Raw genomic sequence first — 142242 nt, forward strand, 5'->3', positions numbered from 1 at the left:
AGTTCCTCTAAGCAACAACGATACCGAAACATTTTCAATGCCCAAATAATTGACATCTTGTCAATGCTTGCTTATGTTATACTTTAACCTGTGGAAAGAATAGATAGCCCTTGGTCAAAACTTTAACCTGCAGTTTAGAAAAATGCAAGACGCGTCTGTACTTAAAATGTAAAAAACATATATATATTTCACCTTTATTTAACCAGGTAGGCAAGTTGAGAACAAGTTCTCATTTACAATTGTGACCTGGCCAAGATAAAGCAAAGCAGTTCGACACATACAACAACAACAACAACAACACAGTTACACATGGAGTAAAAAAAACATACAGTCAATAATACAATAGAAAAATAAGTATATATACAATGTGAGCAAATGAGGTGAGATAAGGGAGGTAAAGGCAAAAAAAGGCCATGGTGGAGAAGTAAAAACAATATAGCAAGTAAAACACTGGAATGGTAGATTTGCAGTGGAAGAATGTGCAAAGAAGAAATAATGGAAAAAAATAAATACAGTAGGGGAAGAGGTAGTTGTTTGGGCTAAATTATAGATGGGCTATGTACAGGTGCAGTAATCTGGGAGCTGCTCTGACAGCTGGTGCTTAAAGCTAGTGAGGGAGATAAGTGTTTCCAGTTTCAGAGATTTTTGTAGTTTGTTCCAGTCATTGGCAGCAGAGAACTGGAAGGAGAGGCGGCCAAAGGAAGAATTGGTTTTGGGGGTGACCAGAGAGATATACCTGCTGGAGCGCGTGCTACAGGTGGGTGCTGCTATGGTGACCAGCGAGCTGAGATAAGGGGGGACTTTACCTAGCAGGGTCTTGTAGATGACCTGGAGCCAATGGGTTTGGCGACGAGTATGAAGCGAGGGCCAGCCAACGAGAGTGTACAGGTCGCAGTGGTGGGTAGTATATGGGGCTTTGGCGACAAAACAGATGGCACTGTGATAGACTGCATCCAATTTATTGAGTAGGGTATTGGAGGCTATTTTGTAAATGACATCGCCGAAGTCGAGGATCGGTAGGATGGTCAGTTTTACGAGGGTATGTTTGGTAGCATTAGTGAAGGATGCTTTGTTGCGAAATAGGAAGCCCATTGTAGATTTACCTTTGGATTTGGAGATGTTTGATATGAGTCTGTAAGGAGAGTTTACAGTCTAATCAGACATCTAGGTATTTGTAGTTGTCCGCATATTCTAAGTCAGAACCGCCTAGAGTAGTGATGCTGGATGGGCGGGCAGGTGCAGGCAGCAATCGATTGATAAGCATGCATTTTGTTTTACTTGTATTTAAGAGCAGTTGGAAGCCACAGAAGGAGAGTTGTATGGCATTGAAGCTCGTCTGGAGGGTTGATAACACAGTGTCCAAGAAGTATACAGAATTGTGTCGTCTGCGTAGAGGTGGATCAGAGACTCACCAGCAGCAAGAGCGACATCATTGATGTATACAGAGAAGAGAGTCGGCCCAAGAATTTAACTGCCAGAGGTCCGGACAACAGGCCCTCCGATTTGACACACTGAACTCTATCAGAGAAGTAGTTGGTAAACCAGGCGAGGCAATCATTTGAGAAACCAAGGCTATCGAGTCTGCCTATGACGATGTGGTGATTGACAGAGTCGAAAGCCTTGGCCAGGTCAATGAATACGGCTGCACAGTATTGTTTCTTATCGATGGCGGTTAAGATATCGTGTAGGATCTTGAGCGTGGCTGAGGTGCACCCAAGACCAGCTCTGAAACCAGATTCCATAGCAGAGAATGTGTGGTGGGATTCGAAATATTCGGTGATCTGTTTGTTGACTTGGCTTTCGAAGACCTTAGAAAGGCAGGGTAGGATAGATATAGGTCTGTAGCAGTTTGGGTCTAGAGTGTCCCCCCCTTTGAAGAGGGGGATGACCGCAGCTGCTTTCCAATCTTTGGGAATCTCAGACGACACAAAAGAGAGGTTGAACAAGCTAGTATTAGGGGTTGCAACAATTTAGGCAGATAGTTTTAGAAAGAAAGGGTCCAGATTGTCTAGCCCGGCTGATTTTTAGGGGTCCAGATTTTGCAGTTCTTTCAGAACATCAGCTGACTGGATTTGGGAGAAAGAGAAATGGGGAAGGCTTGGGCGAGTTGCTGTGGGGGGTGCTGTTGACCGGGGTAGGGGTAGCCAGGTGGAAAGCATGGCCAGCTGTAGAAAAATGCTTATTGAAATTTTCAAATATAGTGGATTTATCGGTGGTGACAGAGTTTCCTGTCCTCAGTGCAGTGGGCAGCTGGGAGGAGGTGTTCTTATTCTCCATGGATTTTACAGTGCCCCAGAACATTTTTGAGTTTGTGTTGCAGGAAGCAAATTTCTGCTTGAAAAAGCTAGCCTTGGCTTTTCTAACTGCATGTGTGTATTGGTTTCTAACTTCCTTGAAAAGTTGCATATCACTGGGGCTGTTCGATGCTAATGCAGAACGCCATAGGATGTTTTTGTGTTGGTTAAGGGCAGTCTGGTCTGGAGAGAACCAAGGGCTAAATCTGTTCCTGGTTCTAAATTTCTTGAATGGGGCATGCTTATTTAAGATGGTGAGGAAGGCATTTTAAAAAAACTAAAAAAGAACAGGCATCCTCTACTGACGGGATACCCAGGCCAGGTCGATTAGAAAGGCCTGCTCGCTGAAGTGTTTCAGGGAGCGATTGACAGTGATGAGTGGAGGTCGTTTGACCGCTGACCCATTACGGATGCAGGCAATGAGGCAGTGATCGTTGAGATCTTGGTTGAAAACAGCAGAGGTGTATTTAGTGGGCAAGTTGGTTAGGATGATATCTATGAGGGTGCCCATGTTTACAGCTTTGGGGGGGGGGGGGGGGGTACCTGGTAGATTCATTGATAATTTGTGTGAGATTGAGGGCATCAAGCTTAGATTGTAGGATGACTGGGGTGTTAAGCATGTCCCTGTTTAGGTCACCTAGCAGCACGAGCTCTGAAGATATATGGGGGGCAATCAGTTCACATATGGTTTCCAGAGCATAGCTGGGGGCAGAGGGTGGTCTTATAGCAGGCGGCAACGATGAGATACTTGTTTTTAAAGGGGTGGATTTTTAAGAGTAGAAGTTCAAATTGTTTGGGTACAGACCTGGATAGTAGGACAGAACTCTGCAGGCTATCTCTGCAGTAGATTGCAACACCGCCCCCTTTGATAATTCTATCTTGTCTGAAAATGTTGTAGTTAGGGATGGAGATTTCAGAATTTTTGGTAGTCTTCCTAAGCCAGGATTCAGACACGGCTAGGACATCCGGGTTGGCAGAGTGTGCTAAAGCAGTGAATAAAACAAACTTAGGGAGGAGGCTTCTAAATGTTAACAAGCATGAAACCAAGGCTATTACGGTTACAGAAGTCATCAAAAGAGAGCGCCTGGGGAATAGGAGTGGCGCTAGGCACTGCAGGGCCTGGATTCACCTCTACATCACCAGAGGAACAGAGGAGGAGTAGGATAAGGGTAGGGCTAAAAGCTATGAAAATTGGTCGTCTAGGACGTCTGGAACAGAGAGTGAAAGGAGCAGGTTTCTGGGGGCGATAAAATAGCTTCAAGGTATAATGTACAGTCAAAGGTATGGTAGGATGGGAATACAGTGGAGGTAAACCTAGGCATTGAGTGATGATGAGAGAGATATTGTCTCTAGAAACATCATTGAAACCAGGTGATGTCATCACATGTGTGGGTGGTGGAACTGAAAGGTTGGATAAGGTATAATGAGCTTAAAGCCAAGAAAGAAGAAAAATGCAAGTCAGTTGATAAATTATAAGGATAGGGCTTTTGTCTTTCATAGAAAAGCATCCATTTCCTAGGTCAAGGTCTTGTCATGGTCTCACAATAAATAATAATATGAACACTAATTTTCCTGCTTTTGTTTATTATTGTCCTCAGTCCTTGTTGACTGAGGACACAATCTCTGTTTTGTAAAGGTTACATAGCTGACATCAGGCAGACCTTTGTGAAACAAGAACCAAATCAAATTTTATTTGTCACATACACATGGTTAGCAGATGTTAATATGAGTGTAGCGAAATGCTTGTGCTTCTAGTTCCGACAATGCAGTAATAACCAACGAGTAATCTAACCTAACAATTTCACAACAGCTACCTTATACACACAAGTGTAAAGGGATGAAGAATATGTACATAAAGATATATGAATGAATGATGGTACAGAATGGCATAGGCAAGATGCAGTAGATGGTATCGAGTACAGTATATACATATGAGATGAGTAATGTAGGGTATGTAAACATATTAAGTGGCATAGTTTAAAGTGGCTAGTGATATATGTATTACATAAAGATGGCAAGATGCAGTAGGTGGTATAGAGTACAGTATATACATTTGAGATGAGTAATGTAGGGTATGTAAACATTATATTAAGTGGCATTGCTTAAAGTGGGTAGTGATACATTTTTTACATGTATGGCAGCAGCCACTCAATGTTAGTGGTGGCTGTTTAACAGTCTGATGGCCTTGAGATAGAAGCTGTTTTTCAGTCGCTCGGTCCCTGCTTTGATGCACCTGTACTGACCTCGCCTTCTGGATGGTAGCGGGGGAACAGGCAGTGGCTTGGGTGATTGTTGTCCTTTATGATCTTTATGGTCTACCTTTGACATCGGGTGGTGTAGGTGTCCTGGAGGGCAGGTAGTTTGCCCCCGGTGATGCGTTGTGCAGACCTCACTACCCTCTGAAGAACCTTACGGTTTTGGGCGGAGCAGTTGCCGTACCAGGCGGTGAAGCCGAATTTCTTCAGCCTTCTGAGGTTGAAGAGGCGCTGCTGCGCCTTCTTCACCACGCTGTCTGTGTGGGTGGACCAATTCAGTCTGTCCGTGATGTGTACGCCGAGGAACTTAAAACTTTCTACCCTCTCCACTACTGTCCCGTCAATGTGGATAGGGGGGTGCTCCCTCTGCTGTTTCCTGAAGTCCACGATCATCTCTTTTGTTTTGTTGACGTTGAGTGTGAGGTTATTTTCCTGACCTTGTATCAGTGTGGGTATCAGCCGAGCGTCACACTAGCGTGTCGTCGTCATCCAACCTGGGCTCCAGGCGTTCCTTGTCCACTTCCACATCTGATTTACCATCCTCATCCTCCCTCTCTTTCTTCTGCTCCTCTGCTCCCCCATTCTCAGTCAAGGGTTCTAAGAGGGAGAAAAGAAAGCAGGGAAGCAAGAGAATTGATTCACTGTCCTAACCTTTCATGGCTCATATAGTTGAAGGTCTTTCATATGTAATAAAGACTGCACAGAATGATGTCTTTGTGAATCTGTCCCTGTAGTGGGGTAGAGAATCCAGGGTGGTAGTTAGTGCAGCCTGGCAGAGGGCATGGAGCAGGCTGTCTCCTCACCCCTATAGCCTCCCCTTCTCCCTCTGCAGTGCCTAGGTGTAAGAGGAGAGTACTGCACTGACCGTTTAGAACACTTACACTAAATTACAGCCAAAACTGGAACTGCAACAATGTGTGTGCAGGTGTACCCTCACTCACAGCCATGGTGGTACACACTGATGACAATGGCTGAGATGAAGTCCATCTCAGCCAGGGCATCCAGTAGGGTCTGTGGTGCTGCCTGGCCCCACCTCTTCCTCACTTCTGACCTGGACGTGCCTTCAACCTGTGCCAAACATGCCCGGACCAATCCCTGTGCCTCAGCTTCTCCCCTGCCTGGAAGCTCATAGTCATGTTCAGTGGGTCAAGCTCCTAGAGACCCATGCATGCACACGGTCAAATGCTTGAGAGCCCTATCATTATTCAATGTAAGGCACAATGGGGCGGCAGGATAGCCTAGTGGTTAGAGCGTTGGACTAGTAACCGGAAGGTTGCAAGTTCAAACCCCCGAGCTGACAAGGTACAAATCTGTTGTTCTGCCCCTGAACAGGCAGTTAACCTACTGTTCCTAGGCCGTCATTGAAAATAAGAATTTGTTATTAACTGACTTGCCTAGTTAAATAAAAAATGGAATCTTTTACCTCTTAATCAGCTTTTTTTTAATCACAAACTATTATTTTACTGTCCATTTTCTCGTATTTCTCTTCATCCTCTTGAATCCCTTCATTATTTAACTTGACCTGTCGTTCTGCCCCTGAGTAAGGCTGTTCCCCACTGTTCCCTGGGCGCCGATGACGTGGATGTAGGCAGCCCCCCCAACCTCTCTGATTCAGAGGGGTTGGGTTAAATGCGGAAGACACATTTCAGTTGAATGCATTCAACAGACGTATCTTCCCTTTCCTTTCTTGTCTTTGTGCTCTGTAGTTCTTTCCTCTCCCGACTGTTCATCTGAATGATCTGTTTCAAGGTTCCTTCAATATCCTAAATGTTGCAGATAGAAATCTAATATATAGAGCTGAAATGGTCATTTATTGTGCATGACGTCTTTTCTACACAATACATTTCTATGTGAAAGTAAGGCATTAAGCCCCTGGTCTTACCTGGGCAGGTTGGGGTGTCTCTGTCTGGTGGCTCTATGTGTCTGTTCTGTTAATATCAATAACCACGTTTCCGTGCGTGCAAAGTCATACTGTATAAAACAAATCACTACAGCTGTAATGGAAACAGTTTCGGGTAGAATTGTATAAATAATGACAGATAATTTGTTCGTTTGGCATGGTGGGATCTTTTTATCTCTTCAAATTAATTATGCGAGAAATGGTGGTGGAAAAGCATGTATGCGCAAATATTGATATAAATACCATATCGAAGTAAACTTGGAATCACAATGATATGATGTATGTTGTCCTCCCACTACGACTCGGAAAACCATGCAATTGAGGACAGGTGCCAAGATGGCGGCTTGAACTGATGCTTTTTTACTATTTTTATTTGTTCAAAATATAAGACCTTTCCTGTGACTGGAATAATAATTGGATAATTTATTTCGGCATGTCCAGGCAAAGTCGTGACAAAAAAAGAAAGGAAGAAGTTAGCTGTTCTATTGCCAATCAACAAGAGAGAAACGTGCTTATAGACAACTGTCATAACTACGCTTGCCCTATGGATAATATCATGCTTTCGAATGCTGTTGAAGATGACGAGTTCCCCGGTTACTCCGTGCAATTTACCGGTTACTCAGAGAAAACCTCCACCCTCCAAAAAACCCAACATGAACTCCGACATCGTGGCTACCCTCTCCTTACTCATCAACTCCGGGTGTGACGCCATTGAGAAAATGGTAGGCGCGAACACCATGGTTATCGAAGGCTTGAAAAAGACGAGTTTGCTTGTGGTGAAATCAAGGATGTGAAAACGAGTGTCAAAAGTTGAAAAAAGTGTGGAAAAGAATAACAATGTCTACCATAGACGTCTCACTGATCTGTAACAATACACAAGAAGATGGAACCTGAGACTATGGTGGAGAATGAAGATGTGCAAGGAGAGGCTATCCGCATCTGCCAAGAAGTTATGCCTGCAGAGAAGAACAAAGTTGGTGATACCATCGACGTTATGCATCGCCTCGGCAAGAAGCAACAGCAAAACAATTCAAGATCTAGGGGTATCATCATCCTCTTCACTGCCAGATTCTACAGGGATGCTGTCTGGAAAGCTGCTAGGAAGAACGCCTTCCTTCAGAGCCATGGTATGCGTTTCGCCGAGCATCTCAGCACCGGAGGACATAGTTGTGGCCAACGATCAAGATAGCACGAAATGAGGCTTACTTCGTCGGAGGACGAGGCTTCATCAACGGTTCAGAAATCCATATTCCTCCCTAAAAGGAACAGGTTGATGGTTTCAGCCATGGTATTCTCATTTTCCTTATGTTGTTTACCTAACAAGCATCAGGTGACTATTTTTCAGGAATACTCAGGTACTTCAATTTATTAGTTTGTTCTTGTATGACCAGAATACCTATTTTGTTTACAAACTTACGAAGACGATTGAAAGCTGTATTTATTTTGTATGTATACAGTAACTAAGATACTGTTTTAAAGGGCATACAGGTCTGCTCTGACTTTACACGGTTATTGTTCTATTTAGTTATTAATACTTATTTCCAAAAAAGGTCTTAGAAACGTTTATATGTAAAACATGTTTTATTCAATTATTTTATGATCTGTTTTCATATGCACTTAAAATAGTAGGTACCCGTTTATTTATTTAAATTGTTATTTTGTATTTTATTTCTCAGAATAGTTCCTGATTACACTAAAGAGGGTTTTTAGTCTCTCTTACTACAAGAACCCTTGGTTTGGTCTTGAACATAATTTTCAGTTGAGTTGAATTTCAAAGCCGGATAACGTCTAGCTCAAAGGTTATGGAATAAGCTATTTTCACTTTAAATTGACTTAAATGGTGCAGATATCAGTTCCTTATCGTTTACGTTCACTGCTCCTACGTCTTTGACTCATCTTACTACATTTTATACTTTTATATAATATTTGTTGTTTTGTCTTTGTCTATAGTTTCTCTTAATGCTAGGGGGTTACGAAACATGTGAAGCACAAGGCCTTATTTTTATTAGCTAAACAATTTCGAACAGATTTTTGCTTTTTTCAAGTCTCACTCAATTTCAGCTGATGCCAACTTCTGGAGGTCACAGTGGGGCAACGATATTTGGCACTCCCATGGATCTGAATGCTCCGCTGGTGTCACTACAATGAAAAATACCTTTGGTGGTAATATTTTACACTCAGAATGTGACCCTTTGGTCACTTGATCAGTTACAATGACATTACGCTCATTACTGTAAACGTCTATGGGTACAACACCAAACATGAGAATGATGAGTTGCTTGAATCTATAGAGAAACATATACTTCATTGGTTATCTAAATTTAGTGAGTGTGTTACTACAAATATTTGTACTACTCCCCTTACAGACCATAGGGCCATTTACATTGATATCAAAATATTTACCCCTGATACTAACCTGGGTAGCGCATCCTACTGAAACTAAAATAGCTCATTATTAAATAATGATATAGTTACATTTGAGGTTAAAGATCTGCTCTCACACTTTGGGAAAGGGCTTGTGAAGAAAAATCTTATTGCAAGAACTGGGAGCTCTTTAAATTTGAGGTGTCCAAATACCTTAGAAAATATGGTAGCAATCTTGCTAAGACCAGAAGAGCTGAGGAGGAAAAGGTGATCATTAAGATAACTTCCCTTTCTCAGAGGTCCCCAGCCGGCCTCTCAGGGGAGGAGAGGATGGAACTAATTGAGTTACAAAATAAACTCGATAATATATATAGATTAAAAGCAGAAGGAGCCTTTATTAGATCTAGGAAAAATTGATTGAGGAGGGAGAACAGAATTCATCCTATTTCTTTAGACTTGAGAAATTTCACTCTAAAAACTACACTATCCATAAGTTAAACATTGATGGTGTTATTATAGATTACCAAAAATGAATCGCTAAATACTGTACCAATTTTTACAGAAAATTGTATAGCTCTACGTACTGTCAGGAATCCACAGATAAATAATGTTCACTCTATTAGTGATATAGAATCTAAACAGTGTGATGAACCCATCAAAATTGAAGAGATTATAGAGTCTGTCAAACATCTAAAGAACAATAAATCACCAGGTGTTGATGGAATTACATCAGAATTTTACAAATTATTTTCTGAACAAGTAGCTCCCTTCCTATTTGAAGTATTTTTAGAGAGTATTAAAAACAATGTTCTCCCTCCTACAATGAGTCAGGGGTTAATAACACTGATAACTAAGCCTAAAAAATAAGTGCTGCTCATCGATAACTGGCGTCCAATTTGTCTTCTTAATAATGACTATAAGATATTAGCCTTACTACTTGCAAAAACAATTAAAGAAGTCCTGGATGCAATCATTGATGAAACAGTCTGGCTTCATGAGGAACAGACATATTTCTAACAATGTCAGACTAGTATTAGACATACTTGACTACTCAGACCTAATAACTGCCCCCTCTTCCTACTTATCCTCATCCTCTTTCTTCCCATCATCCTCCAGTGGTTCAGGAGAGACCTGTGGAGCACTCTGATGACAGAGAGAACCGCAAAGAACCTTTCTCACTCAATTGTGAGTGTTCAGTCAAGCATAACCATAGAACAATGAAGTGTTCTTCAAGTCTAGTCCCTACGAGATACAGGGTTTGCAGGCATTTGTTAGTGTGTGTATGTTTGGCCTTCAGGGTGGCTGCTGCTCGTAATGAATCCCTCCAGAGGTGACAGGAGGCCAACCAGTACAAGCTAATGGCAGAGAAACAGCTGGAGAGTCTCAGGCTGTATTACACTGAAACAGTGGTTTGCTGGCTTCTGTTAAATACTAGAAAAACTGGATATGCTGTAGATGTATGGTAAATAAAAATCTGTGAATCTGACCCCTGCACCTTTCTCTTTTGACCCACAGGGCCTGCGGCCCTCAACAGCAGACGCTGAGTGGTACCGACAGCCTGAGCAGGACCAAGGGGCAAGGCGTTCTACACACCCCACGTTAGGAGGCAGGATGGGCAGCAGGTAAAACTGAACGGAAGGAGAAGGTGTAGAAAAGTGACTGATTTATTGTTTATTTGTGAAGCATTCAGGTTCATATATGTGTAGTATCTGCGGCAGTTGCAGCACATCAGACAGCAATATTAAAATTAGATGACAGAGAGCTGACGCTGAGGTAAAGACGACAACATATTGACATGAATGTTTCTCTCCCATTCCCTATGCCCTACCATTCTTTATCACATCTACGTGATGTCTGCATCAGTGGTGTAAAGTATTTAAGTAAAAATACTTTAAAGTACTACTTTAGTTTTTTGGGGGGGTATCTGTACTTTACTATTTATATTTTTGACAACATTTACTTCACTAGATTCCTAAAGAAAATGATGTGCTTTTTACTCCATACATTTAAAATGCTTAGCAGGACAGAAAATGGACAAATTCATACACTTATCAAGAGAACATCCGGTCATCCTGACCGCCTCTGGCCTGGCGGACTCACTAAAACACAAATGCTTTATTTGTAAACGATGTTTGAATATTGTAGTGTGACCCTGGCTATCTGTAAAAAAAAAAAAAAAAATGTAAAAAGTGTGCTGTCTGGTTGGCTTCATAGAATGAATTTATTAATTATTCATACTTTTACTTTTGATACTTAAGTATATATTAGTAACTACATTTACTTTTAATACTTAAGTAACTCATTTAATACTTAATAGTAAATCATTTGCATAACACCACTACACATTTCTAATACCATTCTCACTGTTGTTAACATAACACAGTCTATACAGTGAGTATACCAAACTAGGAACACCTTCCTAATATTGAGTTGCATATCTGGTCCCACTCCCCCTCTTGGGCATGAACACTACAAGGTGTCAAAAGTGTTCCACAGGGAGACTGGCCCATGTTGACTCCAATGCTTCCCACAGTTGTGTCAAGTTGGCTGGATGTTTTTTGGGTGGTGGACCATTCTTGATCCACACAGGAAACTGTTAAGTGTGAAAAAAACAGCAGTTTAGCAGTTCTTGACACAAACTGGTGCGCCATACATACCCCATTGAAAGGTAATCAAATATTTTGTCTTACCCATTCACCCTCTGAATGACAAACATGCACAATCCATGTCTCAATTGTCTCAAAGCTTATCCTCCCCTTCATCTACACTAATTAAAAAGTGGATTTAACAAGTGACATCAATAAGGGATCATAGCTTTCACCTGGTCAAGTCTGTCATGGAAAGAGCAGGTTTCCTCAATGCTTTGTACACTCAGTGTATATTGACTATAGCTAGGTTTCCATCCAATATTCTAAAATCTGCATAATGACCATAATGAAAATCCACCAGTGATGTTTCCACCAAACTGACTTCTTTCAGATACAAATCAGTGCGTGATGGCATAGTGCACAAAAACGGTACCTTTTTTGCTTCAGTTTTCATGTATCGAATAAAAATCTAAATTTCAATGTGGTTCCACCGCATGTTTTACTCTACGGATAGTTTTGTCACAGAAACTGCTGCGTTAAATAGCAAATGTGTCGACTCTGGTTTTAGCACTTGCGCTCTAGCCAACAGCTCACAGATACAGTGCGTGTAGGCTAGTCTACATAACATTATGGATAAGAGCGAGAATATTTGTATTTGTCATGCCACTAGAATCAGACCCTCAATATTTATTTAAAATAAGTGGTGTTTTCTACTTGTTTATTACATTTATTTTGCGATGTACACCGTATATTATTTTGTAATACAATAGTTTTATACTAGTGCATAGTACTTGGAGCAACCTCGGTACATATACAAATAATGACCTAATAATAATAATAATAATCACAGCATATTAAAATAAGACAGTAACTTTAGACCAGTTGCTAACAACATAAAACTCACCTTCAGGTGCACTTCAATCTCGATGGGCAAAAAAGCCTATATTTGATGTTACCATTTATACCACGGCGGGCAGTAGTACTATAAAAAGGTACCTTACCTTTAGTAGACGTATCATAAGGCGTGACCTACATGACAAGGCGCAGACGGCGAGGCTTTGAGTTGAATATGGTGATGATTTCATCATAATCCAATGTTTCTGTCAGTTCACACTCAAAAGAGAGCAAACTGAAGTGGTTCAGCCGGGCGCTTGTCATTGATGTGCGAAGATGATTTTTAAATCCTAGTTGTTGTTGAGAAAAGTCTCTCCACACTGCATGATGTCATTGGAAGTGTGACAATGATCATTAACAGAGAGTTTATATTAGGGAAAATATCATCAGGGCAGCTGTCAAGTACACTCATTATGGAGGAAAAATCACTCTTTCCCATGTTCATTTTGCAACTTAACTGCTGAATAAAAACAGTGAATTCAGCATACCTCAATTGATATTGCATAATGATCGCATGTGGTCTTTGGCTGCTCTTTAAGGCTGCAGGTTTGGGATTCTTTGGAAAGGGAGGCTGCCGCTTGCATGATCCCATGTGTGTCTTTTTGAAATCTTGAGTTTAACGCAGTAATCTGTCTGTCTTGAATATTGTTCCAAAATTGCCGCAGGTCACTGTCACTCTTGATGCTGGATGTTTTCCCTAATGAAGTTGTGACTACACTGTCTGCCAATTTTACAGGTAGTTTTCGCTGCCGTGATGTGCTCACATCCCATTTACTAATATCATGCTTAATCATCATCTCTTCAGTTAGCTTGAGATCTTTATCAATGTCTCCCGCTGAGTTATCTCAATGTAAAAAGCAGCTTTTGAGGATTTCAATTAAACCAATACAGTTCCTCACAGATAATGTAGAGCTTTGTAATCCCTTTGTAGCAAAATCACTAGTGTCAAACAATTTACTAAACGTGACTAACAGGAATAAAAACGTATTGTTCTGGATTTGTTGTAAGAGGGCGTCGGCTTCTAATTTGGTTTGTTCACAAGCCTCTGAAAAATCTGCAAGAACTTCTAAAATGACATCTAGCAGTAACAGCACTTTATTCACTGACCCTGATTTTGAACTCCAACGTACATCTGTGGATCTTTCTAGCTCGATACATGGTCTATTAGGATGCAACTCTTTCTGTACTTCTATGAATCAAGCATGTCTGTGGGACCAACTCATAAGTGTGTAGCTGGTTTACTGTGTCAAAAAAAGTACTGACATCTCCCAACACTTTTGCCGTGGCACACAGAACCAAATTCAAACAGTGGGAGTTGCAATGCACATATACCGCTTGCTTAAATGTTTGCTTTAGTAGGACATGTACCCCTCTGTTCCCTGACATGACTGAAGCGCCATCGAAACAAAAACCCACACACAGAGTGGGATCCAACTCCAGCGGTTGCAACACTTCAAGTATTTTCCGAGAAATTCCCTATGCAGACAAATCAGCGGTTTCCATAAATCCAACAGCTCTTTCTTTAATCAGTCCAGCATGAATGTATCGGATGCACACAGTAATAAGTTCTCGTTTAGATTGTTCTTTATATTCATCTGCTAGTATGGCAAAATAGGTGGAAGGCGTATAATGAACTTAATCTTTTATCCTGCACAGTAACAATGATGCAGCACACTCCAGCAACTCGTTCTGAACTTCGGGGCTCATAAGAGTGGCATTGTGAGGTAGCTCATTAAGCCTGTTTTGTATTTCTGAGTCATACTTTGAGGTGAAATTAGAGATTTCTAAAAAGTGACCTTTGTATTTTACCTCTTCAGTTGCTCTATGCCCTCTGAGTGGAATATCCTGCTTTGCACCCATTAGAAATATATCTATGACCACTTTAACATGTACACGGTTTCTTTCTATAAAATCCATGTTTGCATCATCATGTATTTGGTTTAACTCAGTCCCACGACTTCTAGGCCCATGGGTCGCCTTGTATGATTCACATTTTGTAAGGGCACTAGCATGTAATTTGCTATTCTCGTGTTTGCAGCAAGCATTTCTTGTGAGTATCCAGTTTTTAAATCCATCTCGTACAAATCTGAAATCGACATTTTCCCAAGGAAAGTGCCCACAAAATGTACAATAAATTGCATATTTTGCTTTACTATACTCAATCCACACGTACTGGTCATACCACCTTGAAGAGAAGCAACGTGATTAACCATTTATCATACTTGAAGGGAACTTTACTAGCTTTGGTTGACAGGCTGGTTCATCCACGGCAGACAAATCTGTCGGTGGACCTACTGCAGGTTCACCCCCGCCCGCAGCATCAAGAACGAGAGGAGACGGTGGGGTAGGCAAGCATGCCTGGCTCAATGTGGCATTAGCGGTTGTTTCTATCCTGGCACCACCTGTTAATGTCTCATTCTGGAAGCTATCGGTAGATTGATCCAAATTATTTTCTGGCACACACTATTATTCCTCCATATGTCTTTATTTGAAAAACCTAGCGATCGACATTTGGTTTGCCATTGCTAGCACGACTAAATTGCCTTAGCTGGTGAGTCAATTCCAGTAAACTAGCGCGGTAGAGCTTTCTAGCTTATGCGCTACAAACGTTGTTCAGGTAAACCACCTTTATGATTTTTCTTTTTAATGTAACCAAAAGTCGGAAGACAACTTAATTGTCGCGGACTTTCTTTGTTACATTATATTAAAATTGCCCATAGAAAATGAATATCACATGCATTTCGTTTAAAAATGTAATAAAATAAATACAAATAAAACTGTATATTGAAAAATAATAACTTTTTTGGGGTAGGCTTGAGATCAAACTGGGTAGACCACGACTCAGGCTCCCCGTAGCTACGCCGCTGATTTGTAGCCGAATAAACTGCACGGTTTTCTTTTTTTCTTCTTTTTTTTATAACAACAAATCAATACATAAAGCGCGTGAGGGAACAATGCCAAAAAAGATGCAACACTGTTTCTGGGTGGTCATTACAAAAGGAGCAATTTGAGTTGATGTTTTCCTTAAACTTCTTCATATAGTGGTTGGCAGGATAATATTTATGAATAATTTTAAAATAAACTTCCTTAATTTTTGTTAACAAGTAGGTAGGTATGTGTGGCAATATCCAAACTTTTTTCCAACAGATATTATCAATAAATACATTCCAATAAGGCATGACATAAGGTATATAGATACAACATCCTGCTGAAACAAGGTTCGTATCGCTCTGTTGTTGAATGGACCAAAAGATAAACAAATCTTTCCTACTGATGAGTCAACAGGGTCAATAGAAGGTAGGCTTTGAGGGTCAGGTCTTGACACGTTCCTAAATAACATAGCAACACCTGAGGGAATGGCATCTAAAACAATTGCAAAATCTTTAGGTGTTACAGGGACCTTGTAAAGCGATAGGAATTCCTTATAACTGAGTAAAAGACCCTCTGCATTTACCAGTTGGCTCACCGACAGGATATTATTTCGGAACCAATATTCTAAAAACAAAGAAGTATTTTTATACAATATATCCCATTTATTCCATATATAATATTTGTGTGGAGAAAAATTGTGTTTATAAATGAAGGACTATGATAAGAAAACCTGCTGATGAAAAGCAGAAAGTTTCACTGGAACTTTGTCAATATTATAATTGCAAAACAACATGAAGTTAAGGCCACCAAAAGTAGAGAAGACTTAGTAGAGATGTCAGCACTGGCATGCTTCCATAGAGAATGACAACAGTCTAATGATATTCACCTGATGATTGTACTCTGAGATTGAGAGATATGGCTGACGTAATTTACATTTCATGCCCAGGAATCTTTGAAATGGGCTCACATTTCAGTTCGGTGTAACTGGTTTTGATGCCAAAAAGCTAGAGTGAATGGAATCTGATGAGGATCTTCAGATAATGGAGAGCAAGCTATGATACTGACCACCAGGTGGTGCTACTGTCAACATTTCCCCACAGCTACTGTGAAGCCAAGCCTACTGAATGCAAGAAGGAAACTAGATGTTGGGTAATGTGTGGCTGAAACTAAGCAGATAAAAGCTAATGGTTCTGATAAGGGGAGGTTTGAACACAGATCTTTTGGCGTTATGTCCCTAATGTGTGTGTATCTGGGGTCTGTGCTGGAGTGGCCCCCACTCTAGCCTGTGGGCCTACAGCAGCTCTCTCTGTGCAACATCATGTGGCTGAACTCCTCCTCAATCACCTAGAAACATCCAGAACAGAGTGAGGAAACAGCACAATACCCTGAAGTGAACACATACCCATACCCACACGCAAGCTAATTATATCTGTTCTTAACAAGAAGTCACAAGACTTCTGCAAAGTGTGAGGAGTTAGCACATTTGGCTTGTGCAAGTTTTGTTGAACTCTTTCAACCAGAAAATATTTTAATGTTAATTTCTGTAAGAAGAAAGTCACCTCACTGTTTATGATGAGCTCATATCACTGAGTCTACCTATCAGAGGAGGAAACAGAGAGAAATACCAGAGATACAGTGCATTCAGAAAGTATGGACCTTTTCCACATTTTGTTGTTACAGCCTGAATTAAAGATAGATTCAATTGAGATTGTGTCGCTTGCAATACCCCGTAATGTCAGTGAAAATATGTTTTTCTAAATGCCTTGCAAAGGCAACTATTGGTGGATGGGTAAAACATTTGAAAAGTAGACATTGAATATCCATTTGAGCATGGTAAAGTTAATAATTACTCTTTAGATGGTGTGTCAATACACCCAGTCGCCACAAAGATACAGGAAGGAAGGAAGGAAATCGCTCAGGGATTTCACTGAGGCCAATGGTCACTTTAAAACAATTTAAAACAAACAAGAGTTTAATGGCTTTGATAGGAGAAAACTGAGGACGGATCAACAACATTGTAGTTACTCCACAATGATAACCTACTGTAAATTACAGCGTGAAAAGGAAACCTGTACAGAATAAAAATATTCCAAAACATGCATGGTGTTTGCTATAAGGCACTAAAGTAAAACTGCAAAACATGTGGCAAAGAAATTAACTTATTGTCCTGAATACAAAGCGTTATGTTGGGGGCAAACACAACATCACTGAGTACCACTTTTCGTATACTTGTCATCAGCAAGGAATACAGAGTTTTTTTTAAAGATAAAAATAAATGGAATAGAGCTGAGCACAGTCAAAACCTTGTTCAGTCTGTTTTCCAACAGATACTGGGATATAAATTCACCTTTCAGCAGGACAATAACCTAAAACACAAGGCCAAATATACACTGGAGATGCTTTTGTTCCTGATTGGACTGGTTACAGTTTTGACTTAAACCACCGTAAAGATCTATGGCAAGACTTGAAAATGGCTGTCAAGAAATAAGCAACAACCAATTTGACAGAGATTTAATCATTTAAAAAAGAATAATGTGCAAATATTGTACAATCCAGGTGTGCAAATCTCTTAGACTTACCGCGAAAGACTCACAATATACTAACGTGTATTGACTTACAGTATGTAGATTAGACATCTCTGTATTTCATTTTCATTTAAATTTGCTACAATTGAAAAAAAAAAAATGTTTTAACTTTGTCAATATGTGGTAGTTGTGTGAATTTTTTATTTATTTAATACATTTTGAATTCAGGCTGTAAAAACAAAATGTGGAATAAGGCAAGGGGTATGACTTACTTACTTACTTACAAACAAACAAACAAACAAACAAACAATTGTCTACCTGGAGCCAAATACCATTAGTGTCGTATTTCAACGGCCCGCAATTAAAAAATAATACTTAAATCCATGTTACTTTGTCATCTAAACATTTATTGGAAATACTGTAGAATTCCATTCATTCCTAAGGAGGACTGCTCCTACTGGGGAGTGCCAGTATGGCTTGAAAGCCTCAACTGCCAATACATTGTAAATAGCAATCCAGGTTTCATATACATCATTGTCCAAAACGCCAGGCCCACACAATCCTGTTACCATGGCAACAAATACACAGAGACTAGATGTACTAGACAGCTAGCTAGCTAGCTTGCAACTTTTTTTTGTGTAATATTGGGTTTTTCTAAACATTTAAAACAAACAAAAAAATGCTCTAAAAAAGCCTTCCAAACACATATTGGAGGGAACACTGTGGCGATGTGTCAAGAACTGCAACACTGCTGGGTTTTTCCATGCTCAGTTTCCCCATTTGTATCAAGAATGATCCACCGCCCACAGGACATCCAGTCAACTTGGCACAACTGTGGGCCAGCATCCCTGTCGAACGCTTTCGACACCTTGTAGAGTCCATGTGAATTGATGCTGTTCTGAGGGCCAAAGGGCACTCTGAGGGCCTTCCTAAAATATTAGGAATGTGTTTCTAATGTTTAGTACACTCAGTGTATATTAATAATGCAATTATTTTTCTATCTCTAATTTATATTTGACTGGTAATCTGGTATGAGCATGGTGGGAAATACATTTTTGGGTCCACCAGCCACTGTGGCAAGTATATACCAGTCAAAATATATACATTTTTGCCCTAATTACACACACAAAAAGTTGGATAAGCATGCTTTTAAAATGTCTCTAAAACAAGGTATTGCTAGTAAGAGGTCTGGGGCATATTTCTCAATTCCAGCGTCTTTTAACCAATTTATGTTAAAATAAATAATTTAGATAAAAACACAAGTTCTACAACTGAACATCAAGAATCAACAAAGTGCCTGCCCTGCCACAAAATGCTGAGTGATATGGCTTATTTATTATTATAGTTCAGGACTCTACACTGACATTTTTTAACAAGGAGTAGATGTGTTGCTAATTAGAAATGTAGAATTACACAAATAAATCTGGGAGAATAATTAAAATATTTTAGTGTTAAATGATACAAAATGACAAAGTTCATTAATATAGGTGGTCTTTGCTCAATCAAGTACAATCATTAAGTGAGACGAATGTTCAGCTGCGACTTTAACTTCTTATGGCTGGGGGGCAGTATTGAGTAGCTTGGATGAATAAGGTGCCCAGAGTAAACTGCCTGCTACTCAGTCCCAGAAGCTAAGATATGCAAATTATTATTTGGATAGAAAACACTGAAGTTTCTAAAACTGTTTGAATGATGTCTGTGGGTATAACAGAAATCATATGGCAGGCAAAAACCTGAGAAAAAATCCAACCAGGAAGTGGGAAATCTGAGGTTTGTAGGTTTAAGTCTTTGCCTATCCAAGATAGTGTAAATTTGGTCCGATTGCACTTCCTACGGCTTCCACTAGATGTCAACAGTCTTTAGAACCTTGTTTCAGGCTTCTACTGTGAAGGGGGAGCGAATAAGAGCTGTTTGACTAAGGGGTCTGGCAGAATGCCATGAGCTAAATCACGTGCGCGGCCGTGAGAGCAAGCTGCGTTCCCGTTAATTTCTAAAGACAACGGAATTGGAATATTATTGAAGATTTATGATAAAAACATCCTAAAGATTGATTCTATACATTGTTTGACATGTTTCTACGAACTGTAATGGAACTGTCTTGACTTTTTATCTGGACCTAGTGCTCGCGCCTTGTGAATTTGGATTTGTGAACTAACCACGCGAACAAAAAGGAGGTATTTGGACATAAATGATGGACTTTATTGAACAAAACAAACATTTATTGCGGAACTGGGATTCCTGGGAGTGCATTCCGATGAAGATCAAAGGTAAGTGAATATTTATAATGCTATTTCTGACTTCTGTTGACTCCTCAACATGGCGGGTATCAATAATGGCTTGTTTTGATCTCTGAGTGCTGTACCCAGATTATTCCATGGTGTGCTTTCGCTGTAAAGCTTTTTTGAAATCTGACACAGCAGTCGCATTAATAAGGAGAAGTATATCTTTAATTCCATGCATAACACTTGTATTGTCATCAACAGTTATTGTGATGAGTATTTCTGTAAATTGATGTGGCTCTCTGCAAAATCACCGGATGTTTTGGAAGCAAAACATTACTGAACATAACGCGCCAATGTAAACTAAGATTGTTGGATATAAATATGAACTTTACCGAACAAATGGCTATTAAGTCTGGCAGCCCAACTGATTGGCAAATGTGCTGCAAATTAAGAAATCATGTGACTGAACTAAATGAAAAGAAAAACCTACACTATGAAACAAAGGAAGAATGATAGTAAAAAAGAATGATAGTATATATATAAAGAATGATAGTAAAAAGCCAACTCGGCTCCTTCATTCATTGAATCAGATGGCTCATTCATTCCAAAGCCCAATGATAAACTACTTTAATGACTTTTTCATTGGCAAGATAAGCAAACTTAGGGATGACATGCCAGCAACAAACGCTGACACTACACATCCAAGTATATCGGAGCAAATTATCAAAGACAAGAATTGTACTTTTGAATTCCATAAAGTCAGTGTGGAAGAGGTGAAAAAATTATTGTTGGCTATCAACAATGACAAGCCACTGGGGTCTGACAATCTGGATGGAAAATTACTGAGGCTAATAGCAGACGATATTGCCACTCCTATTTGCCACATCTTCAATTGAAGCCTACTAGAGAGTGTGTGCCCTCAGGCCTGGAGGGAAGCTAAAGTCATTCCGCTACACAAGAATAGTAAAGCCCCCTTTACTGGCTCAAATAGCCGACCAATCAGCCTGTTACCAACCCTTAGTAAACTTTTGGAAAAAATTGTGTTTGACCAGATACAATGCTATTTTACAGTAAACAAGTTGACAACAGAATTTCAGCATGCTTATAGGGAACTGCAACTGTAAACCAATAACATAGATGTCTAAATGTATTTTGCTATGCGAGCGTTGTGGTCAGCCTGTTAGATGAGAAGTCTGTCTTTAATAAAGCGATGCTCTGCCTTCTTAACAACACTATTTATTTATTTTATTTATTTATTTCACCTTTATTTAACCAGGTAGGCAAGTTGAGAACAAGTTCTCATTTACAATTGCGACCTGGCCAAGATAAAGCAAAGCAGTTCGACACATACAACGACACAGAGTTACACATGGAGTAAAACAAACATACAGTCAATAATACAGTATAAACAAGTCTATATACGATGTGAGCAAATGAGGTGAGATAAGGGAGGTAAAGGCAAAAAAAAGGCCATGGTGGCAAAGTAAATACAATATAGCAAGTAAAACACTGGAATGGTAGATTTGCAGTGGAAGAATGTGCAAAGTAGAAATAAAAATAATGGGGTGCAAAGGAGCAAAATAAATAAATAAAATAAATACAGTAGGGAAAGAGGTAGTTGTTTGGGCTAAATTATAGGTGGGCTATGTACAGGTGCAGTAATCTGTGAGCTGCTCTGACAGTTGGTGCTTAAAGCTAGTGAGGGAGATAAGTGTTTCCAGTTTCAGAGATTTTTGTAGTTCTTTCCAGTCATTGGCAGCAGAGAACTGGAAGGAGAGGCGGCCAAAGAAAGAATTGGTTTTGGGGGTGACCAGAGAGATACACCTGCTGGAGCGAGTGCTACAGGTGGGTGATGCTATGGTGACCAGCGAGCTGAGATAAGGGGGGACTTTACCTAGCAGGCTATCAACAAGGCAGGTCCCACAGGCCCTAGATTTGTCGCACCTTGACTACTGTTTAGTCTTGTGGTTAGGTGCCACAAAAAAGGACTTAAGAAAATTGCAATTGGCTCAGGACAGGACAGCACGGCTGGCCCTTGGCTGTACACAGAGAGCTAATATTAATAATATGCATTTCAATCTCTCCTGGCTGAAAGTGGAGGAGAGATTGACTTCTTCACTACTTTTATTTATGAGAGGTATTGACATGTTGAATGCCCCGAGCTGTCTGTCTGAACTACTGGCACACAGCTCAGACACCCATGCATACCCCACAAGACATGCCACAACAGGTCTATTCACAGAGATGGGAGGCACACAGTACTACATAGAGCCATGACTACATTGAACTCTATTCCACTTCAAGTAACTGACGCAAGCAGTAAAATTTGATTTATAAAACAGAAAAATACACCTTATGGAACAGAGGAGACTGTTAACAACATGTAATCTCTTGCATTACCAGCATCTCTGTGTGGTGCCAAGAGCTCTCCCACAGGGTCAGTGGATGGCTAGCCATCTGTGTATATGCGCTTCATAGATTCCTCTTCTAACTGGGAGCAATGTTCCCACAATGCAAACACACGTCATATTCTAACCTGTACTGTGCCTTTCATAACAAAAATGAGTCATACTGATGTGGTCTTTTAGATATTCTGAACTTCAATCTATTTTGATGTGATCCATATGAATAAATAAACAGGGATGTTCGAGATGAGTCCCAGAATTTCAGTCAGAAAAATTAAAGTAAGGATTGGTTATTCACCAAACATACTAAAAGCATGTACATTATGTACTCTGTAGAAAAACACATTGGGCCCTCATCATTGACTGTGGAGGTGAACCAGCAAAAAACACCTGGCGTCTCTCCCATGACACACTTCTACAAGCTCCAACTCATCAGGATCTTAATCAGACAGATTTCCAGAGGCGTGGACTCGAGTCACATGACTTGGAATCGAGTCACAAATATGATGACTTGCAACTCGACTTTGACTTTAACACCGTGACTTGACTTGGACTTGAGCCTTATGACTCGACCTGACTTGATACCCTCCCCAAGCCCAAATATATAAAATTATGCTATTAAAAAAAGTGTACAGCGCATCAACTCTTCATTTAACGGATTAAAGTTTGAATCGGACAGCAGCCAATTAAATTGTACCAGCTGAGAAAAAGTTGCGTGTGGCTATGCAGAGGAATGTCGGCGGGTGAATTCAGATTGAGCCCTTGGAAAGATGATACCCCAAATGATTATTTTTGTATATACAGACTACGCTGTAGTCAACAAAAGGCAGATTGCAACTTGCAGAACATGCGAGAAGAAAATTACACATGGAGGCCCAACAACTTCCAACTTTGTTCGACATTTGAAGCTGCACAAAGAATGGTAAGTTGTGGCTAATATAGCCAACAGTTATATATAACTTTGCTACTATAGCATGTAGGCTAACATAACATTAAATCAATGAGCCTTCACGCAGTCAGCCAGTGCGGGAACGTGATCGTTGCACCCAAGATTGAGACCAGGCAAGATTGTGCTACTGCCCCACTTAATATTTATTTTATATGCTTACAGATTTGAACAATACCAGATGAACAACAGTGGCACAAGTGAACCACAACAGTCTCCAATCTCACAGTTCATGGAGAACCGTGTAGGGCAGTACAGCATGAATCATCCACAGCAGAAAGCTATCAACAATGCAATACTGTCCGACCTGGTTATCGATTGCAACTTGCCTCTGTCAATTGTGGAAAACAAGAGTTTTCGTCACTTTCTGTCAGTGGTTGACAGTGAGTACAGCCCAGTGTGCCGTAGAACGCTCTCGTTGTACGCTCTCGTTGGCTGGCCCTCGCTTCATACTCGTCGCCAAACCCACTGGCTCCAGGTCATCTACAAGTCTCTGCTAGGTAAAGCCCCCCTTATCAGCTCACTGGTCACCATAGCAGCACCCACCCGTAGCACGCATTCCAGCAGGTATATCTCACTGGTCACCCCCAAAGCCAATTCTTCCTTTGGCCGCCTCTCCTTCCAGTTCTCTGCTGCCAATGACTGGAACGAACTGCAAAAATCACTAAAGCTGGAGACTCTTACCTCCCTCACTAGCTTTAAGCACCAGCTATCAGAGCAGCTCAGAGATCACTGCACCTGTAAATAGCCCATCCAATCTACCTCACCCCCATACTGTATTTATTTATTTATCTTGCTCCTTTGCACCGCAGTATCTCTACTTGCACATTAATCTTCTGCACATTCTACCATTCCAGTGTTTAATCGCTCTATTGTAATTACTTCACCACCATGGCCTATTTATTGCCTTACCTCTCTTATCCTGCCTCATTTGCACATACTGTATATAGATTTTTCTACTGTATTATTGATTGTATGTTTGTTTATTCCATGTGTAACCCTGTGTTGTTGTATGTGTCGAACTGCTTTGCTTTATATTGGCCAGGTCGCAGTTGCAAATGAGAACTTGTTCTTAACTAGCCTACCTGGTTAAATAAAGGTGAAATAAATAAAAAAGAACATTGACATCAAAAGTAGAGAACCTCGCTACAGAGAGATGTTCAAAACTGAAAACTCAGTTGAGCAACACAGACCATGTTTCAGTCACAGTGGACATTTGGTCCGACCGGAAGATGAGGGGGTTCCTTGGTGTCACTGTGCACTGTATGGAGAAAGATGGAGAGAGGATACAGCTCAAGTCCAATCTCTTGGCCTGTGACCGCTTCAAAGGCCCACACACGGCCGAAAGAATCTGTGAGCAATTTGAGCCCATATGTGGTGAGTACAGCATTGAAGATAAATTTCACAATATCATTAGTGACAATGCTGCCAACATGAGAAAAGCATTCATGGTGTGTTTCCCCATTGAACAAGAAGATGAAGTACATGACGAAGGTCACCTTGATGACCCAGAGCTCTGGAATGACCTAACCCTGGAAGACCAGCAAACAGTGGATGCTGCTATTGCAAAAAAAACAGTGCTTGCAGTGTTTTGCCCACACTCTCCAGCTGATGGTGGGAGATGGCTTGAAAGAAACAAAAGTGATGATTCCTCTTTCAAAGTTATCAAAAATCAGCTCACTGCTACATACAAGCACAACATTCATGTGTTTGATGCTGAATTTGGGGAAAGAGGCATCCCTGCTGCTGTTAACACAAGGTGGAACTCAACACTGAGACAAGTGAAGACAGTTATCCAATATGACCATCTAAAGATCAGTCATGTTTTAGAAAAGGCTGGGCATAAGGAGTTGTTGGGCACAATAAGTTGTTGTTCACAGTATGGGAGTGGAATAAGTTGAAGGAGTTGTTGTTCACAGTATGGGAGTGGAATAAGTTGAAGGAGTTGTTGTTCACAGTACGGGAGTGGAATAAGTTGAAGGAGTTGTTGTTCACAGTACGGGAGTGGAATAAGTTGAAGGAGTTGGTGGACATCCTGAAGCCATTTGGAGAAGCAACAGATATGACACGGGGAGAAGATAGTCACAATCAGTTCTGTTGTTCCCTCGGTCCTGTCCATGATTTCACCACCTGGAGCAGCGGAAACCTCAAGTCCATTTCCTGAGCGGCCTGGTCAGAAATCTCCAGGCATCCCTGAACAAAATATTTATTGGAATCTTCCATGTGAAAATGGCCAGAACTCAAGATGGAATCACTGCCCCCTTTTCAGATCCAGTCTACCTCAAAGCAGCTGCCTTGGATCTGGCTTTTTCTCTGATGTGGGTGGAGCACCATGTGCTGGTCAAGGAGGAGGTGGCACAAAGAGTGAAAGGTAAATATTGAGTTTAAAGTAACTTTTTCTCATCATTTAAACCAATTGACTGCAACAATAATACTTTTTCAGTGTAACCACCTGCATCACTAATACTCTAATACTGGCCTTTTTGTTTCTGCTATGCTTTTACCTGTTTTGCCAGAACTGATTCTGCAAGATGCTACAGGGACTGAGCAAGCTGTGCCTCTTGTTGATGAGGAAGAGCGAGAGGACCATAGTTTTGGACAAGAAGAAGGGCTGTTTGCAGCATACTGTAAGAGGCAGAAGAAAGCTGTTGGGACCACTCCAGCACTACTTTGACATATGCAAAGGACAGAATGCCCTCTTGTAGAGGTCGACCGATTATGATTTTTCAACGCCGATACCGATTATTGGAGGACCAAAAAAACCAATACCGATTAATCGGATGATTCATTTTTTTATTTATTTGTAATAATGACAATTACAACAATACTGAACTTATTTTAACTTAATATAATACATCAATAAAATCAATTTAGCCTCAAATAAAATGAAACATGTTCAATTTGGTTTAAATAATGCAAAAAGTGTTGGAGAAGAAAGTAAAAGTGCAATATGTAAAAAAGCTAACATTTAAGTTCCTTGCTCAGAACATGAGAACATATGAATAGGCTGGTGGTTCCTTTTAACAAGAATCTTCAATATTCCCAGGTAAGAAGTTTTAGGTTGTAGTTATTATAGAAATTATAGGACAATTTCTCTCTATACGATTTGTATTTCATATACCTTTGACTATTGGATGTTTTTAAAGGCACTTTAGTATTGCCAGTGTAACAGTATAGCTTCCGTCCCTCTCCTCGCCCCTACCTGGACTCGAACCAGGAACACATCGACAACAGCCACCCTCAAAGCAGCGTTACCCATCGCTCCACAGAAGCCGCTGCCCTTGCAGAGTAAAGGGAACAACCACTCCAAGTCTCAGAGAGAGTGACGTTTGAAACGCTATTAGCGCGCACCCCGCTAACTAGCTAGCCATTTCACATCGGTTACACCAGTCTAATCTCAGGAGTTGATAGGCTTGAAGTCATAAACAGCTCAATGCTGGAAGCACAGCGACGAGCTGCTGGCAAAACGCACTAAAGTGCTGTTTGAATGAATGCTTACGAGCCTGGACACACTAGATAAACTAGTAATATCATCAACCATGTGTAGTTAACTAGTGAAAATGATTGACATTGTTTTCTATAAGATAAGTTTAATGCTAGCTAGCAACTTAACTTGGCTTCTTACTGCATTTGTGTAACAGGCTGTCTCCTCGTGGAGGGCAATGTAATCAGGTGGTTAGAGCGTTGGACTAGTTAACTGTAAGGTTGCAAGATTGAATCCCCGAGCTGACAAGGTAAACATCGTCATTCTGCCCCTGAACAAGGCAGTTAACCCACCATTCCTAGGCTGTCATTGAAAATAAGAATGTGTTCTTAACTGACTTGCCTAGTTAAATAAAAGGTGTAAAAAAAAAACGGCCAAATCGGTGTCCAAAAATACCAATTTCCGATTGTTATGAAAACGGCCCTAATTAATCAGTCGACCTCTACCCTCTTGTTCTGGGCAATGAACAGAAAGGCTCTTCCTTCACTGTCCCGAGTAGACATCAGGGTCTTTGCAGTGCCTGCCTCCAGTGCTCCGGTGGAGCGTGTCTTCAGCCATGGTGGCATCATACTGCGTCCTCATATGACTTAAGACTTTTATCAAATTTGGTATTTTGCAAATGCAATGTGTAGAGTATATCTGGAGAGAGCACTACAATATTTTGTTGTCTCTCATGGCTACCCATGTATTTCCATGGAAATAAAGTTTATTTGGAAAGTAATAAATATATATTTTTAAAAGCATTCATGATTTGCATAAATGTAATATACTATTACATTTGGTGAAGAGCACATTATGACTTGTTTAGGACTCGAAACTTGACTCGGACTTGCCTGTCTTGGCTTGAGTGCTAAGACTTACTTGTGATTTGGTCCCACCTCTGCAGAGTTCCACTACGATCATTTAACAGGGCTTATAGTCATACTTTGTCAACTGATCCGTCACCACATTTAGCTATCAGAGGAGAGACATACTGCTATGGGAGCAAACATAAGCAAATGAGACAGCGCATACAGTCAACATGTACCAATGACTCCATTCAAAAGAGTGGCAAATGTGCTCACAGGAAAAGGGTTGCAGGTAGCCTCGTGGTTAGAGCGTTGGGCCAGTAACTGAAAGGTTGCTAGATTGAATCCCTGAGCTGACGAGGTAAAAATCTGTCGTTCTGCCCCTGAACAAGGCAGTTAACCAACTGTTTCTAGGCCGTCATTGTAAATAACAATTTGTTCTTAAAATGACTTGCCGAGTTAAATAAAACGTTACATAAAAAAAAATATGCCAGAAATGGATGGCGCCAAGTTAGCAGACAAATGTGTATTTAAGAAAAGCACTCAGACTTATTTGATATGTTCTTGTCACAAACACGCTGGCTATGCCATGGAGGTCCGTAGTACTGGTTTAAGATTTATTGTGGTGTTGGTCATATCTTTACAGAGGTTATATACAAATTAGTAATATAGATGGAGTTCGGAAAAAAAAAAAAAAGAACTAAATACTTTTATCCCAATATAAAAAAAGTGTGTTTTCCTTTGTTGTATAAGAAAAAAATAACTGATTTAAATTATATAGACAACTATCTTGATTTTGATTTATTCTATTTATTCTTAAAGCTAGATGAAAGAAACATGTATCCACACTTATTTTAAGATGTTTTCCAGTTAAGACATCTTAACAGTTTCAACAGAAAATGTAACATCTATAAAACACCCTGGACTAGTCCTTTGCACATTTGTTTCTGTATTCAAAAATACAAATTAGACTCAGTTTCAGAAAATCTGACTATACCATACATTATCTGCTTCAAGCCCCTTAATCCCAGTTTGATTACTAAAGTCATCTTAACCTCACTGATGATTTTGAGATCTATGTTTACATTTTTCACAAGCTAGCAGTCCCGCCGTTGAATATATCCTCCAAAAAATAGAAACCCTCTATCGAATAATTGCATCCCTGTATAATGAAAAAAAAACACAGAACTGATTGACAGATTTTAAGCAGACAAAATTGCCCCATTTCACATAAAAATTATCACACAACTACCTGATGTAGAATAACAAAATGGGAAAATTTAAAACAGAAAATGAGGATTACAAATCTCCAACTGCGCTCCCAGTGAAATGAAGAGGTTGTACAGAGAAGATGTCACACTTTGCCCATGGCGACGTCACTAGGGCTCACAGATCAAGGTCTCCACCACAAATTTGCTCTCAAAGTGACGGATCTTGTGGCAGTTGAGAGCTTCACGCTTCTGCATACCTGTAATGTGGGAGATGGGAAGGTTAAATTGCTGATCTACGCCTAACAAAAACCTGTATAAGATGCCACAATATGGTGGTTGGTTGTTCATACAGGCTCAGACTCATTGGGAGTAAAGAGATGAGCCAGAAACACTACATGACAAAGTATGTGGACACCTGCTCATTGAACATCTCATTCCAAAATCATGGAGTTGGTCCACTCTTTGCTGCTATAACAGCCTCCACTCTTCAGGGAAGGCTTTCCACTAGATGTTGGAACATTGCTGCGGCGGCTTGCTTCCATTCATCTACAAGAGCATTAGTGAAGTCGGGCACTGATGTTGGGGGTGATTAGGCCTGGCTTGCAGTCAGCGTTCCAATCTAGCCCAAAGGTGTTCAATGGGGTTGAGGTCAGGGCTCTGTGCAAGCCAGTCAAGTTCTTCCATACCAATCTCAATTGGACATTGCCTTTTGCACGGGGGCATTGTCATGCTGAAACAGGAAAGGGCCTTTCCCAAACTGTTGCCACAAAGTTGGAAGCACAGAATTGTCTAGAACATAATTGTTTGCTGTAGCGTTAAGATTTTCCTTCACTGGAACTAAGAGGCCTGAACCATGAAAAACAGCCCCACACCATTATTCCTCCTCTTCCACCAAACTTGACATTTGGCACTATGCATCCGGGCAGGTAGCGTTCTCCTGGCATCTGCCAAACCCAGATTCATCCATCGGACTGCCAGATGGTGATGCATGAGTCATCACTCCAGAGTACGCATTTCCACTGCTCTAGAGTCCAATGGCGGTGAACTTTACACCACTTTAGCCAATACTTGGCATTCTTAGGCTTGTGTGCAGCTGCTTGGTCATAGAAACCCATTTCATGAAGCTCCCGACGAACAGTTCTTGTTCCAATGTTGCTTCCAGAGGCCGTTTGGAACTTGGTAGTGAGTGTTGCAACCGAGGATAGATGATTTTTACATGCTCCAGCACTCGGCGGTCCCGTTCTGTGAGCTTGTGTGGCCTAAACGTTTCCACTTCACAATAGACCAGGGCAGCTCTAACAGGGCAGAAATTTGACTAACTGACTTGTTGGAAAGGTGGCATCCTATGACGGTGCCACATTGAAAGTCACTGAGCTCTTCAGTAAGGCTATTCTACTGCCAATGTTTGTCAATGGAGATTGCATGGCTGTGTGCTTGATTTTATACACCTGTCAGCAACGGGTGTGGCTGAAATAGCAGAATCCAGGGTGTCCACATACTTTTGTATATATAGTGTATGTCGCAATGCCCATTTGGTAGTTTTGTTAGACGTGTGTGTGAATACTTGCACGTGTGTGTGAGTAGTGTGTTAGGTATGGGAGGTCTAACTGCGTACTTAGAGACCAGTCAGTCATGAGCTCAAGCTAAAAAACGGCTGAATGTAAGAGAAGCCCATTTCCTTTGGGCATGTCAGCATAATTCTTCACTTTTCCAAAGAACTATGAAGCGTGCGCAAGGTGTGATGTATGGTATGTGTGTGTATTTATGCAGGTGTGTACTGACCCAGGATCCTGTCTCTGCGCTGAAGCTTATAGGTGTCCTTGCCCTGGCAGAGGTTGTTGATGAAGAATCCCAGTTGTTCCACGTTGTCCAGGCGCTCTGTCACCACCATCTCCTCATGGACCAGGTAGGACTGGGGCATGTAGGCACCAGCCTCGGGAAGAAAGAGGAATACAACATTGAATTAACACATCCTATCATTAACATCATGAGATACTAAGTGGTTCATTTCAAAAACATTTAAATGTCAGTCTCTCTTACAACATTGTAAAAACAGTATAAGGTTACATTGGGTACCCAGACGAGTGCGTAAGAAATCGAATGTATTACTATCATTATTGTAACATGGTTCATAAAGCAGTTCCTGTTACCTTGATGTTGACCAAAAGCTCCAGGAAGTCATTGGGAGGCATGACGATGGAAGTGTTGAGGGGGATGACATAGCACTTGTTCAGGAACAGGTCCAGGTAGGCAGTCAGTTTCTGTGGAGAAGCACCAATAGAACAGACTAAGATAACGACCTTAAGAAATGCCACTGAACACAAACAATCCATGGTCTGTGGATTGTTATCCCCACAGAAACAAACAGGGGTTAGCAAAAAACAGCCTGGTTGAAGTTTTCAATTCAGTCAAGTCTTACCCTGTGGAAGTCGTGGACGATGTCGGCGGGGTCACCGTCTTCGAACTCGGGCACGGGTACGTTGATGAGAGCCACATCCTGGTCCACCAGTATGCGGATGTTCTCCTGGATCATCTTAAAGCTGGAGGGCAGGTCCAGCTCCACATCCTCCTCCTCCTGGGTCATCATTGTCTCCTCATGGTAGTTCACAATGTCCTCCTCTCGGTACTTTGCCCCACACACAAACACCCTGCCCTCCTGGTGGACACAGAATACATTTATATTCCCACTTTTCACTGCATGGAGCTCTGCCCTTCGAGCAGAATGTATCTTTTGCCATGTCAAATAAAAACTCTAAACATATCATGTATTCAAATACAATAAATACAACATTCCAATCCTGCCAGTTACAGTATTCAATAACCCCTAGATAAACACAGGGGTCAGAGTGGTCCAGTCTCACCTCCAGGATGTAGTACCTGTAAAGGTAGGCCCCTCCCACAACCACGCCAGACAGCATCAGGGCCAAGCCCAGGCACACGCACCAGCACCAGGCCTTGGACTGCTGACGCACTGGCAGAGCCACCTCCGGATCCTAAAGAAACAGAGGGAAGAGGCCGAATGTGAGGCAAACAGACATACACACACTGTATTTTCAGGTTTTTAAGTCACTCAATCCCTCATCTTTCTCTCTTGAAAAACTTCTGCCCATCTCTAACCTCTCCTTTCTCTGCCCTCTCTCTCCATTCATTTCTCTCTCTTTCCTTTTCCACCTCACCCCTGTGTTCAAGGCAGTGTAGGAGGGATGGGCACAGCCACACTAGATATGAGAGTTTTGGCAACACTCCTGGTTCAAAACAACAAAAAGAGGTAAGGTTTGTTCAGAGGGGGTGCAGCACATTGGCATGGCGAGCGGAGACGAAACAAAGGCAGTGTTTAAGGAACGGATGAAGGGGGCTTCATTCTCCCCAAAGAGGCACAGAGCAGGGCGAGTGATGATGCAAATCAACAAAAGCACAGCAAGAGAGGGAGACGAAGAGATAGAAAGCAGAAAAAAAAGGTAGGAAGAGTAGGAGAACAGAGAAAACAGAGGGTGGGGAGAGTAGACCATCTACAGTGTATATTCCTAATGCCTTGACATTATTGCAGTCAATTTGTGATATAGAAAAGGCTAGGAGATGGGTTTGATCCTTGGATCTTGGTGTAATACAGCTGGTCTTAGCTCTATTTAAAAAAAAAAAGCTTGTGAACTAAAACACTAGCACTTGACTCACCCCAGACACTCCCAAACGTCCTGGGAATTTCAGATGGGTCAAAGATCTAAGGAGGACTGCAAACCACCCAAAGGCCCTGCTTGCTATAATGAACAGCTAAGTGCTCTGATCAACAGCCATGGATTGAGCTGATTGAGGTTGACTGAGGGAGTGAGTCATGTGGACAAACGACACAGTATTTATCAGCAAACATGGGATTTCACGATAAGGTCTCTTCTTTAAAAACTGTCCACCATCTTCGTATCCCCTTGTGAAGGGACTTTCTAGACATGGGTCGACCCCTGGTCTAGCTGACCAAGGTAATGAGTATGGGCATTGGAGGAAAATCATTAAGTCTCAACATTTTTCAGTAATGCCCTGATGGCATATTTCTCTACATTTCAACAATAGGAAGTTCTAGAGCTGGCTTCCGAAGAAACAAGTTTGCTGACTGAGAACATTTTTATTGTTGAGCCCATCTGTACAGTTGAGGAGTATGACTGCATGAGTAAGCGTTTCTGGGTCCAAACAATAGTTTGACAGGAAGAGCCCACATTCTCAACCAAACTTCAGCAGAAAAGCTATTGCACAATGAGAAGCAAGCACTTCGCCCTTCCCAAGTAGTAAGAGCTAGCCTGACCTCAATCAAGTTAATGTCAACACAAATCTCGGAGCAGCAGGGTGGCGTTTCCAGGGAGACGCAAAGCAATAAAGAGAGAGACTAGGAGGGAGAAACACAGGGGAGTAGGCTAATAGCAAAAACCAAGAGGGAGCAAGGGGGAGAGGAACACTAACGTATATCCCATTATATCCACTCTGTTCGGAAGCCTTGGCTGCAAGTCATTTCCTAGAGAGGGCAAAAAGGGAATATTTGAGGCTTTCTGGCTGGTTTAACTTCTAATCTCTTCCCCATGAGATCAAAATGCCAGGGTGGTTTTGCCTTTGCTGACCGAAGGGGAGTTTCCAGGGACAGGCTTCGACTTACTGTAAGAGTAAATAGGGTAATATAATGCACTAAAACAGGAACTTCTGCTTCATTAGCAACAAGAATCTCTGCCAATGACAAAGTCTGATTCAAATGCTGTGGTGGGCCTACCTCACACCATTACGCCCAGTGAGAAAACAAAATCCCCATCATGGATGGTTTTGTAACTGAGTCTGTATGTGCCCAAAGCCATGAACGGTTTGGTTACAATCGTCAGAGTCAGAGGCTTTATTAAAGTTGACATTCATCCCACAACCGCACATTAACCTCAGGTTTTTTTCTCATGTTGAACTTTGATAGTATAAAGCTGCTGCGCTAAAATTAAACTTGGTCTCAGTTTTGTTCCTCCAGTCTGTTCCAATTCACTTCCTCTTCCTTTTGTGTTCTTCTGCTCTGACTATGTTGGTTTCCCCATTTCTGCAGGATGAAAGGGAAGAACATACACGCATCCAGAAGCTGTATGCAGATACTGGACATCAGCGTAAATGTTATCAAGAAACATACTTTTGACCCTGAAATAGACAATATGGGAGCATAGCTTAGTGTACACTGCAGAAAACCTAGTCAAGTGTCTTAAAGGCCCAGTGCAGTCAAACGTTTTAAATACACTGAACAAAAATATGAACGCAACTGTTGGTATCATGTTTCATGAGCTGAAATAAAAGATCCCAGAAATGCTCCTCATGCACAAAAAACATCTCAGATTTTGTGCAGAAATTCTTTTACATCTCTATTAGTGAACATTTCTCCTTTGCCAAGATAATCCATGCACCTGACAGGTGTGGCATATCAAGAAGCTGATTAAACAGCACGATCATTACACAGGTGCACCTTGTGCTGGGGACAAAAGGCCACTAAAATGTGCAGTTGTCACACAACATAATGCCACAGATGTCTCAAGTTGAGGGAGCATGCAATTGGCATGTTGACTGCAGGAATGTCCACCAGAGCTGGTGCCAGAGGACTGAATGTTCATTTCTCTACCACAAGCCGCCTCCAACATCATTTTAGAGAATTGCCAATATGTACAACCGGCCTCACAGCGTCTAACCAAGCCAGCCCAATAACAGCGAGTTTTCAGTTACCCCTCCCCACTCCCAGACAGTCCTATCAAAATTGATGCTTGAGAAATTGTTCATAGCTAGGAAGCTACTATTTTTATTTCATTTATTCAATTTTAAAAACAAATCACAGTAAGGTTCTTAATTGTAACCCAGACATGATTTGATATTGAGATAAAAAAAAAATGGCTGCATTGGACTTTTAAAAATACTGGATGTGCTGTACTTTATGTAGCCTAATATTGTCCTATACTTTAAGCATGTTTACTCTCCCCTCAGACAGCTAAGCCCCCTCAGACCACTGGCTCTAGGCCTACATCTGGGGCTGCAATCACATCACACAGTCACGCTAGGGTGATGATCAATGCTTTGTCTGTGTGTCCAAACCAGTCACACCAAGGAAACCACTACACACGAACACTTGTGCTCCCTCTCAGATAAATGCTATTTCTGCCTATGGTACAATGAGACGCCACATTAACTGTGTGTTTCTGAGGCTTGTTGTGTCTTTATGAGCTTCAAATTGTTGTTGTGCGTGTCCTCGTCTTTCTCTCTTTGGAAAAGCCACTACAGACAAACACGTATGCATCGCCTTTGACTATGTTATCATTGTGGTTTCACATGGTATAGAGGGCGTCATATGCTATGCTACATAAGTTGGGGGCTATGTGTTTAAAAAGTGTTGTTTTGGCCTTATTTCTCCCTAGGGCCTTGAGGGTGAACTCAGCTGCTTATGCTTCTTCTTGTAAGAAAACGAAATAGGTTGCGTCAGAGCCTGCTCTCCCTTGGCTCAGCATCTTCTTCCAGCCTCTACATCTGTTCCGAGGAAAGGATGTCCCTCAGCTATGGGTTCCTGCAAGTTTCCACATGCTCCCCAACCTGCTGATGCCACAGATAACAAGGATACAGCAGGTGTGGCCAAGTTTCCAGTATGCAAACTACCTGGCCTAGACTAATTCAGTGGTACTGACCGTCTTCATAAATCAAGCCATGCTGTATTACCACTGCATTTACAACATCAAAAATAACAATTGCAAACGGGAGAGGAGTACAATTTGTTTTCTATAGTATGCCTCTTTTTAAATTCCCTAACAAGGAGAGAAAATACTTCCCCTTCTACTTTCGAACTGACACAGCATCTTAATTCTAAAGTTCAGGAATGTAACACCCTGAAAAGAGGTAGAATTTCAGTAGCTCGGAGACAGGTAGTGTTTTACTGTGACCGAGGAAGAGCTCACATTGCACAGGCAACTAAATCCTAATCTTCTTCCTTCTCCACCCCAACATGCCCAGAATATATCCTCAGTAATGCTCAGTGAATTTATGGCCAGCACGTCTTATTTACGAACCTTTCTAACCACGTTAGGGCTAGCAAATTTGACCAATCACACACTATTTCTGCATAAAACGGTCAAATCATTGCAATATTATAGCATAAAACTGACCCATCAAAAGGTGGGCTTGTAATTTCAACCAATCACTGCACATGTACCGCATAATATGGTTCAATCAAGCTCCGAAGGTTTTCCCTCAGCGCATTTTCGCGACCAATCGCCATGCAAAATGTCAGAATCCCTGAAAAATCATGGGGGGACTGACTAGGCCAAGTCTATGCACTGCTGAATATTCGTCGCTCCTACTTTGCATTCACTTCCATACAACAAGGCATTTCCCTCCCATCTATAGAGACTGCTAATGACACATTCAAAACAGTCAGTTTGAACTTTCATTCTATTGTACATTTGCATGCTCCATCCATGATTTACATGCAACAGTTTATGCATTTATGTACCAACGTGTTGCCAAGGTTGTCTAATAACAACTAGCTCAGTAAGTAGCTGATGCGTTCAGCTGACAGGAAAAGACTGAGGTGCTAACTCGATATCAGATCTGCTTCCGTATTCAAACATGCCGACCACAGACATACCCTTGAAAGTTGCCTAGTCGAGGCCATGCAAACTACATAGGGGGGGGGGGGATCTGCTGACAACCACATCACTTGACTTCCTAATGTCAACTCTCTGTGGGGAGCCATCTTGTTTATAAAGTGGCTAGTAGGCAACTTGGAAAAACAACATGCGTTTAGCTAGATCTACTGTTTCTATAACTAGCCGTCTTTTGGTCATATCTTAGCCACACAGGCACACTAGTAGGTTTAACTTGACAAAGGTAAGGCAAATAACAATACCACATTCTAGGGGTGCCTCTGTGTTGTTAAGGGGTGTATGTCATTATGAAGTTGGCCTATATTTACATAATATTACTGAACTGTCAAGTGGTTGCAGAGCAGACTCAGGCGTGCTATTGGTCGAACCCTTGACAGCACATAGGACACACCCTCGCCCTGTGCCTGCTGCCAATCACTCTGCCCCTGTAAATGAGAACATGTTCTCAACTGGCCTACCTGGTTAACTTCTTGGTGACAGGGGGGCAGTATTGAGTAGCTTGAATGAATAAGGTGCCCAGAGTAAACTGCCTACTACTCTGTCCCAGGTGCTAATATATGCATATTATTAGTAGTGTTGGATAAAAAACACTGAATTTTCTAAAACTGTTTGAATGATGTCTGTGAGTATAACAGAACTCATATGGCAGCCGAAGACAAATCCAACCAGGAAGTGGGAAATCTGAGGTTTGTAGTTTCATTTAAGTGATTTCCTATCCAATATGCTGTGTCTATGGGGCCAGATTGCACTTCCCACAGCTTCCGGCAGATGTCAACAGTCTTTAGAAAATTGTTTGAGGCTTCTATTGTGGAAGGGGGTTGAATAAGAGCTGTTTCAACAAGTGGACTAGGCTGTGGCCAATCAGTTGTTTACTGCGTGGTCACACGGGTGCGCCGTTCCTTCTTTTTCCTCTGTAATGAATACACTATTGTCCGGTTGCAATATTATTGAAGATTTATTATAAAATGACCCTAAGGATTGATTGTAAACATCATTTGACATGTTTCTACAAACTGTAATGGAACTCTTTTGACTTTTTTTCTGGATTTTGCGCTCATGCATTGTGCCTTTGGAATAGTGAACTAAATGCGCGAACAAAACGGAGGTATTTGGACATACATATGAACGTAATCAAACAAAACAAACATTTATTGTGGAAGTGGGAGTCCTGGGAGTGCATTCCGACGATGATCAGCAAAAGTAAGTGAAGATTTATAATGCTATTTATGACTTTAGTTGACTCCACAATTTGGCGGGTAACTGTATGGCTTGCATTTGTGGCTGAACGCCATTCTCAGATTATTGATTATTGTGCTTTTGCCGTAAAGCTTTTTTGAAATCTGAAACAGCGGTTGCATTAAGAACAAGTTTATCTTTAATTCTATGTAAAACATGTATGTTTCATCAAAGTTTATTATGAGTATTTCTGTTATTTGATGTGACTCTGTGCAATTTCTCCGGATGTTTTGGAGGCATTTCTGAACATGGCGCCAATTTAAACTGAGGTTTTTGGATATAACTTGATCGAACAAAACATACATGTATTGTGTAACATTGAGTCCTGGGAGTGTCATCTGATGAAGATCGTCAAAGGTTAGTGATTCATTTTATCTATATTTCTACTTTTAGTGACACCTCTCTTTGGTTGGAAAATGTCTGAATGCTTTCTGTGACTAGTTGCTGACCTAACCTATGTTCTGCTTTCGCCGAAAAGCCTTTTTGAAATCGGACACTGTGGTTGGATTAACGAGAAGTGTATCTTTAAAATGGTGTAAAATACTTGTATGGTTGAGGAACTTTAAATTATGAGATTTCTGTTGTTTTGAATTTGGCGCCCTGCACTTTCACTGGCTGTTGGCGAGGTGGGACGCTAGCGTCCCGAACGATCCCAGAGAGGTTAAATAAAGGTGAAATGAAACCTGTTAAATCAGGCAGAGTGTGAACAGAGCCAACCCTCCCACTGTCCGTCTCTCACGCCATCTGATGAGCTACTGACCAACACATTCCCTTAGACGGCTTCCCTAGCCAGGCGAGCGGCATCCTGCCAGCTGGGAAGTGGTGTAAAAACACCTCCCTCCATTTTATGGAGCATTTTCACCTGAAACTTATCCCAGTCTTTTACCAAAAAGGCTCAGACTTGAGTTTCCACTTTCCATGGACCGTCTCCAGTCTCATGGCATCGGTGGACCTGCTCCGACTTGGTGCCACGGCCTGGCCACCGGTTCCTTTCATCTGGCTTCTACAATACAATGAATGGCTAACTGAACATTGGTTAAACACCTTGTCTTGTTGTTGATTCTGCTCGCCCAAAGTCCTGTATCACTCTTCTGATGGAAACACAGTTCCCGAAAAATAACACTAGAGCTTACATTAACATAGACACTGGCAACACACTGGTGTGGGTTAAGTCTCAGGTGAAGAATTCCTCTGAAATGCATTTGAAGCCTATGCCTGCCTAGCTAACCTGAAAGCAAGCTGCCTATTGGGCCCAAGAGTAGGCTACTTTGGTCATCTTGCTTTGTCTCTAAACTCATCCGAGTGAACATTTGGCCAGCAAGAAAACACTGACTACCCCAAATAAAAACAAGATAACTGTCCCCTAAACTACCCCAGAAAGTTCAAAGGAGCAAACATACTGTATAGGGTGATTCAATGCCAGCATGGGCTGATTTTTGTTTTGTGGTATTAGACTGTTCTGGCAATTGTCACATAGAACCTTCATTGGAAGGTTGTTTGATATGCTTTTTTTGTAACACAACCAACCATACACACAACACCTTGGTCTCATGCTCCTAATAGCGGGCTCTAAAATATGGAGTATCGCTACATTCTGAAATACAATTTCACATCCATATATTCAACATGAAAACGATTAATATGTTGCTATGTGCATAATAGCAAAATATAGGGATTGAGAACAATGCCGCAGAGGCAGCAGCATCAACATCCCTGTGTTTTGAGAGAAATGTCTGGGTTTACAGGTGTTGCTCGCGGTTTGAGCAAGAAAACAATAACCGATTCGGTAAATTGAACAAAGTGCTGTGCATAGCCAATATATGAAGGGCCTACATATCAACTTTCATAGCGAATGCTTTTGTTCATATGTTTTGTGCGTATTAATTTAATATTGCCAAATGCATCAGTAAAAAATATTGCGCCTCTAATGGAACCCTTGCTGTTGATAGATTGCAAAGCAGCATAAAACTGTCCTAAACGTTTGGAAATAAGTTCACTTTCGCATCCATAGGCTTTAAATGCATCTCAAGTGCATTGTTCAGCTCACATCTAAAGGCTGGGGGTCATTTAGGATGTTGTTTTTTCAACAGGACAATGACCCAAAACACACCTCCAGGCTGTGTAAGGGCTATTTGACCAAGAAAGAGAGTGATGGAGAGTGCTGCATCAGATGACCTGGCCTCCACAATCTCCTGAACTCAACCCTATTGAGATGGGTTGGGATGAGTTGGACAGCAGTGAAGGAAACAGCTAACAAGTGCTCAGCATATGTGGGAACTTCTTCAAGACTGTTGGAAAAGCATTCCAGGTGAAGCTGGTTGAGAGAACGCCAAGAGTGTGCAAAGCAGTCATCAAGGCAAAGGGTGGCTACTTTGAAGAATCTCATATTTGTTTAACACTTTTTTTTGGTTAATACATGATTCCATGCGTTACTTCATAGTTTAGGTATTCACTCATTCTACAATGTAGAAAATAGTCAAAATAAAGAAAAACCCTGCAATGGAGTAGCTGTGTCAACTTTTGACTGGTACTGTATATATATATATACCGAAATATACAGAATATCTACCGAAATAAGCTAGATATTGCTTCTGTTGCCTGTTTGTTTAATAGCCTTCTGATTCCTTGAGCACAAAGCCTCATGCAACGGCAAAATGTTGGGTAAAGCAATTTCACAGATTTGGCGGTTTTTAAATCTTTGCTATGCTGTAATAAAGGCTTTAAAAAAGAATTAGTTAGAACAGACTGCTATTAGGTATAATTTATTTAGTGTTGTTTACACTGTTCCAAACAGGCATAAAAATACTAATCTAACAGCACCTGTTTGTCACATAATATGCATGCAGCTCTCACTCCTATACTCCTTTTTCTTGATCTCATTGTTATTATTATAATGATCATCATTATCATAATGTCGTTATCATTAGTAGGCTTTGTATAGTATCATTGTATAACCACCACCTAGCTGTAGGCCTAAGCTGTTTAGTCTTAATAACGTAACTTCAATATATAGGCTACTGCATCAAATCAATCATTAATTTGTTCATCCATCAGAACATACGAGACATTCATGCTTTGAAATACAATCAAGTATTTTCGTTTTAAAATTAAGGGAGCTTTGAATGCATGCAACTGTTTTTAGTCTGCTATAATAAAGGCTTTATAGAAAAAAAATTCCGTTAGAACAGCCTCTCTGGTACACATATTTAGTGTTGTCTAAACTGTACCAAATGGCCAGAAACAAAATACTATTGTAATCTAACAGCAACATAACTCACAACACTTACTGCTATACCCTCCTTTATCTTGATCTCCAGTAGTTTCTACAACTAAGTAAAATGTCTTCCATAGATCTGACTTCACCTTTCCCTCCTGAGCAACCAGTAAACATTCACCCATTTCAAGTTGCTTTCATGTTCTCCGCATCCATTTTGCTGTCGACATTACTGTGTTTGGAGTTTGTTATAACCAATTTATTGATGTGATTATGATAGGCTATAGATCAGGCCCTATTGGTCACATGCATGCAATGCTCACATGTTTCATGTAAAGAGAGCAAGGGTTGAGGGAATGGTTTTCCTAAACAAATTAGGAATTTGAAATGTTGCAGCTTCAGCACAGAGAGCGCAATAAACACTTGCTGTGCTGTGGTGCCTTTTCTCTGCAGTAGGGAGGAGAGCGAGACAACGTGTGCCAGTCACAAAGGCACTCGCTGTCATTATTATTATTATTTTTAACAGTGTGCCCGGGCTCTTAAGTTATTTGTGTCTTAATTATTTAATCAATTAGTGTGCTTAAAGCATCAGACAAGCTCAATGCATTTGTAGTTGGTATTATTCAAACATAGGGTGTGTGTCTTTATATGGAAAAATAAGTTTAAACATTTAGACCAATCGATTGGTCGAAAGGACAGAACGACTTTCAGTAGACCCATTTTTTTTTGGGGGGGGGGGGGGGGGGGCCCTAGTTTAAAGAGTATTTTGTGCCAAACCATACATCTAAAAATAAGCTAAATCAAAAAGGGTATTTTGAGACATTTATAATAATATTTCATGTTGAATAAATTAATGTGAACATTTTTTATTCAGAATATACAAATACTCCATATTTTAGAGCACACTATAAGGAGTATAATGACACCAAGATGTTGCCTGTACCATGTATAGTGCAAGGATCATAGTCTTACAAGCGGCATGTATAGGTCTAAAGAGGGCCCACTTTCATTATATTTTTAAATGTGTGATACAATGTAAAAAGCATGTAAAGGTATGCGTGTGGCAACAGCCAAACTTTTTTCCAACAGATATTATCAATAAATACATTCCAATAAGGCATGACATAAGGTATATACAGTGCCTTGCGAAAGTATTCGGCCCCCTTGAACTTTGCGACCTTTTGCCACATTTCAGGCTTCAAACATAAAGATATAAAACTGTATTTTTTTGTGAAGAATCAACAACAAGTGGGACACAATCATGAAGTGGAACGACATTTATTGGATAATTCAAACTTTTTTAACAAATCAAAAACTGAAAAATTGGGCGTGCAAAATTATTCAGCCCCTTTACTTTCAGTGCAGCAAACTCTCTCCAGAAGTTCAGTGAGGATCTCTGAATGATCCAATGTTGACCTAAATGACTAATGATGATAAATACAATCCACCTGTGTGTAATCAAGTCTCCGTATAAATGCACCTGCACTGTGATAGTCTCAGAGGTCCGTTAAAAGCGCAGAGAGCATCATGAAGAACAAGGAACACACCAGGCAGGTCCGAGATACTGTTGTGAAGAAGTTTAAAGCCGGATTTGGATACAAAAAGATTTCCCAAGCTTTTAACATCCCAAGGAGCACTGTGCAAGCGATAATATTGAAATGGAAGGAGTATCAGACCACTGCAAATCTACCAAGACCTGGCCGTCCCTCTAAACTTTCAGCTCATACAAGGAGAAGACTGATCAGAGATGCAGCCAAGAGGCCCATGATCACTCTGGATGAACTGCAGAGATCTACAGCTGAGGTGGGAGACTCTGTCCATAGGACAACAATCAGTCGTATATTGCACAAACCTGGCCTTTATGGAAGAGTGGCAAGAAGAAAGCCATTTCTTAAAGATATCCATAAAAAGTGTTGTTTAAAGTTTGCCACAAGCCACCTGGGAGACACACCAAACATGTGGAAGAAGGTCCTCTGGTCAGATGAAACCAAAATTGAACTTTTTGGCAACAATGCAAAATGTTATGTTTGGCGTAAAAGCAACACAGCTCATCACCCTGAACACACATCCCCACTGTCAAATTTGATTTAGTGGATCATGAAATAATTTAGACAAAATTTATGCATTATGGTTTTAAGGAGGTAGCATTGAATTGGGTACAGTCATATCTAACTGACAGGAAACAGTCCACCTATATCAAATGGTTCGTTTTCTTCCCCTAATGTGTTAACTTTTTATGGCTGCAGGGGCAGTATTGAGTAGCTTGGATGAAAAGGTGCCCATTGTAAATGGCCAGCTCCTCAGTCTCGGTTGCTAAAATATGCATATTATTATTAGTATTGGATAGAAAACACTCTAAAGTTTCCAAAACTGTCAAAATATTGTCTGTGAGTATAACAGAACTGATATTGCAGGCGAAACCCTGAGGAAAATCAAAGCAGGAAGTGACTTCTATTTTGAAAACTCCATGTTCCATAGCGTCCCTTTGCTCCATTTAAAGGGATATGAACCAGATTCCTTTTCCTATCGCTTCCTCAAGGTGTCAAGTCTTCAGACATAGTTTCAGGCTTTTATTTTGAAAAATGAGCAGGAACGATAACATCGCGTCAAGTGGTCACATGAGTTTTGCTCGCGCAACAGAGTTTGGATAGGTATTGCTTTTCCATCTCCTACTGTGAAAGACATTTGCGGTTGATATATTATCGATTATATATTTTCAAAACAACCTGAGGATTGATTATAAAAAACATTTTACATGTTTCTGTGGACATTATGGAAACTACTTGGAATTTGTCTGCGTTGTCTTGACCGCTCTTTCCTGTGGATTTCTGAACATGATGCGACAAACAAACAGAGATATTTTGGATCTAAAAATAATCTTTATGGAACAAAAGGAACATTTGTTGTGTAACTGGGAGTCTCGTGAGTGAAAATATCTGAAGATCAAAGGTAAACAATTCATTTGATTGCTTTTCTGATTTTCGTGACCGAGCTACCTGATGCTACGTGTACTTAAATGTTTTATCGAACGACCGATAAACTTACACAAACGCTTGGATTGCTTTTGCTGTAAAGCATAATTTCAAAATCTGACACGACAGGTGGGTTAACAAAAGGCTAAGCTGTGTTTTCCTATATTGCACTTGTGATTTCATGAATATAAATATTTATTGTATGTAGCGCTATGCTATTCAGCGGTTGTTGATGACACTTATCCCGATATCGGGATTGCAGCCATAACAAGTTAAACTGTGGAATACTGCAGGGAAGCTGCCTTGGGCCACTTCTTTACTTAATATATACCAATGACCTTCCCTATGCCTTGGTTGAAACTCAAGCTACTATATTTGCAGATGATACTACAATTTATGCAGCAAGACAATCGGTTCAACAGGTACAGCAGGCTTTACAAGGAGATTATCAGGAAGTGGGTTTGCCAAAACAAACTTGTTTTAAACACCAAGAAAACCAAAGTTATGTTGGTCTGTTCAACTAGGAAAAGGCCAAAACAGCATGGGATACAATTAAGTATGGGAGGAGTACAAATTGAAGTGGCAGAAACCAAACTATTGGGAGTGCAGCTAGACAACTGCTTATCATGGTTGTCTCAAATAACTAATCCATGTAAAAAAAAAAAAAATGTTTTTATTAAAACAGCATGCATAGTCAGAAGGATAGCTAAATATTTACCAGGAAAAATTATTCAGCAAATAACCCAAGCATTAATTGAGAGTCAGGTGAACTACTGTTCGGTGGTCTGGGGAAATGCATCATCAAGTGAAGTTAGGAGGCTACAGAATGCACAGAATAAAGCAGTTAGGATTGTTTTATGGTGGAGATATGGTTATTCTGTTGCAGTAATGCGCAGTGTTCTTGGTTAGTCATCAATCGACAAGATAATTGAAAAAAAACATGCTTATTTTATTTTATAATATACATAATTTAAAACGGCCAAGTTCTATTCACAACGGTATTCAGTTGGTAAGAGACAGGCATTCCGTAAATACTAGGAATAGATTGTCCACCATCTATCTATGCATTATCCAGACAGAAAAGAGAAATAGGCAAAATAACATTTCGATTTAGAGCAATAAAGAAATTGAATAAATTAACTGAACTAGAAACCTTTCAATATATACATTTAAACATTATTTTAAAACAATTTAAATATAGTATATAGAAATGTTTTGGGACTATAGTAGATGAAGAATCAATATTTTTTAGATTGAGTATTTATTGGGTCATTATGCTAGTATATTATGTATGTTTGTAATAGTGTGTTATATGTGAAAGTGTGTTTGTATTATAAATAGTATTTTAATGTTTAAGGACTCTTGGAAGATTAGTCCAAATGGGGACTAAAAGAGATCCAAATAAAATCAAAATCAAATACAGTGAACATTATTCAGTGAGTCAAAAAACATATCTGTGGATTGCTGAAGCTATACAATTTTCTGTAAAAATTCCTACAGTATTTAGCGACTCACCTTGTCCTCGGGAATGAGGGTTTCGCAGTCCTTTTTCACTTCCTTCTGCCCGAGGGCCGAATTAAAAGATACCTTCACCATCGTGAAATGCACACTTTATTTTATTTCGAAAAAAAGAGAACGACTGTGTTTATCACGTCGAAATTGTTTGGTATCTTGCTGCAACTGCTCCTAAATCAGACGCCGTAGTTTAACACAACTTGTACTGCCTAACTCAAACGCAATAGCAGACAGACTCTTAACTTTTCTTCAGTATTTAGTATAGCTAGATGTGGCTCCGCCTCTTTCTCTTTTTGATGTAACGACCAACAGAGGGCGAGAACAGTCGCTACCAAGCTTTCTTTCCAGACAACAAAATATTAGCTCAATTTCCTGTCCTGCGCAGTGGCGTGGCAACAACCATGGCGGTGGCTGACAAATCTACAAAAGAGCGGTTATTATTGGTACTGGACGATTTAGAGGTGTTATCCAGGTACGAAATGATTATTTTCTCAACCTTTAATAATTGTTATTTTAACAGCCATTCAAAGTATCTAGTTTGTCGCTAATTCAAAAATGCCGTTGCCTACGTTTCTTGTTCTGAGTGTATTGTTAGCGACCTGAGTAGTACCAAAGATTTTTATAACTAAACCAAGAGAGCACAGCGTGTCGTTTCCAATGGGAACAAATGAGCCATAGTGGGCATAGTAGGTAAGGAGGGGTGCAGAGCAAGCACGAGTTAGTGAGATCCTATTGGCGCGTTCTAGCGTCATATGCATATTTACGTTAGGGAACGCCTACTGTAAATTGCGCGTGTGCAATAACTCTTAAACAACTATATTTACAAATAAATACAAACTAAATACAAAAAAGGTAAAGTCTACAAACCTTAGTCCACTCTGTTTATAACAGATTCTAGTTTTGGGAACAGAAAACTGTATTGAGATCAAATGATTTATCGATTTCGCCCACAATCCATCTCGTTCGATCTTCTCCCACTGCCCGCCCTTGGGCTTCATCTCACTACCATAGGTGAGGGGAAACGCCAAGCGGATGCTTCAAATTTATCCATCCAGTGAAATATCTGTCTCATTGTTCTAGCTGTGGTTGTACACGCAGAACCAGGGTCCGGTTTCCCAAAATAATTTTAAGACTAAGTTCATTTTAGAACCATAGTAACATTTTAAGGCTAAATTCAGTTTAGGATTCTAAGATTAATTTATCCTTAAGATGCTTGTGGGAAACCGGTCCCAGAAACGTAGGCATTTATAAATGGGTTTGACTTATTGAATGGACAACCTGGTCTCAGAGTATGTTGTATTATTCTGTTAGTAAATCCGAAACACTCCATATTGTATATGTGACGTTTCTTATGTTATGTATTAATATGTGAATGTCCATCACCCATTTATGATATGTTACAAACTACAATTCATATTATGTTATGAATTTGCTAAATGTACATTACAAATTAGCAAAATTGACAATATTTAACGAATTTGAGAAATGTACAATATGTTCGGAATTTGCAAAACATATGTTACAAATTCTAACTAGGTGGCTAATGCTAGCTGGGTTAGGGGAAGGGTTAGTAAACATGCTAAGTAGTTGCAAAGTAGTATGAAGTTGAAAAAGGGCTAAAGTTGCCCGTGATGAGATTCAAACTCTCATTTCGGTTGCTAGACATTTGCGTATTACGCCCGACAATCCCCCACCTTTCATTTTTACCTTAAGTAACCATCTGTCTTATGAACCATATATCTGAGATACGTACAGAATAATATGAAATGCTCTGAGACCAGGTCTGAATGGATGGTCAGGAGGACTATATTAACTCATCTTTGCAAACGCAATGTTCAAGTAACTGATTAGCATTAATTTATTATCTGGTCATTTTCTCTGTCAAGTATTGTCTTTCAAACTGAGAAGTTCTGTTTTCTCTCCATTATCATGCATGGAAACTAAACCCAATATTACTCATATTTCAGGGAATTGATAGAGATGCTTGCACTGTCAAGGAGCCAAAAACTCCCTCAAGGAGGTGAGGACACTCAGGTAACAGGCTAACCCGAATAATGGACTAAAGGAGCTTAACGTTACTCCGTAGGACCTTAGATATTCTGTTTAAAGGCAAATTGGCTTTGGAAAACAAAACAGCCAAGTAATCTAAACGTGAATCAATTGTGGTACGGTTCTAGAAACATAAATCACGTTAATTTCATATCACGTAAGAACTATTTCACAAATGCAAAATACACATTTAATGTACACTGTTTTAACCGGTTTTATCACAGTTGCAGCCAACAGTATTTTTCAGTAACAACACGTTTGTTGGGGGGGGGCCTTGTCAAATTGAACAGTAATCTGCACCGCTGTCATATATGTTCCATAAAATAAATGTTTATTTTCTACTTAGTTTTCATTGGGAATGCAGATTAAATAATTTTTTATCAAAAACAATCACTTTTGCATGTGAAAACACAATCTTACTTTGTACTACACGTGCTTAATTACGTCACTTTTGTTTTAAGCCGACATTGCCCTGGGCTTTGAACGGAGCACCTGGCTCATGCCAGGAGGCAGCCCAGCTCCAATTCAAATGCAGTCAACTTTCAGCCAGTGCGAACCCCCTAAATTTTTTGGAGTGAAAAAATGCATTCCTCGCTGATATGAAAAACAGGGTCCTTATTCTTTCAAAACTGTATCGCAAGCGATGCGTGTTAATGTTCAGACCGAGCGTTGGGTGTCTTAAACTCCCCCGTACAGAAGATGCCGTCATGACTCTTATGTGTAATGTAATGGAACTGAGAGTCAGGATCAAGGGCTAGTAACAGGCATCTGATTCAACATAAAACTGTACAATGCGTTCGCTATGTAGACAGGTTGGTTGTTTAGAAAAAAAAGACAAGGTTGGCTAAGATAGTTGACAACATGTAAACTATATTTCGTCTCCAATGTTTATTGAAAACAAATACATTTGCACAATAAGCACTTGTTGTCTCTGAAATACATTGTTACAGTTGTGGGTTAGCTAGTGAATTTTAGCCATATTAACATAGATGTGATATCAGTCAAAACAAGACATGATATCAAGAACAAGATGAAACTAGCTGAAACAAGCCACTTATGATTCCCCACATAGCTAGCAACAATGACAAGAAGTAGCCATCTGGCCATCCAGACTCACAACAGCACACAGACTTCTGCCCCATTGAAGCGTGCACATCATTTTCGTGATGTCAACTAACCCGTCTATACCTTTTTTTATTTTTTATGTAGCAATATCGCTAATAGTCACATAATTAAATGTACACTATACCACTAATAAAATGTAGTTCTTATTTTACATGTATTGTGAAATAGGTTTTTGAGTCTGCCTTTTCTCCATACAACTCTGACTTAATAGTATACATTGCAATGTGCATGCAATAGATGTCAGAAGTCTAAATGGATGTGTTTTGCTGTGGGCAGATCCTGGAGCTGCTGGTACAGAGAGACAAAGAGTTCCAGGAGCTGATGAGGGTGGCCCATGAGCAAGGCAAGGTGCACCAGGAGATGCAGGTCCTTGAGAAGGAGGTGGAGAAGAGAGACAGCGACATCCAGCAGCTCCAGAAACAGCTGAAGGAGGCTGAACATATACTTGTGAGTACAGCAGAGCTGAGGACAAATTAGAAATCCTAAAGAGACTATAAAATGGGTCACATTTTAATAACATGCAATTGGAACAAAACAGCACTTTGTTTCTGACTTTGATTCAACCTAACCTTTTTACCCAAACCTCTCTTCTAGGCAACTGCTGTATACCAAGCAAAGGAGAAACTGAAATCTATTGATAAGGCCAAAAAAGGTGAGCCTGATTTTTCACAGCATTCATCTGAATAGCCGGAGAACTTTATGATAAATACTACCAAAGATAATACATGGAACTAAAAGTACTGTTGTCTTTCAGGGAGCATCTCCTCAGAAGAGATCATCAAATATGCCCACAGGATCAGTGCCAGCAATGCAGTCTGTGCCCCTCTCAACTGGGTACCAGGTATGTCCTGTTTCTGCCCATTTGAGCTTCTGTTATGCTGTCTTCGATGCCCTCTATTTTTCAACCCCCACCCCCCGCCAGATCCTCCTTCCCTTGCATGTTCCTTCTCACCAGACTGGAAATTCCTCTCAGTACTGATGGGGAATATTTGAACCTCAGTCTCTCTCATAGCCGTCACTTGCATTCACAATACTACTGTAATTACTCTTCAATCAACTTCATGGCATATTCCTTATAACAGGTGATCCGCGTAGACCATACCCCACTGACCTGGAGATGCGCAGTGGATTGTTGGGTCACATGAGCAACCTGCCAACCAATGGCGTGAATGGACACCTCCCTGGAGATGCACTGGCAGCTGGGAGATTGCCAGGTATGCTTTCGGTTTGTGTGGTTCCTCCTTTTGACAAATGGAATCAACTGTTTTTGTCTTCTCCTGGGATCTGTGTGTTTTGATATGTTTCTGTGAAATATACTGTAATACTAACCCTATCACTGTTTAATTACTCTTTCTTACCTCCCTTCATCAGATGTGCTCACCCCTCAGTACCCCTGGCAATCATCAGATGTCTCAGTGGGCATGCTCCCTCCTCACCATGGCAACGACTTTGGGCTGGAGCCCCCCGGCCACAACAAGGAGAACGAGGACGACGTGGAGGCCATGTCTACAGACTCATCTAGCAGCAGCAGTGACTCGGACTAAGTGTGTGTGTCTGTCTCTGTCTGCCCATCTGTGTGTGTATATCTGACTCTGATTTGGGAATTGGACACACCCAGTACCTCGTAGACCCAGCTATTCATCACACCCATAACATTTACGATAAGCATCAGTTGATACAGGTTTAGCTATCCAATATAGCAAACAACTACATAGAATCCAGAGAATATTGAGAGATTCTCATCTCATGGTCTTGTTTTTCTCTGACCCTCTCTATTACCGGCTTGTTGATGAGACATTTGTACAACACTATCTGTGATCCCCAATGTAATATCACCAGCTCTCTCTAAAGTCCACTGTTTCAGTTCAGGGTGTATTCATTAGTCAGATTCGGTAATGAAAAACGGTTTGCGATGAAAACAAATGTTTCTATTGACAAATTTGGGTAGGTCCCGTTTCGTTTGGTTCCTAGAGTAAAGGTTTTCGTTGCAAAATGTTTTGTAACAGACCAAATGTTGTGCAATGGAATCCGACTAAGGAATACACCCCAGGGAAATGTCTGGTACTACGTGACTGATAACAGACATACATACTCCTTTCGTTTGCTATCAGGTTCCCCTTTATTTGTTTCTTTGCTGTTTTTTTTTTTTTTAGACTGGCAATGGGGAATAGTGTTGAAAAGTACATGTACCTTTTGTGTAGGAAGGAATATAACAGTATTTCATAAAAAAAAAAAAAAAAGTTGATTCGAACCCAAGTGCTCCTTATCATCTCTGCTATTGCTGAAAACATGTCACCAGGAGTGGATTTTGACATTGTAGTTGCACTTACCTGAGTTTTTTTACTTTCTTTCTTTTTTTTCCAAAAGTAAAAACTGCTTATTTCAGGCAAGATTCATCAAGCACACCTTATATTCTTTATATTGAAAAACTGCATATTAATTGACTGACTTGTTGCTCCATGTGTAAATAAGGCTGTATATATTGTAGTTTTTTTCAGGCTTGTAAATAAATACAACTTTTGAGTAAATACTTTGTGTGGTGCTGATATTCTTGATATAATTTGACAGGACATTGTATAATAAGTTATACGTATGCGCAATGTGGAGTTGACTTGACCATATGTATTTATTTATAGCCTTGTCTTCAAATTGTAAAGACCATGGAATGTGCACAAGTCTGTGTAAGGGGCACTTGGTTTACTACGCATGCGCCCAATTTATTGTTCGCTTCAGGGAAGGAAACATGGCGGCGTCCCTGATTTGTGGCCGATTTTCGGCTAGCCTGAGAAATTCTGGGGCCAGATCGACACTTACCACTGCATCCAAGGTAAGTGTGCATTGGGGAAAATGGCACGAAATCCGACTGCCTGTAGCTGTGATTATTCTTTTGCTGCCCCTTCTTCGACGTCCAAAATTCCCCCAAAAGAGACAGGGTCATATTGACATTAGCTCATTGCCATTGAGGCTGCTAGGAAACTGGCTATGCTAGCTACCTAGACATTCATGTCTATATCACTGTCTAGCTGGTTACTTTCACTTGCTAGCGATGGCAAAATGAATGTATTCATAAACAACTAAATGTATTAAAAGACAAGCCATTTTGGGGGTTCAGGGATTTGCGTTTGCTAACAAGATTTTCCGCTCACATAGTTCTAAACACAGTGACCTCCAACACCAAAGCGCCGACGTCAGAACGGGATGAATAGAGGCTATGCGACATCGAGGCTGTCGGCATCTGAGATTTAGCTAAATAGGTTAGCTACAATAGCCAGCTAGCTAACTGACCAATTTATAAGAGTTAGTGGGCCTTTTATACATTCGAAAAACGTTTTTGGTGTCGATTCAATTGACGTCCAAATGACATGTTTGATGTATTTCTCTTTCATATCCGCAAACTTCCACTATTGACACAAACGTTACTCCACATTTGTGTTGTGTGCATCTGTGTGTGCCCTTTTGTATGGATGTAGCAATTTTCATTCAGTGTCCTTGCACAGACGATGTACTCCCCCTGACATGAGTAGGTACTGTAATTTCACTAGTGTTAATGTACCCTCCTCTCCCTACATCACTTTCTCTCTCCTCTATCCCATTCTCACTCTACTCCCTCTCTCAAGGTGCTGGGTGGTTCCTCTGGCCTGCTTGGGCCTCAGCAGCAGTCCCCCCACCTGCAGCAGCAGCAGAGGAACCTCTCCCTGCACGAGTACATGAGCATCGGTCTGCTCAAAGAGGCTGGCGTCTGTGTGCCCGAGGGCAAGGTGGCCAGCTCACCCGATGAGGCCTACTCTGTTGCCAAGGAGATTGGTAATCCATAGCCTAATAGGATGTGGGCAAATAAATTGCACTAGAGTAAATTGGGGATAAAAACTTTGAATTGACAGTAGGCCTATATTATGTCAGACCAGGTAGTAGAGAGTCTGTATGTATTAACTAACCAATCTTCTTTGATGTTTGGCTGAGTCAGGTATGGTCTGAGAGTGGGATGTATACTGTAATCTAGGGATGCCCCAGTATCATTGTAGTGCAATACTAAGAGCAAGAGTTCAAAAGACAGTAGGGCCGGGACGATACCAGGATCGCAATATTCGTTAGTGTCGTGGCATGGAAACTAAACACAAAGTGGATTTGACTTCTTTAGGAAAACAGCCCTAATGTTGTGTCATCCACGGTCACATTTATTTTCAAAAGCTGTAGCACACAATATTTTACATACTGCAGGTTTTTAAAGGACTAAAGAGTTTGGTCTGCTTTGTTTTTTCATTTTTTCCATGGAAAAAAATATTGCTGTACTGGTATCGTCACAGCTCTATAAGACAGTGCAGTTTAGGGCTGTCCCCAACTTATATTTGTTTTCTGTATATTTTTTTAGCTTACGAGCTATGACTGCTAACGATATCTAGGGATGGTTCACTGAGTGCTCACATCCCAAAATATACACATTTCACCTGATATGACCATTACGCACATTACACATGGTGGGTGTGGATTTTTTAAACTTCCATTCACTTTTGCGCATAGTCAATCACAGTGGTGGGAAAAAGTACCTAATTGTCATACTTCATTTAAAGTAAAGATAATAATAGAAATTGACTCAAGCAAAAGTGAAAGTCACCCTGTAAAATAATACTTGAGTAAAAGTCAAAGTATTTGGTTTTAAATATACTTAAGTATCAAAAGTAAAATGTAATGACAAAAATGTCAAGTATGAATAATTTCTAATTACAAATATTAAGCAGACCAGTAGGCACAACTAAATGTTTTAAATTTACGGATAGCCAGGGGTACACTCCCAACACTCAGACATAATTTACAAACGAAGCATTTGTCTTTCGTGAGTCCGCCAGATCAGAGCCAGTAGGGATGACCAGGGATGTTCTCTTGATAACCAGGGATGTTCTCTTGAATTAGACCATTTTCTGTCCTGCTAAGCATTCAAAATGTAACAAGTACTTTTGGGTGTCAGGGAAAAGCACAGTATTTTCTTTAGGAATGTAGTGAAGTAAAAGTTGTCAAAAATATTAATAGTAAAGCACAGATGCCCCCAAAAACTACTTAAGTAGCACTTTAAAGTATTTTAAACCACTGCTTAATCATAATCAGAGTTACACTACATGACTAAAAGTATGTGGACAACTGCTCATTGAACATCTCATTCCAAAATCATGGGCATTAATATGGAGTTGGTCCTCGCTTTGCTGCTATAATAGCCTTTGTTATTCTGGGAAGACATTCCACTAGATATTGGAACATTGCTGCGGGGACTTGCTTCCATTCAGCCACAATAGCATTAGTGAGGTCGGGCAATGATGTTGGGCGATTAGGCCTGGCTCACAGTCTGCGTTCCAATTCATGCCAAAAGTGTTCAATGGGGTTGAGGTCAGGGTTCTGTGCAGGCCAGTCAAGTTCTTCCACACCGATCTCGTTTGTGCACGGGTGCATTGTCATGCTGAAATAGGAAAGGGCCTTCCCCAAACTGTTGCCACAAAGTTGGAAGCACAGAATCATATAGAATGTCATTGAATGCTGTAGCATTAATATTTCCCGTGACTGGAACTAAGGGGCCTAGCCCAAACCATGAAAAACAGCCCCAGACATTGTTGTTCCTCCACCCAACTTTACAGTTAGTACTATGCATTGGGGCAGTAAGCATTCTCCTGGCGTCCGCCAAACCCAGATTCGTCTGTTGCACTTGTTGTGAAAAAATTCTTACACAGAGACACTCAAAGTCAATCTTAAATGAATAACTGTTTGTCAGCACGCTGGAGAGGTTCCAACCAACTCAGTGCACCATAGTACACATGTCAATCAGGAGCTCTCCCTGGGCAGACTCAGCAGTTGTCTGTGTATAGCTCTATATAAGACAAGTTATTTTTGCATGATTTAGAATAATTCATTAATCATTGCCGTTTTGTTTTATTCATGTGACCGACCAATACTGTTTTATAACGTGACAGACCAACACCCCACAAGGCTTCTCCTCTTTAAACTGAGACCTTGAAACTGATAACTTTCGTTAGTTCTCGAAACGTCTCGGCGTACTGCCAAATTGAACAAATCCCCACTTATCAATAGCTGCAGTCAGCCACTTGCATGAACACAGAGATTGGTTTATAGAACAGCACATAAATAGGACTCAGAAATTAGTTACAAGAAAAGCACCAACATTCAAATTCCCATTACAGACTGCCAGATGGTGAAGCACCAGAGAACACGTTTCCACTGCTCAGGAGTCCAATGGAAGTGAGCTTTACACCACTCCAGCCGACACTTGGCATTGCGCGTGGTAATCTTAGGCTTGTGTGCGGCTGCTCGGCCATGGAAACCCACTTCATGAAGCTCCCGACGAACAGATCTTGTGCTGACGTTGCTTCCAGAGGCAGTTTGGAACTCGGTAGTGAGTGTTGCAACCGAGGACAGACGATTTTTACGCGCTATTCGCTTTCCACTGGTTCATTGGACTCTGGAGCAGTGGAAACACGTTCTCTGGAGTGATTAATCACGCTTCACCACCTGGCAGTCTGACGGACAAATCTGGGTTTGGCGCATGACAGGAGAACGTTACCTGCCCGAATGCATAGTGTCAACTGTAAAGTTTGGTGGAGGAGGAATCTGGGGTTGAGGTCCACATGGAAAGGGTTTGTCGATCGGTGTGGACGAACTTGACTGGCCTGCACAGAGCCCTGACCTCAACCCCATCGAACACCTTTGGGATGAATTGGAACGCCGAATGTGAGCCAGGCCCAATCGCCCAACATCAGTATCTGACCTCACTAATGCTGTTGTGGCTGAATGGAAGCAAGTCCCCACAGCAATGTTCCAATAAACAAGGTCAACTTACTAAACTAGTATACAATGTGTATTACCATGAACTTCAAATAGGCCTACCGGTAGACATTTATGTGTTAAAATAAATATGTGGGTGAACTCTGATTGCTGGTCACAGTGAAAAAGGCCATGCTCCCATTACTTTCAAGTGCATTTTTTTTTTAAGGTGGGTAAATGCCGTTTACCTTACACTAGGCCTACACCACTTCGGGTAGCCTATCCTCTCAGCCAAGGCAATTTTAAACAAATGAACACACACAGAATAGGTATCCTACATTCAATTTAATACATGAGTTGAATCAAAGCACATTTTACACCCTAAAGTTGACCATAATTAATGTTAATGCTAGTTAATGCTTGTTCACAGATTGTGTGACATAAAACACTACCTTTCTTTCCTTACATTAAGGACATTTATCAGTGTTTGTCATTATTAAGCATTTTAATTAAAATTACAATTAAATTACAACATTATACTTACGAATTATGGATCTTGAAGATCTCTGAAAATGCACTGTAAATGAAACTGCCTACGTAAAATGTAATGATGGTTCGCTGTGAAAACCGTTCTCATGGGCACATAAATCCCAAATAATGTAGATCTATGTCATTGCGAAATCGAATGCTTCTAACCCAAAGAGTTAACTGTAGGCCTACCTGTATTGATGTAAACTTGTTGGATGAATTGGATGTGCAATGGTGTCTAGCTATAGACTAGTTGTCTAGTGACATCAATCATCATCAGCTGATCCAGGAAAGAAAACAGTACTGATAGAAAATAATGTTGCTAAATAAATGCTACTACTTCTGGCTACGGATGTCACGGAGAATGCGTAGACCTGAAAAACAAAGCAATGAGCGCTCTAAACAATTGACTGACAAAAGCAAATAATGATAAATCAACAGATAAATCAAATGCATTGGAATAAAGGCTATTTTTATCAAATTTGAAAATATGCCTTCAAAGGAAAATCTATGCATGAAGGAGCTGAGGCTGGAATTCAAAATGTTTTAATTGATTTATTTGACCTTTTTTTAACAAGGCAAGTCAGTTAAGAACACATTCTTATTTTCATTGTCATTGGCGGCCTAGGGTGGGTTAACTGCCTTTGCGGGGCAGAAACACAGATTTTTACCTTGTCAGCTCGGGGATTCGATCTGCAAACCTTTCGGTTCCAACGCTCTAACCACTAGGCTACCTGCCACCCCCATTACTGGATGGACAGCGACCATGACAGAGAGCTGGGGGTTTCCTTTTCATTGGGAAATTTTCATATATTTACCACTGCATTTTAAACAAATAGGAGAATGGTTAGATTAGCATTATTTTAGGGGAGCTGAGCCTCCCCCTTTGCACCCCGTAGTTCGCACCATGATGTACAGTTAGGTTGGAGTCATTCAAACTCATTTTTCAACCACTCCACACATTTCTTGTTAACAAACTATAGTTGGTTAGGACAAGAACACCATTCCAACCGTGAAGCACGGGGGTGGCAGCATCATGTTATGGGGGTGCTTTGCTGCAGGAGGGACTGGTGCACAACACAAAATAGCAAAAACAACAACAAAAGCAACATCTCAAGACATCAGTCAGGAAGTTAAAGCTTGGTCGCAAATGGGTCTTCCAAATGGACAATGACCGCAAGCATACTTCCAAAGTTGTGGCAAAATGGCTTAAGGACAACAAAGTCCAGGTATTGGAGTGACCATCACAAAGCCCTGACCTCCAATCCTATCGAAATGTTGTGGCCAGAACTGAAAAAGCGTGTGTGAGCAAGGAGGCCTACAAACCTGACTCAGTTACACCAGCTCTGTCAGGAGGAATGGGCCACAATTCACCAAACTTATTGTGTGGGATGCTTGTGGAAGGATACCTGAAATATTTGACCCAAGTTAAACAGTTTAAAAGCAATGCTACCAAATACTAATTGAATGTATGTAAACTTCTGACCCACTGGGAATGTGATGAAAGAAATACAAGCAGAAATCAATCATTCTCTACTATTATTCTGACATTTCACATTCTTAAAATAAAGTGGTGATCCTAACTGACGTAAGACAGGGAATTTTTACTAGGATTAAATGCCAGGAATTGTGAAAAAAGGAGTTAAAAAGTATTTGGTTAAGGTGTATGTAAACTTCCGACTTCAATTGTATATAATCCTTTATGACCATATGTAACTCTGTGATTTAATTATGATTGACTATTGATGTTAAATGTTTCCACACCCAGCGTGTTTAGTGGTGAATAGTGACGTGTATATTTTGGGATATGAGCACAAGTCTGTTTGACCTAACGAAGATCCATTTCGGATTTAAATAATTGTCAACAAAGCGGTGAATTGGGAGCAAAAACAGTGAACGGGCCTTCTTGTTCTTTACTACTATTCTTTATTAGCCCAGCACCTAAGTTAAGGATGTGCGTATGACCACAAACGTTTCTAATGAGTAGGACTAAACTATTCACTAAGTACTCATTGCTAACACAATTTGTTTGGTGGTGGATACAGATTAACTTGAAAGCAACAGTCTAGTCATTTAGGGGCTTATGAGTGCATGCTTCTGCTAAAATGGTTGTGTTTGACAATGTTTTGAGTAGTTTGTTTCATATACATTATCTTTGTGTATAAGTGGAATGTCCGGCATATCTGTAACAGTTACTGTTTCTCTCTCTGTCTCTCTGTCTGTCTCTGTCTGTCTCAGGCACCAAGGATCTGGTGGTGAAGGCCCAGGTGTTGGCTGGAGGCCGAGGCAAAGGCACATTCGAAGGAGGGCTGAAGGGAGGAGTGAAGATTGTTTACTCGTGAGTGTCAGCGACATCTCCTTTCAAACTGCACCCACATTTCTACTCTGTCTGACCATGGCAATGTCGATTCTTCTTCCCCTCTCTTACAGGCCAGAGGAGGCCCGGGACATCTCCTCTCAGATGATTGGTCGTAAGCTGTACACCAAGCAGACAGGCGAGCAGGGCCGTATCTGTAACCAGGTGTTTATCTGTGAGCGCAGGTACCCCCGCAGGGAGTACTACTTCGCCATCACCATGGAGAGATCCTTCCAGGTGAGGCCATTCTCCGCCCCTCCACGCCTCTCAGGTGACAACAGGTGACACCGACAGATTGGTCAGTTGTGTGAATCTTGATTTAAGAATGTTGTTGGTGATGTTACCACTAGATGGTGTAGTGGTAAAGGACATGGGTATGGACATGTTGGAAATGCTTGTGCTCCATGGGACTTGGTTGTCCTGCTGTAAAGCTATATGCAGTTAGTCTTTTCACTCAAAAGGTTAGAGATACCAGTTGTCATTCCAAATCAAACTTTATTTGTCACATGCTCCGAATACAACAAGTGTAGACCTTCCTGTGAAATGCTTACTTACAAACCCTTAACCAACAGTGCAGTTCAGGAAGAGTTAAGAAAATATTTACCAAATAAACTAAAGTAAAAAATAATAAAAAGTAACACATTAACATAGCAATAACGAGGCTATATACAGGGGGTACTGGTACCGAGTCAATGTGCGTGGGTACAGGTTTGAGGTCATTTGTACATTGAGAACTTGATGACCGATGGATCAATTCAATCTTTTGTTAAATTTGTGATATTGCTGTGAGAATTATGTTCCATTAATTTGCTCCGTTTCAGTTTGATTGCCACTTGCCACTCAATGACGGTGTATAATTATTGGTACTAATAATCTATCGTACCCTCCCTCTGAACAGGGCCCTGTGTTGATTGGCAGCTCTCAGGGGGGTGTGAACATTGAGGATGTGGCGGCGGAGAATCCCGACGCCATTGTGAAGGAGCCAATCGACATCATGGATGGAATCAAGATGGAACAGGCGGTTTCGGTACAGTTGGGATCGGGTTGTAAAAATACCTAGTCAGACAAGACAAAGCGCATGTCAAACTCTTGATTTGTAGCTATTTTGGAGCACGTTTAAGCAAATGCTTGTGGCAACATTTACTGTATATTTATATTTGGTCTGTCTCGAGTTTCTCTCTCATGAGAAGAGCCCCAGAAGCCTCAAAAGGCCTTAGAATCTTGTTAGTTATCCCTTCACGCAGTGTCTTTCAAAGTCAGGGTTGACTTTGATACAGTCTGTGATGCTCATTCAACATGCCATCTCACTTAGTACATGTCACATGTGCCTGCAGTGTTTCCATGAACTGACACATCCTGTCTCTCACATTCACTCACATACCTCTTATTGTAGTTTGTTCCTCCTCTCCCTCACGTCCTCTCACCTTCAATTGAATTCAAAGTGTTTTACAAGCTGGGAATACATTACTTAGTGTTGCCAAAGTATATATTTTTTCGGTCTCTCTCATTTTCTCTCTCCACTTTCTCTTTCTCCAGATTGCCACGAAGATGGGCTTCCCTGCTGCTCTGATCGGCGACGCAGCGGCTAACATAATCAAGCTGTACAACGTCTTCATGAAGTACGATGCCTCCATGCTAGAGATCAACCCCATGGTGGAGGACGCCTCTGGCCAGGGTACACACACATACTTGCTTTTCGTTCCCAGTGATGTTGTTCGACACGCAAGTGTTAAGTGCTGGGTGAGAGAGTTGCCAGTCAGTGTTAAAATCTTGGTTGTAGGCTTCTCCCATCGATCTATTACTCACTGTCAATCATGCTCACTAATGCACTCCCAGTGAACAATCATAGTGTGAATCACAGTACTTTTAAGTGATGGGCCAATTAGGCAGCTAAACCCAATAGTACTGAAGGAATGAGAGGGTGTTATTGCACAACCAACTGTCATCACCATAGCCATATATGACAGAGTATGGTGGCTGATGAGGGTCAAGTAAGAGGCACTATTTTAGCTTTGAAATGTGAAAAGCTTTCAAATGCTTATATGTACTTCTAAGGACTTTGTGGTTATGGACTGAATTTACCAACCCCAAAAGAAGAGTTGATTGACAGCAGGAATTGCCAATGATGGCCCTTTGACGCTACCACGTCAGCAAACCATACTTTTGGTGATATAGTGTATCTGTACACCACTTCAAATTAGTGGTTTTGGCTATTTCAGCGACACCCTTTGCAGACAGGTGTATAAAATCAAGCACACAGATATGCCATAGACAAACATTTGCAGTAGAATGGCCCGTACTGAAGAGCTCAGTGACTTTCAACGTGGCACCATCATAGGATGCCACCTTTCCAACAATCAGTTTGTAAAAATTTCTGCCCTTCTAGAGCTGCCCCGGTCAACTGTAAGTGCTGTTATTGTGAAGTGGAAACGTCTAGGAGCAACAACGGCTTTGCCGCAAAGTGGTAGGCCACACAAACTCACAGAACGGGACACTCACTACCGAGTTCCAAACTGCCTTTGGAAGCAATGTCAGCACAATAACTTTTCGTCGGGAGCTTCATGAAATAGGTTTCCATGGCCGAGCAGCCGCACACAAGCCTAAGATCACCATGCGCAATAACAAGCGTTGGCTGGAATGGTGTAAAGCTCGCTGCCATTGGACTCTGGAGCAGTGGAAATGCATTCTCTGGAGTGATGAATCACGCTTCACCAACTGGCAGTCCAACGGACAAATCTGGGTTTGGCGCATGACAGGAGAACGCCACCTGACCCAATGCATAGTGCCAACTGTAAAGTTTGGTGGAGGAGGAATAATGATCTGAGGCTAGGCCCCTTAGTTCCAGTGAAGGGAATTCTTATGCTACAGCATTCAATGCCATTCTAGACAATTCTGTGCTTCCAACTTTGTGGCAACAGTTTGGGGAAGGCTCTTTCCTGTTTCAGCATGACAATGCACCCGTGCACTAAGTGACGTCCATATAGAAATGGTTTGTTGAGATCGGTGTGGAAGAACTTGACTGGCCTGCACAGAGCCCTGACCTCAACCCCATTGAACACCTTTGGGATGAATTGGAACGCTGACTGCGAGCCAGGCCTAATCATCAGTGCCCAACTTTATTAATGGTCTTGTGGCTGAATTGAAACAAGTCTCTGTAGCAATGTTCTATTGGAAAGCCTTCCCAGAAGAGGGGAAGCTGTTATAGCAGAGAAAGGGGGACCAACTCCATATTATTGCCCATGATTTTGGAATGAGATGTTCGACGAGCATGTACTGTATGGGCATGTAGTGGTCTGTCTATCTTATCTATACCTCAACCCACTGAACCCAGATTCATCCTTGACATGTACAGTACAGCCAACAAATGTTACACAGTAAAGCGATGTCACCTTGGACCAGTTATAACAAAAAGTTCTCTCAAAGTATAAATGGATATCTGCCGCTGGGTTGTGTCGTAATGAAGTTACAGGGTCATTGGTTTTGTCGTCCAATGATGATGCCAGCCTCTTTCTCTTGTGTTCCTCTGACAGTGATGTGCATGGACGCCAAGATAAACTTTGACTCCAACGCGGCGTATCGCCAGAAGAAGGTGTTTGACATGCAGGACTGGACCCAGGAGGATGCCAGGGACCGACAGGCAGCCAAGGCTGACCTCAACTACATCGGCCTGGATGGATCCATCGGCTGTCTGGGTGAGTGCCACAACACACCCACCACTGGTTCACTGCACCACACACCTAGCTTTGGTTCACTGTAGTAACAGTAGTGATAGACATATTTTGTTATTTGTGTATTCATTCTATACACTGTGCGTGTGCAGTAAATGGGGCTGGTCTAGCCATGGCCACCATGGACATCATCAAGCTGCATGGTGGCACTCCTGCCAACTTCCTGGATGTGGGGGGCGGAGCTACAGCCCACCAGGTGATGGAGGCCTTCAAACTTATCACCTCCGACAGGAAGGTAAGGACTGAGAGTGGGGGACACTTGTCACTGTAACTAGCATTTCTCATCTCTGGTGGTCATAGAAGAACCATTAAGCTGCAGTAGGTATTCACTGTGGCACAAGCAGGCACAGACATGTCACGTATTCCACAGGCCTTCACCCTGACCCCAACTGGAACGGCATGGCTGGGTATCTGGGTCATGAGCAGCCTGCATCTTATACTAAGGATGTTTTGATGGGGGGTAGTGGTAGGGATTAATTAATAATTCCTGATGTTTGGACCTTCATGAAGGTTGTGGTTATACAGTTGAAGTCGGAAGTTTACATACACTTAGGTTGGAGTCGTTTTTCAACCACTCCCCAAATTTCTTGTTATCAAACTATAGTTTTGTCAAGTTGGTCAGGACATCTACTTTGTGCATGACACAAGTAATTTTTCCAACAATTGTTTACAGACAGATAATTTCACTTATAATTCAATGTATCACAATTCCAGCACAGTCGACTGTGCCTTTTAAACAGCATGGAAAATTCCAGAAAATTATGTCATGGCTTTAGAAGCTTCTGATTGGCTAATTGACATAATTTGAGTCAATTGGAGGTGTACCTGTGGATGTATTTCAAGGCCTACCTTCAAACTCAGGGCCTCTTTGCTTGACATCATGGGAAAATCAAAAGAAATCAGCCAAAACCTCAGAAAAAAATTGTAGACCTCCACAAGACTGGTTCATCCTTGGGAGCAATTTCCAAATGCCTGAAGTTACCACGTTCATCTGTACAAACAATAGTACGCAAATATAAACACCATGGGACCACGCAGCCGTCATACCACTCAGGAAGGAGACGTGTTCTGTCTCCTAAAGATTAACGTTCTTTGGTGCGAAAAGTGCAAATCAATCCCAGAACAACTGCAAAGGACCTTGTGAAGATTCTGGAGGAAACCTATACAAAAGTATCTATATACACAGTAAAACGAGTCCTATATCGACATAACCTGAAAGGCCGCTCAGCAAGGAAGAAGCCACTGCTCCAAAACCGCCACAAAAAAGCCAGACTACGGTTTGCAACTGGACAAAGATTGTACTTTTTTGAGAAATGTCCTCTGGTCTGATGAAACAAAAATAAGAACTGTTTGGCCATAATGGCCATCGTTATATTTGGAGGAAAAAGGGGGAGGATTGGAAGCCAAAGAACACCATCCCAACCGTGAAGCACGAGGGTGGCAGCATCATGTTGTGGGGGTGCTTTGCTGCAGGAGGGACTGGTGCACTTCACAAAATAGATAGCATCATGAGGAAGGAATATTAGGTGGATATATTGAAGCAACATCTCAAGACATCAGTTAAAGCTTGGTCTCAAATGGGTCTTCCAAATGGACAATGACCCCAAGCATACTTCCAAAGTTGTGGCAAAATGGCTTAAAGACAACAAAGTCAAGATATTGGAGTGGCCATCACAAAGCCCTGACCTCAATCCTATAGAAAATGTGTGGGCAGAACTGAAAAAGCGTGTGCAAGCAAGGAGGCCTACAAACCTGACTCGGTTACACCAGTTCTGTCAGGAGGAATGGGCCAAAATTCACCCAACTTATTGTGGGAAGCTTGTGGAAGGCTACCCAAACGTTTGACCCAAGTTAAACAATTTAAAGGCAATGCTACACTCAATTAGTATTTGGTATGTAAACTTCTGACCCACTGGGAATGTGATAACATCTGAAATAAATCATTCTCTCTACTATTATTCTGACATTTCACATTCTTATAATAGTGGTAATCCTAACTGATGTAAAACAGGGAATTGTTACTAGGATTAAATGTCAGGAATTGTGAAAAACGGAGTTCAAATATATTTGGCTAAGGTGTATGCAAACTTCCCACTTCAAATTTATAAGGAAACTTTTCAGTAGACGCATCCCCTAGTAGGTGTGTCTTGACAGACATGTCTGGAGATACCTGTAGGATATCAGTAGGAGGGCCCATTCCGGGGGGTGAGGTTTAACACTGGTGGAAGCTATGGGGTGACATTTATCTGGGAGATTTTAAATGGCGGATGACTTAAGGGAACACCTATGGGCGTACACATGCTAGTGTACATAGCCTAAGCTGTGAGGTTTGATAGATGGTTAAAAGCTCACTGGTGGTAGATTTGTGGCTAATGTTGATGCCTATGATTCTGTTGATGCTATAGGATTTTTAGGTTTTGGTTGTTAATGGTCCTTTATGGATTTGTGATCATGCTTTGTGATTGCTTGGCTTTGTCTTGTTTCTACAGTCCATATCTTCAGTCATGTTTTCATGGTCAACATCTCTGTTTGTGGTCCTCAGGTGCAGGCCATCCTGGTGAACATCTTCGGTGGCATCATGAGGTGTGACATCATTGCTCAGGGCATCATCATGGCTGTTACAGACTTGGACCTGAAGATCCCCATTGTGGTACGGTTACAAGGTAAGACTGACCTCCCTCGTGGAGTCATCGGCTACAGCACTGACATTTTGGCACGGTCACCCAGTGACACACACACAGTGGGCCGGGAGAGAAGGAAGGGGTGACACCAGGGCAACAATGGAGCGTGGCCTTTTAAAGGTCAAAGAGCAAGCTGCCTGTCATGATTGGGCTCTTCTACTACTTCCACACACACACACACACACAACCTGTGCTGTGGGACCCTGTAGCTCCCAGCTTTATTCCAGATGTACTAAAATAGATTGTGTGTATTTATACAGAACTCAGTAACTCAGTTAAACTAAATGTAATTGGACTAAAATTATTGCCTTCACAAACAAATCATAGACTTCTATTTTACTGTATGTCTTCTTGAGCTATTTTTTCCATTCATGCAGCCCAGGGATCATCAACTAGAATTTTTCATTTTTCTTGAATGGACGATTGGGGGGGCCGTAAAATATCTACACATAATTTGTAGACTGTAAATGGACCTCGAGGCCCTAACAGATGTAATTATTTAACCTTCCTTACATTTTTATACAATCACATCTCCTTTATTATGCGAGGGAATACTTAGGAACAGATTTCCAAAATGAAAATCACATGTAGCCGATTTCCTGATGTTTTTAGTCTTTTATATGATTTATTATGATGAACTTAAACCAGTTGGGGAACCGTATGTAATGTTCAATGCCTTGCATGTATTGAGGCTCTTTCTTCTGCAAAATGTCCTTATCAATAATGATCACCTACTCTAATATGAAATGTAATCTAGACCACATTTATACCAAACACTATCAGCGACTTACATGAGCAGTTAGAGTTAAGTGCCTTGCTCAAGGGCACATTAACAGATTTTTTTTAACCTAGTCGGCTCAGGGATTCAAACTAGGATATTTGAAAGAATATAAAAGAGAACCAAAGAGCTTTGGAAAAGATAGAGGCTAAAGAGAGACTGCTGCTCTGCTGTGTTTCAGGATCCAGAGTGGACGATGCCAAAGCTTTGATCGCTGCTAGCCCACTGAAGCTCCTGGCCTGTGACGATCTGGACGAGGCTGCTAGAATGGTGAGTCACACACCTCTCCCCCTTTCTCTACCCAATTCAGTCTCTCTAAGCACCTTGGGCGTTGTGTGTTTGGTACAGTAGGTCTATGTGAATGTGGAAACTAAGGAATGTCATGCACCGTTTGAGGGTCCAGAGTAATGGGGTTTGTTTGAGACAAGGGGCACCAACAGGGTAGTGTGGGTGTCCATTGGAACTGTCAGGGTATAGTGACAGTTTAAATGCAGCTCATTGCCATCCTGCCTGGCTGAAGTGACACAGCCTGAGTTTTATGGCTTTGATTTCTGGTGGCGCTAACAGCAGTGGCATTGACTCAGAGCTGAGGCCCCCTTCCTCTTATCTCTCGCTCTCCCTCAACCTCTAGTCTGGCTTAGCTCTCACTGACTCCCACCATCTCTCTCCCTTGTTTTTGGAGTGATCTACTCCAGAGATGAGCATCAGTTAGCCAGCACAGTGGCAGCTTGGCATGACCACCTAATGGAAATTGCAGCCCCTCGCAATCAAAACCTTTTTTAGCTTTGTTAGTTTTTTTGTACTCGTATTGTTCCCTGCCACTGTTTAGCTCTGTGTCTGTGTTAAACTATCCTCTTTCTCACTCTCTCTCAGGTTGTAAAGCTTTCTGAGATTGTGTCGTTGGCTCAGGAGGCTCATGTGGACATCTCCTTCCAGCTGCCACTCTAAGCCATGCCCCCTAAACCTCGACACCCCACCCCCAACCTTTCGAACAGCAAGAAGAGCCTCTCACTACTGAGCGAATACTCCAATACAACACAGCCCATCAACTTCTCTGTTAGTTCTGATTCTCTCTCTGTGGCAAGGCTCCAAAATACACATGTGCATACACACCACTAATGTGGGAATTTTTGCTCTCCTAATCTCGACTTTCCTCCCTCTCTGTTTTGTTATGTATGCCATGGCTAGTGTGTATTGTCTGTTCAAATGCAACACATTAACATGCTTTTCAGATCAGGCACGGGGGCGTTCCTTCAGATTATTCCATTATTACTCGCTCTGTTTTCACAATGATTCCTAGTTACTTCCTCTTCCCCCACCTCTCTCCTTCAGCTCCCAGAATGCCTAGCTCTAGTCATAATGCACAACCCCCCCAACCTTGCTTGTTTCTTTGAGAGGGTGATAGACCTATCTATTTACCGGTACATTTTGGGAGAATTTCTGCTGTCTGTAAAGGTACAGCTAATTCCCCTTAGGCTTCGTTCTCCTGGATCACTTGGCTAAAGAGAGTTATGTCGCTGTCAGTCATAGTCCTCTCCCCTTTAAATCTCTTCCATCTGCCCCTACAGGAGAGGCTTTTACTGAGTGCTTCTGAGAATGGGAGATGCGATGGGGGAAGTTGGCCACTATGCAGAATGTAGCTCATCAGAAGCTAGGGGATAACACTTGAGCTTATACATTGCTGTTAGGAGGACCTCTTATGTCACTCATTTAATTTCCATGCAATTTTGAATGCATAGCTGGATAAAAGCTTTCTAGTACTCTCGTTTTGAACTAGTAAGAGTTCTATTCTTTGTGTGTGTTATCAAAACTACTGCCTATCTGGTTGTCAGCATGTTTGTGTATTTGTCTCTTCCTTCCCCTCACTCTCCCCTATAAGAGCCTGCTACAGTGTATGTGTAGTCTGCCACTATGTCATGGGGAAAACCTTTTTCACTTGGGTGTGTGCAGTGTCCTCTCAACTAAACTGTTAAAAGATTGTAATTAAGTCCTCTCCATATCTCTCTCTCTCCATTCCTATCTCTCTCTGTTACTCCCTAGCCCTCAGAACACAGAAACAGTTATTGTGAGTTGTCAAGACATTTATTATATCTTGTAAATAACGAGACCGCCGTTATCTTCTGTAAAATATTTATGCTTCTCTTGGGGAGTAAAAAAAAAGAAAAAAGAAATGTTTGTTTTAGTTTTGTTGCACTTGTACGGTACTTACAATGTGAAAGTTGTCTGCATCTCGTATGGCTGTTTGGCAACAAATGATAACAAAAGCACAAAGAAATATAAAGACCAGGCTCATGTGATGCCAAATTAGGTTCTATACTGTGAGACATTAGCATAAGTGTCAGATTCTTACATTTTCTACATGCCAGACAGTACATGTATTTCAGTTGCATAATAAGTCATTTTGGCTTCTATTTTAATTTCTGTTCTAACCAATGGACGATAAAGTTGTATTCTATTCCATCTCCTAATCCACTGGGGATACGTACTATGTTAAAAGTTTAAAAACAGGATTGTGTCAGAGCAGGGTTACCTCCTGTTGCCAGCACCGTCTGTCTCTGTATGGCACATGTGGACTGTGGCATTGGTTTTGACACGCTTCAAGGATACATTCGCCTTGAGCATCCTTGAAGCCAGGGCCCACAGCATATCAGGAGCTAAAGGCTGTGACCCAGTGGGTTATCGCTGTGTGGGTGGACTGAGTTGGTATACACTGTACTGTAATGAGGTGATGGGAGTTTGATTGCTGGAGACGATATTTTGCATTGCTTTAAGTACGTACCCGCCCCTTGGATCCTTTTCCACAGAGCTGAAGATTTGAATCACATTCTGCGCAAGTGTTTCTTTACCTCTACTTTACTCACACATTTTTGTGGTGACCCTCCCTACACTTTTCTCCCTGTCGATCGTGAATGATTTGTTTTACCAGTGAAACGTCCATTCAGCATCTGAACGCCAACCATTTGATCTCAGTTTCATGGAGTTATGCATTTTGTGTTGTTTAGAAGCAGTCCACAGTTTTCTGAATGATTTTCAGTAAATACATTTTCAGAGCAGATGGTTTTAAAACGGTAGCATACCTTCTGCTTTGTTTCTATCAAAGCACATATTTGGCCTAGTGTTATTCTCTGAGTTTTGGCCACGAGAGAGAAATGCAATCATTCGCACAATCATCCTAAAATCTCATGAGGTTTTTTTTGTTTGTCTTGCAGTATCATTATACTATGCTATTGTATTTGGTTCTGTTATTCAGCTTTGATGCAACTTTATTCAACAAGCACCATTTTGCCACAGTAGCCTGTTTTCTAGGAGTAGAGCGCAGAAGCTTCGGGACCTTTAGCTGTCAGGAAGATGGGCCCAGAAAAGTTGGATTCGCAGCCACTCTGTTGCTGGACGTTTCTTTAAATGTTGAGAAAGAAGATGAAAACGATGTAGAGTCTGTTATTGTTCACTTACTGCTTCAAAACACACACACACACACACACCATGATTGTTTCCCAGAGCTAGCAGTTGAAGACTGGACTGCCTGGCCCTGATACTCTATTTGTCCTTCATAAACCTGTTCATGCTTGGGATAAGAATATGGGTAGCCTGAAGGCAAGAACAACACAGGAATTATGGAGATGTTCCCATATTTTAAAGGTAGGGGTGTGTCTCTCATGGCTTCATACATGCGACAGTGGCTGCCATCATAAAAAGCTATTGATGTAAAATGCATGAGATGTCTTATTTCTATGTGAAGGTGATTGAACACAACCAACATGAAGGTGAACAAATGCTTTTGGTATCATGTAAAATACCTATAGCATACCTTATGATTCTTGTGTTTTCTGTTCAGGGAAAGTTGCATGTTTGAACATTGAATTACCTATTCTACATACTGCCTTGGTTCAGTTAGCAGTGTTCCCCTCTAGCCTTGATCATAGGTTGGCTTGTCAGTGTTAAAAATATCAAAGCTGACTGTAATCATCCAAAGACCCCTGGCAGACGCATTGAATGTATACCTGTAAAGAATGATGCCGGCACGCACACACAATCACTAATGCCCCTCATCGAAGGAACTGCTTTGAAACCTTTGCAGTAAAAAAAAAAAAAAGCTGCACTGGATAAATTGGTGAAAGACCCCCGACAGAGACATGTCTCTCTCCTCTAATTGTCCTTCTCCCGCCCTCCTTCCTTCTAGCCTGTTTATACATGGTTCTAACATGCGGCTGTTGTCCTGATCTTGTCCACATTCTGATTGTGCCCATTTGTCGACAGGTGTAGACAATCAAAAGACACATTGTGAACAGATTGTGGTTAGATTTTCCTGACCACCTCCGGAGGTACTAGAAGACCCATCTGATTATGGATAGCCTTGAAGTGTAAAATTATCATGGCAATGAAGTCATACAAATTTGGCCAACCTCCCCAAAAAGAAGTCACACCGGCCAGTTAAGGTAGTAATTATGGACAACGATAACTCCAGACTTAAGATCACTGTCTTCATTAAAAACCAAATGTCTGCTGGTACTGTGATTGGATGCCACAGTCCAATCAAAATTAGATGACGCAGAGATATTGACCCGAATGACAGAAAAATGGTTCCCACGTCCAAAGCCAGCACAAAATTCAGCCAATGTCACTCAAAAGAAAATGAACTCTAGGTCAGGCTTCTACTGAGGCCTGCCTTTCTGCCATGTAGTGGGGAGAGGGGCACATTAAGTAATTTGGATTAGGCTTCGTCTAGTGTTAAGGCCCTAACTCTAGCTTCATGCACACATCCTGGCTCATCCCCTAAGCCTCACCCTAACCGTAGCTTCATGCTCCCAGCTCAACCCTAACCCTCGTTTCATCTCCACATCTTGGATCAACCCTAATCCTAGCTATATGCTCTAGCTATACCGTGACGCATATCTTTTCACATTAAATGCAATGTATTGACTTATTCGTCACGCCTAAAAAGCTTACCAGACTGACGCTTATCAGTTGGTAGCAGGCTGACAAGGAACAGGCCCAACTCCAGACTGTGAACACATTTCATGCAGACAAATATCTCCCAGACACTTCTATTCAACTGTCTGAACCAACGACTCAGCAAAGAACAGCACCATTAAGTAGACAGTGGAGTGCATTATCCCTGCTGGTCTACCGGTGCATTCAACTAAACTAAATAAACCCAGACACCTTGGAACTTTGTCTTGTAATCTGAGGGTGTGGAGAAGCAGTGTCACATCTGTCTTTTGAAGTGATATCTCCCATTAGGATAAACTCCTGCTGGCTACATCATAACAGCTGGGTTGTCTCTGAGGGGCTACAATATTTCCCTGTCTCCTGGTGTCATGGGTAATCCTAATCATGCATGGTCACCAGCCTTGTGTTCTGTTCCTTGGCACACTGCGCTCTGTGAGGATCATGGAGTTGTGCCCTAGTCAGCAGACTAAGCTCCATGAGGGATGGCATTTGGTTTCCCAGAGGGCCTGGGTATGCCAGGGTTCCCAGAGAAGCCTTCATGTGGGCTACTCATACCCGTCAGTCAACCTCATTCACTGTACGTACATGGTGTACTAACTGTGCAGCTTAGTGGCTGGGAGGGAGAGAGGATGTTCTAGTTCTTTTTTTCTCATCCTCTTCACCTCTCACACGTTTTTCACCCCCACCCCATATACACAATCACTCCCTTTCCATTTCAATCTCTCACTCCTCCATTCTCTGTCCCTCTGTGTGTATGTCTCCCCCTCTCCAATGCTACATGACAAGAGTGTATAAATCTCTGCTGGGGATGAGTGATGGTGTCCAGTGGGAGCAGCGGCATGGTGTTTCCTTCTGTTCTCTTATTTGTGTGTGATAAAGGGCATCAATCTGACCCTGTCTGTCAGGAATGATTGTGTGGGTGGGGAGATGTGTGGGTGGGGAGATGGGTGGGTGGGCGGGTGGGAGTAAGGAGATAAGGTGTGTTCTAACGTAACAGTCTTAGTGAATGAAAAATAAGTTTTAGTCTTACCTCATAAACCCAGTGACAGCTTTTGATTGAATACAGTAGGACCTAGAGCTCTGAAAAACCAACAGAATGGTAGCCATGCTGCTGATTATTTTTTCCCAAGAGATGGTCTATGATGTGTTGTTTTTATTGTTTTCTATTGGCCGCAGATGCTGACCAAGCCAATTCACAGTTCAGGACCTTTAATCTCACAGCCACATGCAGTAGCTACACTCAATATCACATATTAGATACTGTCTGGAGAGTCCAGACTAGGAGCTTTCAGCCTTGTATTATTTTCTAGGCAGGTAATGTAAAGAAAATAATCATCCACATTCATCTGTTGTTTGGGCACAGTTATTTCAAACAGTTACAGGGAGATTAAGTTAAGAGCCTATTTTTAAACATGCAGCGTCTTCCTCTCCTCTCTTTAAAGTAGAAGCTCTGTTTAAAGAGGTGTAACTTTTTCCCTTTCGTTGTGTCCTTTCTTCCACACTCACTGATATAGATAAACATGATAGGTGAAAGCAACATAGTGTGTCAACCTATCCAGTCCTTTCATGAATCAGTGGTAATGAAGGCATTGATTGTGTGCAACTTCATCCTACTCAGAAACGCAAATCTGACCTCATATCAGTCAGTGTGTAAGGGGCAACTGCCTCCTCCTCCAAATCAGTCACTCCACCAACCTCATTAGGTTGGCCATCTCTCAGTTGGATGTGGATCAAGGTCATCGGACCTGACTGGACCTGTCCGCCTCCCAATGTTTAGTTCTCTGACCTTTTCTGTCCTGTCAGCCACAGGAGTTCCCCCTCAATACATTTGCATGACATTGAATCGGCGTCCTTCGTTAGCTCTCTCCCCCTGGCCAGTGTCTCTATGTGTTGGCTATTCTGCTTTGAGGTGTGTTCTTTCTCTCTTGCTCTCTTACACTCATGCACGCACTCACTCACTGACAGAGTGAGTGCAGAGTTGCAAAAAGCCATATCTCAGACTGGCCAATAAAAATAAAAGATTAAGATGGGCAAAAGGAGTTGCCTCTTCACTGTTGATGTTGAGACTGGTGTTTGCGGGTACTATTTAATGAAGCTGCCAGTTGAGGACTTGTGAGGCATCTGTTTCTCAAACTAGACACTCTAATGTACTTGTCCTTTTGCTCAGTTGTGCACTGGGGTCTCCCACTCCTCTTTCTATTCTGGTTAAAGCCAGTTTGCGCTGTTCTGTGAAGGGAGTAGTACACAGGGTTGTACGAGATCCTCAGTTTCTTGGCAATTTCTCACATGGAATAGCCTTCATTTCTCAGAACAAGAATAGACTGACAAGTTTCAGAAGAAAGTTAATTGTTTCTGGCCATTTTGAGCCTGTAATTGAACCAACAAATGCTGATGCTTCAGATACTCAACTAGTCTAAAGAATACCCGTTTTATTGCTTCTTTAATCAGTTTTCAGTTGTGCTAACATAATTGCAAAAGGGTTTTCTAATGATCAATTAGCTTTTTAAAATGATAAACTTGGATTAGCTAACACAACTTTCCATTGGAACACAGGAGTGATGGTTGCTGATAATGGGCCTCTGTACGCTTATGTACAGTGGGGCAAAAACGTATTTAGTCAGCCACCAATTGTGCAAGTTCTCCCACTTAAAAAGATGAGAGAGGCCTGTAATTTTCATCATAGGTACACTTCAACTATGACAGACAAAATGAGAAAAAAAATCCAGAAAATCACATTGTAGGATTTTTAATTTATTTATTTGCAAATTATGATGGAAAATAAGTTTGTGGTCAATAACAAAAGTTTATCTCAATACTTTGTCATTGCCAACAAAGGGTATATAACAGAGGTCAAACGGTTTCTGTAAGTCTTCATAAGGTTTTCACACAAAGTTGCTGGTATTTTGGCCCATTCCTCCATGCAGATCTCCTCTAGAGCAGTGATGTTTTGGGGCTGTTGCTGGGCAACACAGACTTTCAACTCCCTCCAAAGATTTTCTATGGGGGTGAGATCTGGAGACTGGCTAGGCCACTCCAGGACCTTGAAATGCTTCTTACGAAGCCACTCCTTCGTTACCCGGGCGGTGTGTTTGGGATCATTGTCATGCTGAAAGACCCAGCCACGTTTCATCTTCAATGCCCTTGCTGATGGAAGGAGGTTTTCACTCAAAATCTCACAATACATGGCCCCATTCATTCTTTCCTTTACACGGATCAGTCGTCCTGGTCCCTTTGCAGAAAAACAGCCCCAAAACATGATGTTTCCACCCCCATGCTTCACAGTAGGTATGGTGTTATTTGGATGCAACTCAGCATTCTTTGTCCTCCAAACACGACGAGTTGAGTTTTTACCAAAAAGTTAGATTTTGGTTTCATCTGACCATATGACATTCTCCCAATCTTCTTCTGCATCATCCAAATGCTCTCTAGCAAACTTCAGACGGGCCTGGACATGTACTGGCTTAAGCAGGGGGACACGTCTGGCACTGCAGGATTTGAGTCCCTGGTGGCATAGTGTGTTACTGATGGTAGGCTTTGTTACTTTGGTCCCAGCTCTCTGCAGGTCATTCACTAGGTCCCCCCGTGTGGTTCTGGGATTTTTGCTCACCATTCTTGTGATCATTTTGACCCCACGGGGTGAGATCTTGCGTGGAGCCCCAGATCGAGGGAGATTATCAGTGGTCTTGTATGTCTTCCATTTCCTAATAATTGCTCCCACAGTTGATTTCTTCAAACCAAGCTGCTTACCTATTGCAGATTCAGTCTTCCCAGCCTGGTGCAGGTCTACAATTGTGTTTATTGTGTCCTTTGACAGCTCTTTGGTCTTGGCCATAGTGGAGTTTGGAGTGTGACTGTTTGAGGTTGTGGACAGGTGTCTTTTATACTGATAACAAGTTCAAACAGGTGCCATTAATACAGATAACGAGTGGAGGACAGAGGAGCCTCTTAAAGAAGAAGTTACAGGTCTGTGAGAGCCAGAAATCTTGCTTGTTTGTAGGTGACCAAATACTTATTTTCCACCATAATTTGCAAATAAATTCATTAAAAAATCCTACAATGTGATTTTCAGGATTTTATTTTCTCATTTTGTTTGTCATAGTTGAAGTGTACCTATGATGAAAATTACAGGCCTCTCTCATCTTTTTAAGTGGGAGAACTTGCACAATTGGTGGCTGACAATACTTTTTTGCCCCACTGTAGATATTCCATAAAAAAATTCCAGCTACAATAGTCATTTACAACATTAACAATGTCTACACTGTATTTCTGATAATTTTGATGTTATTTTAATGGACAGAAAAATAGCTTTTCTTTCAAAAACAAGGACATTTCTAAGTGGCCCCAAATTTTGGACCGGTAGTGTATACTTTTACTTTTGATACTTTAGTATATTTGATCAATTACATTTACTTTTGATATTTATGTATATTTAAAACCAAATACTTTCAGACTTTTACTCAAGTAGTGTTTTACTGGGTGACTTTTACTTGAGTCATTTTCTATTAAGGTATCTTTACTTTTACTCAAGTATGACAATTGGGTACTTTTTCCATCTCTGGTGAGTGACGGCTAGTACAATAAAGGCCTAGATTCAATCAGATCCTGCGTTAACAGGGGATAGCCGACACCCACATAGCTGATGTTTTGGCGGTGTCAGAGGTGTAACTGCGTTTACAGCTGTGAAATCAGTGAGCAGCTGTTCTTGTTCATTGTCACGCAGCCACACCCATCCCACTCATGTTGGAAGTTCAGAACAAGAAAGTGTAGAAATAAAAATAATGACTCTCATATTTTAAATAATTAAATTAAAAATGAGGATTTCTATCAGCCTAATTGAGGTGTAGATTGGATATCAGATTCCAGTGTTTTTTTAAACAAGGTTGCATGGGATTTCTCTTAATGTGACTCTGTGCAGCCAATGTCCAATTCTCGCTTTAGCTATGGAGCCCTACATCAAGTGGCTTTATTCTGCTCGTTGATATATGTGCACTCTATAAACAATTCTACCCTTGTGAAAAGGATTGTTGATTTTCTTTCTCTCTATCTCCTTGTCTTCAAACAGGAGGAAGAGAGCAATTCTCTGGAGAGTCTATGAGATGATGACACTCTGGAGAGTCATTGTTCTCCTCTCCACAATGAAACAGCAGGAAATGGGGCTTCTTGCTCTCTAAACGGAGTTTATAAATAGAAATATGTGAAATTGCCAGTAGATAGAGCCGTCACACTCTAACCCGCGCACGCACGCACACACGCATGGATGAACACACGCACGCACACACACACACTCCACCAGTGATGACCCACCCATAGTTCCGGCTTTAAATTAACATGAAGAGAAAATGTTAATAGGAACTAGCAGGTTACCTCTCCCCTTGAGTCCTTGGATCCACGCCACAACAGCAGCATTTTTAAGAACCTGAGGGACATCATTTGAGTGCACACACACACACCAACTCATGAGGTCTGGCGAGGCTCTTCCTTTATGTTGCCTTTGTTTTTCTCCCTGCTGTAATATGTCTGAGGCATCCTGTTACCCTGGTGCTCCTGGGTAGAGGATCACTTCTAACTGAATCACATCACAGCAGGATCTCTCTATGAAGGTGTTTTTGTTCACAGGTGGGTTTTGGCTGTGTTGATATGTAGACAGATTTTTCGCCTTTTGTCTCATTCTACTTCCGTTCTTCATGCTAAGGGCTCTTTTCAATCCGCATCGCGGAAGTTCCTCTTTACCGAGTGATTGAAATTTAAAGGCAATCTCATCCAAGGAACACCATACCTACTGTGAAGCTGGAAACATCATGCTTTGGGGCTGTTTCTCTGCAACGGGACCAGGACGACTGATCCGTGTAAAGGAAAGAATGAATGGGGCCATGTATCGTGAGATTTTGAGTGAAAACCTCCTTCCATCAGCAAGGGCATTGAAGATGAAACGTGGCTGGGTCTTTCGACATGACAATGATCCCAAACACACTGCCCGGGCAACGAAGGAGTGGCTTCGTAAGAAGCATTTCAAGGTCCTGGAGTGGCCTAGCCAGTCTCCAGATCTCAACCCCATAGAAAATCTTTGGAGGGAGTTGAAAGTCCGTGTTGCCCAGCAACAGCCCCAAAACATCACTGCTCTAGAGGAGATCTGCATGAAGGAATGGGCCAAAATTCCAGCAACAGTGTGTGAAAACCTTGTGAAGACTTACAGAAAACGTTTGACCTCTGTCATTGCCAACAAAGGGTATATAACAAAGTATTGAGATAAACTTGTTATTGACCAAAAACTTATTTTCAATCATAATTTGCAAATAAATTTATAAAAAATCTTACAATGTGATTTTCTGGATTTTTTTTCTCATTTTGTCTGTCATAGTTGAAGTGTACCTTTGATGAACATTACAGGCCTCTCTCATCTTTTTAAGTGGGAGAATTTGCACAATTGGTGGCTGACTAAATACTTTTTTGCCCCACTGTATATTATGACGTTTGTTTTGGTGTTTTGCAGCGTTCGGACTGGTTTTTTTAGGCTGTTCGTGGACACCTTGTTTTTTCTTGTGGCTTGTCGAAGTTCGGTAGCTGAAGTCTACGCCCCTTCGTCAGTGATTGGTCAACAATCAATGAAGTGTTTCTTGTCATTCAACGACAGACAACTAGTTTTCAAGTACATTATTTCACTTGAGAAATTTCACATGAGGTTGTAAGTAACAAAACAATTCCCAGGACAATGACATATCTGATTTGGGCAGAAAGATTAAATTCCTGTTAATCTAACTGCACTGTCCAATTTACAGTAGCTATTACATTGAAATAATACCATGCTATTGTTTGAGGAGAGTGCACAATTATGAAGTTGGAAATGTATTAATACACCAATTAGGCACGGTTGGGCAGTCTTAATACAACACTTTGAACAGATTTGCAATGGTTCATTGGATCAGTCTAAAACGTTGCACATACTCTGCTGCCATCTAGTGGCCGATATCGAAATTGTGCCTGGGCTGGAATAATACAATATGGTCTTTCTCTTGCATTTCATAGATGATGGTACAACCCCCCTCCCCCCCCAAAATATGTTTTTTTCCTTTGTATTATCTTTTACCAGATCTAATGTGTTATATTCTCCTACATTAAGTACACATTTCCACAAACTTAAACATTTTTCCTTTCAAATGGTATCAACAATATGCATATCCTTGCTTCAGGTCCTGAGCTACGGGCAGTTATATTTGGGTGTCATTTTAGGCGAAAATGTAAAAAAAAGTGTTGGATCCTTAAGTCAACACATGCACATAGAAATGAAGCCAGAGACGCACTTCAAAGGCTGACTCTGTGACTACCCCCAACAGTAGAGCCTGTCCCACTTCTTCAGCCTCATGTGGCTGTGGCAGACCCCAGACACTTTTTTCAATGCATATATTGTATGTATAGGTGGTCTTTGGAGTTGAACCCAATTGAATCCTGGTGTGCTCTGCACCAGGCTCTGCAAACTGAGCTACAGAGATCAATCTTCTGAAGCTTTAGAAAGTGAGTAGTGGGAGTATTCTGTCAGTCAGAGATTCATGGTGTGAAATTATGTTAAGAACAACCGTCAAGCTCTCCTATTGCTTTACTTCACTCAGCGCTAGAATGTCACTATCAGGCGAAAAAAAACTTAGGTTGTGGTTCGCATATGATTACAAGTGTCATAATAAATGTTGTCTTTTTGTCTCATTAACAGAATCACTATTGTTCCTGCCTTGTCTCCGGCCATCTCTGCACCAGGTAAGCAGGGGTCCTTTCTATTTAAAATTCCTCCATTTTAGGAAGTCTAAATATAGCTTGTGTCCTGCAGCCCTCTGTCTGAATTGATTACCTCATGGATCAAGCCTGGCTTCTTATTTTAGACCACAGATTACTGTTCAGAAGATTAACAGTACAGAGTGAGGTTTAGAAAGTGGGATAAATAGCTATTGGAATAAATGGAATGTATCAGTGTATATTTAGATACCACAAGGATTAAGAAAATATTGTTTGTAATGGTCTTGCTTATGTAAAGGTGGGTGATGTGGAAGGTTATGATTAGATATCAAAACACATGTGTCTCAGTATCTTTGTGATGTGATTTCCTGTATCCCAGGTTTAATGCTCATGAATTATATTTCTGTACATCCTCATCTATACATTTTTTCCTGAATGCAATTTCATTACCGTAGCCTTGCTTGGTGAGGGATGAAAACGGGTGCATTGACAAGGCCCTAAACTTATTTTTACATTGCAGTATCATTGCTGTATTTATGATTTTCCACTGCTTCATGATCTTCATTGAATGAAACCAAGATCACCCTGTAATGGCAGCACATTTACTTCTAATGCCCTCCTCTTTTACATGAGATATTGGGAAATAATCCCAGGTGCTGCAGTATTCTTTCTTCGTTTGTTTGTCTGTTTATTTCTTTGCTCGCCAAAAGGTTTCTGAAGGTTCAATGATCCCGATGGTAACAACATGCACACAGGATTCCATTCACAGTCACAGTTAAATGTTGACCTTCAGAAAACTTTAGTCCAATATGACCAAGCACAGGGAGTTGTAGGTTGTCTCTTTCTGCTGAATGTGATAATGTGTTAAAGTTCAAGGTTAAGTTTCACCTCTGTTACGAATCCCTTTTAGCCCGACAGTCTAGGAGGGGGGGGGGGGGGGGGGGGGTGGTAATGAGACCCGTAACATAACTCATGCAATTTATAATAGTGACAAAGTAAAAGTGTGAACGAAATAACCACGACAACTGAAATCTACCGTCAAACTCGGGGTTCATTAATAAACACACGGTAATGGGGGGGGAGCAGGAAAAGGGGCTGAGCTGGACCCAAGGAAAGAAACAATAAGTATACAAAAACACCCCTAAGCTAGACTAGCCTATTTAACAGCAGCTAACTAACCAACCAAAAATACAGTGGGTGGTCCGCCCAGTTCTAACTAGTGTATTTAACAAAGTTTACCTACAAACACCATAACCAAAAACAATACTCACAGGTGAGGACAAAGTGATATGGAGGTGCTCAAACAAAAGAGAGGTCAATACATACCGCGAGAGTGAAACAACAAGACCTACAGACACGGCATTTACAGAGAGATTGCGCTCTAGAGCAAACAACTGACAGGGTTTTTAAACCAAGGGAAAGGAACTGTGATTGGGTAGGAAACAGGAGGAGGTGTGTCTTCTGATTGATGATTGATTGTTGACTGATTGGGGAGTGATGATTTTCACCTGTGAGGGGAGAAGGAGAGAAAAGAACACAGGATACACACACACACACAGGATACACACACACACACAGGATACTGGTATCCGTAACCTCAATGAGTTTAAGGATAGGGTACATTGCATCCTTGGCTGCATCTATATCTGAAAAGCACAGTAAACTTAGAGAACACAGGTTTTTTAACCTTAAGATTCTTCACTTTCTACATATTTCATACCATTAGGGGAAAAGTCTTTTACAGCTCAACTTAAAGTCAATAAGAAAGTATAATTTTCATATTCAGTTCCCTTTGCAGGGATTAATAGGAAATCGAAATGCCACATATTCTCCACATATTCTCAAATGCCCAATTCTCTCAGTTCAGTTGAATTAGGGAGCTCCTCAGCCACAACCCATCCACGCTCCGTGAAACCTCCAGAGCTTTTGTTAAATGAGATTATTTGGCCTAGAGAAGGCCATCCCTATTTAAACAGCAGCCATTTTCTCTCAGTAGAATTATAGAGGACTCATATATAATTGACATTGTCACTGAGCTATAGCCTAATCTGGCTACTGTGCAAATTGTTACTTTGATGGGCCTTTATGTCTTTTCACTTTGATGAACTCTCCTACACATCCACAGTAGCTACTTTTCTTCAGGGCAAGCACAATAGTTTCCCTTGGTCCTGGTTAAGAGGATTTGGGCAGCTCTTCCTTTAAATTAATTCACTGAAGAGGATTTGAGTAGGTTTTCTATAGATACCTTCATTGGATTGTGTGTCAGTTATTAGCATTTTTGTAGTAAATAAATAAGGGTACAACACTTTTTGTGAGACTTGACCAAATTCACATAGAACTGTGAGTTATAGACCTACCAATCTACTTTAAAACAAGTCTAAGATGCAGTATATCAGTTTGATGTGCTCTATTTCTATGCTTCATGTTCTTAAGTTTTGTTTTTGTATCTTTTACTTTCGGTTTTGTACACCAGTTTATAACTGCTGAAATACAAATATTTTTGGTTATGGAAAATATATTTCACAGCGATTTAGATAGTACAATGATCCCTACACTATACTGTCTTATTTTGTCACATAAACTGAAATTAGACAAACTATTAGAGTTTTAGCAAGCAGTTTTCTGCATAGTGCAACTTTAACAATAAAGACATTTGGAAGCCTATATTAATGTGTGCGGATTGTTCAATGTTTCAAAAAATAAAATAAAAGCATGACTAATTATAGGTTAGATTTCTGGATTAATATACAGTACCAGGCTGTATCACAACTGGCCGTGATTGGGAGTCTCATAGGGCGGCACACAATTGGCCCAGTGTCGTCCGGGTTTGGCCGGTGTAGGCCGTCATTGTAAATAAGAATTTGTTCTTAACTGATTTGCCTAGTTAAATAAAGGTTAAACAAACAACAAACCAGTCAAAAGTTTGAACACACCTACTCATTCAAGGGTTTTTCTTAATTTTTTGACTATTTTCATACATTGTGGCATAGTAGTGAAGACATCAAAACTATGAAATACCACAAGGACTCGTAGTAAAAATGAAAATATATTTTATATTTGAGATTCTTCAAAATAGCCACCCTTTGATAGCTTTGCACACAATTATTATTTTCTTTTTTCATAATACAGATCAACAATTTACGTTGTTACGTCATACAAAACAGAACACAAGTATTAACAAGAAAATACTAAAACATGCAAAAAATATCAATGAAATAATAAAAAAAGAAACAATTCTAGTGCAATTGTAGTCACACTGAAAAAAATCTTATTATAATGACTCAGGAAAATGTTATTCTTGTTGTTATTCACTAGGGTTAATGCTTTAATAAGATAGTTCAATTCAATAAAAAATAAGTGTAATTTTTGTATAAGTCAATTCTTCATGATATTATCTGTCTCTTTCTTGGAAGCTTGTTTATATGAATATTATAGATATTTTTTTATCTGTAGCTGTATGAATAATGAATGAAAACACCAGATGATGTAAAGGAGAACTAATGAAGTTTGCAGTTTGAACAGGACACACAACACAGTGAGTAAATGTCTCTTTACCATACGAATACATTAATGTCCACTCCACCTCAGCTCAACATGCGTTAAGGCGGCTATGCCCTATACCAGTGAAATAAAATCCTAAATAATACACAGAGTTACAGGAGTATTTAAGGCCAGTGGTTAAGGGCCTGCAGGTTTCCACCCTTGCCTTATAAACAACTATTGATGGGAAGCGCAGGTGAGAGTGAATGCAATTGTTAGCTCTCAGGCCAATCGATATTATCTATTAAACAGTTAAGTCAATCAAAAAGGAGAGATAGCAGCTCTCCACTACACTAGATTTTTGGCAGCACAATATAATATAAAACCTTAGTACAGTGTATTGTCTTTGAACAGTATACCATAGTTTAATAGGTTACACAGCAGGACACAACATTACATAGGCCTGTATGTCCCAAAATAGCATATCCAACACTTTACTTTCAAACAATTCCCTTCATCACACTTGACTTATCAATATTTTACCATATTCATCTTCTCAAAGACAGAAGGTGAGTCTGTGGACTAGAGAGAACATCATGCACCACACAAACTCTCAGATAGCTACACCACAAGTCCTCACAGCCATGTGTGTCTGATGTTCTGTATATGTACAGAAAAATTCAACAGCGGCCCGCAATTTCTCTATTTTTATAGATGTGTTTGTCAAAACAAATAAGAAGTTTCTGTCCATCTCTCTATCCTATCTCAAGCTCCAGTCAGATGAAGGAGGCAGCACACTGAGTGTTTCCACTTTCCATCTGCCACTGTGCTTGCGTAACCGTTCCAGAGGACAGTGTTGAGCAAGATGGGGGACCCAGCACCATGCAGCATGCAGCACCAGCTGTGACTCATGATGAGCAGGACTCTCTCTTCCTCTTTCTCAGTCTCTCTGAGCCTGTCTGTCTGGGTCTATGGGGAGATGCTGGACCCCAGTAGCCTAGTTTTTTCTGGTAATTACCGTGCAATCAGTTTATAATTCATGTACCTTTTGAACTGAGAAGAGCAGGAGGTTGTCACAAGGTGTGGTAAGTGTGCAATAATACACGTGTACATGGTTTTATAAGTGGGGGGGCATAATATCAATATTATTTATATATTTTTTTAATCCAGTCGGATAAACACTCCAAACGGCCTACCCGACGCTCGGAGGCGTCCGCATGGTCCTAAAGCACACAGTTGCCTTGTTTTGTATCACATTCCAATGATAAAACTGGGGGGACAAAAATGTCATTTCAGAATGTTCCTTCCCCAGTAAAAGTTTCACCCCTGTGTAATTGTGTAGCCTAATTACATTGTTGTGAAGGAGCATCAATCCACCCATTGTTAAAACTCCTAAATGTGACAATGAAATAAGTATGAAATTAAATAATTATTGAGTGTGTCTCTCTTCATTCAGTAAAGGACATGCCATTCCTCCAGCATCTATCAAGTGCTTGTCAACACCTTTAAAATACATCATTATAGAGCTGCTGAATTGAAAGAATCTAACCTTCAGAAAGATGGCCAGCATTTTGCTAAATTTTAAGTGAGTCATTCAATCAATAATAAGGTAGTGTAAACACTATTTTTAAATGATCCAATATGTAATATGGTACACTTTATAATTAGGTTTTAATAGCCTCCTGAGAGGCTAGAAAAGTGATCAAGATCTTCAATGAGACTGTGCAGGGATCCAGATTGCGGACTTAGAGTCATTGGCATACATCGACACTTTTGTTTTTATCCCCTGGATTTCTAACCCCTTGATGATCTAATTTCAATAGCTAGCATTTCAATGGCCATAATAAATAGATATGGAGACAACGAACTCTTAAAGCTCAATACTTTCTGAGAAGTAACCATTATTTACTATTTTACATCTGGGGTTGCTGTACATAACTTTAACCCATTGTATAAGAGAGTCACCAAAATTAAAGTAACCTAGGCATTTATGTATAAATTCTAGTCGTACTTTATCAAACGCCTTTTCAAAGTCTGCTATGAAGATCAGGTCTGGTATCTTCAATGTTTCATAATGTTCACTTGTTTCAAGTAATTGTCGTATATTATCTCTAATATATCGTTCATGTAAAAAAACCTGTCTGATCAGGATGAACAATATCTCATAAAACCTTTTTTATTCTATATGCTATGCATTTTGCCAGGATTTTCGCATCACAACATTGAAGTGTTTGAGGCCTCCAGTTTTTTAAATGGACTGAATCTTTATACTTACCACCTGGGTCCTGTTTTAGTAGTAATGAAATCAGACCTTCTTGTTGAGTACATTAAAATCTACCATTTGTATAAGAGTAATTGAAACATGTTAATAATGGATATTTGAATACATCAAAAAAGGTCTGATATACCTCTACCCTGATGTTTTTCCAGACTGAAAAGATTTAGTTGCCTCAAAACGTTCCTCTTCTGTAAGTTGGCCTTCACACAGGTCTTTCTGTAAATTTGTTCATTTTCATTATTATTATTAGGAAAGAAATCCTTACAGGGATTGCACTTGAAGAAACTTTCAAGGTCCTTGAAATCTTCCGTATCGAATAACCTTCATGCCTTAAAGTCAGTGGCGGTTCTAGCTTGTATGGCTCCCTGGGCGAACCCCCCCTTCAGCGCACCCACCAACTAAAAAAACACCATTCTGCACTAACTGTAGTTTTTATTCAGACAATTGGAACAAATAAATAATAACAAATAAATAATAATAACTTTTAAAACTATATACATATAAACATTTTTACAAAAATAAGACTCATAAATATCAAAAAGAAGTAACAAATACAAATAATAATGTGAAACTATATATTCACAGTATTATGAATTAATTGTGGTTTATTTGGTAGCATTTCGTAGTGTGAATGATTTTACTAATTGCATTAGTACTGTACAAAGTTAGAGGTGCGCTATTTGATAGATTCCCCCGCTCCCCCTACACCGGGCTTCCAGTGGGGAGACCTGAGGTCAACCTATCCTCGCCCCCCTCCCCATCTCGTACTTCTGAGTTGGAGACCTTCCCAGGCAGTAGCCTGCCTAGCTCACAAACTACAATTAGGGTGCCCACTCCAACTAGGTTAATTGACCCACAGTCCCACAAGGTGACATGATATCATTGACGTGACGTGCAAAGAGCGATAGAAAACCTATTGGTTTAATGTCACCATTCCAATTTTTTTTGTGTGGGCGCACAAGATGCCACCCTGGGCGGCTGCCCATGTTACCTATACCTAAATCCGCCACTACCTTAAAGTAATGATGGACTGTCGTTTCTCTTTGCTTATTTGAGCTGTTCTTGCCATAATATGGACTTGGTCTTTTGCCAAATAGGGCCATCTTCTGTATACCCCCCCCCCTTAATGCTCAAACGCATTGAAATTCCACAAATTAACTCTTAACAAGGCACACCTGTTAATTGAAATGCATTCCAGGTGACTACCTCATGAAACTGGATGAGAGAATGCCAAGAGTGTGCAAAGCTGTCATCAAGGAAAAGAGTGGCAACCACAATCACCCGACCTCGACCCAATTGAGATGGTTTGGGATGAGTTGGACCGCAGAGTGAAGGAAAAGCAGCCAACAAGTGCTCAGCATGTGCAAACTCCTCAAGACCGTTGGAAAAGCATTCCAGGTGAAGCTGGTTGAGAGAATGCCAAGAGTGTGCAAAGCTGTCATCAAGTCAAAGGGTGGCTATTTGAAGAATCTCAAATATAAAATATATTTTGATTTGTTTATCACTTCTTTGGTTACTACATGATTCCATATGTGTTATTTCATAGTTTTGATGTCTTTACTATTATTCTACAATGTAGAAAATAGTCAAATAAAGAAAAACCCTGGAATGAGTAGGTGTTATAAAACATTTGACTGGTAGTGTATTTCAGATGAAAACATCATGATTGTCAGTTTCCACATGCACTAAATAGTCTATATATATTTCTAGTTCTTGCAAAAACTGTCTCTCACGTGGAGTCAAGTGTCATTGAGATTTGACCTGCACAGAAACTCTCCATTGAATAGATCAGTGGTGTTGTGAAGGGTAAATACAGCTATAGTTTGCCTAATAGCTTACCCACCTTGTGCGTAAAAATGCATTGAAAGAATAGGAAACATTACTTCTTTACCCAAGACTGGGGATCAGAGTTTACCCACCAAATGTTTTACCACTACATATAGACCCATTTCTTGGCAGCGTCATGAAAGTTTGCACGCCCAGTTCGGAATCAGAAAAATCTTTGTTTACCGTGGATATGATCACATGCAATTTCAAATGCAGCTCATGCAAGTTAACACATAATCAGATGCTTAATGTCTATAACATTGCAGATTACACAAGCATTTCGCTACACCCGCAATAACATCTGCTAAACACATGTATGTGATCAATAACATTTTGTTTGATTTGATGTCGTCTGAGGGTTGATTACCTAGAAAGCCAGTGAGGCAAGGTAAAATATCCCAAATAGGGCTAGATAAAGCCAGAAGAATAATAACCTTGTTGAACATAGCTATAGCCATCAGTTTTACATGCTCTCATGGTCATGTCTCACTGTTAAGTTTGTCAAGGTCCTGACCTTACCATTAGCCATCCTGCTACAGAGATTTTTGGTGCAAGATTAATTTTTTTCCATTTATTTAACTAGGCAAGTCAGTTAAGAACAAGTTCTTATTTTCAGTGACAGCCTAGGAACAGTGGGTTAACTGCCTTGTTCAGGGGCAGAACGACAGATTATTACCTTGTCAGCTCAGGGATTCAATCTTGCAACCTTTCGGTTACTAATCCAATGCTCTAACCACTAGGCTACCTGCCGCCCCATGTGCGTGCGTCACCGGAACGGGACACTTGCTTGTAATCAAAATATGTCTCTATAAAAGAGGCTTCATCTTATTACTATTGTTTTCACACCTAGTTTCAAGTGTCAAGTTTTATTAGTCATATGTACAGGATACACTAAGTCCAATGAAATGCTTACTTGCAGGTTCTTTTTCGATAATGCAACAATAATAAATAATAAAATATAAGAATACAAACAAAGTAAATGGCTTAGTAGAATAGAATAAACATTTTAGCATAAGTATAATACAGGAAGGCACAATTTATAGTCCAATATTTGCATATTTATCAGGGAAAGGGGGGATTGGGGGGCAAGTGTTTAAATTGTGCAGTATTAGCAATAGTAAATGAGTCTGGTAGCAGCAATTGTGATCTGTATGTGTGGGTATGTGTGTATGTGTGTGTGTGCTAAGGTGAGGATAGTCAGTGCAGGGGGTCAGTCCAGTTCAAGTGTTCAGCATTCTTATGCCTTGTAGACATAAACTGTCTCTGAGCCCGTTGGTATCAGACCTCATGCTCTGATACCGTCAGCCAGACGGTAAGGGAGTGAACAGCTCGTGGCTGCGTTACTTCCTCAGGCACCGTTTCAAGTAGATGTCCTGGATGGGTGGGAACACGGCCCCAGTGATGTACCACCCGCTGGTGGGCCTTTCGGTTGTGGACCTATACAATAAGTTGTTGTTTCTCACTAACCTACAGTTTTCCCTTCAACACAACAGCACACCAGATCATCAGTGCATGACCATCATTGATTAAGACTGTTCTGTGTAGCAAAACTAGACCAAACCATTTTGAAAATAAATTAGCAACATTTTGATAAAACCTGTTTATCACAGCCAATATTAATAATTCATGAACATTTTAATAGCCACCACATCCTAACATTATCAGGCTGACCAGAATTCACTGCGCCCGCTGCTTTCAAGTTTGTTGGGAAAATCTCATTATAGCAGAAGTGCATGTGTGTTGCTGCTATCACAGGGTTAATTATCAGTGACCCTCTGATCAAAGCAATTTGGCTTCATTTACATAGCCAGGGTCACGAACCAGTGAGTCAACCAACCCCACCGTCTTAACGAGGAGTATGTAACATTATTAAACACACATTCTGGAAAGATTCTCTGGATGTGTGCATAAAATGTATAAGTGTCTTTATAGCAGCACTTGGTGACTCAAACACTACAGTACCACATTGGTCATGCTGACGGGCTGACAAAATAGAATAATATATTTCCCACACAAGTACAGCATGTTTACATATACATCAGTCTCAATAAAATATTTCTCTCTAGTTTTATGACCACTGTGCTGACCCTGTGCTGCCCCCAGCATGTTATGCCTGTTGTGCTTGTGGTGTGTGTTTGGGTACTGACTGTGAAAGCAAAGATATATGTGCAAATAGATAGTACAGATGTGTTATGTTCTGTCCAGACTAAAGCTGGCTCTGTCTGACGTGATGACTAAAGTTTTGATGTGTTTGATGTGTTTACCATCCAGGGAGTTGCAGGTAAAATGGCCTCAGGACCTGTTTGCTTGCACTCACACTGTTCAATCTCATTGGAGAGGGAGGGGGCTACATTTTTCTCTCTGGTATTGCAAAGTTCTAGGACGATAGTGGAACATTTCAATGATAAATAGCGTCACTCTAAAAGTGAAAACAACTGAATGATTAATGATACTGAAAGATGAATGAGGGTTTTTCAGTTCACAGGATGCTGTGAGATGTTGATTTTTGGCTAAATGGGTGAACCATGGGTGATGATGTGAATCATGCACCGCATACCTACTGCATTCCACCCATAGGTTACACAAGATCATGCTAACCAAGGACTAGTGTAGGATACAGGTAAGGGGACATTGAGGCTAAGGACACCATGAGATACAGAGAGAAACAGAACTCTAGCCTTGTGTAACATGGTCTATCTTGTCATGACACAAATTGCGTTCTCTTGTAAAGATTATACATGTTATATAACAAGCTATTCAATGTCATGGCTAAACAAATCCCAATAATTGTAATTTCATTAAACATTATCAGATGTAACTATCCTAACAAAATATGTCTTCCCCTGTGGATAATGATATAAAAACATCTAATAATGGTGCTTGGAGTGTGAGTGTGGGTGTGGGCTCCTGAGTGGCGCAGTGGTCTAAGGCACTGCATTTCAAGAGGCGTCACTACAGTCCCTGGTTTGAGTCCAGGCTGTATCACAAACTGCCTTAATTTTGCTGGACCCCAGAAAGAGTGGCTGCTGCTTTGGCAGCAGCTAATGGGGATCCATAATAAATAGAAATACATCTGCCTGTGATTGGGAGTCCCATAGGGCGGTCTGGGTTTGGCCGGTGTAGGCCGGCATTGTAAATAGGAATTTGTTCTTAACTGACTTGCTTAGTTAAATAAAGATTAATTAAAAAATATAAAAAACATTTTTTTTTAAGATAAAATAATATACTCTTAATAAACAAAGAACAGATCAAACGTGTTTAAGCTGCAACTGTATTCAGACGTGCAACTTGATTTAACCGAAATTGATGTTATTCTATAATTGTTTATTATTTATTCAAATGTTAGCAAAGCATTTATTACAGCCAGAAAGTGGTCTTAGTGCTCTAAAAACAACCAGAGGACAAACTCAAGCTGCAGTTCCTAGAGGATATGAGAAAAAACCTCTGATCTGATCTGAAGTCATTTTCAGACCAAATCCCATGTCAGGAGGAAAATAAGTTGATAATATGTAACAGGTTGATACTGTAACCAGCGAGACAAAGAAGTTTGAGATTACTATTTCATAAACCAGCGAGGTTCTTCTGGCAGTGGTTCTGTACCAGTCTGACTGGCTTTTTGTTTGGGGAAAGCACTTCACCGTAGAATCAGCAGGCGGGCTCCCTGAGAAGCACCAGACAGGGAAAGACTCCTTTATAGCTGGAGAGAGAGGGGAGGAAATCAATGAGCCGCCAGCGTTTGGCAGCTGAAGACTTCAGGCTCTCCACGCTCCCTCCTCGAATCATCAAAGTGAAATAGTAGTTCTGAGACGAAACAAGTGAGAGGGGGAAATGAATGGGCTTATTTTGAAAGACTCCAGAGGGAGTGTTGAAACGTGTCAGAGGCACCGAGAGACACAGGGGAGTTACAGAGGCAACTGGTGCCACAGCCACAGCCATACACGGCTGGTTTTACTTCCATCAAATGCATGATTTATTAAAATAACCACCTTAAAATGATCATGACAGACATGAATTCAAAAGACCCACATGTTTTGTAAACAACTGTGTGATATTGTTTAAACAACATGAACTCACAAACGCACCGCTGGGTTTTTTAGCAGGTAATGATGGTAAGGCAGCAGAATATTATTATTATTTTATTTTTTTACCTTTATTTAACTAGGCAAGTCAGAACAAATTCTTATTTACAATGACGGCCTAACCAGGCCAAACCCGGACGACGCTGGGCCAATTGTTGCCCACCCTTTGGGACTCCCAATCACGTCTGAATGTGATACAGCCTGGATAATATTGTGGCTTGGGTTGAACTTTAGAAAAGCGGCAAATATAACGCAGTGAAGAATTGTTGCAAAGCAGAGTCGCCTCGCTCAAATCCAGGATGCACAGACTTCATATAGCCTTCATGGGAATTGGTATTTTCACCTCCTCTCAAACTCTCAGGGTATTTTCATCTGATATTCTCTTTCAACCTGAGGTACCATCTGGGCCCATTAATCTCAAGCTTTATTTGTTCATCGTTTAATTAATTAGCTTGTGCTGATTTGGTCTCTGGGCACCTGGACTGAATCTAAAATACTTGGTTGGTTGGAGAATCCCAGAGTTATAAACTAGGGTTATGGCTTTGTAATGTAACAGCCTGTTGGTCCATCAACCTTAATGGCATACATTAATGTTAACAAGAAAATCATGTTTCAATAGAGTCAGATAGAGGCCTGAGAATGATACAGTATTATAGTCAATAGTGGGGATTGATTGAAGCTCAATGTTAAATTCAAATCTCCCTACCATCATATCTAAGCCCCCCCCCCCCCCCCCCCCCCCCCCCCGTCATTATCCGTCCGTACCGAGAACCACTATGTCAGAGTTTTGACAGGGTCGTTGGACAATTTTTTGCCCAAACCTAGCTCAAATTCTAGACGTCAGATTAAACCGAGGCTACAGCCTGCATAAAGTGACAATAATACTTGGATACAAACGTATTTGGACTGAATATATTTGTAGGTGCAACAGTTGTATTACGTTTATAATTTATCGCTCTTATGTGCACATTTTCCATCCATTTTTTTTGCATTTCTGACAATGCTAACATCTTTTCAGCTGAATCTCAGAGTTCTATCTAAGCGGGTCGAGCAACTCTCGGCAACAACACAGCTGTCAGTCATAAGAAGTGACCGAGAACAAACCTAGGCTACTGTAGATAGCTAGCTATATGAGGTTAATCAGTAAATGCAGACAGATATTTTGATTAGCAAGGTAGCTAGCTAACATTAGCTTGCTTGTCCCCAGTCCAGCAGCTAGCCTCTGTAGCTAGCTAGCGCCAGTAGTTAGCTATCTCTGTTTATGGAAGGTGCTTACACATTAGTCATTAGCTAGCTAGCTAGCTAGAGCCAGACATCAACAGCTGACCTCGACACAGTTGCTAGCTATCTCACGTCCAAATGCCAGACCTACATTTTCCACAAAACCAACACCAAACTTTGGCCAAACACCAAACCAGGGCCAAGCTCCCTGCCATCCAGGATCTCAATACCAGGCGGTGTCAGAGGAAGGCCCTAAAAATTGTCAAAGACTTCAGCCACCCTAGTCATAGACTGTTCTCTCTGCTACCGCATGGCAAGCGGTACCCGGAGCGCCAAGTTTAGGTCCATGAGGCTTCTAAACAGCTTCTACCCCCAAGCCATAAGACTCCTGAACAGCTAATCAAATGGCTACCCAGAATATTAGCATTTCCCCACCCCCACGCTGTTGCTACTCTCTGTTATTATTGATGCATATCCACTTTAATAACTCTACCTACATGTACATAATTACCTCAATTACCTTGACACCGGTGCCCCCGCACATTGACACATTGACTCTGTACCAGTGCCCCCTCTGTATAGCCCCACTATTGTTATTTACTGCTGCTCTTTAATTATTTGTTATTCTTATCTCTTACTTTTGGGGGGGGGGGGGGGGGGGGGGGGGGGGTTTCTTAAAACTGCATTTTTGGTTAAGGGCTTGTAAGTAAGCACCTGTTGTACCTGTTGTATTCGGCGCATGTGACAAATTACCCCCTTTATCTCCCCAATTTCGTGGTATCCAATTGTTAGTTGTTACTGTCTTGTCTCATCGCTACTACTCCCTCACGGACTCAGGAGAGGCAAAGGTTGAGAGCCATGCGTCCTCCGAAACACAACCCAACCAAGCCACACTGCTTCTTAACACAGCGCGCATCCAACCCGGAAGCCAGCCGCACCAATGTGTTGGAGGAAACACTGTACACTTGGCGACCTGGTCAGCGTGCACTGCGCCCAGCCCGCCACAGGAGTCACTAGTGCGCGATGAGACAAGGATATCCCTGCCGGCCAAACCCTCCCTAACCCGGACAACGCTAGGCCAATTGTGCGCCGCCCCATGGGCCTCCCGGTCGCGGCCAGCTGCGACAGAGCCTGGGCTCTAACCCAGAGTCTCTGGTGGCACAGCAAGCACAGCGATGCAGTGCCTTAGACCACTGCGCCACCTGGGAGGCCCTGATTTAATTTTTGATTTGAAATAAATTGTCACATTGCTACCTTACAATGCAGGCAATGGGTTTTAGCAACACTAGCTAGCTACTCCATAGTCCAAGCTACGTAAGAGCATGCCATATTTCACTGCCAAGACAAAACACAACTCAAACTGGTGCTGGGGAAACAAATGCACAGGTAACATAGTGGTTGTGCACACCAGTGTGGAAATGCATGCTTGCTAGCATCAGGAAAACTGTTTTGAACATCCAGAAAATATTCCATTAAGCTCCTTCCTCTGTCTTCTTGACATTTTAATACAAATCTGTGCTGATCAACAGTGCCAAACTAACAACGCTGCCATTTGACTGTCTTGATTGTATTTACAGCCACAATCTGGAGACCATGTGTTGCATATTTCTACCTGTGTTAAGATAGCAACAATAAGGATTAGCCACAATAATGGAATTTGCGGTTCATCTTCAAAAGAAAAAAAATCAACAAAAGAAAATAATTAGTTAATATGACAGGCAAAAAAAGTAAAAATAAGTTGAAAACGCACTGTGGATGTATAAGACTGGAATTGCATTGGGGGAATACTTACAGTGGGGCAAAAAAGTATTTAGTCAGCCACCAATTGTGCAAGTTCTCCCACTTAAAAAGATGAGAGAGGCCTGTAATTTTCATCATAGGTACACTTCAACTATGACAGACAAAATGAGAAGAAAAGAAATCCAGAAAATCACATTGTAGGATTTTTTATGAATTTATTTGCAAATTATGGTGGAAAATAAGTATTTGGTCAATAACAAAAGTTTATCTCAATACTTTGTTATATACCCTTTGTTGGCAATGACAGAGGTCAAATTTTTTCTGTAAGTCTTCACAAGGTTTTCACACAATGTTGCTGGTATTTTGGCCCATTCCTCCATGCAGATCTCCTCTAGAGCAGTGATGTTTTGGGGCTGTTGCTGGGCAACATGGACTTTCAACTCCCTCCAAAGATTTTCTATGGGGTTGAGATCTGGAGACTGGCTAGGCCACTCCAGGACCTTGAAATGCTTCTTACGAAGCCACTCCTTCGTTGCCCGTGCAGTGTGTTTGGGATCATTGTCATGCTGAAAGACCCAGCCACGTTTCATCTTCAATGCCCTTGCTGATGGAAGGAGGTTTTCACTCAAAATCTCATGATACATGGCCCTATTCATTCTTTCCTTTACACAGATCAGTCGTCCTGGTCCCTTTGCAGAAAAACAGCCCCAAAGCATGATGTTTCCACCCCCATGCTTCACAGTAGGTATGGTGTTCTTTGGATGCAACTCAGCATTCTTTGTCCTCCAAACATGACGAGTTGAGTTTTTACCAAAAAGTTATATTTTGGTTTCATCTGACCATATGACATTCTCCCAATCTTTTTCTGGATCATCCAAATGCTCTCTAGCAAACTTCAGACGGGCCTGGACCTGGCTGGCACTGCAGGTTTTGAGTCCCTGGCGGCGTAGTGTGTTACTGATGGTAGGCTTTGTTACTTTGGTCCCAGCTCTTTGCAGGTCATTCACTAGGTCCCCCCGTGTGGTTCTGGGATTTTTGCTCACCGTTCTTGTGATAATTTTGACCCAACGGGGTGAGATCTTGCGTGGAGCCCCAGATCGAGGGAGATTATCAGTGGTCTTGTATGTCTTCCATTTCCTAATAATTGCTCCCACAGTTGATTTCTTCAAACCAAGCTGCTTACCTATTGCAGATTCAGTCTTCCCAGCCTGGTGCAGGTCTACAATTTTGTTTCTGGTGTCCTTTGACAGCTCTTTGGTCTTGGCCATAGTGGAGTTTGGAGTGTGACTGTTTGAGGTTGTGGACAGGTGTCTTTTATACATATAACAAGTTCAAACAGGTGCCATTAATACAGGTAACGAGTGGAGGACAGAGGAGCCTCTTAAAGAAGAAGTTACAGGTCTGTGAGAGCCAGAAATCTTGCTTGTTTGTAGGTGACCAAATACTTATTTTCCACCATAACTTGCAAATCATTTTTTTTTAAATCCTACAATGTGATTTTCCTGAATTTTTTCTCTCTCATTTTGTCTGTCATAGTTGAAGTGTACCTTTGATGAAAATTACAGGCCTCTCTCATCTTTTTAAGTGGGAGAACTTGCACAATTGGTGGCTGACAATTTTTTTTTTTTTGCCCCACTGTATATGCACTATACAGCCTAACCAATGGATGTTGCACCCAAGTAATGGAGTATCGGCCTACTCAGTGACACTCACAGAACACAACTGTGTAGAGTTTACACAAATATTAGTGTAATGAGCCACATTATGCACTCAGCCTATTATACGTATTGAACATACAGTACCAGTCAAAAGTTTGAACACACCTACTCATTCCAGGGTTTTTCTTTATTTTAGTATTTTCTACATTGTAGAATAATAGTGAAGACATCAGAACTATGAAATAACACATATGGAATCACGTATTAACCCAAAAAGTGTTAAACAAATGAAAATATATTTTATATTTGAGATTCTTCAAAGTAGCCACTCTTTGCCTTGATGACACACTCTTGGCATTCTCTCAACCAGCTTCATGAGGTAGTCACCTGGAATGCATTTCAATTAACAGGTGTACCTTGTTAAAGATCATTTGTGGAATTTCTTTCCTTCTTAATGCGTTTGAGCCAATCAGTTGTGTTGTGCCAAGTTGGGGGGTGAGGGGGGGGGGGGGGGGGGGGGTATACAGAAGATAGCACTATTTGGTAAAATATCAAGTCCATATTATGGCAAGAACAGCTCAAATAAGGAAAGAGAATTGACAGTCCATCATTACTTTAAGACATGTAAGTCAGTCAATTCAGAAAATGTCAAGAACTTTGAACGTTTCTTCAAGTGCTGTTGCAAAAAACCCTCAAGTGCTATGATGAAACTGTCTTTCATGAGGACCCCCACAGAAAAGGAAGACCCAGAGTTACCTCTGCTGCAAAGGATAAGCTCATTAGAGTTACCAGCCTTTGAAATCGGCAATTAACTGCACCTCAGATTGCAGCCCAAATAATTGCTTCACAGAGTTCAAGTAACAGACACATCTCAACATCAACTGTTCAGAGCACACTGCGTGAATCATGGTCAAATTGTTGTAAAGAAACCACTACTAAAGAAACTACACTTTGAGGTTTCACTCAGACTACCTTGCCTCTCACAAACTGAGAATCATGTTGAAACTACACTTCCAGGACGTATCGCTCGTTCACCCTGTGTATGTTACCAGCCTCGAATCTGAACCTCTGCTACTTGGAGTAGACTTGATGGATCGGTTACAGCCACTGATGGATTGGAAAACCAACCATGTATGGTCTTCTCCACTAACCACACTGTCCACCCCTAACACTAGCTGCAACGCAGTCATCCACGAGGGGTATCTGTCGAATGCATCCCTTGGGAAAAAGATGTTTCAAAACCTCTTTGTGCTGAATTTGATCCAAGGCGATATTAAGATATCTCGACACATTCCATCATCAAACCTGAATGACAATTATTTTCATGTTTTCGAGCCAGCAGTCTCTGTGAATAAGCAACCCCCCTCCTCCTTGAAGTTGTGCAATACTGTAGTTGAGATGAACTTCCCTTGCCCTTCAGACACATTCGCAAGCACTGCGGCCGTCTTTGCAGGTTAAACATTGATGCGCAGAGTGTACTCTGTTTCTGATGATACATCTTCTGCTTTGTGGGGGACTGTCACCCATTACAATGACACTAATGGCATTAGTCCCGCAACTGACCCAATGACTCCCACCGGTGAAACACCTTGTGATATCACAGACAGATACCCTCGCCTCAGTTCGCAGGTACTGAAGAGGTTGCCACACGCGGAAGCTGTGATGACTGACAAGCCTTGACAGCCACTGAGTGTGTTGAAGCACAAACACCTGGAGATTTGGTTGAAAGGTTACAGCCATTCTCATAACCACTGACAACTCGTACATAGGGTCTGACCTTTTCTTTTGTGCCTCGGATATCAACACCACCCAACGGTGGGGGGGTCCCGAGAGGGGGGAGCCGCCAGAGCAGAAAACAAATCCCATATGAGAACACTGAGGAGCAGACAGGCCCCTAGAGGGGGATAATCTTAGAACACATCTAAGAGATTACTGAGGTGGACCACACTGGTCGTAAAAGAAGTCCAGTGGACTTCCACCTCCAAAACAAATGGCAAAAATAGTCATGCCTTGCCATTGACAGCTTTCAACTACAACACAACTATTAAAATGCTCTAGGATAATATTTCAGAATAAATCGGTAGGATAACTGGTACCCTTGAGTACCAGTACCAATGCCAGCACAGTCAGTCCAGCAACAATCAGTAAGAGGAGTTAGTAGTCACTCAGATTGCAACACGTGTAAGGGAATCTCCAGAATGCACGCCTATGCCTATGTACGCATAAACGCACAGTACAACAGGACATCTAATGAGGATTTATGCTCGGATTACTTAAGGGTCCGAACTAAATACCAGCCTTTGTAAAGTTGAACATTTACTCTGAGGCCTTTTTATTTATTTTTGGATTTTTTTATTTTACCTTTATTTAACTAACTAACTGTAGTTGTAGCAAGTCAGTTAAGAACAAATTCTTATTTTCAATGACGGCCTAGGAACTGCCTGTTCAGGGGCAGAACGACAGATTTGTACCTTGTCAGCTCAGGGATATGAACTTGCAACTTTCCGGTTACTAGCCCAACGCTCTAACCACTAGGCTACCCTGCCGTCCCAGGGTAGCCTAGTAGGGTAGCCACTTTGTGGCTACAGTACACACCAGTTTCTCCACGTAGGTCCATTGGTCCTCCCTGTAGACTGCCCGAAGCTGGTGCCTTATAGCTGTAGACTAATCATGTAGTTATCAACTTAGGATAGTTCCTTAACCTCTTGAACCTCTGGGGGCAGTATTTAATTTTTGGATGAAAAACGTTCCCGTTTTAAACAAGATATTTTGTCACGAAAATATGCTCGACTATGCATATAATTGACAGCTTTGGAAAGAAAACACTCTGACGTTACCAAAACTGCAAAGATATTGTCTGTGAGTGCCAGAACTAATGCTACAGGCGAAACCAAGATGAAATTTCATACAGGAAGTGAGCCAGATTTTGAATGCGCTGTGTTCCAATGTCTCCTTATATGGCTGTGAATGCGCAAGGAATGAGCCGACACTTTCTGTCATTTCCCCAAGGTGTTTGCAGCATTGTGACGTATTTGTAGGCATATCATTGGAAAATTGACCATAAGAGACTACATTTACCAGGTGTCCGCTCGGTGTCCTCCGTCGAAACTATTGCGTAATCTCCAGGTGCGTGCATTTTTCCATTTTGAACAGAGGAGAAACCAAACTGCCACGAGTGATTTATCATCGAATAGATATGTGAAAAACACCTTGAGGATTGATTCTAAACAACGTTTGCCATGTTTCTGTCGATATTATGGAGTTAATTTGGAAAAAAGATTGCCGTTGTAATGACTGAATTTTCGGGGTTTTTTCTTAGCCAAACGTGATGAACAAAACGGAGCGATTTCTCCTACACAAATAATATTTTTGGAAAAACTGAACATTTGCTATCTAACTGAGAGTCTCCTCATTGAAAACATCCAAAGTTCTTCAAAGGTAAATTATTTTATTTGAATGCTTTTCTTGTTTTTGTGAAAATGTTGCCTGCTGAATGCTAGGCTTAATGCTATGCTAGCTATCAATACTCTTACACAAATGCTTGTGTAGCTATGGTTGAAAATAATTTTTTGAAAATCTGAGATGACAGTGTTGTTAACAAAAGGCTTAGCTTGTGAGCCAAGCTAAGCTTGTGAGTCATGAATAGTTAACGTTGCGTTATGCTAATGATCTTGAGGCTATAATTACGCTCCCGGATACGGGATTGCTCGTCGCAACAGGTTAAGCAACACACCGCAAATGAGGAACACCCTAGAGATGACATTAGACAATGCCATGATAGGGTCATTTTGCCAGAACCTTGGACGTGTATAGAATACAGTCCAATTAGATGCTTTTGGTGTGATAACAATTTTTTGTATATCTTTTGTTTATGCTTTCATTCCTTTTCATTTCAATTCCTTTGACACTTAGGAAGTGATATAGTCATAAACAAAGTTCCCATACAACCATCACTTAGTGCCACAATGCCACTCATTTGGGAAGAAATGTAATTATATATTTTGTGAGTGTGTGTGCATTGTTAACATCTCCCTAAGTTACTGCCCAGATCTTCTAGTCTGGATGACCAATACGACAGATCCGCAACGGCGATCCCAATCCGGACATCCTGTGCCCATCCTTGTGGTGGCCTGCTCCATTTGCAGAAATCCTACCAGAATCGACCACCAGAGTGGGACTGCAAATGGCGATCACCAACCAAATGGCGATCACCATCCATTGCCCATCCTTTTGTTGGACTGCTCCCCTTTCAGAGAGCCTACCAAGGTAAACCACCAGATGGGGACTGCAATGATGATCCACAACCAGGACATCACAGGGTAGTTATTTTTCTGTTGGTTTGCAACTTGCAGAATCCTTCCGAGTTGAATCCACCAGAGGGGGACTGCCATAACTCTTCTGTGATGATCAGTGGGTCCGCTCTACAGCGTGCTCTCTCTCGTAGAGGGGGAGAGCGGGAAGTCGGCTGTTTTATGGTCGGTCATAAAATACTCTGCCCCTATGCTCTGTAGTGTTCAAGATTGGAATGTAAACTGTGGAACACAGAGAGGCACTTGGACATCCAAAGTTTGAATAATTAAACAATATTTATATTTTTGAGAATTTGGGAGTGGTCCGTGGACACTTAAGGGACAGTCATGACGAGTGTGCTTCATTTGGTGATCTCATAAAGGACAGGGAACACTCATAACTGTATCTCTTAAAGTGCATTTCCCAGCTGGCAGGTGTACATCTAAATATTGTGAAACGTATGTGATTAAACATGAAACTACTTGTGAAAAGATGTAATGTGATGTCAACCTTCCAAATGAGAAAATATGGGTTTTCATATAAAGTTAACCAAATCAATGGCCATGCCCACGTGAACATAGACATTACACGTCTGCCTCATGGACCACCCTTTTCTCAGAAGTGTATAAAACCCACTCCTGATGAAATTTACATTAGACCAGAAAATATGGAGCTGACGCTACATGTTGAAATGGTTAAGAACTTCAACTCTATAGGCCACGGAGACCACACAGTTGTAGTTTTGGCTACATGGCTGGAAATGGTTAAACTCTGAGACTATTGATCACAACAGAATAAGAGCAAATCCTAGACATATAATTACTAGTCTGCAGCTGGAAATGACGTAAGTCTAGTACGAGAATACCGACAACCGCAGAAGCATCTATTCTATGCAACGACGATGTAGGTCCGACGTGTCCATTACAACAGACACTATCCAGAGCCACTGAGAAAGCTACAACCATGAAGGACATTGTGACTTCTGGGGAAGTTAACCAGAGACTCTTTGATGAACTGACTCTCCAGCAGACGGACCGGCGATTCCAACAGAGAAGACAACAATGACATATGGGTGTAAATATATACAATATATGTAATTATTCTCAAATGAGCCGCCGTTCATGTGCAAAGGATTAGCATTTCAATTAATATAATTATCAACTGTTTGTGTGAATCTATTTTGTCTTTCCCACTCTTTCTCAGTCCCCAGAACTTTCCTTTGTCTACCAAGCCGTCATATCAGCTTTGTCGGCTAGGGACTTTTTCTTTGTATCACGTAGGAACCCAAATATCTTCTGTTTGTTTGTTATTGTCACGCCCTGATTTGTTTCACCTGTGATTGTCTCCACCCCCTCCAGGTGTCGCTTATTTTTCCTAGTGTATTTATCCCTGTGCTTCCTGTCTCTCTGTGCCAGTTCGTCTTGTATGTTTAGTCAAGTCAACCAGCGTCTTTTTCCCGTACTTCTTTTGCTCATCTGTTTCTAGTCCTCCCGTTTTTGACTCTTGCCTGTTTCTGGACTCTGTACTCGCCTGCCTGCTCATTCTGCCTGCCTTGACCACGAGGCTGTCTGCCACTCTGTACCTCCTGGACCCTGATCTGGTTTGGACCTTTTTACCTGTCCATGACCATTCTCTTGCCTACCCTTTTGGATTATTAAACATTGTAAGACTCCATCAATCTGCCTCCTGTGTCTGCATCTGGGTCTTGCCTTGTGCCTTGATAGTTATGAATTTCTGTGATTATTTAGTTAGTTAGTAAATAAATAAGCCAATTTGTAGATTGCTGATTCATCACTTAGGCTAGAGTTTGTGCAGATATCAAAAGGTTTGCAACCTTCAGTAATGAGAACTGATGAGGTAATAATAATTCATTAATAAGCGACTGTTTTGATAAGGTATGAAAATATCTGAAGAGTCTATTCGGGAAATAAATACTGTATAAAAATTTTCCCATTAATTAAAGTTTACATGATTAGTTTAATCAGGTAATAATAACTACACATAGTGAATTGATTTTATAAATTAACAGACTTCACATTTAATGATAGTCACAGACACGACACTGACGAAACACTGACGAAACCCGTACAGGAAGATCACGTCAGTGATTCAGCCCACTGAAGTGACACACACCTCCTAAGGACGGGATGGAAGAGCACCAGTATGCCAGTGACTCAGCCCCCCATAATAGGGTTAGAGGCAGAGAATCTTGGTGGGGAGAGGGGAACCGGCCAGGCAGAGACTGCAAGGGTGGTTCGTTGTTCCAGTGCCTTTCCATTCACCTTCACACCCCTGGGACAGACTACACTCAATCATAGGACCTACTGTTACGACTTCCGCCGAAGTCGGTACCCCTCCTTGTTCGGGCGGTGTTCGGCGGTCGACATCACCTGTCTTCTAGCCATCGCCGCTCCACCTTTCATTTTCCATTTGTTTTGTCTTGTTTCCCCGCACACCTGGTTCACATTCCCTCATCAGACCTAATGTACATTAGCGCGTAATCACACAGTCTTCCAGAACAGCTGGTGCTCTCATGCATGTTTCAGTGTTATTTGCCTCGAAGCGAGCATAGAAGTAGTTTAGCTCGTCTGGTAGGCTCGTGTCACTGGGCAGCTCTCGGCTGTGCTTTCCTTTGTAGTCTGTAATGGTTCGCAAGCCCTGCCACATCCGACGAGAGTCAGAGCCGGTGTAGTACGATTTCTTTCTTAGTCTTGTATTGACGATTTGCCTGTTTGATGGTTCATTGGAGGGCATAGTGGGATTTCTTATAAGCTTCCGGGTTAGAGTCCTTCTCCTTGAAAGTGGCTGCTCTAGCCTTTAGCTCAGTGCGGATGCTGCCTGTAATCCATAGCTTCTGGTTGGGGTACGGTCACTGTGGTGACGACATCATCGATGCAGTTATTGATGAAGCCAATGACCTATGTGGTGTACTCTTCAATGCCATCGGAGGAATCCCGGATCATATTCCAGTCTGTGCTAGCAAAACAATCCTGTGGCTGCTTCATCTGACCACTTTTTTATTAATCTAGTCACTGGTGCTTCCTGCTTTAATTTTTGCTTGTAAGCAGGAATCAGGAGGATAGAATTATGGTCGGATTTTCCAAATGAGGGCGAGGGAGGACTATGTATGCGTCTCTGTGTGTGGAGTATAGGTGGTCCAGAGTTCTTTTCCCTCTGGTAAATGTTAGCAACACCCCCACCTTTGCGGGATGCGTGGGGGATATGGTCACAAGTGTAACCAAGAGGAGAGGCCACATTTAACACAATAAATTCAGCAGGCTTAAGCCATGTTTCAGTCAGGCCAATCAAATCAAGATTATGATAAGTAATTAGTTAATTGACGATAACTGCCTTGGAAGTGAGGGATCTAACATTAAGTGGCCCTATTTTGAGATGTGAGATATCACAATCTCTTTCAATAATGACAGGAATGGAGGAGGTCTTTATTCCAGTGAGATTGCTAAGGCGAACACCGCCATATTTAATTTTGCCCAACCTAGATCGAGGCACAGACACGGTCTCAATGGGGATAGCTGAGCTGACTACACTGACTGTGCTAGTGGCAGACTACACTAAGCTGGCAGGCTGGCCAACAGCCTGCTGCCTGACCTGCACCCTATCTCCTTGTGGAGCAATAGGAGTTGGAGACCTGTTCATAGATAAGATGAGAGCACCACCCCCAGCTAGGATGGAGTCCGTCACTCCTCAGCAGGCAAGACTTGGTCCTGTTTGTAGGTGAGTCCCAGAAAGTGGGCCAATTATCTAGAAATTATATGTTTTGGGAGGGGCAGAAAACAGTTTTCAACAGTTTCCAACCAGCGATTGAGTTGTGAAACTCTGCTGTAGAGCTCATCACTCCCCATAACTGGGAGGGGCCAGAGACAATTACTCGATGCTGACACAACTTTCTACCTGATTTACACTCTGAAGCTATGTTCCGCTTGGTGACCTCTGACTGTTTCATCCTAAAATTGTTGGTGCTGACATGCCAACATGACATGATCCGATATCATTAAATGACGCATTTTTGACTAAATTGTCTAGTGCATTTTTGGAAATATAATGTTTTTCAACAGATGGTGCCGGAACAGAAGGCAGACGTTTTACGTGCCCCCAACCGATTTGTTTGTAACTTATTTTTGTACTAATTTTGTGCATAATGTTGCCGCTACCATCTCTTATGACCGAAAATTACTTCTAGACATCAGGACTGCGATTACTAACCACGGACTAGCAGAATCCTTTTTCTTCTTTCACGACTCTGATGAGCCTGAGGCGGAGGATATACGGCTCCCTTGGGAACAGGCGTGAAGAGGAGGAGGAGAGCGGGCTGCCTTTTGAGAATTTGGAGGCGAACGAATAAACCCCCCACTTCCCTCAATTCTGCTACCAAACATGCAATCTTTGAACAATACAATCGACACGTTATGGGGAAGATTAAACTACCAACGGGACATTAAAAACTGTAACATCTTATGCTTCATGGAGTTGTGGCTAAACAACGACAATATCAACCTACAGCTGACTGGTTATACGATGTACTGGCAGGATAGAATAGCGGGGTCTGGGGGCCTCCCGGGCAGTGGGTGCTGTACTGCAGCGCGAGCTGTGCCACCAAAGACCCTGGGTTTGCGCCCAGACTCTGTCGTAACCGGCCACGACCAGGAGGTCCGTGGGGCGACGCACAATTGGCCTAGGTTTGGCCAGTAGGGATATCCTTGTCTCATCGCGCACCAGCGACTCCTGTGGCGGGCCGGGCACTGTGTGCGCTAACCAATGTTGCCAGGTGCACGGTGTTTCCTCCGACACATTGGCTTCCGGGTTGGATGCGCGCTGTGTTAAGAAACAGTGCGGCTTGGTTGGGTTGTGTATCGGAGGACGCATGACCTTCAACCTTCGTCTCTCCAGAGCCCGTACGGGAGTTGTAGCGACGAGACAAGATAGTAGCTACAAAACAATTGGATACCACAAAATTGGGGAGAAAACGGGGTAAAATTTACATAAAAAAAAAAAAAGAATAACGGGGTCTGGTAAGACAAGGGGCGGCGGACTATGTATTTTTGTAAATAACAGCTGGTGCATGATATCTAAGGAAGTCTCGAGCTATTGCTCGCCTGAGGTAGACTATATGATGATTAGCTGCAGACCTACCAAGAGAGTTCTCATCTGTTTTCTTTGTAGCTGTTTACATACCACCTCAGTCAGAGGTTGGCACTAAGATAGCATTGAATGAGCTATATTCCGCCATAAGCAAACAAGTTAACGCTCACCCAGAGGTGGTGCTCCTGGTACCCGGGAACTTTAATGCAGGGAAACTTAAATCCGTTTTACTACATTTCTATCAACATGTTAAATGTGCAACCAGAGGGAAAAGAACTCTGGACCACCTATACTCCACACACAGAGATGCATACAAAGCACTCCCTCGCCCTCCATTTGGCAAATCCGACCATAATTCCATCCTCCTGATCCCTGCTTACAAGAAAAAATTAAAGCAGGAAGCACTTGCTTTTGACTAGATAAAAAAAAGGTGGTCAGATGAAGCAGATGCTAAGCTACAGGACTGCTCTCCTAGCACAAACTGCTGTCCACATCACCAACAAACTTACATGGTCCAAGCACACCAAGACAGTCATGAAGCAGGCACAACAAAACCTATTCCCCCTCAGGAGACTGAAAATATTTGGCATGGGTCCTTTGATCCTCAAAAGGCTCTACAGCCAGGCAGTGATTTCAAGAAACAAGCCTGAAACCTTGAATAAAGACTGTTGACATATAGTGTAAGCCATACGAATTGCAATCTGGGAGCCGGAATTAGATAGGAACAATATGTTTCCATTATAAGAGCCTGGTACCTAAATTTCTTTTGATTATTTCCGGTTGGTTTTTCTTCAGAAATTCGCCTGTCATATCATTTCTGTTATAGTCTCAGACATTATTTGAACAGTTTTAGAAACTTCAAAGTGTTTTCTATCCAATGCTACGAATTAAATGCATATCCCGACTTCTGGGTTTGAGAACATGTTTGAAACATGGAAACATGAACAACTGACTCGAGAAATAAGCTCATCAACTGCGTCTGGAGCAGACGTGATACCCACTGTCATGGTACTGAAATGCCTGCTCAACCAATCTGCCGACACAGACCGTGGGGTTAACTTAGAAAAGTACTGTACTGAAGGCTGTGAACAAGCACTTCGATGGCATTCTCTCTGAGCCTCTTTACTGTGTTGCCACCATGCTCGATGTTAGGTACAAGGACCACTACTTCGATGCAGACAAGAAACCGGGTTTACGTGAAATGTTAGACACAGCTGGACAAGATGGAAATGGACACAGTGACAGTGCACGCCGAGGAAAAGAGGCCACGGACAGACAGAGCTGAAACTTCACTGCTTGACATGTATGATGAAATCCTGGTTGAGAATGAAACGACTGAACAAATGAACAACAAACAGCACAGCAAGTAAGTGAAAGAAATACATTTTGATTATGTTTTACTGGTAATCTGAACATACGTAAATGGCAACAAAATAACTTTTTAGTCAGTGTTTGTGTGTGTGTGTGTGTGTGTGTGTGTTTTAACTATTTAACTGTACTAGAATGCTTAAAAGGCTGCTAAAGTTTTTTATATCGGTATCGGATATTTGGCGAGGAAAATATTGGACATCGGTGTCAGCCAAAAAGGTAATATCGGTGCATCCCCAATAAATACAGTACATAGTTATTATATACACATTACACATATACTATAGGGCATGTGGGCTGAACAGACATTTAAATTAAAAAAAATACAAAATAAACATAAGGCAAAGTACATCTTTGTACTTGAGGCGCTAAGCCTTTTTAGGGCTTTTAAGCTCCAACTCCTCTCCTAATGTACCCCCCAAAAAATGTGGATGATGTCATTTTACATATATAGAAAGACTGCCACTGAAGTACTGTGGTCAGTTTGTATTACCTTATGAATGTAATTAAACGATAGTTGCTGGTGGGGGTCTACTTGAGGAGAGTGGATCCACCAAGAGACTGACATGGAATGAGTGGAGGCCCCAAGCACAACTCAGCTTGATCACATAGCTAGAAAGGTCTCCTTTTTCATCATCTTCCGGTAGGGACAATATTCTCATGTTGTTTTGTCTCATTCTCTTTTCTTTTTCCAATTTTGCTGTCCTGTTCGTCCATGCGCCCACCCTGTATATGCATATCTGACACGATAGACTCTACTTTCCTTTTGAGAAAATCTACTTTTTAAACAACAGATTGTCACAGTTGGTTTGTTTTGGGGAGCATGGAGAGCATTTTAGCTATTTTTTCCTGCATATCCTTTAGCTGTTCGTTGCTCTCATTTGTATCTCTAAGTTGTTCTTTGTCTTTTCCTCTAAGGGAAGCCATGGCTTGTTGGGTTCAAGTCACAGTGTCGCTTTACACACAGATTGGTTCAATGTTGTAGATAATTGACCACTCACTCTCACCCGGTTGCTTGTGGATATATTGATCAGTGGATGCTGTTGAGGGGAGAACGGCACATTATAATGGCTGGAACTGAGCAAATGGAATGGCATCAAACACATGGAAATCATGTGTGATGCATTTGATACCATTTCACTCATTCCACTCCAGCCAATACTACGAGCCCATCCTCCCAAATTAACCTCCTGTGATATTGATCTATCAATTTTAGAGGCTTAATTTAAAAACTGTGTTGTTTGGCTTCTATTGTACATACAGTATAATCACAGTTTTGAAATACTGTGAAAGGTCAATGAGGTCTTTGCTTTCAATAGGAATTGAGTCATATTTTACAATGTAAGACTCTCACAATCAATTGAGATATTCACCTTCTTAAAACTGCAGACAATGAGTTCGACTATCCATGGTAAATTCTTACTTTAATAGTTAGTTGAACAATTATTTGTGCTATTAGGAGGGCAACAGCCAGCAGATCAGAGTTTAAAGCAACAACCCTTGCAGTTATGCAAGCACATCACTTGTGCCATTAAGGCCCAGACCTTTTGGGAGAAGCCAAATTAAAGGTTGCAATAGCACTGCGAATGGCAGACTGGGTTGCAAAAAAATCTGTCTTTGCATGTGGAAATGTTGGATAATGCACCCTTAACAGAAAATTACCTTCCTGTCTATTGTACTTCAAACTCATACTTTTCAGAGGAGTAATGGACTTTACATTGTCCTGCTATTAAAATCATGTATATACTGTATATATCATTAGGCTGCATGTATTTTTAGATATAGACCTATTGTAAATGTGTATTATTGTAGCGCCACCATCTTTATTGCAGGAATAAATACAAATAAACACAGCTTTAAGCTACATGTTCATTTGACAGAGGTAATGAACTGCCCATTGATCAGCACAGCAATTTATAAAACAGGACCATGTTTGCAAAACAAGTGTTTCTGAGCTTATGCCAATATTACACAGGTAATCTAACGATGACAGAAATCAGGAATGGAGACAGGCTCTAAAGAGTTCTATGTATGTACTTCATTAATATTAGATTTCGTGCACCATCTGTTATTGACAAAGAGACACAGACAGCCACTCCTTGTCTTACCAGAAACAGCTGTTCTATCTTGCTGATGCACGGAAACTGTATGTTATCCTTGTTGTTGTTCAGCCACGACTCGGTGAAACATAAGATATTACAGTTTTTAATGTTCCGTTGGTAGGATAGTCTTGATCGGAGCTCATCCAGTTTATTATCCAATGATTTCACGTTGGCTAATAGGACTGATGGTAGAGGCGGGTTACCCACTCGCCGTCGGATTCTTAAAACGGCAGCTATCTCCACCGGCACCATTATTTAAGATTATGAATTAGGATGTTTGAGAAGGTTTGAATCCTACGCATACTGCATACACATTGTTTGAAGTACAATAGACCAAAATAGCTCCTGTAGTAGGTCAAAGCTGTGTGTTGGAAAACCACGGTAGAGCATTCATTGCAGTGCATGGAATTTCCTTTATTTTTCAGCTTCAGATAACTGCTTATTTAGAATGTAGTTTTAGTGAATCAAGAGTCAGACACATCAGACTTTTCATCTAGTCAGGTCAGGATTTGAACAAGCAACCTTTCGCTTTCTGGCCCAACGCTCTCAACCACTAGGCTACCTGCCGCCCTATTAAGTGTGATTAGTCCTAAATACATCACAGTACACAGTCCTGGGAGATGAGCTATCAGCAGTGGAATTGACATTCAATATACAGTATAATGACTACCATCATGTTAGATCTGGGGAAGGAAGCCTAAAACACCACTCTCATTTGCAGTGCATTATTTTACACTTACGGATGAAATAACGTGTTCTGTTGGTTTAATATTAATATGAAAACTGTTATAGTTATTGGAGGTATTTGTCTTTCCATCACCAAACCATTTATTGTTGTTTCTACCTCCTCTTTGCTGCATGGAAAATGTCCTGTCAGGCCATGGTTTTTTAGTTTGTGTTGAGGTCTGGAAGCCAGAGGCTAGATCTGGTAATGTAGCGTGGTCTCCATAAATCAGGCACAGCATTGTGGAAAAACATGGTTAGAAAAATTGCGTGAACAGCCAACCTAATGTTGAAACTGCCAGGTAGCACAGAGTTACAGCTGAAGGCAGTAATTCATCATGATGAGGAGTACTGGGAGTAGTGTAATGTGTGATTCGTCTATATGAGAACTAGACAGTAAATGTGGCCTAATAAGGACAAATTAGATTAGTGTCTATTTACAGCAGCTATAAGGTACAGGATGAGCAGTCCAGAGCTGGGAAGATGATGTCATTGCCACAACTTGACAGCATCACAGTGCCATTCACATGATAGTTTTATGTTAAATGTAACCACTGTGCACAGCAGCATACTTTTTAAGTGTTGAATAAATCCCTCCACATTTTTGTGGAACATAAAGCCGTGGCATTCCACCTCTAACATATACTTTAATACAACCTTATTCTGTCTTATCATACTCATACTTAACCTTTTCAAGCTACTCTTTGCCAATAGATGTGAAGTTGTGACTTATCCCTAGGCTAGGGTGTTATATTTGAGATAACCAAGACTTATAGTGTTTCGGAGGATACACATACAGTAGACCTACAGAGTAATCATGCAGAGGCGCTTCCCAGGAGCTTCATGGATTTAAATGTTGCCGGTTAGTCTTAGGAGGTGGTGAATAATCATCATGAAATACAGATTACAGAGAGGAAGCCGTCATAGATCTGCTTTACATTTACATTTGTACAAAGATTAACATTTGTGTTCAGTTTCAGTCATGTTTACAGCATAACAAGTTGACATTCCAATTTTTCCCAACCTGGTTATGTAAAAGTTAGATTAAATTAATGAATGTCCCCTACAGCTGTTTTTAGGAGGGAAGACGTGTGTCATAATGTTTCCATGAGTAATCCAGAGCTTGTTCGAGTTTTGTGACCCCAACCTTATTTAGCAGCCAGGGGAGGATTCACCACCAGTGTGTGTGTGTGTGTGTTAGTCAGAAGCCAGTGATCACCAGCAGCACATATGGAAGAACACTCAGTGGAAACGGTACAGAAAGAGGAAGCCCAGGAGGGGTCCACAGACAGACACACAGGAAGACAGGCAGCAGGGGTGACTGGAAGGATGTTAGGGGAAAGACTGACAGGAAACAAAATCATGTGCTGTTGTCTTGACAACCATGATTGACAATCAATCCAGGTTGCATCACATCCGGCCATGATAGGGAGTCCCATAGGGCGGCACACAATTGGCCCAGCGTTGTCCGGGTTTGGCCGGGGTAGGCCGTCATTGTAAATAAGAATTTGTTCTTAACTGATTTGCCCAGTTAAATAAAGGTAAAATAATAATAATCATAATAATAAATGGTGCTGTTGTGTTGATAACCATGGTGGTAACTATGTGGTCAGGGAAAGGACTACAGAACGAAAGCTCACTACACAGGGGGGTCTGTCTGCACTGCAGAGCTTGTTAAAAATACATTTGGGATAAACTGAATCATGGTTCATATGGAATTTTTGATACCTCAATATACCCCTATCCTATTTAATCACTTATAATGGTTTGGGACACCTGGGACCAAGGTGCGACTTCCTGATATGGCTCACACCAAGCCCACACCAGCCTCACACGGGCTAGCCCCCAGCAAGCCAAACACGGGCTAGCCCATACCAAGCCCAAATCAGCCCAATATGGGCTACTTTACACCAGCCCAATACAGGCTAGCCCACATCAAGCCCAACACAGGCTAGCCCACACCAGTCCAACACAGGCTAGCCCACAACAAGCCCAACAATGGCCAGCCTACACCAGCCCAACACAGGCTAGCCCAAACCAAGCCTAACACGGGCTAGCCCACACCAAGTCCAACACGGGCTAGCCTACACCAGCTCATCACAGGCTAGCCCACATCAAGTCCAACAGGCCAGCCCACACCAAGCCCAACATGGGCCAGTCTACACCAAGCACAGATATATCATAATGTAGAGGTGAGGGTGCATTAACATATTTGCGGGCGTGGTTTACAAATACCCCAATTCATATTGTTAAGTTAAAAAGTAATACAAGAATAAAATTGCTGACACCATTGAAACGAATGAGGGTCGGAACTTCAAAGCCAATTACCTTGGAATCATTTTTTTTCAGTTTTAATTTCACAAGGTCTTTTTGTGAAACCATTACTGTGTGTATCGTTCCAGTTTTAGTGTTCCGTTGTCTGATGTTAACAAAAAATGATATTGTGAAAATGAAGTCTGTAAAGGACTTTGATAATTGCATGTGGTATATGAGAAACTGTAGTTTCTCTGGCAAATATATATATGTGATAGTAACAACTTTGTCTTTAAGATAAAATGTAACAGGCAGCCAATCCTTTTTTGTTTTAGCTGAAGTGAGGGTCGTCTTTGGGCCAATGTGGAGCAAATGAGCAAAGGCACATTGACCCAATGTGGGCAGCCTACATGGGTCCAGTGTTTTAACCCGCTTTGGGCACACATCGTGCTAATTTGGACATGTCTAGTCAAAAATCTCCCAGAAGACCGCACGTAACGTTCTGACAACTGGTAAAACCAATTTTCCATACCGCAGAGCTCTTTAAAAAGCAGTTTAGGAGAAACTGAATCATGTTGATATTAATGGTTCGTGTCAGTTTAAAAAAATATATTTCAATTCACAAGACCAATTCCCACCTCCAGCTGTGTGCTTTACTGTTGCAGTGTTGCCATGTGAGTGAGACATACTGCACGTCAACCTGTATACTCTGTTGCTTCAGGAAGCATTCATGTGCACTCTCGCAAAATCGAACAGCCCGAGAGAAAACATATTTAATATATTCTGTAAGTATTTCTATTTTGTGTGAATGTACTTCAGACATTTTGTTGGTCAGACAGAGAACAACACACAAACTTTAACATATCATTCACCTGTCAAAATACAGCCTACTGTGTCATGACCGTGGGGTAGCTTACCTGTGTCCAGCCACCTCTGAATCAGTCTGTAGCATCCATCTCCATGATCCCATAATAGGGTCAAGGTGAGCGTTATGAATGTAGACAGACTGTTCACATGCACCTCTTTGAGTGTACGCTTAACTTGGACTCAATTGTCAGTAAAGTCTGTTCACATGCAGCTCTATACCTGTGATAGGGAAGTTTCCCTACGGCAAGAATGGAGGACTAAGTCTGTGTGTGTGTGTAGTGTGTGGGTGTGTGTATGTGCGATGTATCTATTGTGTGTGTCTACATGCGTGTGTTGTTCTCTGTTTAATGTTCTGCAGTTCTGTCAAATGTTGCCAGAGGGGAAAGTACTACAGTAACAGCACCTCATTCTGCAATTACTGTCAGATCAGGTAGGGAGGGTACAGCTTGAGATAGCACACAGAGAGCCAGGCAGACGTACAGATGTATGATCTTAATTTGATCACTCTTTTGATGCAGAGAATTTTCTGCGCCACAGGAAATGTAGACGAGCTTCATGATTGACATAAATTCACTGAAAACCTGCACTAACACATGGTTACAGTATATTAATAGTATTGCACTTTCATGTAGCCTAATTTTGGATAGCTAATAGCCTAACCACTGATCGAGCAACATTATGGACTAAACATTAAAATCCTGTTGCTGCTGGATTATTTTGCTGCAACAATACTGGTCAAATTAAGATTAACACCTGGACGTCTAACACCGTAACGACCCTCCCTGAAACCAGGACAAAGCTACAGAAGGGCCTATGCATTCATGTACACATTATGGTATGTTTCTGAAGTATATCTTCAAAGTGGAATGTTCAGGACATTTAGGTTTGTCTGAAGAAATGTTTTGTGTTGAAGGTTCATTCATGTTCATACAGATGATGTATCATACCATTTATACTGAGCCCAGCTACAATGTGTACACAGGTCAGGAGGTTCAATCTCTCCATTCTGCCTCTCTCACTCTCTCAACTCAATTCAATTCAATTCAAAGGGCTTTATTGGCATGGGAAACATATGTTTACATTTCCAAAGCAAGTGAAATAGATAATAAACAAAAGTGAAATAAACAATCAAAAATGAACAGTAAACATTACACTCACAAACATTTCAAAGGAATAGAGACATTAAAAGTGTCATATTATGGCTGTCTCTCTATTTCTAAACAACATAACCTGCCATTTAAGGGGTCTCTCCATTCCGCTCTCAGTTGATCTATTGTGTTCATTTCTAAAACACCCAATTACACCATGTTGGCCCATAGTGTTGCCAAGAAATAAGTGAAGAAAATACTGGTAACATCAAACCCATAAAAACATCAAACCCATTTTCACTGGACTGAGAACTAATACCTTGAGAATCTCACAAAGCTAATGAGAAAGATTAACAACTCAATTGTTTCAAGAGCAATTGTTCCTTTCCCAGTATCTACTCTCAGTGTTTGCTGCTAAGCATCTTAGTTTTATGGCACCATAAACAACACAAATCTCTTGGACAGTACCTTGGAGCGCAATACTTTGCCAGACACACACCTACAGTAGCCTCCATTATTCAGCAGGAGAGAGTGGAGTGGTGGAGCTACATGGGATGGTATGCTGCAATAGTAGGAGAGAAGTGTAACGGATTGGATTAATAGAATGTCACAGTGGGAGGCCATGGATGCAGAATAATGTACACTCATTTACACTGTTTCAGAATGTTACCCTGTTGGAAGTCTCAATAAGGGACGAACAAACAAACACTTTTACCTGCATGGGATGACTACGTCAGAGCCAAACAAAGGGAGTCTGTATCCCTGTGTCCCTTCAGCTCTCCCAAATGAACTCTGCTCCTCTCCAGTTGTACATTTCTTTATCTAGCTCTCGTTCTTTATCTCTCAGCTCCTACATTGCAGTCCTGTTTCCAGTATCCCTATTTTTCTTGTCACTTAACTCCAATCCTCTCTCTCTTCATTTCAGTGCATCATGTGCGCTATGTCCGCCACATTTTCAGTAATAGGAAATAATGTTCGAACTGCACATGCTGGATGTCTCTCATGGGGAGGATGTTGGACTGGTAAAGAAATGCTCAATTTGTCACTGATCATAAACATTTATAGGTGCCCTTGAGCTGCTGGTGGAAAAGTAATTATTTTTAGAATTCGAGACTGGAAGACTTACTCTCTCTTCTCTAACATGTACGTTATGCTCAACATTTTCAAACAGGCCCATTGCAAGTTAGAATGTTGCATTAACTTCAGTTTAACTTACTTTACCTGTTGTCCGCTGATGTTTTCATTATGAGACAAAGTATCCACAGGGAAGTAATATTAGCCCGACTTTCATTACGCTGGTCTCATATATTTCTATCGTTTGTATTTCCGGTTTGTATTTTCAATACTGACACAATTCACACTCGACATAAAAGCTTGCACAATATTTAACAATGCCCAAGCGTAACCGAACCACAGACCGACGAACATTGTCGGCGTTTAAGACGCAAGCACTTCCAGCTGATTGTGAGGAAACTTGCTTCGTTTGATAATGTTTGGCTATTGTTAACACATTGTACATTACTGTTGTTTGCATATTGAGCAATGTGTCAGGAGATTGAAAATACTGCACATACCGGAAATATAAGCCAACAGAGCCATACACAGACTGGCACCCCAAACAAGTCTGGTTAATAATACTTTCCTGTGGACATTTTATCTTCACTACCTACCGTCAAAAGTACCAGCGGCATGGACAACCAGCAAGGTAAGTTCAAATATACAGTACCAGTTAAATGTTTGGACACACCTACTCATTGTACATTGTAGAACAATAGTGAAAACATCAAAACTATGAAATAACACATATGACATCATGTAGTAACCAAAAAAGTGTTAAACAAAACAAAATACATTTTATATTTGAGATTCTTCAAAGTAGCCACCCTTTGCCTTGAGGACAGCTTTGCACACTCTTAGCATTCTCTCAACCAGCTTCACCTGGAATGCTTTTCCAATGGTCTTGAAGGAGTTTGCACATGCTGAGCACTTGTTGGCTGCTTTTCCTTCACTCTGCTGTCCAACTCATCCCAAACCATCTCAATTGGGTTGAGGTCGGGTGATTGTGGAGGCCAGGTAATCTGATGCATTACTCTCTTCTTGGTCAAATATCCCTTACACAGAATGGAGGTGTGTTGGGTCATTGTCCTATTGTAAAACAAATGATAGTCCCACTAAGCCCAAACCAGATGGGATGGCGTATCGCTGCAGAATGATGTGGTAGCAATGCTGGTTAAGTGTGCCTTGAATTTGACATAAATCAGACAGTGTCACCAGCAAAGCATCCCCACACCATCACAAACAGGCCACAAAGACACCGCAGTTGGAACCAAAAATCTCAAATTTGGACTCATCAGACCATAGGACAGATTTCCACCAGTTTAATGTCCATTGCTCATGTTTCTTGGACCAAGCAAGTCTCTTCTTATTATTGGTGTCCTTTAGTAGTGGTTTGTTTTCTTTGCAGCAATTCGACCATGAAGGCCCGATTCACACAGTCTCCTCTGAACAGTTGATGTTCTTAATTGTCGATTTCTGAGGCTGGTAACTCTAATGAGCTTATCCTCTGCAGCAGATATAACTCTGAGTCTTCCTTTCCTGTGGCGGTCCTCATGAGAGTCAGTTTCATCATAGTGCTTGATGGTTTTTGCAACTGCACTTGAAGAAACTTTCCCAATTTTTGACTGACCTTCATGTCTTTAAGTAATGACGTACTGTTGTTTCTCTTTGCTTATCTGAGCTGTTCTTGCCGTAATATGGACTTGGTATTTTACCAAATAGGCTATCTTCTGTATACCACCCCTACCTTGTCACAACAACTGATTGGCTCAAATGCATTAAGAAATAAAGAAATTCCACAAATGTACTTTTAACAAGGCACACCTGTGAATTGAAATGCATTCCAGGTGACTACCTCATGAGGCTGGTTAAGAAAATGCCATGAGTGTGCAAAGCTGTCATCAAGGCGAAGGGTGGCAACTTGGAAGAATCTCAAACATGAAAAATATATTTTGATATGTTTAACACTTTTTTGTTTACTGCATGATTCTATGTGCTATTTCATCGTTTTGATGTCTTCACTATTATTCTACAATGTAGAAAATAGTACAAATAAAGAAAAACCCTTGAATGAGTACATGTGTCCAAACTTTTGACTGGTACTGTAGTTTTGTACAACATTCTGGCTTGTTGAGACTGAATATCCAGGGGGTAACCATGATAACAGTCTGATGTGTTAGGCAAGTGGAAAAAAATATGTTTATGTCAGTCAGTGTCCCACAGGCTGCTGTAGGCTCAGTATTGATAAGGGAGTTGAGATGTGCTACAATAATCTCACAGCTTTATGATATCCCTCATATTTTGTGCCGTTTTTTATCCATATACAGGGCTTCGAAAGAACATTTGAAGATTCCTTTTCAGTATGTTATGCCCACTTTGAAATTCATTTATCATCACAGAGGGATGACGGTGGAAACAGCGGGGAATCACAGTAGGAAATATGTTTATACCACGCTGAAATTAATTTATTTGTATAACTCAATTGCCTTATTCCAACCACAATCCTTTGATGGTAGTCCAGTGGTCTGCATCTACAGCTTTCCTATCTCCTAAGTCATTACTTCTGTTGCTTTTCACTTGAATGTTAATAAGAATCACTAGCTTGTGTGTTATTGCTGTTTTCACCTAGAGAGGAAAGCCAATAGCTACACTCTTGATCTATCATTGTACAACAGCAGCCTCAAGAGAGATGCCTAAACAGATGTTCACACAGACCTTTAGAAACGTCAGTAGAGTATGCTACACTTGACCTTCTATGAACCAGGCTGTAACAAGTAAGAGATTCCATGCACTTTTAGCACTTCGTAAGCTAAATGTTTTTGACAAAACTACATTCCTTTCTCTGAGAAAACCCTGGAAATGTACCTGCAATTTCATTTGATGACACATACAATGGAAAAACATGAGTGACATTGTCACGTTCTGACCATCGTTCGTGTGCGTTTTCCTTGTTTTAGTGTTGGTCAGGACGTGAGCTGGGTGGGCATTCTATGTTGTGTGTCTGGTTTGTCTATTTCTATGTTTGGCCTGATATGGTTCTCAATCAGAGGCAGGTGTTAGTCATTGTCTCTGATTGGGAACCATATTTAGGTAGCCTGTTTGGTGTTGGGTTTTGTGGGTGATTGTTCCTGTCTCTGTGTTTGCACCAGATAGTACTGTTTAGGTTTTCACATTTCATTATTTTGTAGTTTATTCATGTATAATTTTTCCTTCATTAAACAAACATGAATCATCACAACGCTGCATTTTGGTCCAACTCTCCTTCACCTAAAGAAAACCGTTAGACATCTTCCGTAATGACATTGAATTTGATTGAAAATGTTAAATGTAAGAGGCATTCTGTCACAATTTATTTCCAAATACATTCCAATTTTCAACTACTTGTCTTTTGAAATAAAAAATTACTTTGAAATGTATGTAAAAGTAACAGATTGTCACACCCTGATCTGATTCACCTGTCCTTGTGATTGTCTCCACCTCCTCCAGGTGTCGCTTATTATCCCCGGTGTATATATCCCTGTGTTTCCTGTCTCTCTGTGCCAGTTTGCCAATTCAACCAGTCACTGTTTCTAGTCCTCGTGGCTTCGACCCTTGCCTGTCCTGTCTCCGTACCCACCTACCTGACCACGCTGCCTGTTCTGACTACCAGCCCGCCTATCCACTTGTACTGTTTCGGACTCAGATCTGGTTTCTGACCTCTGCCTGGCCTCGAGACTGCCTATCGTCTGGTACTGTTTGGACTCTGACCTGGTTTATGAACTCTCGCCTGTCCCCGACCTGCCTTCTCCCTTTGTTATAATAAATATCGGAGCCCTACCATCTGCCTCCTGTGTCAACATTTGGGTCTCTCCTTGTGCCCTTAAAGATATTTGAACCCAGGTCTGGATCCTTTTGTGAATGTCATTCCTACACTATCTAGAACGAAAAAGGGTTATTCGGCTGTCCCCCTAAAATAGTTCTACCTGGAACCGAAAAGGGTTCTTCTATGGGGACAACAGAACCCCTTTGAAACTCTTTTTTTCCCCTAAGAGTGTGTAATCTCTTGCTCTATTTTGGGTAAATCCATTTGAATTCAATCACTTTGACAGCATCCCTCCTGATTTAAACTAAACTTTTCATACGTGTTTGCTAATGGATGAAGTGATCAGTGATTTTTGGACCTGAATGCCAATACACTCAGTTGACTCATGTTGTATACCATACCATGTGATATCCATGTCTTCATCACTGGAAAAGATGAACGGTTGAGATTGATATAATTTTAAAGCTTACAAACAGGGTTGTCAAATTATTTTATACAAATTGACATTTTTTAATCCTTTAATGTCAATTATCTAAAAATGCATAAACACGACCTGCAAGTGAATGCCGTTATGATTTAGATTGTTCCCATTCACCTTTCCTCAATTTGAGTTGTAAACAATAGGGAAATAACATATATATATATTTTTTTTATTTCCCCTTTATTTAACCAGGTAGGCCAGTTGAGAACAAGTTTTTACAACTGTGACCTGGCCAAGATAAAGCAAAACAGTGTGACACAAACACAGAGTTACACATGGGATAAACAAACGTACAGTCAATAAAATAGAAAAGTCTACATACAGTGTGTGCAAATGTAGTAAGATTAGGGAGGTAAGGCAATTGTCATTATTTTGCCACTATGGCCGTTACGAATCCCTTTTGGCCCGACAGTCTACGGGGGGGGATGGTAATGAGACCCGTAACATAACTCATGTAAATTATAATAGTGACAAAGTGTGAAATTATACCGTCAAACTCAGGGTTTATTGTAAAACACACGGTAATGGGGGGAGCAGGAAAAGGGGCTGAGCTGGACCCAAGGAAAGAAACAATAAGTATACAAAAACACTCCTAAGCTAGACTAGCCTACTTTAACAACAGCTAACTAACTAACCAAAAATACAGTGGGTGGTCCGCCCAGTTCTAACTAGTGTATTTAACAAAGTTCACCTACGGGTAGTGTATGCCCATGGGCGACTTGTCTTGTTTCCCCCTTTTCCCACCAGCAACAAACAAACACCATAACCAAAACAATACTCACAGGTGATGACAAAATGCTATGGAGGTGCTCAAACAAAAGGAGAGGTTTAAGACACAACGAGAGAGTGAAGCAGCGAGCTCTACATATATGGCATTTACAGAGAGATTGAGCTCTAGAGCAAACAACTGATGGGGTTTTTAAACCAAGGGAAAGGAACTGTGATTGGGTAGGAAACAGGAGGAGGTGTGTCTTCTGATTGATGGGTTGATTGTTGACTGATTGGGGAGTGATGATTTTCACTTGTGAGGGGAGAAGGAGAGAAAAGAAACACACACACAGGATACACACACAGGATACTTGTATCCGTAACAATGGCCAATTTAGCAATTAAACACTGGAGTGATAGATGTGCAAAAGATGAATGTGCAAGTAGAGATACTGGGGTGCAAAGGAGCAAAAAATAAATTATATTATGGGGATGAGGTAGGTGTGTGGGCTATTTACAGATGGGCTGTGTACAGGTGCAATGATCGGTAAGCTGCTCTGGCAACTGATGCTTAAAGTTAGTGAGGTCACCAAGTCTGGAGTGAACCAAGGGCTATGTCTGTTCTATGATTTCACGGCAAGTTCTGCTTCAAGACTCCTGAATATACACCACAGCATGCATGCATGCGTGCATGTCTGTGTGTGTGTGTGTGTGTGTGTGTCTATATAACATGTGTGCTAGACCTGCGATGCACTGTCGCCAGATTATGAAACGTATATGGGTTCCTCTTTAAAGCCGCGCTGCTAGCTAATCAGATCTAAATTAATCATAAGTTGATTGAGATTCTGTCTGTGTACTTAGTAAGGGCTGCTAATTCCCTTCTCCTCTAATGATCAAATAATGTATTATCTCATACCAGCAGGTCCATCAAACTACTAAAGAATGGTCTGCAGAAACACTACAGTCTGCAAAAACACACCAACAAATAAACTATAGTAAATACAGTATATAATTTGCATATACCCTACTCATTCCACTCCCCAATATCCCAATTTGTGCCACCCATAAGTGAGAAACATACACAAAAAAGAGCAGAAGCTCTGAACTCTCCATACCTCAGGAGGCTGAAAAAAATATGCTTGGCCCCTAAGACCATCACAAACTTTTACAGGTGCACAATTGAGAGCATCCTGTCGGGCTGAATCACCGCTTGGTACGGCAACTGCGCCACTAGCAAACGCAGGGCTCTCCAGAGGGTGGTGCGGTCTGCCCGATACACTGCCTGCAGGACACCTACAGCACCCGATGTCACAGGAAGGCCAAAAAGATCATCAAGGACATCAACCACCCGAGCCACATCCTGTTCACCACGCTACCATCCAGAAGGCGAGATCAGTACAGGTGCATCAAAGCTGGGACCGAGAGACTGAAAAACAGCTTCTATCTCAAGGCCATCAGACTGTTAAATAGCCATCACTAGCCAGCTACCACCTGGTTACTCAACCCTGCACCTTAGAGGCTGCTTCCCTACGTACATAGACATGGAATCACGGTTCACTTTAATAATGTTTACATACTGCTTTACTAATTTTATAAGGATATACTGTATTTTATTCCAGTATATTTTAGTCTAGGCCACTCTGACATTGTTCGTCCAAATATTTATATATTTATTCATTCAATTCTTTTACTTTTAGATTTGTGTGTATTGTTGTGAATTGTTAGATACTACTGCACTGTTGGAGCTAGGAACACAAGCATTTTGCTATACCTATATAAATATGTATGTGTGACCAATAACATTGGATTTCTATGGATTTGATAGCCTTGAAATAATTGAAATAATATAGCTTAAATAATTCATTTTCGTTCCTTTTTAGCCTGCCTGTCTGACTCCTGACCTATTTAGAGTGTTTATATTCTGTTTAATATGAAATGTAGCCTATTTGAAATGATGTGTGCTTCATACATTCACCTTTTCATGTTCATTCAAATACTTTTCATTCATATCCATATGGTTTTTTTCAACCTAGAGTATGTGGACAACTATAAATACGTAGGTGTCTGGTTAGACTGTAAACTCTCTTTCCAGACTCATATTAAACATCACCAATCCAAAATCAAATCTTGAATCGGCTTTCTATTTTGCAACAAAGCCTCCTTCACTCACGCCGCCAAACTTACCCTAGTAAAACTGACTATCCTACCGATCCTCGACTTCGGCGATATCATCTACGAAATAGCTACCAACACTCTACTCAGCAAACTGGATGCAGTCTGTTACAGTGCCATCCGTTTTGTTACCAAATCACTTTATACCACCCACCACTGCGACCTGAATGCTTTAGTCAGCGGCCTTAGATACATATTCGTCGCCAGACCCACTAGCTCCAGGTCATCTATAAGTCTATGCTAGGTAAAGCTCCGCCTTATCTCAGTTCACTGGTCAACAACACCCGTAGCACACGTTCCAGCAGGTATATCTCATTGATCATCTCCAAAGCCAACACCTCATTTGGCCACCTTTCCTTCCAGTTCTCTGCTGCCAGTGACTGGAACGAATTGCAAAAATCACTGAAGCTGGAGACCCATATCTCCCTCACTAACTTTAAGCACCAGCTATCTGAGCAGCTAAGTGATCGCTGCAGCTGTACACAGTCCATCTGTAAATAGCACACCCAATCTATCTACCTCATCCCCATACTGTTTTTAATTTTATTTACTTTTCTGCTCTTTTGCACACCAGTATCTCTACTTGCACATCATCATCTGCTCATTTATCACTCCAGTGTTAATCTGCTAAATTGTAAATGAGAACTTGTTCTTTTGCCACATTTCAGGCTTCAAACATAAAGATATAAAACTGTATTTTTTTTGTGAAGAATCAACAACAAGTGGGACACAATCATGAAGTGGAACGACATTTATTGGATATTTCAAACTTTTTTAACATTTCAAAAACTGAAAAATTGGGCGTGCAAAATTATTCAGCCCCTTTACTTTCAGTGCAGCAAACTCTCTCCAGAAGTTCAGTGAGGATCTCTGAATAATCCAATGTTGACCTAAATGACTAATGATGATAAATACAATCCACCTGTGTGTAATCAAGTCTCCATATAAATGCACCTGCACTGTGATAGTCTCAGAGGTCCGTTAAAAGCGCAGAGAGCATCATGAAGAACAAGGAACACACCAGGCAGGTCCGAGATACTGTTGTGAAGAAGTTTAAAGCCGGATTTGGATACAAAAAGATTTCCCAAGCTTTAAACATCCCAAGGAGCACTGTGCAAGCGATAATATTGAAATGGAAGGAGTATCAGACCACTGCAAATCTACCAAGACCTGACCGTCCCTCTAAACTTTCAGTTCATATAAGGAGAAGACTGATCAGAGATGCAGCCAAGAGGCCCATGATCACTCTGGATGAACTGCAGAGATCTACAGCTGAGGTGGGAGACTCTGTCGATAGGACAACAATCAGTCGTATATTGCACAAATCTGGCCTTTATGGAAGAGTGGCAAGAAGAAAGCCATTTCTTAAAGATATCCATAAAAAGTGTTGTTTAAAGTTTGCCACAAGCCACCTGGGAGACACACCAAACATGTGGAAGAAGGTGCTCTGGTCAGATGAAACCAGAATTGAACTTTTTGGCAACAATGCAAAACGTTATGTTTGGCGTAAAAGCAACACAGCTGAACACACCATCCCCACTGTCAAACATGATGGTGGCAGCATCATGGTTTGGGCCTGCTTTTCTTCAGCAGGGACAGGGAAGATGGTTAAAATTGATGGGAAGATGGATGGAGCCAAATACAGGACCATTCTGGAAGAAAACCTGATGGAGTCTGCAAAAGACCTGAGACTGGGACGGAGATTTGTCTTCCAACAAGACAATGATCCAAAACATAAAGCAAAATCTACAATGGAATGGTTCAAAAATAAACATATCCAGGTGTTAGAATGGCCAAGTCAAAGTCCAGACCTGAATCCAATCAAGAATCTGTGGAAAGAACTGAAAACTGCTGTTCACAAATGCTCTCCATCCAACCTCACTGAGCTCGAGCTGTTTTGCAAGGAGGAATGGGAAAAAATGTCAGTCTCTCGATGTGCAAAACTGATAGAGACATACCCCAAGCGACTTACAGCTGTAATCGCAGCAAAAGGTGGCGCTACAAAGTATTAACTTAAGGGGGCTGAATAATTTTGCACGCCCAATTTTTCAGTTTTTGATTTGTTAAAAAAGTTTGAAATATCCAATAAATGTCATTCCACTTCATGATTGTGTCCCACTTGTGGTTGATTCTTCACAAAAAAAATACAGTTTTATATCTTTATGTTTGAAATGTGAAATGTGAATGTGGCAAAAGGTCGCAAAGTTCAAGGGGGCCGAAAACTTTCGCAAGGCACTGTATGGGCCATTACTGTATCACACATATCTCAAAATATATCCTGTTATATAAAGTGCCTTCAGGAAAGAATTCAGACAACTTGACGTTTTCCACATTTTGTTAGGTTACAGCCTTATTCTAAAATTGATTAAATCGTTTTCCCCCATCATCAACATAGACACAATACCCCATAATGACAAAGCAAAAATAATTTTAGAAATGTTTGCTAATTTATTAGAAATTGAAAATTGAAATTTTACATAAGCATTCAGACCATTTACTTAGTACTTTGTTGAAGCACCTTCGGCAGCGATTACAGCCTTGAGTGTTCCTGGGTATGACGCTACAAGCCTGGCACAACTATATTTGGTGAGTTTCTCCCATTCTTCTCTGCAGATCCTCTCAAGCTCTGTCAGGTTGAATGGGGAGCGTCGCTGCATAGCTATTTTCTGGTCTCTCCAGAGATGTTCAATGTACATTCAGAGACTTGTCCCGAAGCCACTCCTGCATTGTCTTTGCTATGTGTTGCTATTTGCTATGTCTTGCTATTTTATTTATTTGTTATAAAGTGACTTTCTAAAATGTGCTGTTTTGTCACAACACAATGCCACAGATGTCTCAAGGTTTGAGGGAGCGTGCAATTGGCACGCTGACTGCAGGAATGTCCACCAGAGCTGTTGCCAGAGAATTTAATGTTCATTTCTCTACCATAAGCCACTTCCAACATTGTTTTAGAGAATCTGGTAATACGTCCAACTGGCCTCCCAGGTCCACCCATGGTTGCAGTCCTGCCCAGTCCCGTAAAATCCATAGATTAGGGCTTAATTTATTTATTTCAATTGACTGATTTCCTTATATAAACAGTAACTCAGTAAAATCTTTGAAATTTCTGCATGTTGCGTTTATATTTTTATTCAGTATATTTATGACGAAATATTCTATCAATGTGGATGCAGTTGCTGGTGTAAACATGGCAAGTACTTCTGATGAAATGCAAATAAAATACTGCTAGCAGGAGGAGAAACGATATATAATGCATCCCCAATGAAAGAAAAACAACTTGAAAAGGCATGCAATTTAAAAACTGGACATTTATCTTGGATAAACTGGATAGATGCAGTTCCCATGCATTATCCTCCAATTCCATCTCTGGACTGGAGGTAGGGTATGTACAGGCCTGTGATTTTAGAGGAACAGACAGTTCCTTGTAATTAGTCAGGAGAGCCAATAGGATGTTTGCAGAAGCAACAAGCTAAGAATAAAACATTCTGGGCAAAGATTTACCCAGCCATTGTTCAGAGGAAATATAATTTAAAGAGGTAGGGTAAAACATATTGTAAAATAGATCAATATCAGTGTAAAATACTTTATCTAAGATGATTTGTAAAAATTTTAAAAAGACAGCTATGTGTTTTTCGGTTTATTTATTTTTTATTTCCCCCCAAAATTACACAGGAACGAAATGCTTGTCGATGAATTCACACCCTCACTTCTGATCCTTTCCTCAATGTCATGCACACACAGACAAATACACTACATTTCCAATCAACAACGCACGCACGCACGCACGCGCACACACACACACACACACACACACACACACACACACACACACACACACACACACACACATACACACTCACACACTCACACACTCACACACTCACACACTTATATGCAAGTGCACACACAGGAGCACTTGAGCCCCTCTTGAGGCGGGACGGATGGAGGAAATATGTCCTGTCAGTTCTAATTACTTGTACGGCTGTGGATCTCAAAGGTATCGAATTCCCTGAGGTAGACAGCGAGATATATTAATATATAGCTAGCCCGAGCTGGCACCAAAAAAACAAGATACCACCAACGCCTGCAACTCATACATCATACGTATTGGATTGATTGCAACGAGCAGGCAGAATGCAGTGCTGTGAGACTCGTTACCGCTTGATTTCTCAGAATGCTACTAACGGCAAACTTGCTTGCAACCAAAAACCCACAATAATAAATCAGCATATCAGTTTATTTCCTGTTGTTACCATGTCATGTGTCTAGGTTCTCCACTGAAATGAAAGATCGACCTATCAGGAGCATCGGGAACTTTTAGAGTAGAAGAATATAGAAGGACTGGCCTATATTTCATTCAAACGTTTCACCTTAAATGGCAAACTAATACAATATATTCCATTTGAAATAACTTTATTAGACTAGATTTTAATTTGATTTAAAAAAAAATATAGAGATTGTATAATCCTGATTTAGTTACACATTTCAAATATGGACAATCCATGGATATTTTTCCTCAACACATTTATTTTAAAGACAGTTGTATTTAATAAATTAGATACATTGGAAGCAAATAAAATAATACGAGTAATAAGAGCTCACAGATCACTGCACCTGTACATAGCCCATCTGTAAATAGCCTATCCAACTTCCTCATCCCCATACTGTTATTTATTATTATTATTATTTTTGGGGTGCTCCTTTGCACCCCAGTATCTCTACTTGTACATTCATCTTTTGCACATCTATCGTTCCAGTGTTTAATTGCTAAATTGTAATTATTTCGCCACTATGGCCAATTTATTGCCTTCCTCCCTTATCTTACCTCATTTGCACACACTGTGTATAGACCTTTTCTCTATTGTGTAATTGACTGTATGTTTGTTTATTCCATGTGTAACTCTGTGTTGTTGTTTGTGTGGCCCTGCTTTGCTTTATCTTGGCCAGGTCGCAGTTGGAAATTAGAACTTGTTCCCAGCTAGCCGACCTGGTTAAATAGGTGAGGTGAAATGGAGCATACTTACATACTGCAATTGTGACTCATTTATGTTACAGAAGTCGATGTGAGAACCTTATAAAGCAAATATTTAATCAAATGTCAGTTCAATTTTTCAATAAATTCAATTCTTAAGGTCTTCTGTGGATTGAGAATAAAGGTATAGGATATTGAGATAAAAAGCAATGGTTTTCCACTGGTGAATGAAAAATGTAAAGGAATCCCATTTATTATGGTTCATCAGCTCTACACAGTGAGATTCCTCACTGTCACATGTTATGATATATTAGTCCTGTGTTTTATGGGACGTAGGTGTGAAAACACATGGAAGCGCAAAGAGGGGCTATGACCACTTTCTGGGAATCACAAAGGAATTTCCTACGGAGGAATCCAAGCGTTGATAAATTAAATATTTCACCTGGCTCATTTTCTCTACAGAACATACATACAGAGCCTTCGGAAACTATTCAGACTTTTTCCACATTTTGTCACTTTACAGCCCTATTCTAGAATAGATTATATAACAAAATGTCCTCAGCAATTAACACACAATAGCCCATAATGACAAAAAAAAAAACAGGTTTTTAGACATTTTTGCAAAATTACAGAAATACCTTATTTACATAATTATTCAGACCGTTCACTATGAGACTTGAAATTGAGCTCAGGTGCATCCTGATTCCATTGATCATCCATGAGATGTTTCTACAACTTGATTGGAGTCCACCTGTGGTAAATTTAATTGATTGAACATGATTTGGAAAGGCACAAGCCTGTCTATATAAAGTCCCACATTTGACAGTGCATGTCTGAGCAAAACCAAGCCAGGAGGTCAAAGGAATTGTCCGTTGAGCTCAGAGACAGGATTGTGTCAAAGCACAGATCTGGGGAAGGGTACCAAAACATTCCTGCAGCATTGAAGGTCCCCCAAAACACAGTGGGCTCAATAATTCTTAAATGGCCGCCCGGCCAAACTGAGCAATCGGGGGAGAAGGGCCTTGGTCAGGGAGGTGACCAAGAACCTGATGGTCACTCTGGCATAGCTCCAAAGTTCCTCTGCTGAGATGGGAGAACCTTCCAGAAGGAAAATCATCTCTGCAGCACTCCACCAATCAGGCCTTTATGGTAGAGTGGCCAGACGGAAGCCACTCCTCAGTAAAATGCACATGACAGCCCACTTGGATTTTGACAAAAGGCACCCAAAGACTCTCAGACCATGAGAAACAAGATTCTCTGGTCTGATGAAATCAAGATTGAAATCTTTGGCCTGAATTCCAAGCGTCACGTCTGGAAGAAACCTGGCACCATCCCTATGGTGAAGCATGGTGGTGGCAGCATCATGCTGTGGGGATCTTTTTCAGCGGCAGGGACCTGGAGACTAGTCAGGATTGAGGCAAAGATGAACGGGTCAATGTACAGAGAGATCCTTGATGAAAACCTGCTCCAGAGTGCTCAGGACCTCAGACTGGGTCGGAGGTTCACCTTCCAACAGGACAACAACACTAGGCACACAGCCAAGACAATGCAGGAGTGGCTTCGGGACAAGCCTCTGAATGTCCTTGAGTGAACCAGCCAATCAGTCCTTGAGTGAACCAGACTTTTAAACGATCGAACGTCTTTGGAAAGACCTGAAAATAGCTGTGCAGAGCTTGAAAGGATCTGCAGAGAAGATTTCGAGAAACTCCCAAATACAGGTGTGCCAAGCTTGTAGCGTCATACCCAAGAAGACTTGAGGCTGTAATCGCTGACAAAGGTGCTTCAACAAAGTACTGAATAAATGGTCTAATTACTTATCTAAAAGTGATATTTCAGTTTTAGATTTTTAATAAATTTAGCAAGCATTTCTAAAAACCTGTTTTTGCTTTTCCATTTAGAGGTATTGTGTGTAGACTGATGAAGGACATTTAAAAAAATAGAATAAAGCTGTTACGTAACAAAATGTGGAAAAAGTCAAGGGTTCTGACTACTTTCTGAATGCAAACACACACACACACACACACACACACACACACACACACACACACACACACACACACACACAGGAAATGAAAACAACGAACAGTGAGCCATTGTATTCATGCATAAAAAAAACAAATAATGAAAGAAAAACATTGTACGTTTAAATTTTGTAAAGTTAGTGTGTGAGAGGTGGAAAAATTGTTATCGATCATGATGACAAAAATTCTGGCATTGACAACTAAGATGGAAAGCTACTGAAGATGGTAGCTGACTCTATGGCCACTCCTATACACTATATATACAAAGGTAATTGGACACCCTTTCAAATGAGTGGATTTGGCTATTTCAGCTACACCGTTGCTGACAGATGTATGAAATCGAGCACACAGTCATGCAATCTCCATAGACAAACATTGGCAGTAGAATGGCCTTACTGAAGAGCTCAGTGACTTTCAATGTGGCACCGTCATAGGATGCCACCTTTCCAACAAGTCAGCTTGTAAAATTTCTGCACTGCTAGAGCTGCCCCAGTCAACTGTAAGTCGAATTAAAATCAAATAAAATGTTATTAGTCACATACACATATTTAGCAGATGTTATTGCAGGTGTAGCGATATGCTTGTGTTCCTAGCTCCAACAGTGCAGTAGTATCTAACAGTGCAGTAGTATTTAAAAACAATTCACAACAATACACACACAGACTGTCAGCAATGGGCTGAAAGAGGCTGGACTGAGTGCTTGTAGGCATGCTGTAAGGCAGGTCCTCACCAGACATCACCGGGCAACAACGTTGCCTATGGGCACAAACCCACCGTCGCTGGACCAGACAGGACTGGAAAAAAGTGCTCTTCACTGACGAGTCGCGGTTTTCTCTCACCAGGGGTGATGGTCGAATTTGCGTTTATCGTCGAAGGAATGAACGTTACACGAGGCCTGTACTCTGGAGCGGGATCGATTTGGAGGTGGAGGGTCCATCATGGTCTACATACATGGCATCTACATACAAGCTTCCTGCTGCTAGCTGGACATAATGCTATGCTAGGCTATCGATAAACTTACACAAACGCTTGTCTTGCTTTGGCTTTAAAGCATAATTTCAAAATCTGAGATGACAGGGTGATTAACAAAAGGCTTAGCTGTGTTTCATTATATTTCACTTGTGATTTCATGAATATTAATATTTTCTAGTAATATTTTTTGACCTATGCTAATTAGTGTAGTTGATGACAATTCTCCCAGATCCGGGATGGGTAGTTCCAAGAATTAAGTATATTTAAAACCAAAGACTTTTACTCAAGCAATATTTTACTGGGCGACTTTTACTTGAGTCATTTACTTTTCTTTTACTTGAGTATCTTTAATTTTACTCAAGTATGACAATTGGGCACTTTTTTCCACCACTGAGAGTAATGTCTGCAAAAACACAAGAGTAAATACTACAGTATACTATAGTCCACAAAAACGCCATAGTAAATACTAAAGTATAGTACAGTCCACAGAAAACCTACAGCAAATCGTAAAATCCACAAAACCTCATATACTATAATGTATACTACTATTTTCTTTTACTACAGTATTTATTCTATAGTTAATTGTATAATACAGTATACTACAGTAAATAGTACAGTTAATATTACAGTAAAGTCTGCAAAAACACTACAGTGTTTATATTATACTATGATGTTTTTGCAGACTTTACTGTATACCTTCTTTTGTGGTCTACAGCTAATGAACAAAAAACATATTGTGGATTTGACCTTATATGTATGTCCGGCACAATAGTCAACAAATCCCTCATTTCACTTTATGCATGAACTGTTGAGACGGTGGGTTATCACCTAATTGCATTATAATCCCATTTCACAAAAAACATTACAGCTTAAATCATCCTTACTTCCAAAAGTTGTTATGGTTGTTATAATTTAATTTCATTATTTTCTTGCAAGTCTCAATGCTAAATTTGGTAGTTGTTCATAACTGGCCTCAATGCCACCAAAACAAGCCTCAAAGTACAGTACACTCTCCATTCACATTCATACAGCTCATTGAATGCCTCCCAAGGCTTATCCTGACTAAATATTGATTTCAGTCCATCACACAAATTGAATAGTTTCCACAGAATGAGTTTACATTATAAGAGAGGAAGGAGGCCTTTCAAGGGCGATTTTCCTTGTGGATGTGTAATGAGGCTTGGAGGTGTGTATGGCATGTTGATCGTTGGAACACATCATCGTCACACGTGTTTGTCTTCAAGTGTTGTGTGTGTGCGTACATGTACATGCATGCGTGAGTGTGTGTGTGTGTGTGTGTGTGAGTGTATGAGTGCGTGAAAACTTGCATGTGTGCAGTTGTTGATGTGAGTGTTTATCAGCTGGCATAAGAATAACGGTGTCTTTGAAAGGCGAGACAACAGTTTGAGCAAATGAGTGTTCCAGTTTCACCTGGGACTATGTCCCGCTTTGGGGAGAAGAAACAGTCGATCTCCCCTCAGCAAGGACGTGTGACTGATGTGTTAGTGATGTTGGGAGAACATCGGTTTGACACTGTATGTGGTGTGGTTGCAGCAGAACAGTATGTTATTGTGTGTGTGTGCGTGCGTGCGGTTGAGCTCCCAGATATTTGAGGAGCATGAATGCCGCTGAGCTTCTAACCACTCAGTGAACTTATGAAGCTCAAAGAGGGACATTTCACATGCACAACCCTCAGCATCCAAGTTCCACACGGAGCTCAACTGTTTGTCTTCTCTCAACCAAGCTGGGTTTAAGAAAGTAACCCCTCATTGTCTCCCCCTGTTTTATCATTGCATTGTGATTCAAAAAGCGGCATCGGTGTGCTTTATGACCTCAGTGTGCTTGGGTAGGCTGTTTGGTGGTTTCAGAAAACTGGATTTAGGACCAGCGTGGACACCAAAGAGAGTATGAACAGAGGCAGCTGTTGTCAGTGGGTGTTGTGCAATTTCTCCAAGTTGTAAAAACAAGCAGAGCAGAAACTGGCTACTCTAAATATGACTGATGTAACTGGCAAGTTAACTGCTGTTTGACTTAAAAGAAGAAAAAAAAAATATTCCCAATGCTGCGCTAGTAGTGTAACTGACATGTAACGTTAGCTAGGGTTTCATCCCATCGTGACTGAAGTTCTGTCTGAAGTTATTGAACTAGCTAGCTAGCTACTGTAACTACAGTGAATTTGGAAACCATTCAGACCCCTTGACTTTTTCCACATTATTGTTATGTTACAGCCTTATTCTAAAATGCATTAAATCGTTTTTTCCCCTCATCAATCTACACACAATACCCCACAATGACAAAGCAAAAACAACGAGGGAAAAATATGTAATAACACATTTACATAATTATTCAGACCCTTTACTCAGTACTTTGTTGAAGCACCTTTGGCAGTGATTATAGCCCCGAGTCTTCTTTGGTATGACGCTACAAGCTTGGCAGACCTGTACTTTGGGAGTTTCTCCGATTCTTCTCTGCAGATCCTCTCAAGATCTGTCAGGTTGGATGGGGAGCGTCACTAGACTGCTATTTTCAGGTCTTTCCAGAGATGTTCAATCGGGTTCAAGTCCGGGCTCTGGCTGGGTCACTCAAGGCCATTCAGAGACTTGTCTTAAAGCTACTCCTGCATTGTATTGGCTGTGTGCTTTGGTTGTTGTCCTGTTTGAAGGTGAACATTCGCTCTGGAACAGGTTTTCATTAATGATCTCTCTGTACTTTGCTCCATTCATCTTTCCCTTGACCCTGACTATTCTCCCAGTCCCTGCCGCCATAGACAGGTGTGTGCCTTTCCAAATCATGTCCAATCAATTGAATTTACCACAGGTGGACTCCAATCAAGTTGTAGAAAAATCTCAAGGATGATCAATGGAAACAGGATGCACCTGAGCTCAATTTCGAGTCTCATAGCAAAGGGTCTGAATACATATGTACAGTTGAAGTTGGAAGTTTACATACAGCTTAACCAAATACATTTAAACTCAGTTTTTCACAATTCCTGACATTTAATCTGAGTAAAAATTCCCTGTCTTAGGTCACCACTTTTCCCTGTCAGTTAGGATCACCACTTTATTTTAAGAATGTGAAATGTCAGAATAATAGTAGAGAGAATGATTTATTTCAGCTTTTATTTCTTTAATCACATTCCCAGTTAGTCAGAAGTTTACATACCCTCAATTAGTACTTGGTAGCATTGCCTTTAAATTGTTTAACTTGGGTCAAATGTTTGACGTAGTCTTCCACAACCTTCCACAATAAGTTTGTTGAATTTTGGCCCATTCCTCGTGACAGAGCTAGTGTAACTGAGTCCGGTTTGTAGGCCTCCTTGCTCGCACATGCTTTTTCAGTTCTGCCAACACATTTTATATAGGATTGAGGTCATGGCTTTGTGATGGCCACTTCAAAACCTTGACTTTGTTGTCCTTAAGCCATTTTGCCACAACTTTGGAAGTATGCTTGGGGTCATTGTCTATTTGGAAGACCCATTTGCGACCAAGCTTTAACTCCTGACTGATGTCTTGAGATGCTGCTTCAATATATCCACATAATTTTCCTACCTCATGATGCCTTCTATTTTGTGAAGTGCACCAGTCCCTCTTGCAGCAAAGCGCCCCTAAAACATGATGCTGCCACCCCCGTGCTTCACGGTTGGGATGGTGTTCTTCGGCTTGCAAGCCTCCCACTTTTTCCTCCAAACATAACGATGGTCATTATGGCCAAACAGTTATATTTTTGCTTCATCAGACCAGAGGACATTTCTCCAAAAAGTACGATCTTTGTCCCCATGTGCAGTTGCAAACCGTAGTCTGGCTTTATTGTGGCAGTTTTGGAGCAGTGACTTCTTCCTTGCTGAGCGGCCTTTCAGGTTATGTCGATATAGGACTCGTTTTACTGTGTATATAGATACTTTTGTACCTGTTTCCTACAGCATCTTCACAAGGTCCTTTGCTGTTGTTCTGGGATTGATTTGCACTTTTCGCACCAAAGTACGTTGATCTCTAGGAGACAGAACGTGTCTCCTTCCTGAGTGGTATGACGGCTAGGTGGTCCCATGGTGTTTATACTTGCATACTACTGTTTGTACAGATGAAAGTGGTACCTTCAGGCATTTGGAAATTGCTTCCAAGGATGAACCAGACTTGTGGAGGTCTACAATGTTTTTTCTGAGGTCTTGGCTGATTTATTTTGATTTTCCCATGATGTCAAGCAAAGAGGCACTGAGTTTGAAGGTAGGCCTTGAAATACATCCACAGTTACACCTCCAATAACTCAAATGATGTCAATTAGCCTATCAGAAGCTTCTAAATCCATGACATAATTTTCTGCCATTTACCAAGCTGTTTAAAGGCACAGTCAACTTAGTGTAGTTCTGACCAACTGGAATTGTGATACAACACCCAATGAAATAGCAGTGCGCCAAATTCAAAAACAGAAATACTCATAGTAATAAGTAATAAATCATACAAGTGTTATACACCGGTTTAAAGATCAATTTCTTGTTAATCCAGCCACAGTGTCAGAAATAATCTGTCTGTAAACAATTGTTGGAAAAATTGCTTGTGTTATGCACAAAGTAGATGTCCTTACCGACTTGCCAAAACTATAGTTTATTAACAAGAATTTTGTGGAGTGGTTGAAAAACATGTTTTAACTTCCTAGTGATCCCTTCGCGCGCCAATCCCGTTAACGGGATTGATTTGACAACACCCAGTGAAATAGCAGCGCGCCAAATTCGAAACAGAAATACTCATAATAATAATTAATAAATCATGCAAGTGTTATACACCGGTTTCAATATCAACTTCTTGTTAATCCAGCCACAGTGTCAGATTTGAAAAAGGCTTTACGGCGAAAGCAAACCATGCTATTATCTGAGGACAGCACCCCATCAAACATACACATGAAAATCATAATGCAACCCGCCAGGCACAACACAAAAGTCAGAAATAACATATAATGCATGCCTTACCTTTGAAGATCTTCTTCTGTTGGCACTCCAATATGTCCATTAAACATCACAAATGGTCCTTTTGTTTGATTAATTCTGTCGTTATATCCCAAAAATGTCAATTTATTTGGGCGTTTGATTCTGAAAACACACCGGACTACAAAGTATCTAATAAATTATCTGTAAACTTGATCCAGATATTTCAAACAACTTTCCTAATACAACTTTAGGTATTATTTAACGTAAATTATCGTTAAAATTTAAGACGGGATAAACTGCGTTCAATAGCGGATAAAAACAAAGTGGAGCGAGCTTTCAGGTCACGCACCTCTAACAAACAGTACACTTCACTCGACCCCTGTTCTGAACTGCCCTACTTCTTCATTTCTGAAAGGAAAAATATAGACTTTTGACATCCAGTGGAAGCGATAGGAACTGCAAGCAAGTGCCTTAGAAATCTAGATCTCCATAGAAAACCCATTGAAAAGAAAGTGACCTAAAAAAAAAAGATTCCTGGATGGTTTGTCCTCGGGGTTTCGCCTGCCAAATAAATTATGTTATACTCACAGACATCATTCAAACAGTTTTAGAAACTTCATAGTGTTTTCTATCCAAATCTACTAATAATATGCATATCCTAGCTTCTGGGCCTAAGTAGCAGGCAGTTTACTTTGGGCACACTTTTCATCCGGACCTGAAAATAGTGCCCCCTAGCCTTTGACTCCAACCTAAGTGTATGTAAACTTCCGACTTCAACTGTAAATAAGTTATTTCAGTTTTTTTTTTATACATTTGCAAAAATTTCTAAAACCCTGTTTTGGCTTTGTCATTATGGGGTATTGTGTGTAGATTGATGAGGGATTTTTTTAAAGCATTAAGAATAAGGCTGTAATGTAACAAAATGTGGTCAAGGGGTCTGAATACTTTCTGAAGGCACTATAGCTACCACAGCCAGTTCAGCATTAGCCTCATGCTATCTGTCAGGTAGCAGTGTCTAACAGCTGTTGTGTGCATAGAAATGTTTTGTAGCCTTTGTTTTGTCCCGTTTCAACAGAATTCAATTGGTTCATTTTCTCCAGTTGATGTACCATTAGAGCTAGCCAAAAGTTGGCTAACATTAGAAATTATTTTTGCCCCAATCACAGTCAGTATAGCAATGTAACGTTATTGATCTGTCAGTTTCCCTAGCTAATTCCCTACTCTTCACACTGACACGGTATAAACAGCTCTTCAGGCTTCACTATACTAATCCAGCGTTACCAGGATCAGATAGTGACAGGTGTCCCAGCAAGTGTCTGACAGCCAAGGAAGACCAGTCTACGAAGCTCAGGTGAATTTTGCAGTCTATTATAACATTCAGTGAGTGGATACCAAGTTCCATCTTGAGTTGATGGGTATGCGACAGTCTGGGATCTGTGAATAATGGTAATTTCAATAATCTCCTCTCACCTCCACTCTCCAGTCCTGTCCACTCCTTTCCAGTCCTCTCTTCTCCCCTCCTCTCTCCAGTCCTCTCCTCTCCTATCCTCTCTCCCATCCCCACCTCTCTCCAGTCCTCACCTCTTTACTCCTCTCTCCTCCCCTCCTCTATCTCATCCAATCCCCTCCTCTCTCCAGTCCTCTCCTTTCCTGTCATCTCCTCGTCTCCTCTACCCTCCTTTACTCGCCCCTCCTCTCTCCCATCCGCTCTCCTTCTTCCTCTCTTAGATTCTATTCTTGGATAATATAATGTATGAATGTACACCAAGGTAATTCTTTGTCATACCTCATGTGAGCAGAACCAGATGGTGACAGGGGCCTCAGCAGGGTCAGATGACCAAGGAAGACCAGTCTGTGATGGCACTGAAATATTAAATTCTTATTTAGAAAATTACCCAAAAAGGGTCATATTATATTCTGTAGAAATTAATAAAATAAGCTTTAGATGGCCAAAAATTCTGAGGGAAGACCCCCAGACCCCCCGCCAGGTTATAGCCCCCTCACTTCTAAAAACCAAAGTTGTGCCCCTGTGTATGCCCATTGATTCATAAATATTATAATTTATAAATGTCTCAAATGGTTTGTTCAACTGCTGTGCCCCATCCAAACCCAACATATAAGCTTGTTTTACTCCTTTGTTTCTAAACAATGTAATTTTAAACAAACACTGTATAACCGCAAAACATGGTTAAAACTATAATTTTGATAGCATGGATGGTCAGTCCGTTCATCCATAGCTCTGTCTATGAATTTGAGAGTGGTTACATCCCAGCTTGCACATTTGGTTCCTTGGAAGCTGTGGTGTGGGAATGTATGTTTTTGGTCTGACATTGGTTGTGGGAACGATGCTGACAGGTAAAACTGAAATTATTATTTTTTTGCTTGTTCTGGAACATTTATTTTTAGGTTGCAGAGAGGTTCTGAGAACGTTTTACTCTGGTTCCTTGAATGTTTTCCTGGGAGCTTTAATTAAAGCTCTGAGAATGGAAATTATAGGTTATTTGGAGGTTTTTCCATATCTTCCTTAAAACCTTTACTGAATGTTTCAATAAGACTGTTAATAACACTTCTAGCTTATTTGGGGTTAACTTTTTTGAACTCCAAACACAGATAGGACACATAAAACGGTTTGGGCATTAATCATTCAAACTCATAGATTTTTTATTGCAACATGGCATCATTGAGATTTTAATTTAGAATCTTCTGTTCTCTATCCATGGAATTAGTCCACTGAAGCTTTTCATTTTTTTCTATTCAACCAGACCCCATTTCAAAAGTAAACAAGCACTCATTAGGATCAGGTGTGACACACCTTAATACGCTTAAACAGGATAGAGGGTAGAGAGAGTTTTGTTGCTGCTGTGAACAAATTGTACGTTTTTGAAATAACATTCATTGAACATTCTCTGAATGTTACTGAAGTGTTCTTCTGGTTTTTATGGAATGCTTTCTTAATGTTCTGAGAACAGAATTTAGACCCTATTAATTTGTATATAAAAAAATATTTCCCAGAATATTTCCAAGAACTGACATAAAAGAGAACCATACATTATTTTAACATTTTTGAGAACTTTCCCAGAATGTGGTAAAAATATTACATGGGAATTTCTGTGGATTGTTCTGTTGAAGTACTGAAATTCCCGCAGAAGAATGTTGCTTCTTAATGTTCTTGGAACAATTTCAGAACATGACTTTAAATAGAACTATGAGGAAACCTGTAGGAAACTGTACGCTTAAGTACTGAAATTCCCACAGAATAAGATGTTTTATATGTGTGTCAGTGAACGCGCTGCAAACCCAATGCAAATTAGGTGCTGCACACAGTCATCTTGCTTTCCGTCAACTTCTACATAGAAATCAAGATAACTACTATTGTCTGGGTGTGAACTTCACAGTGATCAACGTTCATACACTTCGGGTAATTTAAGTGAACGAGCTATAAGGGTAGGCAAGGATGGAAATGGTCCATCTTGTCCCATGGATCCTAAAATACACATATTTTCCTCCCATTCGTCCAACCTAACCCATTTATCATACAGTACAGTACCGACATGTGGTTCCCATGTTCTGTGTGAAGGTAATTGGAGGTGTGAGCAGAGCTGAGAATTTAAGAAGGGAAAGGATAAGACAGGGAAGGAGGTTGAGGTGACGAGCTGAATGAAATCATTCCATGCAGCTCAATATGCAATCCATGCAGCTCAATATGATGTATTTCCAAAGCCCTTTCACGTAGGTTATGTAAACAGAGGCAGTGCAGGAGAGGGTGTGTGTGTGTGCGTGTGCGGCAGCCACAGGCAGCCAAGGTAACTCTCCACAGGGCTGTTGTAAGAAACTGAAGATACATCGACCAGATCTTATCAGCCGCCCCCAGAAGAGCCCCAGGCAGGGATCCTGCAGTATCCACAACCTACCACCCAGTCACCTTAAACCTCAGGATGCAGCTTGACAGACTGTCATACAGCCTGTCTGGCAGGGCTCATAATGGTAACAGGTCTGTGAATTGGGATTCATAAAATGTATGTTTGTGTAGGGGTATTGCTGATGTATTTGTGACTGTAGTCATATGTTTGGGAATAAATGTGACTCTTGTCTCATTTTGTCTCAACATTTTGATTTGGACTTCAGTTGAAATCAATTTGTAATTGTGACTAAAGATAATAGTCATTACTGTCACGTCCTGACCATAGAGAGTCCTTATTTTCTATGGTGGAGTAGGTCAGGGCGTGACTGGGGGGTTAGTCTTGTTTATTATTTCTATGTGGGTGTTCTAGTTTTCATGTTTCTGTGTTGGAGATTTGTATGATTCCCAATTAGAGGCAGCTGGTAATCGTTGTCTCTAATTGGGGATCATATTTAAGTAGTGTTGTTCCCACCTGTGTTGGTAGGATATTGAATTTTGTAAGTGTATGTAGCACCTCTGTAGGCATGGTTCGTTGTGCGTTTATTTCTTATTGTTTTTGTTAAGTTTCACTATTAATAAATGATGTGGAACTCAACATTCGCTGCGTCTTGGTCCGTTTCTACAAAAGATCGTGACAATTACATCTATTCAGAATGTGTCATCATACATTATCTGGGTCATTACACCAATTCGGTTCCTTTAGAGAAGTTTAACATTCTGTCATAAAAAGCACATGTTCAACTTAATAAACATATTTCCCCATCTCAAGTAACAGGGTTGACCATAACATGGTTGATGATTTCATCTTAAATCAGCCATAAATCCCCTTGTTACATGGGGAATGGAAGCTTATTGTGTGCAACAAGGTGTCTCCATTGAGTACGAGCTTTAAAAAAAAAAATTCTACTCTGAGCTCCAAAATTATTAGGACAGTGACATTTTGTTGTTGTTTTGGCTCTGTACTCCAACAATTTGAAATGGTGTAATGACTATAAAGTGAAAGTGCAGACTCTCAGCTTTAATTTGAGGGTATCCTCATCCATATCGGGTGGACCGTTTAGTAATTACAGCACTTTTTGTACATGTCCCCCCATTTTAGGGGACAACTTAAATGATGTGTATTAAAGTAGTAAAAAGTTAGCTATTTGGTCCCATATTCCTAGCACGCAATGACCACATTAAGCTTGTGACTGTACAAACTTGTTGGATGTATTTGCTGTTTGTTTTGGTTGTGTTTCAGATTATTTTGAGCCCAATAGGAAATAGCAGTAAATTATTCCATTTTGGAGTGACTTTTATTGTAAATAAGAATCGAATATGTTTTCTAAACCCTTCTACTTTAATGTGGATGCTACCATGATTACAGATAATCCTGTAACTTTGTCAGTCATCATTATTCACGTTTCATTCAGGACTATCCGTAATCATGGTAGCATCCACATTAATGTTGAAGGGTTTAGAAAACATATTCGATTCTTATTTTCAATAAAAGTGACCCCAAACTGACACAATACATCATTTACCATAAATTTCTATTGAGCACAAAATAATCTGAAACACAACCAAAACAAACAGAAAATGCATCCAACAAATTTGTAGTCACAAGCTTGATGTAGTCATAGCGTGCTACGAATATGGGACCAAATACTTCACTTTTTACTACTTTAATACACATAAGTAAATTTGTCCCAATACTTTTGGTCCCCTAAAATGGTGCAACTATTTACAGAAAGTGCTGTAATTCCCGATTCAACCGATATGGATGAAAATACCCTTAAATTAAAGCTGACAGCCTGCACTTTCATAGTCATTGTATCCTTTCAAATCCAAAGTGCTGGAGTACAGAGCCAAAACAACAACAAAGGTTTCACTGTAGCATTACTTTTGGAGCTCACTGTATGTTAAACATTTATAGCCACTCTAACTATGGGTAACAGGGTTGACGTGTTATCCTAGCCACTCAGTTATCCACCACAAAACAGCAGAAAACGTCCAAAAAAAGAGTTGAACCAGCTCACCTGCTTTTACACTATAATTTGACTATTAGATGTTGAACGTTTCTTTAAAAAAATATATTTCCAAAGGCAAAGTTTCACCATATTAAAACGAGAGTTCAGTTCACGTAACAGGGTTGACTTTAAAATGAGAGATCGATGCATGTGAATCACAAATACATGAAATAGATAATAATCTTCAGAAATTACTTTTTCAAAGAAACAAAATAACTAGGGCTTTACAATGATGGTGGAAACTTGGACAAATGTTGGGGTTGTGGATTTAAACCTTCCTAGAAGTCGCAAAGGGTGCACGGCAGGATGTCAAAATGCTGAATCTTGGCCCTTTAGCAAGTCTTTATTCATATAAAAAATCAGATGTATTAAATGTTCCATGTGGTCTATATTAAAGGGCACTTCATTTACTACAACAGGCTTATAAAATTCAATATTGGTGCACAATTTCTACTTCAAATATCATAGGGACACTAAAGGCACTCATTTCATAGAACAACCCATCTACTGGCAGGATCACTGTGCCATTGCATATTTAATATCATAGTCAGATTAGATAAACACAGATATTGCTCAGCCTCAGGTTAATCTGGCTCTCTGCGTTATAATTTGTCATATAATGAAGCAATTATACAATGCGTGAAGAGATCTTGCCATAAAAGGTGAAATGCCAAATCACAGCATATGTGAAACATTGTCTCCTATGTTTTCAATATATTTTTTTATATTTGCCCACTGACTCATTATTTACAACAAAATACAAAAATGTTATCTTCCCTCCATCCTTTCTCCCTTCCTCACAGTGTAATTAAAATCACAGCATGCTTGCGTACAGTATTGATCCCTACCTCTCTATCCCCACGGGACCGTAGTGTTCTGAAAATGCAAATTCAAAATGCCACCTGATTATTAATGGATCTGTTGCATCATGTTTTTTTTTCTCTCTCACACACAGATCATTCAATACAGTACTACAAATACAGGCATCATTCTATGTTACTGTCCATTATGTGGTGGCGAAAGGGGGGTGAGGGCGTTATCGGCCCATTAACCTTACGACAATCAGTCACCACATTTACCACCTCCAAGGCAATTTTCTGAAAAACAGACATGAGTCATTGGACTCACAAGACACAGAAGGAGAAGTGAGAAAAAGAGGAAAGGAGAGAAGTCAAAGTAGAGCAGGAGTAACAGAGGAGAGAGAAAGAGATAGATCAGCAGAGAGATAGGATAGAAAGAGGCATAGAGACTACAATATGGGATAGTTCTGCATCTCTGTCATCAGGGCTATTATCTCCCGGCCATGGTGTTGGGTGGGATCCAGGTGTCACATACAGACTGGGGATAAATACATCTTTAAAGATAATACAGTAATAACACATGCTGGGCCTCAGGGCCCACTAGTTTTACAGGAGCATGGTCGCTTTCTCCTCTCCCATTGGCCAGGAATTGTATCCTACCACGGCACTGGACTGCCGCTCCTGACATTTACATACAGAGAGAGAGAGAGGTCTGCCTCTTGAGTGGGTCTCTCATGTGAGGCTGTTGTGTCAAACAACATACAATATAAATGGCCGTGTCCAAATACCCATACTTGCGCTCTAAATAGCAGGCATTTTGGGAATGCAAAAAAATGATGCTTTATATGCAGTGGAATTTTTTGGGAAAATGTAGTATGCCAGGATGTCATACTCACAATCGGAATTTCATCTAGTAGAATTCGCTGCACACTATTGAGGAAGATAATTGTATTTTGAGACACGTGTGTCTGACAACAGCTGATAATCAGCGGAGGGGACACGCTTTACCAAAATGAACAAAAGGCAGGAATCAACGCAATTGTGCATTGTGCATGTCACATTCTCAGTAGGATGAGTCTAGTATGCTGTTATTTGTTGCTTACTGCATTTGTTTTTACTACTCAGTACGTTCAAAACAGTATGTTATACTATTAGTACACAGTATGCAGTTTAAAGTGGAACTGACAGCATTTTAGCAACATGAAATCTTATTAACATCTGTTCATATACAGCCCGAGGAAGAATATGACCATTAAAAAAATATATATATCCAGACAAATGAGCACTTAGATATGGTCATTTTTACATTTTAATAAATTAGAATGTTTTGGAATTATGTATACTAAGGCATTTATGAAAATTCTATAGCAATATACACTAAATGGCCAAAAGTATGTGGACAGCACTTCAAATTAGTGGATTTGGCTATTTCAGCCAAACCCATTGCTGATGGGTGTATAAAATCGAGCACACAGACATGAAATCACCATAGACAAACATTTGCAGTAGAATGGCCCATACTGACGAGCTCAGAGACTTTCAACATGGCACCGTCATAGGCTGCCTCCTTTCCAACAAGTCAGTTTGTCAAATTTCTGCCTTGCTAGAGCTGCCCCCTGGCAAATGTAAGTGCTGTCGTTGTGAAGTGGAAAAGTCTAGGAGCAACAATGGATCAGCCCCGAAGTCGTAGGCCACATAAGCTCACAGAACAACGTAGCGGGTAGCACGTAAAAATCATCTGTCCTCGGTTGCAACACTTACTACCAAGTTCCAAACTGCCTCTGGAAGCAACGTCAGGACAATAACTGTTCGTCGGGAGCTTCGTGAAATGGGTTTCCATGGCCGAGCAGCCGCACACAAGCCTAAGATCAGCCAAGCATCGGCTGGAGTGGTGTATAGTTTGCCGTCCTTGGACTCTGGAGCAGTGGAAATAAATTATCTGGAGTGATGAATCAAGCTTAACCGTCTGGCAATCTGACGGACGATTCTGGGTTTGACGCTACCTGCCCGAATGCATAGTGCCAACTGTAAAGTTTGGTGCAGGGGGAATAATTTTCTGGGGCTGTTTTTCATGGTTCGGGCTAGGCTCCTCAGTTCCAGTAAAGGGAAATCTTAAGGCTGCAGCATACTAGACAATTCTGTGCTTCCAACTTTGTGGCAACAGTTTGGGGAAGGCCCTTTCCTGATTTTAGCATGACAATGCCCCATTCACAAAGCGAGGTCCATACAGAAATGGTTTGTCGAGACTGGTGTGGAAGAACTTGACTGGCCTTCCACTTCAGTTTCCAATAGCACTTACAGTTGTCCACTTCACAATAACAGCCCTTACAGTTGACAGAGGCCGCTCTAG

General features: G+C 41.0%; 3 protein-coding genes and 1 long non-coding RNA gene across 4 annotated transcripts; 3 read left to right on the forward strand and 1 right to left on the reverse strand.

Moving 5' to 3' along the window:
• Positions 1 to 28134: 28134 nt before the first annotated feature.
• On the reverse strand, positions 28135 to 45721 carry LOC110520342 (integral membrane protein 2B). The gene is made up of 6 exons (XM_021597597.2): positions 45328 to 45721; positions 31609 to 31740; positions 31167 to 31403; positions 30898 to 31008; positions 30530 to 30680; positions 28135 to 29004 (listed from the first exon to the last, which is right to left on the reverse strand). Exons 1-6 carry the CDS (start codon positions 45406 to 45408, stop codon positions 28916 to 28918), a joined length of 801 nt encoding a protein of 266 aa, XP_021453272.1. The 5' UTR covers positions 45409 to 45721; the 3' UTR covers positions 28135 to 28915.
• med4 (mediator complex subunit 4) lies at positions 45679 to 51031 on the forward strand. Its single transcript, XM_021597598.2, has 7 exons — positions 45679 to 45799; positions 47295 to 47361; positions 48778 to 48948; positions 49096 to 49153; positions 49256 to 49342; positions 49584 to 49715; positions 49873 to 51031. The coding sequence occupies exons 1-7, from the start codon at positions 45729 to 45731 to the stop codon at positions 50043 to 50045; spliced, it is 759 nt and encodes a 252-aa protein (XP_021453273.1). The 5' UTR covers positions 45679 to 45728; the 3' UTR covers positions 50046 to 51031.
• Positions 51032 to 51179: 148 nt separating this feature from the next.
• On the forward strand, positions 51180 to 69049 carry LOC110520344 (succinate--CoA ligase [ADP-forming] subunit beta, mitochondrial). Its single transcript, XM_021597600.2, has 11 exons — positions 51180 to 51328; positions 52119 to 52305; positions 58030 to 58129; positions 58222 to 58384; positions 59046 to 59174; positions 59684 to 59822; positions 61678 to 61839; positions 61968 to 62110; positions 64418 to 64538; positions 65516 to 65604; positions 66208 to 69049. The coding sequence occupies exons 1-11, from the start codon at positions 51245 to 51247 to the stop codon at positions 66280 to 66282; spliced, it is 1392 nt and encodes a 463-aa protein (XP_021453275.1). The 5' UTR covers positions 51180 to 51244; the 3' UTR covers positions 66283 to 69049.
• Positions 69050 to 77938: 8889 nt separating this feature from the next.
• Positions 77939 to 83038, forward strand: LOC110520345. The gene is made up of 3 exons (XR_002472968.2): positions 77939 to 78030; positions 81460 to 81541; positions 82257 to 83038. It is a non-coding gene; the product is annotated as an uncharacterized LOC110520345 (long non-coding RNA).
• The last annotated feature ends 59204 nt before the right edge of the window (positions 83039 to 142242 follow it).

Source organism: Oncorhynchus mykiss, chromosome 3 (genome assembly GCF_013265735.2).
Source record: "Oncorhynchus mykiss isolate Arlee chromosome 3, USDA_OmykA_1.1, whole genome shotgun sequence".
Taxonomy (NCBI): Eukaryota; Metazoa; Chordata; class Actinopteri; order Salmoniformes; family Salmonidae; genus Oncorhynchus; species Oncorhynchus mykiss.

Excerpts from the sequence above, each read along its gene's own strand:
- LOC110520342 (XM_021597597.2), bottom strand. The coding sequence starts at position 45,408 with ATGGTGAAGGTATCTTTTAATTCGGCCCTCGGGCAGAAGGAAGTGAAA. Across the intron at positions 31,404-31,608 it reads ACAGGTACTACATCCTGGAG|GAGGGCAGGGTGTTTGTGTG; the intron begins GTGAGACTGGAC and ends TGTGTCCACCAG. Across the intron at positions 31,009-31,166 it reads TCGTCCACGACTTCCACAGG|AAACTGACTGCCTACCTGGA; the intron begins GTAAGACTTGAC and ends GCTTCTCCACAG.
- LOC110520344 (XM_021597600.2), top strand. The coding sequence starts at position 51,245 with ATGGCGGCGTCCCTGATTTGTGGCCGATTTTCGGCTAGCCTGAGAAAT. Across the intron at positions 51,329-52,118 it reads CACTTACCACTGCATCCAAG|GTGCTGGGTGGTTCCTCTGG; the intron begins GTAAGTGTGCAT and ends CCCTCTCTCAAG. Across the intron at positions 58,130-58,221 it reads GGAGTGAAGATTGTTTACTC|GCCAGAGGAGGCCCGGGACA; the intron begins GTGAGTGTCAGC and ends CCTCTCTTACAG.
- med4 (XM_021597598.2), top strand. The coding sequence starts at position 45,729 with ATGGCGGTGGCTGACAAATCTACAAAAGAGCGGTTATTATTGGTACTG. Across the intron at positions 47,362-48,777 it reads AAGGAGGTGAGGACACTCAG|ATCCTGGAGCTGCTGGTACA; the intron begins GTAACAGGCTAA and ends TGCTGTGGGCAG. Across the intron at positions 49,343-49,583 it reads CCCTCTCAACTGGGTACCAG|GTGATCCGCGTAGACCATAC; the intron begins GTATGTCCTGTT and ends TCCTTATAACAG.